The sequence below is a fragment of the Mus caroli genome, unplaced genomic scaffold, assembly GCF_978045245.1.
Source record: "Mus caroli unplaced genomic scaffold, Mus_caroli_1 scaffold_34, whole genome shotgun sequence".
Classification (NCBI taxonomy): domain Eukaryota; kingdom Metazoa; phylum Chordata; class Mammalia; order Rodentia; family Muridae; genus Mus; species Mus caroli.
The window spans coordinates 11618-155796 of record NW_028227289.1 but is presented as its reverse complement, the minus strand read 5'-3'; the positions used below and the strand labels follow the sequence as shown (position 1 = coordinate 155796).

Here is a 144179-nt window from a genome sequence, read left to right as displayed (position 1 = left end):
AACTTGTTTGTTTGTTTGTTGTTTGTTTGTTTGTTTGTTTGTTTCATCGTCAGACTGCTTTTATATGATTCTAGGTACAGATAATGAATTCGGTCAGTTTTAGAAAAAGACAAAGTAGTCAAGTAACAAAGTATAAACAGAGTGGTTAAGTAAAAAAAAAAAACAAAAACCCCAAAACCAAACACAAACAAAAAACCATGATTTCAAAAAAGCCCCATAATTACAGTATCTAATGTCTTAATCAATATACAAAGAACATATTCCTCACCTGTATTCATCTTGAGACTTGTCCTAGCCTAATGTTCAATTCTTGCTTGAGCCGATTCCCTTGTCCTAGTGCAACATAATGTTCATAATTTCTTGGAAGCAGCACCAAGAAGCGCTCTCCACATTTTACCCATTTTCTTTCATAAACCAGACTATATCTGTCTTAGGTTATTCTGACAAGAATGTCTTTTTTGCCCATCTTGGAATATGTATTTTCAAATGTTTTATGTTGTAAGGTTATGTGCATAATCTTACTTCAAGCCCATTAATTTAATGAATTTGTGTAGATATGCATTTTACGTTTCAAGCCATTTATTTTGACTGGTGACATATTGATGTTGTTAAACGTGCATTTTATCACAATGGATAGGAATAAAAGTATTCCCAGGAAGAGAAGGGCCAAAATAATACAACAATATCACCCATTCTTAATGCTTGAACAAGATTGAAATACTGTCCTATGTCAACAATAATTTTCTCAGCTCTATCCACAGTGTTAAAACTCAGTAGGGCAGCATTCTGTAAATTCTTAATCTCAGTATGCAAAGATAAAATATCTAGAGAGGTGTTATATTTAGGCCAAACACCCTACACTTGTCTTTATATTTTCTCCCAATTATAAAGACTGTCATGCTTTACAAGTGACACAAACCCACTGATATTTAGCATGACACACAAGATGCTTTTTTACCCTTAAAATCTGAACTTACTTTCCAATAATTTGAATAGTATCATAAATTACATTCATTCATTGTTACAAATATCTCTAAATATTCCCAAATATTCCACTCATTACTAACCTTTTCCTTTAAATGATTAATTTAAATGGCTGTCTTAAGTTCTTTTGTCAAACAATTACAGTGGAGGTAGATCATAATGTAGTAAAAGCTGCTATAACAGCGATAATCAAAGCCAATAATCTATTGTTTTTGCTTAAAGCCAGACTCTCTTCTGCCAATATTTGTAAGTGTTTTTCAGAATATCAAGGTCCTATCACAGTCATGCAGGCAATTAAACAAAAGCTGTTTAACAGACAACCATAACAGACATGCTAAATATCAATATACAAACACAATTAGAAAGTGTTCGATCCATATAGCATATGTTAAATACTGTAAAACAAACAAAAGCAATTTTAATATGATCAAGTAATAAAATATTAGATGCCTTAACACAAACACTAACACTTGTTTGAAGTCCAGATTCATTAATCTAAAGCCAGATCCCATTCCAATTTTATCCACGGCAAACATAACTACATAAAAGGCAGTCTTTAATTTTCAAATGTGTCTCTGAAAATGTCCAGAATCAGCCCTCCAAATACCCATTGTCATTTCGTTTTTTCCTCAATATTGTAATGAAGACTAGTCCCTGATTGAGTCAGAGTAACTGATCACATTAAAAGAAAGAGAAGGGTCATGATAACAACATCTCTATCTGATTAATTTTTCTTTTCAAATGCACTTTCCACCATATCCATGTTTTCTGTCCCACAAGATCTAAAATCTTGAGTCTGATACTTTGTCTAATCTGGATATGGGCAAGCAAAGGCCAGTCAGGAACATGTGCCCACTGGAGCTTCCCTATCACCATTGTCAGGGCATGGACAGCATCATTCTTTGTCTAAGCATCAGCATGTTTCATCAGTCTCTCTGGCATCCACCATGGGCCTTTAGCATCCTGCAGTAAAACAGAAAACGATAACAAAAACCCCACAAACATGTTCTCTTCACCATATCAATACCGGATCAAGACCATGCCATATCAGTTAAATGGATCCTTCCATTTCACATAGATATGGTATGCCAAACTGTAGGATGTCATAGATGCTCAGTCATAGAGAGCTCCTGACCATTGAAGGTCAAAAATTCAGAATAAAATTTTGCAATTCAAATAAAGTTTTGTAGTGGAAACATTTACAATTCCACCTTTTTTGTTTTATATAACTGATTTTTTTCAGAGCTCCATGGGGTTGATTTATAATTCTTTCCTTGCAGACATGGCAAATTATGAATTTTAAATAGATTTTAACTTATATGTTATAGATTTAACTAGTACTTAAGTCCTATTTTAAATTATATGAATTATGCTTAATGGATACACTTTTTATTTAAAGTATAGAATTAACATTAAATGTATTTGATTTATATTTAATTTATATAATATAATAATATGTACAAATTATATTTAGTGAATGTAATTGACATTTAAATTGTATAATTTATATTTACTGTAGAAAATTAATAATTTATAATTTATATATTTAGATAATTTATATATACACATGCATGTCATTATATGCATGTTTCAGAGTATATAATTTCCAAAGTGTATGATATATCTTAGTTTATATAAATTATATTTGGGACCAACTATTGGGTATTGGTAGGCAGGTGGATATACTCATCTGGAGTCCATTTGATTGGTGACAGTGGTGTCCAAATCTTAATACTCTTGATTACCTGAATCTTATGTGAACTTTAGTTTGCAAGAGGATTAATTGCAATTGAATTAAAATACTTATTTCCAAAATATAGTTAAGAGATGTCTGTTAGAAAACTAGAGTAGACTTGTGTCTCTGAGACATACTAAAAGCACAAAATCATTTTAATTCATTCCAGATGGCTAGATATCCAGATTGAGCAGAGATATTTTTAGCATGATGAGAGGAGTCTTTAAGTTCATATTCAGAAGAAAACTAGAGGGGAGTTTGTGACTGAATTGTAAACTCCCAATGTTTCATTAGCTTTAAATATTTAACTATAATTTTGAAATTTGTTTTTCACTATTAAAATAAGTTATGATTGAGAGTGATGTCATAGGGCATAACCATAATTTTGGAAGGCCATGTTAGCTCCTTTCTTTGAGGATAGACAACTAATGTAAGAAATACATGTATTTCATGAATTCTGGGAAACAAGTAAGTCCATTAGCCTCACAGGTTCCTTATTTTGTGTATCCTATTACTGGAAAGCCGGGCTCAAGTATGCCTTCTCTAGGAAATGCCTTCACAATACTCACTGTGACTTCTGAAAGACCACTTTTTCCTTGCTGGTTTACCTGACATGAGATCAGACTTTTTTCTGCCTTTCTCTTAACTCTCTAAGCTCTGGATTCTCTTCCCAAATAGATTCCTCAGTCTTCAAATATAAATGTACTGGCTATTTTTTGTGTCAACTTGACACAGCTGGAGTTATCACAGAGAAAGGAGCTTCAGTTGAGGAAATGCCTCCATGAGATCCAACTGTAAGGCATTTTCTCAATTAGTGATCAAGGGGGAAAGGCCCCTTGTGGGTGGGACCATTCCTGGGCTGGTAGTCTTGGGTTCTATAAGAGAGTAGGCTGAGCAAGCCAGGGGAAGCAAGCCAGTAAAGAACATCCTTCCATGGCCTCTGCACCAGCTCCTGCTTTCTGACCTGATTGAGTTCCAGTCCTGACTTCCTTTGGTGATGAACAGCAGTATGGAAGTGTAAGCCGAATAAACCCTTTCCTCCCCAACTTGCTTCTTGGTCATGATGTTTGTGCAGGAATAGAAACCCTGACTAAGACAAATTGGTACCAGCAGAGTGGGGTATTCCTGTGACAACCTGACCATGTTTTGGGGAGGACTGTGGAAGGACTTTGGGACTTTGGGCTTGAAGATCCATTTGTTGTTAAGAGCTCTGTCAGATGTTGTGTAGGAGCTTGGAAGATAATGTTGAGAACAGTGCAGAAGATGGAGGTCTGGTTTGTGAAATGTCAGAGGGAAAATTAAAGACTCTTTTCAGGTCCATTGCTGTTTTGATTGTGAAGATTTTGTAGTTCTGGTTAGCTGGGGCTGAAGAATCAGCTGTGATTAACAAGATACCAGAACTACTAAAGCAAAAACTTTGCATTACTGGGACTATTGATGCTGGTTAGCTGGAGCTAAGAAATTAGCGGTGATTAAGAAGAGACCAGCATCGTTGAGGTGACATCTTCTGGGAAGTGTTTTCTGAAAGGATAAAGAGGCTGTGTTCCAGAGATAGGCAAGGTTGTATTCCTTCTGCAGCGGGACTTGGTAATGTGTAAGGGTCACCCAGGTGGTACTGGTTTTGAAGGCATGAAGGGGTCATGCAGAGCAGCTGAGGTTCGGCACTGTGAGAGGCCATGGAAGGCCATTGGTGAAGGTGCAGCCTCAGTTGTAATTGAAGGCCTAGGACTGAAGGGGTCATGCAGTGTTTTGGAGATGCCAGTACCATGAGATGACCACCAAGAGCAGCAGCAGCAGTGGAGTACAGGCATCTGGAGTCCAGAGGACGACGTGTGTGCTACAAAGGGCATGGCTGGAGAAGTGACCCAAGCCCTTGGAGGAGCCCAGAAGATTGTGAGTTGGATCCCAGACCTTGGACGGTTGGAGATTTATTTTTGCTTTGATTGTGACTGTGCCCTGATATTTTCCCTCTTGAAGGAAGAAACTGTTTTAGTGGAGCCCACAGTTAAGAGACTTTTAATTGTAAAAAGACTTTGGATTTTAAAAGAGATGGATATTTTAAAGAGATTGAAATTTTAAGAATATGTAAAGACTGTGGGACTTTTAAAGTTATTTAGATCTTGGGGATGAATAAGAATGTAAGGGTTGAGGCTTACTAGTGATGTGTTTGTGTGTCAAGTTGACAAGTGGTCAATTGTACTGGCTATTTTTGTGTCAACTTGACACAGCTGGAGTTATCACAGAGAAAGGAGCTTCAGTTGAGGAAATGCCTCGATGAGACCATAAATAATGGTCTACTCTCTAGGAACTAATTGAAAGCCCTAGGTACAATTTTGACTGTTACAATACTGATGAATTCACAGAGAATACCAAGCAGGAGCTATCTAGAATACAATAGAATATTCAGACAAATCACTGCTAATGTACAACAGGGTTTGCATTCATGCTAATGCTCTTTCTGTATTGACCACAAGCTGAGGAACCGTTTCTAGGAAACTCTCCAGGGACATAGCCAATGATCATGTCACCACTGAGTTCTTTCACTGTCAAAACTATGTGAAAGTGGTGTGCTTTATCTCCAAATGTGTTACCTGGAAAGAGCTATGAAAGTATGGAGAGAAATCACAACCCAGAAAATTGGTAGCAAAAACCTGGAGGTGTTCAATTCTTATCTGTGCATTAGCCAGGGTCACCCTCATCATATAGTGATTCAGGATTGGAGGACCTCCTCAGAAGGGCCAAGTCTGGATGTGATGCCTGCAGTGATGTTGGGCTCCATTTTTGGCCCTGATTTGGGTCTTGAGGACAAATCCAAGCCTGGATTGAATTTGAAACCTGTGTCAGTCACTTTCACATTGGGGTGACTCATCAAGACCTGTTGGCCCAGCATTCACCCTACCTGTTGCTAATGTAGAGCTTTGCCATTGGCCCTCTTAGTCATTCCATACCCTTTACCACATCCTATATCATCTTACCCCACCAAACAATCCCCCTCCCTATGTTCCAAACTTATATAAGTGAGAGGCTGATGCCATAAATTTGAGTTCCTGCTTTGACTAGAATTCCAGCTCAGTGTGTTTCAGGGCAGCAATGGGCCATTGACACTCCCCATCCTGCTAAGCCCCAGAGAAACCCTGGCAGGATCAGGACCTCTTTTCTCTTGCCTAGACCTGCTGGCAAGAAGCTGGCCCAAAGAAGACAACATCAGATTACTCAGAGCTGAGACTTTGAAGCAGAGATGATAACAATGAGTATAAAATGTTCACCACATTCTATGTTTCCTCAGTCAGGATATGAGAAAACCCTCTTGCCAGATATTCTTGACTTGATTTCTCTCCAAATTTGTCAACAAATGTATGGATTCTACTTATCGAAAACAGCACTTGTCTGTTGCTAAGCCAATTCCAATCTATCTTATAACAGAAATAAAAATACTTCATCACTCTTCTTCCAAGGCTCACACTCATGAATCTTAGAACAGTCCATGACTCTATTCAAAACACAGGCTCTCTTATCCAGGCCATAAGGATTTTCTGGATAGAGACTACAAAAACAAAGTCTGATCATGGACACTGATCTCTAGCCTATTCTTCAGAATCCTCCCTTCTTTTGGGAAGAATATACTTGCTAAGTCCTCCATGACCATATATCTATAAATTTCATATTCTAAAGGAAAAGAGACTTTTACCTTGATTATTAAAATTTTAATTACACTTTCAAAATTAATTATTTTAATAACTCATACAGTATCTGGATGGAAATTTTGAAACTCACCTTGTATAGACCTAATCATAAATTGAATTTTATTAGGTAAAAATGAACATAAATAAGCCATCTGCAGACAAGAATAATGATACTCTTGTACAAAGTGACTTGAGACTGGGTAATGAAGATAAAACATCATGTAATAAACCCAATGTGTAAACAGGATGGCATACTCATTCTACAGAGCTTTGATTTCCTCTGACTCCTTCCACCATTGCCTTGGACTTAATTATCAAGTGACTTTATTTTCAAACAAATCTGAGCAGCTTGCTCAAGTTGGTTAGCTATTGATTGTTACACTCTCACACCTATTCTAAATGTTTTCTAAATATGTAATTTTGGAGCCAAGTAAGCCAAAAATAGTGTGGTGGTGAAAATACAAATAAATAATGTAGGTGGTTCTTCTGGTAAACTACACACTACCCCTTTCTGAGCCTTAGCTCCTACATTCTGCTTCAGTTTATGTGAGGGTCTCTCATCCTCTCTTTCAGAAACAAAGGCAGATTATATTTAATTTCTTAAAGCAATCTTTAAGGAGCTAGCTAATGTTAAAGTTGTTTTGTGTGACCATTTGGAGAACAACCTGTTAGTTGAGGCTTATGACCTAGAACAGAAAGATTTTCAGAAGAATAGTTTGAGCATCATCAGCTCCCAATTGAGACAGCTTGCATTAGAACAAATACTAGTCCTTGGTCATTGTTCAGGTGAGCTTTCATACTGCAGCAGTAGTCAAGTGCATATTGCACACTCATACTACAGACAATTTTGTAATGACATTTAAGGGCCAATGTGGAAACAGGGTTTATACCAATACAAGGACCTAGCCTTAAACCTTTCTTACTGCTGCAACCTTGTAGTGCCAAAGCTCCAATATTCAGGATTTCTTGTCCTCATCTGAATACACATCAATGACTGCCCTAGGCTTAAAATGTGCTGACAGTGTCCAGTACTACCTGCATTAACAATCAACAGTAACATAATTAAAAAATGACATCTCTTTTCTGGTGGAGTAGCCCATTTCCCATCAGATGCAACACTGTGAAAGTTCCTCTTTTTAACCTTAGCATCCAAGTTTTAGTTTATGACTTGACGTCAGACTTGGGTTCAAGCTGATGGCTTCTGTTCTGCTTAAGATGGCTTAAGACATCCCTCTAAAGACAGCCCTCTAAAGATATCTCTTGACTCTTTATTCCGCTCAAGACGGCTTGTCAGGCAGTTTCTCTCTCTCTCTCTCTCTCTCTCTCTCTCTCTCTCTCTCTCTCTCTCTCTCTCTCTCTCTCTCTCTCTCTCTCTCTCTCTCTCTCTCACACACACACACACACACACACGCACGCACACACACACATGCACACTTGCAAAGTCAAGAGTGTTTGGAGAAGCTGCTTGCAGTCATCCCAGTTTGTTTGATTAGTAAAAACATAAAAGGTTTCAAGAAAGGAAATAAATCACTAGGATATCTCTGAAAAGGAAGGATTTTATTCATCTGAGGGGGAAATTCAATTTTTTTCCAATACTATACATCACTAGTGGTAATGGGGACACATGCCCATAGGAGCAGAGCCACTTCTGGGCCTGAAGGAGTAAAGTTGAGATCTTATATCTCCCCAAGGACAGAGGGAGTTTCATACATTTGGGAGTTCCTCTACAAAGTTATTTAAACCATTATATAGTGTCCATGATTGGGGCAACATGATCTCTCAGAAATTATCTACTGTATAAATAAAATTGTTAGATGGATTAAAGATTGCTTTAAAGTATCATCCAGTGTTGGATGCTGAACATACAATTTGACAAAACTACTTTTTATTCCTCAAAATCTTTGAAATAAGTTAAAACCAAGGCAAGAGGCAAATCACTAGTAGGGGAAATTTTGACTATTTTTCCAAATAAAGAAACACAGAGCAACAATCAAGCAACTAAACTAAATGGCAAACACAGGGACAGACTAGCATGAGTGTACTGGCTAGTTTTGTGTCAACTTGACACAGCTGGAGTTATCACAGAGAAAGAAGCTTCAGTTGAGGAAATGCCTCCATGAGATCCAGCTTTAAGGCATTTTCTCAATTAGTGAGCAAAGGGGAAAGGCCCCTGTGGGTGGGGTCATCTCTGGGCTGGTAGTGTTGGTTCTAGAAGAGAGCAGGCTGAGCAAGCCAGGGGATGCAAGCCAGTAAAGAACATCCCTCCATGGCTTCTGCATCAGCTCCTGCTTTCTGACCTGTTTGAGTTCCAGGCCAGTCTGCATCCTTTGGTGATCAACAGCAGTATAGAAATGTAAGGTGAATAAACTCTTTCCTCCTCAACTTGCTTCTTGGTCATGATGTTTATGCAGGAATAGAAACCATAACTAAGACAAAATGGTACCAGCATAGTGGGGTATTCCTGTGACAATCTGACCATGTTTTGGAGAGGACTGTGCAAGGACTTTGGGACTTTGAGCTTGAAGATCCATTCGTTGTTAAGAGCTCTGTCAGATGTTGTGTAGGAGCTTGGAAAATAATGTTGAGAACAGTGCAGAAGATGGCGGTCTGCCTTGTGAAATTTCAGAGGGAAAATTAAAGACTTTTCAGGGCCATTGCTATTTTGATTGGGAAGATTCTGTGGTTCTGGTTAGCTGGGGCTAAAGAATCAGCTGTGATTAACAAGATACCAGAACAGTAGTAAAACAGTGAAACTTTGCATTACTGGGACTATTGATGCTGGTTAGCTGGAGCTAAGAAATTAGTGGTGATTAAGAAGAGACCAGCATCATTGAGGTGACATCTTCTGGAAAGTGGTTTCTGAAAGCACAAAGAGACTGTGTTCCAGAGATAGTCAAGGTTGTACTCCTGCTGCAGCAGGACTTGGTAATGTGTAAAGGTCACTCAGATGGTACTGGTTTTGAAGGCATGAAGGGGTCACTCAGAGAAGCTGAGGCTCAGCACTGTGAGAGGTCATGGAAGACCATTGGTGACGGTGCAGCATCAGTTGCAATTGATGACTCAGGATTGAAGGGGTCATGTAGTGTTTTGGAGATGCCAGTACCATGAGATGACCACCAAGAGCAGAAGCAGTGGAGTACAGGCATCTGGAGCCTAGAAGATGATGTGTGTGCTACAAGGGGCATGGCTGGGGAAGTGACCCAAGCCCTTGGAGAAGCCTAGAAGATCATGAGTTGGATCACAGACATTGATGGTTGGAGATTGATTTTTGCTTTTGATTGTGACTGTGCCCTGATATTTTCCCTCTTGAAGGAAGAAACTATTTAAGTGGAGCCCACAGTTAAGAGACTTTTAATTGTAAAAAGACTTTGTATTTTAAAAGAGATGGATATTTTAAAGAGATTGAAAATTTAAGAATATGTAAAGAATGTGGGACGTTTAAAGATATTTAGACCTTGAAAATGAATAAGAATGTAAGGGTTGAGGCTTACTAGCGATGTGTTTGTGTGTCAAATTGACAAGGGGTCAATTGTACTGGCTAGTTTTGTGTCAACTTGACATAGCTGGAGTTATCACAGAGAAAGAAGCTTCAGTTGAGGAAATGCCTCCATGAGATCCAGCTGTAAGGCATTTTCTCAATTAGTGATCAAGGGGAAATCCCCCTTGTGGGTGGGGCCATCTCTGGGCTGGTAGTCTTGGTTCTAGAAGAGAGCAGGCTGAGCAAGCCAGGGGATGCAAGCCAGTAAAGAACATCCCTCCATGGCTTCTGCATTAGCTCCTGCTTTCTGACCTGCTTGAGTTCCAGTCCTGCATCCTTTGGTGATCAACAGCAGTATGGAAATGTAAGCCAAATAAACCCTTTCCTCCCCAACTTGCTTCTTGATCATGATGTTTGTGTAGGAATAGAAACCCTGACTAAGACAATGAGGAAGAAAATTAATGTTTATATAGGGAAGTCAGAAGGAAACTAGATGTCTCATCAGCTGGACCCAGGCTATATGTCCAAGCTAAGAGGCCCAGGAAGCTAAGGAAGCCTCCCCTTGTACCTACTGACTACAAAAGCAATTCTACAACTATCATTCAGTAAGTCAAGCAGTGGTGTATGAAATAGAAACAGAAACAAGCTTAGCTTCAGAGCTTTCAGACTTCAAAATGCAGACCATGACTATCAATGTTGACAAACCAGGGACATTGGTAGAGTGACTGATATCCTAGATAATCCCTAAATGATATAGGGTCTTCTAGTATCCAACATAACTCAAACATCAAATTAATGCAGAATGAAAGATTTGTTATAATCAAGGAACTCCTGATCAATCTGAGATGCTATACAGACTGAGGGAATGAACTACTACCAAAATGTATGAGGACGATATACAGCTTTTGAGCACAAAACTCATAAAAGCCATAAACATCTGTGCTAAATTGGAGTTAAAATTTCCAGCAATCAATATCCAGAGAGGGAAATATCCTGGGAATATTCCTTTGTAGCTTATCCATTCTGATCTTATTAGTTTTTATTGAAATTGCTTCAGCTTTTCTTCTTCTTACATCATCAAATGAGCAGTCACTGTTAATTTAGAACAAATGAGCAACCGTGTCAGCTCTTTTTTCTCTGTCTCTCTGTCGCTGTCTCTCTCTGTCTGTGTGTATGTGTGTGCAGATTTTTCTTTAATATTAATTTACTCAGCTCAGTAAGCGTCCTCTTAGAAAAAGGAAAGAGCCAAGTTTTACACTTTGAACACTTAACCAAAATTGGCTTTTTTCATAAGTCAATGAAATAATAAATTATCTCAAACTTGTTATTATTCTTCCATTTACAAGTTTTGTAGAATATTCACAGAGTTTACAATAATCTTTATAAATTTTTGTCTGACAATGGTAGAAGACACAAGGATATTTGTTTGTTGGTTGGTTGGTTTGTTGTTTGTTTGTTTATTTGTTTGGTTGGTTAGGTTGGTTTGGTTTTCAAGACAGGGTTTCACTGTGTAACCCTAGCTGTCCTGGAACTAACTTTGCAAACCAGGCTGGCCTCGAACTCAGAAATCCTCCTGCCTCTGCCTTCCAAGTGCTGGGATTAAAGGCATGTACTACCACTGACTGGTAAGGATATTTTTAATTAGGATCAGGGAACTCTTATATCTTTCTCTGTTTCTCTGTTGTCTCTGCATTTGTGTCTGTGTGTCTCTATATTTGTCTCTCTCTCTCTCTCTGGCTTTCTCTCTGTCTCTCTCATTTAAGACCGTGTCATAGTCCCTGAGATTATTTTGAGGCTCCACAGATTTGCTTATTAAGTAAATGAGGGCCTAAAGGCTCCTAGATTCTCAGTTACTAGGTTTTCTTAAGAGACTGAGGAAATTAACCTTTCTATTCAAGTCCCAATATTTGTATTGTTAGCAAACAATACAGTCAATATATGCATCCAAAGTTATTTGAAAACTGGAGTGCTTTAAAGGTGAAAACAGTCAGCTTCAGGGATGGGGTGGCAGAGGCCTACTTGCTATTACATAAACAGGTACAAGGTCCACTTAATTGTCTGATGAAGATAGGTCCTGGGGCAAGTGTGTCCCTAAAATTGTTGATGCATGCTATAATCACAGATGCAAGTGTACAAGCATGTTTGAATGATGTTTGGTTTTGCTGCCTTCAGTAAATTTCTCTTTTGATGTTGATTTGCAGAACTCAATGAATTTCCCATTGTGAAAGATGATAGGAAAAGCAAAGTGGAAAGAAAGACACATTTTAGGGAAATCCATAACTTTCTTTGTGTTGGATACTAAAGAAGATAAACTGGAATTGATAAAGAAGGAGAAATGATATAAAAAAGAGTGAATACTTGAGGGAAGCTTCTAGGACAGGAAAAAAAAAAAAAACAACAGAAAATTTCCTAAGTACTGGCATCTTGTTTTCAAACTCATTTTTATTCATAAACTGAAACTAAATTCAAATTCCCAGGCCCTAGGGCGTACTCCCTAGTAGCCGAACAGTTTCTTTAATTCATTTTTTGCCCCCTGATCCATAATTTCCATTCCTAAAAGAGCTTTCTGATTCTTAGATTATTTCCACTGCTCAGAATCCACCAACTATTTAGAGTAGTCATGGAAACATAAGAATGTTTAAACTTACTTCTCAGTGCTGAGCAGCCATTAACATTCATCTATCCTAAGAGCTTTCAGAGCCTCTAGACTTCTTGAATACCTGTATAGTCTTAACAGTTGATGGTCTTCAGAGAGAACTTCAACACTATTGGATGGTGTCTCAAGTCTGCTTATCACAATTGATAGTGACCTTGATCACAGCAGTAAATTCTAACACTGTGATTTCTATCATTAGGTAAGTCATTCTGAGAGTCTCTTTGAAATGAAACATTCCCAGAATTGTGTAATACAATGTAGAGCATCATGAATTTCTTTATATGTAATTGTGTGTGTGTGTGTGTGTGTGTGCCAGATCTGAATGTAATTTGTCAAATCAAGCATCAAACTTTTTATGCAGAAGAGAATAGGGAATTTAATTGAAACACCAGCAAGGCACAATGAGGTTAATGGATTCTTACACAAAACAGAGGAATGCAAACATGGAAGGACTAGCAGGAACTAACTGGGATAAAATTCAATGTTAACAACTGGAATCAAAAACAGCTCCACCTAAGGTCCAAGTAATCTTAGAATCCAGGGGCAAGGGCTTCCTGCCCTTGCCACAGTTCCTATTCTAGTCTATTGTATAGTCCACCTTCCCCCCCAAGCCACTGTAAATACTTGTATATGGGTGTAACTCAGCTATCTATAGTTCTAGGATTCTACTCTGAGTAGGATCTTTATATATAAATTTTCCCACAATTAAATATGTTCCAGGAAATAAAACTGCTAAATCATGACTCAATAATCCAAACCAATAGGGTGTCCTTCATTTTATAAGTTAAATTCACCTCACATCTTCATAAATTATATTGCTTTATAATACTTTTATCACTTTTCATATATTGTGATCACATATCACTCCCACACTTTCTCCAGCTCCTCCCTACTTCTGTACCCTTTGATTCTGCACTGTTACTATGATAATATATGTAAGAAAAGACTGTCTTGATTTTGGAAATGGCATATTGTCATTTAATTGTTCACAGACAACTCTGGCACATTTTAGAATTACTCATATGAAATGTATACTCACCCACTGGCCATTGCCTAGTTTCCACCTTTATATCTTCTATATCTATGGATTTCAATCTACCACATGTCTCTTTTGTGTGGAATTACATAATATTTGCTTATTTGTAATTTTCTCCTTTCAAAAGATTTCATATGGTATCATGTTCTGGGCCAGCTGTGGTTAAACAGCACCACTTTCTCCCTAATGATGTCTAGGAGCTAGTGCACAGCAGGCAAAAAGGATGACGTGGAGCTGGGAATAGATGGGATCTATAGGAACCCAGTCTATAGGATCGCAGTCTGACTGGGAGAGATTGCCAGGAGAAGTCCTTCTCCAAGTATGTTAATGAAACACTTTTTTTAAAAAAAGCTAAACTTGTGTTCATACTTTTATTCAGGATGAGTTTGTAGGCACACATTTTATTTAGGCTCAACCAGGACTGTATATGAACCTTGGAGAGTGAGAACATTTTCCAAGTAGAGGGTGCAGGAGTTAGGATTCTCAGAAAAGATCAGAGAAGTTGAAGCCCTGTGGTAAAAGGAATCTTCCACTTTGGATTGAGCTCAGAGAAGTTATATGGTCATGGTAGACTGTAACCTTAATTAGCAGGGCTTCCCTGACAGTCTCACATATTAAATAACCTGTCAACATCTTCTTCTTCAGATTTTTATATGCCTTCAGTGAGAAATGAACATATATTTGGATGACACGTTTGCTTTTTGTGAATAGTGCCATAAACAATGCTATATGATCATCTACTTAAAGTTTCTTGAATTCTTTTGTAATAAGCCCTAAAATTAAAATGATAGATAACATTGGAATACCACATATTAGAATTTAAAGATGATTAGGTTTCTACACTGCCTACACCACTGGAAATAAAGATTTTTAACCATCTCACACCTTTTCTTGAGGTATTGTGTTTTTCTTCTTAGTCAAATGTATTGTGAACAAAAAGTTTTTATTCAAGCTGAGATAAGGAAGCAAAGAGACAAATATTTTATACTTTCCACAAATTTCTGTCATTCTTGATTTTCCTTTTTATAGGCCACTGTTGAACACTGCTGTATATAACATAAAATTCAGCTGATTGTAGACAGTCTTTCTGTGTGAATAAAAGTTCATCTAATATCAGGAGAGCCTGTGAACACTGCATTTAATGATGAATTCTCCTGACATTGATTGTTGGTTATATCTCTATACTTTTCTGAAAAAGTATATGATTTCACTGTTTTACATTTTGTTCATATAGGATATCATACATTTGAGCATTTATCACAATTTCATGAGTATTGAAATTTGTTTCTTACTGAGAAAATACATTTCATATAATATCATCTCTTAATAAACTGTACCTTCAGCAACTCAACAACTCCCAGATCTTCCACGAATACTCTATACAGAATTATACCCATTCTACCTGTCACTGGAATAGAAACCAAAATATGAATTAACAGTTAAAAAATGGCATAGGATGAAAGCAAACAAGTAGAAGAAGAGGGCAAAATTCCCACATAGACACACACACACATAGAGACATATATTCCATCAAACCTCAACACTGAAAAACAAAAGCCCTGTTAATATAAATGAAGGAAAGAGAACAAACAAATGAAAAGAAACAAAAAGAATGTTCACCCACAGCATTGTGAGGCAAGGTACCTTCAAAATGTCAGTGGGTTTGTTTTATGTTGGGCATCTACTGCAGGGCATGGGGCCTGAAGTAAGAGTAATTTGTACTCCCAGTGAGTCCCTATTAGAGAAAAAGAGTTTTCTTTGTCAATTGGAGATAGCATCTGGGTTAGTGATTGGAGTGTTGTAGAACCAAATAATGAGTAACTTGTTTAATAATCTTTAGGCAAATTCATAGAACTAGATCATGAGGAGAGAGAGAGAGAGAGAGAGAGAGAGTGCATGCTTGTTATAGAATTGGTGAGAATTTTCTATGTGGTTCAAATTCTGCCTCACCGTAATTTTTTTTTCCCCAGTGATTCCTATGTGAACATTCATTATTACTAAAAACTTTTTGATCCATCTTCCAAATGTATAAATTCACCTATAACATGCAGAGGTAAGATCTAAAAGACATCCATAATTGCCTAGAAATTTTTTCTTCAGATAAAACACACATCCAGTTCCCCGTTTGAGACATGGAAATCCTCAAGTCCTAGAAATAAAAGAATATCCCTATTTTTTCTGGGGTAGTAAAAAATCTCAATACTCCTTCACACTTTTTCATAGCTTACTCTTCTATATACAGGGTAGTAACCAAGGTGTGTATCAATTCCAAATACACTTTTCTGGTGTAACTTTTAAAGTACGAAATATATTGCCTCCACCTAGTTAGAAATCTAGTGGGTATCTTAATTAGAGTTTCTATTGTTGTGAAGAGACACCATGACCATGGCAGCTCATATAATGACAATATATAATCGGGGGTTGGCTTACACTTGCAGATATTCACTCCACTATCATCATGGCAGAAGCAGTAGTTATGTTTGAGAAGAAGCTGAGAATTCTGCATCTTAATCAAAGGCATCCAGGAGAAGAGACTGTCTCATGGGAAACCATGAGGAGGGGATCTCAAAACCCACTCGCACAGTAACACACTTCCTGAAACAAGGCCACACTTCTTAGGAGTGCTACTTCCTGAGTCAAACATATTCAAACCACAACAGGGGGGTATGTGAGAAAAATGTTTCTTCTCAAGAAAATATAGTTTTTAGGTTCTCTGAAGACTTTTAACCATTCAATCATGGACAGGGTCTATACTTCTAGTGAGTGGAAGATTCAATTAAATCCCTTCTTGCAGAACAACACTGTAGAAATTCCCTAGGATAGAATTTTTGGTGCTGTTTACATTTTCTTACAGATTTGAGCAAATAAGACATGCACATAACTTACTTCATTTGGAGTATCAATGTTAAGTGTAATTTATGTTTATAGAAGGTATTTTCTTATGTGAAATATGCCCACATACATTGCATATTTCACTGAAGTGAATTTGGCTATCTAAAGGGAGAAATTTGACAAAAAAACACAACAAACTAAAACCAACATCAACAACAAATCCATGATGGTTACAATTATTTCTATTTTATGTAGTATGTGTTGTGTATGCATGTAGACTTTTACTTATTATAGATATCACTGTCCAATACATAATTAGCAATGGATATACCACTGACCAATATTCCTCAAATCCATATTTAATAGATTTTCAGGATTAGGTTCAGGATCCTGATATTATTTATAGGATTTCATATTTTTCTTTTAAATAATCTCATAATTTGTAATAAGTTTACAAGTAAGAATGTCAGTGCCTACCTAGGCCAGTTGTAGAACTAGCTGGTCTACCTGAAGTTACTCTTTTGTGTTTATCAATCTTAAAATCATAATGTTTATGTATATATATAAATGTATCACATATATTTCATTGATAAAATTTTGTTCACTAGCTAATCTCCAAGGACACTAGGGATCAATTCAAAGTTCTGGCATAATGGCTCACCAAAAGCTGTAACTCCATTCACAGTTTCTGACACTCTCCTTTGGACTCTACAGGCAACAGGATCAAAAGTGTTTACACATACATAGTTGTAGATGCAGACAAACCATTACAAAATGTCAAATAATTTTAAAATAGCTTATTTTACTTACTACAGAGGTATGTGTCTGTTGGGGGTATATGTGCATATGGATACCATGTAATTTAAGGACAGAAGAGGAATTGCCTCCTCTGGAAGAGGTTGGGAACTGCCCAAGGAGGATATTGAAAAACATTTTCATTTTCAGGGACAGCAAATTCTCTTGTCCATTGAGCGGTCTCCAATATTTTGATAATGATTGGAAAGGAAAAAAAAATATTTCGTTTATTCTTGTTTATAATAATTAAAAGACAACTATGTATGTAGAAGTTTTAAATGCAACTTCTAGACAAAAGAAACAAAATATGACTAGTTAGGTGCTCTCTAACAATAACTTATACTGTTTCTTTTCTTTTATGTGTTGTGTCTGATTGAATCTGTATTTCTCCAACATCATCTATAGTTCCGCTGAAGTGAAGGAGTGGATTTTCAGATTGACAAGCCTTCTGTGCAGCTTTATGGTCTGGGGGTTTGGTATCAGCCTTGCTACTAGTAGATACTGGCGTCTGTGGGAATTCAACAACAAGGCTCTACAAATGGTATACATTGGACTGTGGGAAGCTTACTATTATCAAGAAGTCAACAAATCAGGCTCAATAACCAGAGTGCCAGTGCACAGTGCTATGAACTCCAGCTGGACCATTTCAATTGAGATTGAGTACGCAAGGGACCTGATATTATTAGCTAATTCTATGCAGCCCATAGTCCTTATTTTCAGTTCTGTGGCTATTATGGTCTGCTGGATCAGAGCCCCATATCCTGATTTCATGATCCTGTGCTATAATACCTCTGTATTGTTTCTGGTTCTAAACATCATTTGCACAGTTTTGGCTGTGAGCTGGAACCATGTGGTGGACCTTTATGGAGAAAGTACCCTTGATTTTCCACCAAAGTTTCCTGTTGGGAAAGATGACTTGCTAAGAAAGCAGAAAACTCATGTGTTCCCACTGGGGATGCTAACAGCTGTGCTTTCAGTCATCAGCATCATTATGTTGTTTTATGAGATGTGGTTAATTAGACCAAAGTCCAAAGTTAAGCCTGGGTTTCCATGAAACATCCCCATCTGAAGACCTGAGCTGAGGGTTATATCTCAGAAATACCTGCCAGAAGACTCCAGGAAGACCCTTCCTCCATGCACTTAAACCTACTGCAGTTATTTACTCATGTAAAATAAAACAACCACTTGATTATCCTGATGCTGATATATCATGTAATCATAGCCTCCTGTACTCTGCAAATGCATTCCTGTCTTCAGTCCCAGAAATCTATAGGCCAAGATCATGTAAATAAATACTTTTAACAAACAAAGGGAAAGAGTTCAAGCTACAGTGATTCATATAACCAAATCCAGGTTGAAAGAAAGCAAATAAATTGCCTTATAAGAAACAGAAAAGCAACCATAGGCAAGCTACCACAGGAAAGCAATGTGGAGTCCTTATGTTTAACACAGCCTCAGTGCTGTGGCACCCATGATTGGATTAGTATTTGGATCATAAGGAGTCCACATGTCAATGGAACTAAATTGATAACATCCATGGTTCTGGGCAACTAAGAAGAACTAGAACCCCTTAAAAGTCCCTACAGTAAACAAGTCAACTCTCGGCATGCAAATATAATTGTCCTCTCACAAACAGTAAACGTTTCTATTGAGAACTACTTAGCTGAATACAGTCTTTTCTCATACAAATGGGAGCTCTGCTAGAGTAAGAGGATTATAAGAAAAATTGGTAGGCAAATAAACCACACAGAATCCTCCTCTTTCACTTGTAAACCTTTTTTTTTTTCATGAAACAATGTCAAGTCCTGTTAATATAAATTTGTAAAGATGAGCAAAGTAAATGTTATTCAAAATAATTTGCTTTTCAATAGGTCTAGCTCAATCATTGTTTGTTTTCATACAGCAGCTGGAACACAAATCAGCATCCAGGAGAAATGATGTTTTCTATATTCAGTGATCACACACACACACACACACACACACACACACCTGTATACATATGGGAAAACTATCCTAATTTTAGTTGAAGTCCACTATGACTGGATAGTTTCTATGCTCAGTGTAATATGGATGACTCACTTCATTCACAGGATTTCTCCTTCTCTGAACTTATCTGGAAATCACCCATATTAATGTCTACCAGAGGAATATCCCATAGCCTCAATTCAATTACAGGATCAATTTTGTTTCTCCTGATAAACTCTTTTCAGTCAGGAACTGAGATTCCTAAATGCTTCCACATGTTAATGAAGCATTCCAGGTACCCTAACCATCTAGCTAATGACCATTAGCCATCTTGGCTGTTACTACCCAAAAAGGCCCAAAATATCATAGGTCTTGAATCATCCTAAGTAAAATATGAATCAATGTGTCTTGGGCTCTATATTCAAAGGCAGAACCATACTACATAGACTTATACAACCAACTACAGGGTCATAAGAATATATTCGCTTCTTTTTTTTTAATTAGGTATTTTCCTCATTTACATATCCAATGCTATCCCAAAGGTCCCCCATTCCCTCCCCCCACTCCCCTACCCACCCACATTTTGCCCCTGGTGTTCCCCTGTACTGGGGCATATAAAGTTTGCAAGTCCAAAGGGCCTCTTTTTTCAGTGATGGCCGACTAGGCCATCTTTTGATACATATGCAGCTAGAGTCAAGAGCTCCGGGGTACTGGTTAGTTCATAATGTTGTTGCACCTATAGGGTTGCAGATCCCTTTAGCTCTTTGGGTATTTTCTCTACCTCCTCCATTGGGGGCCCTGTGATCCATCCAATAGCTAACTGTGAGCATCCAAATATGTGTTTGCTAGGCCCCGGTGTAGTCTCACTAGAGACAGCTATATCAGGGCCCTATCAGCAAAATTTGCTAGTGTAGGCATGGTGTCAGCATTTGGAGGCTGATTATGGGATGGATCCCTGTATATGGCAGTCTCTAGATGGTCCATCCTTTTGTCTCAGTTGCAAACTTTGTCTCTGTAACTCCTTCCATGGGTGTTTTGTTCCGAATTTTAAGAAGGGGCAAAGTGACCAAACTTTGGGCTTCATTCTTCTTGAGATTCATGTGTTTTGCAAATTGTAACTTATATCTTGGGTATTCTAAGTTTCTGGGATAATATCCACTTATCAGTGAGTACATATCATTTGAGTTCTTTTGTGATTGGGATACCTCACTCAGGATAATGCCCTCCAGGTCCAACAATTTGCCTAGGAATTTCATAAATTCATTCTTTTTAACAGATGAGTAGTACTCTATTCTGTAAATGTACCACATTTTTTTTATCCATTCCTCTGTTGAGGGGCATCTGGGTTCTTTTCAGCTTCTGGCTATTATAAATATGGCTGCTATGAACATAGTGGAGCATGTGTTTTTCTTACCAGTTGCAACATCTTCTGGATATATGCACAGGAGAGGTATTGCAGGATCCTCTGTTCGTACCATGTCCAATTTTCTGAGAAACGGCCAGACTGATTTCTAGAGTGGTTGTACAAGCTTGCAATCCCACCAACAATGGAGGAGCGTTCCTCTTTCTCCACATCCTAGCCAGCATCTGCTGTCACCTGGATGTTTGATCTTAGCCATTCTAAATGGTGTGAGATGGAATCTCAGGGTTGTTTTGATTTGCATTTCCCTGATGATTAAGGATGCTGAACATTGTTTCAGGTGTTTCTCAGCCATTCGGTATTCCTCAGGTGAGAATTCTTTGTTCAGCTGTGAGCCCCAGTTTTTAATGGGGTTATTTGATTTTCTGGAGTCCATCTTCTTGAGTTCTTTATATATATTGGATATTAGTCCTCTATCTGATTTAGGATAGGAAAAGATCCTTTCACAATCTGTTGGTGGCCTTTTTGTATTATTGACAGTGTTTTTTGCCTTACAGAAGCTTTGCAGTTTCATGAGGTCCCACTTGTCAATTCTCGATCTTACAGCACAAGCCATTGCTGTTCTATTCAGGAATTTTTTCCGCCATACCAATATCTTTGAGGCTTTTTTCCACTTTCTCCTCTATAAGTTTCAGTGTCTCTGGTTTTATGTGGAGCTCCTTGATCCACTTAGATTTTATCTTAGTACAAGGAGATAGAAATGGATCAGCTCACATTCTTCTACATGAAAACCACCAGTTGTGCCAGAACTATTTGTTGAAAATGCTGTCTTCGGCCGGATCAGAGCCGGGGTAGCGGGAGCTCAGGGTTGCCTGAAACCCGCCAGCTACCCACGACCCCCGCCGCAGGATTTTGGGACTGCTGGTGAGTGGAACACAGCTTCTGCTCCAATCCAATTGCGCGGGACCTGAGACTGCATTAGTTAGGGAAGCAGAAACCGGCCTGAGTAGGGCCACAGGCCTCATCCGGCCGGATCAGCGCCGGGGTAGCGGGAGCGCAGGGTTGCCTGACACCCGCCACCTACCCACGACCCCCGCCGCAGGATTTTGGGACTGCTGGTGAGTGGAACACAGCTTCTGCTCCAGTCCAATCACGCGGGACCTGAGACTGCTCTGGTTGGGGAGAGAGAAATCCGGTCTACATAGGGCCACAACCCTCTTCCGGTCAGAAAAGCACCAGGGCAGCTGGGGCGCAGGGTCTGCTGACACTCGCCAGCTACCCACAACACCCGGCACAGGATCTTAAAACTTCTGGTGAGTGGAGCACAGCTTCTGCTCCAATCCAACTGCGCGGGACCTGAGACTGCATTAGTTAGGGAAGCAGAAACCGGCCTGAGTAGGACCACAGGCCTCATCCGGCTGGATCAGCGCCGGGGTAGCGGGAGCGCAGGGTTGCCTGACACCCGCCAGCTACCCACGACCCCCGCCGAAGGATTTTGGGACTGCTGGTGAGGGGAACACAGCTTCAGCTCCAATCCAATCACGCGGGACCTGAGACTGCTCTGGTTGGGGAGAGAGAAATCCGGCCTACATAGGGCCACAACCCTCTTCCGGTCAGAAAAGCACCGGGGCAGCTGGGACGCAGGGTCGGCTGACACTCACCAGCTACCCACAACACCCGCCACAGGATCTTAAGACTTCTGGAGAGTGGAACACAGCTTCTGCTCCAATCCAATTGCACGCGGGACCAGAGACTGCATTAGTTAGGGAAGCAGAAAAACGGCCTGTGTAGGACCACAGGCCTCTTCCGGCTGGACCAGCACCGGGGTACCGTCAGCTACCCACGACCCCCGCCGCAGGATTTAGAGACTGCTGGTGAGTGGAACACAGCTTCTGCTCCAATCTTTAAACAGTGACAACGATAACAACTAACCCCAGAGATTACCAGATGGCGAAAGGTAAACGTAATAATCTTACTAACAGAAACCAAGACCACTCACCATCATCAGAACTCAGCACCCCCACTTCGCCCAGTCCAGGGCACCCCAACACACCGGAAAAGCTAGACACGGATTTAAAAGCATATCTCCTGATGATGATAGAGAACTTCAAGAAGGACTTTAATAACACACTTAAAGAAATGCAGGAGAACACTGCTAAACAGGCAGAAGACAATAAAGAGAAAGCACAAAAATCCCTTAAAGAATTGCAGGAGAACACTGCTAAAGAGTTACAAATCCTTAAAGAAAAACACGATAACATAATCAAACAGGTAGAAGTCCTTACAGAAAAACAGGAAAACACATCCAAACAGATGATGGAAATGAACAAAACCATACTAGACCTAAAAAGGGAAGTAGACACAATAAAGAAAACCCAAAATGAGGCAACACTGGAGATAGAAACCCTAGGAAAGAAATCTGGAACCATAGATACGAGCATCAGCAACAGAATACAAGAGATGGAAGAGAGAATCTCAGGTGCAGAAGATTCCATAGAGAACATCGGCACAACAATCAAGGAAAATGTAAAATGCAAAAAGATCCTAACTCAAAACATCCAAGAAAGACAGGACGCAATGAGAAGACCAAACCTACGGATAATAGGAGTGGATGAGAATGAAGATTTTCAACTCAAAGGACCAGCAAACATCTTCAACAAAATTATAGAAGAAAACTTCCCAAATCTAAAGAAAGAGATGCCCATGAACATACAAGAAGCCTACAGAACTCCAAATAGACTGGACCAGAAAAGAAATACCTCCCGACACATAATAATCAGAGCAACAAATGCTCTAAATAAAGATAGAATACTAAAAGCAGTAAGAGAAAAAGGCCAAGTAACATATAAAGGCAAGCCTATCAGAATTACACCAGATTTTTCACCAGAGACTATGAAAGCCAGAAGATCCTGGACGGATGTTATACAGACACTAAAAGAACACAAATTCCAGCCCAGGCTACTATACCCAGCCAAACTCTCAATTAACATAGATGGAGAAACCAAAGTATTCCACGACAAAACCAAATTCACCCATTATCTCTCCACGAATCCAGCCCTTCAAAGGATAATAACAGAAAAAAACCAATACAAGGACAGGAACCACGCCCTAGAAACAACAAGAAGGTAATCCCTCAACAAACCTAAAAGAAGACAGCCACAGGAACAAAATGCCAACTTTAACAACAAAAATAACAGGAAACAACAATTACTTTTCCTTAATATCTCTTAATATCAATGGACTCAACTCCCCGATAAAAAGACATAGACTAACAAACTGGCTACACAAACAAGACCCAACATTTTGCTGCTTACAGGAAACTCATCTCAGAGAAAAGGATAGACACTACCTCAGAATGAAAGGCTGGAAAACAATTTTCCAAGCAAATGGCATGAAGAAACAAGCTGGAGTAGCCATTCTAATATCTGATAAGATTGACTTCCAACCCAAAGTCATTAAAAAAGACAGGGAGGGACACTTCATACTCATCAAAGGTAAAATCCTCCAAGAGGAACTATCAATCCTGAATATCTATGCTCCAAATACAAAGGCAGCCACATTCATTAAAGAAACTTTAGTAAAGCTCAAAGCACACATTGCACCTCATACAATAATAGTGGGAGACTTCAACACACCACTTTCACCAATGGACAGTTCATGGAAACAGAAACTAAACAGGGACACAGTGAAACTAAGAGAAATTATGAATCAAATGGATCTGGCAGATATCTACAGAACATTCTATCCTAAAACAAAAGGATATACCTTCTTCTCAGCACCTCATGGTACCTTCTCCAAAATTGACCACATAATTGGTCACAAAGCAGGCCTCAACAGATATAAAAATATTGAAATTGTCCCATGCATCCTATCAGATCACCATGGACTAAGGCTGATCTTCAATAACAACATAAATAATAGAAAGCCAACCTTCACGTGGAAACTGAACAACACTCTTCTCAATGATACCTTGGTCAAGGAAGGAATAAAGAAAGAAATTAAGGACTTTTTAGAGTTCAATGAAAATGAAGCCACAACATACCCAAACTTATGGGACGCAATGAAAGCATTTCTAAGAGGAAAACTCATAGCTCTGAGTGCCTCCAAAAGGAAACTAGAGAGAGCACACATTAGCAGCTTGACAACACACCTAAAAGCACTAGAACAAAAGGAAGCAAATTCACCCAAGAGGAGTAGACGGCAGGAAATAATCAAACTCAGGGGTGAAATCAACCAAGAGGAAACAAGAAAAACTATTCAAAGAATCAACCAATCAAGGAGCTGGTTCTTTGAGAAAATCAACAAGATAGATAAACCCTTAGCCAGACTCACTAGAGGGCACAGGGAAAGCATCCTAATTAACAAAATCAGAAATGAAAAAGGAGACATAACAACAGATCCCGAAGACATCCAAAACACCATCAGATCCTTCTACCAAAGGCTATACTCAACAAAACTGGAGAACCTGGATGAAATGGAGAAGTTCCTAGACAGATACCAGGTACCAAAGTTGAATCAAGATCAGGTTAATGATCTAAACAGCCCTATATCCCCCAAAGAAATAGAAGTAGTCATTAATAGTCTCCCAACTAAAAAAAGCCCAGGACCAGATGGGTTTAGTGCAGAGTTCTATCAGACCTTCAAAGAAGATCTAATCCCAGTTCTTCACAAACTATTCCACAAAATAGAAACAGAAGGTACTCTACCCAACTCATTCTATGAAGCCACAATTACTCTGATACCTAAACCACAAAAAGACCCAACAAAGATAGAAAACTTCAGACCAATATCCCTTATGAATATTGATGCAAAAATCCTCAATAAAGTTCTTGCTAACCGAATCCAAGAACACATCAAAACAATCATCCATCCTGACCAAGTAGGTTTCATCCCAGAAATGCAGGGATGGTTCAATATACGGAAATCCATCAACGTAATCCAGTATATAAACAAACTCAAAGACAAAAACCACATGGTCATCTCCTTAGATGCGGAAAAAGCATTTGACAAGATCCAACACCCATTCATGATAAAAGTCTTGGAAAGATCAGGAATTCAAGGCCCATACCTAAACATGATAAAAGCAATCTACAGCAAACCAGTAGCCAACATCAAAGTAAATGGTGAGAAGCTTGAAGCAATCCCTCTAAAATCAGGGACTAGACAAGGCTGTCCACTTTCTCCATACCTATTCAACATTGTACTTGAAGTCCTAGCCAGAGCAATTCGACAACAAAAGGAGATCAAAGGGATACAAATTGGAAAAGATGAAGTCAAAATATCACTTTTTGCAGATGATATGATAGTATATATAAGTGACCCTAAAAATTCCACCAGAGAACTCCTAAGCCTGATAAACAGCTTAGGTGAAGTAGCTGGATATAAAATTAACTCAAACAAATCAATGGCCTTTCTCTACACAAAGAATAAACAGGCTGAGAAAGAAATTAGGGAAACAACACCCTTCTCAATAGTCACAAATAATATAAAATATCTTGGCGTGACTCAACTAAGGAAGTGAAAGATCTGTATAATAAAAACTTCAAGTCTCTGAAGAAAGAAATTATAGAAGATCTCAGAAGATGGAAAGATCTCCCATGCTCATGGATTGGCAGGAACAACATTGTAAAAATGGCTATCTTGCCAAAAGCAATCTACAGATTCAATGCAATCCCCATCAAAATTCCAACTCAATTCTTCAACGAATTAGAAAGTGCAATCTGCAAATTCATCTGGAATAACAAAAAACCTAGGATAGCAAAAACTCTTCTCAAGGATAAAAGAACCTCTGGTGGAATCACCATGCCGGACCTAAAGCTCTACTACAGAGCAATTGTGATAAAAACTGCATGGTACTGGTATAGTGACAGACAAATGGACCAATGGAATAGAATTGAAGACCCAGAAATGAACCCACACACCTATGGTCACTTGATCTTCGACAAGGGAGCTAAAAACATCCAGTGGAAGAAAGACAGCATTTTCAACAAATGGTGCTGGCACAACTGGTTGTTAACATGTAGAAGAATGGGAATCGATCCATTCCTATCTCCTTGTACTAAGGTCAAGTCTAAGTGGATCAAGGAACTTTACATAAAACCAGAGACACTGAAACTTATAGAGGAGAAAGTGGGGAAAAGCCTTGAAGATATGGGCACAGGGGAAAAATTCCTGAATAGAACAGTAATGGCTTGTGCTGTAAGATCGAGAATTGACAAGTGGGACCTCATGAAACTACAAAGCTTCTGCAAGGCTAAAGACACCATCAATAAGACAAAAAAAACACCAACAGATTGGGAAAGGATCTTCACCTATCCTAAATCAGATAAGGGACTAATATCCAATATATGTAAAGAACTCAAGAAGGTGGACTCCAGAAAGTCAAATAACCCCATTAAAAAATGGGGCTCAGAACTGAACAAAGAATTCTCACCTGAGGAATACCGAATGGCAGAGAAGCACCTGAAAAAATGTTCAACATCCTTAATCATCAGGGAAATGCAAATCAAAACAACCCTGAGATTCCACCTCACACCAGTCAGAATGGCTAAGATCAAAAATTCAGGTGACAGCAGATGCTGGCGAGGATGTGGAGAAAGAGGAACACTCCTCCATTGTTGGTGGGATTGCAAGCTTGTACAACCACTCTGGAAATCAGTCTGGCGGTTCCTCAGAAAATTGGACATAGTACTACCGGAGGATCCAGCAATACCTCTCCTGGGCATATATCCAGAAGATGTCCCAACCGGTAAAAAGGACACATGCTCCACTATGTTCATAGCAGCCCTATTTATAATAGCCAGAAGCTGGAAAGGACCCAGATGTCCCTCAACAGAGGAATGGATACAGAAATTATGGTACATTTACACAATGGAGTACTACTCAGCTATTAAAAAGAATGAATTTATGAAATTCCTAGCCAAATGGATGGACCTGGAGGGCATCATCTTGAGTGAAGTAACACAATCACAAAAGAACTCACACAATATGTATTCATTGATAAGTGGATATTAGCCCAAAACTTAGGATACCCAAGATTTAAGATACAATTTGATAAACGCATGAAACTCAAGAAGAATGAAGACCAAAGTGTGGACACTGTGCACCTTCTTAGAATTGGGAACAAAACACCCAGGGAAGGAGTTACAGAGACAAAGTTCGTAGCTGTGATGAAAGGATGGACCATTTAGAGACTGCTGTATCCAGGGATCCGTCCCATAATCAGCTTCTAAACGCTGACACCATTGCATACACTAGCAAGATTTTGCTGAAAGGACCCAAATATAGCTGTCTCTTGTGAGACGATGCCGGGGCCTAGCAAACACAGGAGTGGATGTTCACAGTCAGCTATTGGATGTATCACAGGGCTCCCAATGGAGAAGCTAGAGAAAGTACCCAAGGAGCTAAAGGGATCTGCAACCCTATTGTTGGAACAACATGATGTACTAACCAGAACCCTGGAGCTCTTGTCTCTAGCTGCATATGTATCGAAAGATGGCCTAGTCGGCCATCAATGGAAAGAGAGGCCCATTGGACTTGCAAACTTTATATGCCCCAATATAGGGGAATGCCAGGGCCAAAAGAATGGGAATGGGTGGGTAGGGAAGTGGGGGGCGCTATGGGGGACTTTTGGGATAGTATTGGTAATGTAATTGAGTAAAATATGTAATAAAAAAAAAAAAAGAATAGAGAACAAAACACCCATGGAAGGAGTTACAGAGACAAAGTTTGGAGCTAAGATAAGATGAAAGGATGGACCATCCAGAGACTACCCCACCCAGACACTATTGCATACTCCAGCAAGATTTTGCTGAAAGGACCCTTATATAGCTGTCTCCTGTGAGGCTATGCCAGTGCCTGGCAAATACAGAAGTGGATGCTCACAGTCATCTATAGGATGGAACACAGGGCCCCCAATGGAGGAGCTAGAGAAAGTACCCAAGGAGCTAAAGGGGTCTGCAGCCCTATAGGTGGAACAACAATATGAACTAACCAGTACCCCCAGAGCTTGTGTCTCTGACTGCATATGTAGCAGAAGATGACCTAGTTGGCCATCATTGGGAAGAGAGGCCTCTTGGTCTTGCAAACTTTGTATGCGTCAGTACAGGGGAATGCCAGGGCCAAGAAGTGGGAGTGGGTGGGTAGGGGAGCAGGTCAGGAAGAGGGTATAGGGAACTTTCGGGATAGCATTTGAAATGTAAATAAAGAAAATATCTAATAAAAAATTTTTTAAAAAAAAGAAAAAAAAAAAAAAAAAAAGAAAATGCTGTCTTTTTCCTACTGGATGGTTTTAGCTCCCTTGCCGAAGATAGTAGCCATAGGGGTGTGGGTTCATTTCTGGTTCTTCAATTCTATTCCATTGGTCTACTTTTCTGTTGTAATGCCAGTACCATGCTCTTTTTATCACAATGGCTCTGTAGTAAAGCTTTAGGTCAGGCATGGTGATTCCACCAGAGGTTCTTTTATCCTTGAGAAGAGTTTTTGCTAACCTAGGTTTTTTCTTACTCTAGATGAATCTGCCAGTTGCCCTTTCTAATTCGTTGAAGGATTGAGTTGGAATTTTGATGGGGATTGCATTGAGTCTGCAGATTGCTTTTGGCAAGATAGCCATTTTTACTATATTGACCCTGCCAATCCATGAGCATTGGAGAACTTTCCATCTTCTGAGATCTTCTTTCATTTCTTTCTTCAGAGTCTTGAACTTCTTATCATACAGATCTTTCACTTCCTTAGTTAGAGTCACACCAAGGTATTTTATATCATTTGTGACTATTGAGAAGGGTGTTGTTTCCCTAATTTCTTTCTCAACCTGTTTACTCTCTGTGTAGAGAAAGGCCATTGACTTGTTTGAGTTAATTTTATATCCAGCTACTTCACTGAAGCTCTTTATCAGGCTTAGGAGTTCTCTGGAGGAATTTTTAGGGTGACTTATATATACTATCATATCATCTGTAAAAAGTGATATTTTGACTTCATCTTTCCTGATTTGTAAACCCTTGATGTACTTTTTTTTTTGTCGAATTGCTCTGGCTAGGACATCAAGTACAATGTTGAATAGGTAGGGAGAAAGTGGGTAGCCTTGTCTATTCCCTGATTTTAGTTGGATGGCTTCCAGCTTCTCACCATTTACTTTGATGTTGGCTACTGGTTTGCTGTATATTGCTTTTACCATGTTTAGGTAAGGGCCTTGAATTCCTAATCTTTGCAAGACTTTTATCATGAATGGGTGTTGGATATTGTCAAATGTTTTTCCACATCTAACAAGATAATCATGTGGTTTTTGTCTTTGAGTTTGTTTATATAATGGATTATGTTGATGGATTTCCATATATTAAACCATCCCTGCATCCCTGGAATAAAACCTGCTTGGTCAGGATGGATGTTTGTTTCAATGTGTTCTTGGATTCAGATAGCAAGAATTTTATTGAGTATTTTTGCATCGATATACATAAGGGAAATTGGTCTGAAGTTCTCTATCTTTGTTGGATCTTTCTGTGGTTAGGTATCAGAGTAATTGTGGCTTCATAGAATGAGTTGGGTAGAGTACCTTCTACTTCTATTTTGTGGAATACTTTGTGCAGAACTGGAATTAGATCTTCTTTGAAGGTCTGATAGAACTCTGCACTAAACCCATCTGGTCCTAGACATTTTTTTTTTTTTTGGTTGGAAGACCATTAATGACTGCTTCTATTTCTTTAGGGGATATTGGACTGTTTATATCATGAACTTGATCCTAGTTTAACTTTGGTACCTGGTATCTGTATAGAAATTTGTCCATTTCTTCCAGGTTTTCCAGTTTTGTTGAGTATAGCCTTTTGTAGAAGGATTTATGGTGTTTTGGATTTCTTCAGGGTTTATTGTTATGTCTCCCTTTTCATTTCTGATTTTGTTAATTAGAATGCTGTCCCTGTGCCCTCTATTGAGTCTCTCTAAGGGTTTATCTATCTTGTTGATTTTCTCAAAGAACCAGCTCCTCGTTTGGTTGATTCTTTGAATAGTTCTTGTTTCCACATGGTTGTTTTCACCCCTGAGTTTGATTATTTGCTGCTGTCTACTCCTCTTGGCTGAATTTGCTTCCTTTATTCTAGAGCTTTTAGGTGTGTTATCAAGCTGCTAATGTGTGCTCTCTCTAGTTTCTTTTTGGAGGCACTCGGAGCTATGAGTTTCCCTTCTAGAAATGCTTTCATAGTGTTCCATAGGTTTAGGTATGTTGTGGCTTCATTTTCATTAACCTCTAAAAAGACTTTAATTTCTTTCTTTATTCCTACCTTGACCAAGTTATCATTGAGAAGAGTGTTATTCATTTTCCACGTGAATGTTGGCTTTCCATTATTTATGTTGTTATTGAAGATCAGCCTTAGTCCATGGTGGTCTGAAAGGATGCATGGGAAAATTTCAATACTTTTGTATCTGTTGAGGCCTTTTTTGTGACCAATTAGATGGTCAATTTTGGAGAAGGTACCATGTGGTGCTGAGAAGAAGGTATATTCTTTTGTTTTTTGGATAAAATGTTTTGTAGATATCTGTTAAGTCCATTTGTTTCATCACTTCTGTTAGTTTCACTGTGACCCTGTTTAGCTTCTGTTTCCATGATCTGTCCATTGATGAAAGTGGTGTGTTGAAGTCTCCCACCATTATTGTGTGAGGTGCAATGTGTGCTTTGAGCTTTACTAAAGTGTCTTTAATGAATGTGTCTGCCCTTGCATTTCGGCATAGATATTCAGAATTGAGAGTTCCTCTTGGAGGATTTTACCTTTGATGAGTATGAAGTGTCCCTCCTTGTCTTTTTTGATAACTTTGGGTTGGAAGTCGATTTTATTTGATATTAGAATGGCTACTCCAGCATATTTCTTCAGACCATTTGCTTTGAAAATTGTTTTCCAACCTTTCACTCTGAGGTAGTGTCTGTCTTTTTCCCTGAGATGGGTTTCCTGTAAGCAGCAGAATGTTGTGTTCTGTTTGTGTCTGTTAGTCTATGTCTTTTTATTGGGGATTGAGTCCATTGATATTAAGATATATTAAGGAAGAGTAATTGTTGTTTCCTATTATTTTTGTTTTTAAAGTTGGCATTCTGTTTTTGTGGCTGTCTTCTTTTTGGTTTGTTGAGGGATTACTTTCTTGCTTTTTCTGTGGCATGGTTTCCATCCTTGCATTGGTTTTTTTTCTGTTATTATCCTTTGAAGGGCTGGATTCGTGGAAAATAATGTGTGAATTTGGTTTTGTCGTGGAAAACTTTGGTTTCTCCATCTATGGTAATTGAGAGTGTGGCTGGGTATAGTAGTCTGGGCTGGCATTTGTGTTCCCTTAGGGTCTGTATAACATTTTTCCAGGCTCTTCTGGCTTTCATAGTCTCTGGTGAAAAGTCTGGTGTAATTCTGATAGCCCTGCCTTTGTATGTTACTTGACCTTTTTCCCTTACTGCTTTTAATATTCTATCTTTATTTAGTGCATTTGTTGTTCTGATTATTATGTGTCGGGAGGAATTTCTTTTCTGGTCCAGTCTATTTGGAGCTCTGTTGGCTTCTTGTATGTTCATGGGCATCTCTTTCTTTAGGTTTGGGAAGTTTTCTTCTATAATTTTGTTGAAGATATTCCTGGCCATTTAAGTTGAAAAATCTTCATTCCCATCTACTCCTATTATCTGTACGTTTGGTCTTATCATTGTGTCCTAAATTTCCTGGATGTTTTGGGTTAGGATCTTTTTGCATTTTGTATTTTCTTTGATTGTTATGCCGATATTCTCTTTCAAATCTTCTGCATCTGATATTCTCTCTTCCATCTCTTGTATTCTGTTGCTGATGCTTGCATCTATGGTTCCAGATTTCTTTCCTAGGGTTTCTATCTCCAGCGTTGCCTCACTTTGGGTTTTCTTTATTGTGTCTACACCCCTTTTTAGGTCTTGGATGGTTTTATTCAATTCCATCACCTGTTTGGTCGAGTTTTCTTGCAATACTTTAAGGGATTTTTTTTTTTTGCTTCCTCTTTAAGGTCTTCTATCTGTTTAGCAGTGTTCTCCTGTACTTCTTTAAGTGAGTTATTAAAGTCTTTCTTGATGTCCTCTACCATCATCATGAGATATGCTTTTAAATCCATGTCTAGCTTTTTGGGTGTGTTGGGGTGCCCAGGACTGGGTGGAGTGACAGTTCTGTGTTCTGATGAAGGTGAGTGGTCTTGGTTTCTGTTAGTAAGATTCTTACATTTGCCTTTCTCCATCTGGTAATCTCTGGAGTTAGTTGTTGTAGATGTCTCTGGTTAGATCTTGTTCCTCAGGTGTTTATGTTAGCCTCTATCAGCAGACCTGGGAGACTAGCTCTCTCCTGGGTTCCAGTATTCAGAGTACTCTCTGCAGGTAGGCTCTCCTCTTGTAGGCAAGGTGCCCAGATATCTGGTGTTTAAAGCTGTATCCTGGCAGAATCCACGCTCAAGGTACCCCTGTGCTGGAGTGGACTGGAAGGGACTCGTGCCCCTGATCAGGTCGGGTTTTCTGCTTCCCTAATTAATGCAGTCTCAGGTCCCACCCGTTTGGATTGAAGCAGCAGCTGTGTTCCACTCACCAGAGGTCTTAAGATCCAGTGGCAGGTCTTGTGGGTAGCTTACAGGTGTCAGCCGACTCTGCACCTTGTTACCCCGGTGCTGGTGGGACCAGAAGGGACTTGTGCCCCTGATCAGGCCAGGTTTTCTGCTTCCCTAATTAATGCAGTCTCAGGTCCTGTGTGATTGGATTGGAGCTGATGCTGTGTTCCACTCACCAGAGGTCTTAAGATCCCATGGAGGGTCTTGTGGGTAGCTTGTGGGTGTCAGCCGAATCTGAGACCTAGCTACTCTGGTGCTGGTGGGACCCGAAGGGTCTTGTGCCCCTCTATACTCACTTCTTATGCACATGAATTGTTTGATGAACAAACTGGAACGTAATAACAGGAAGAGTCAATCAGGAATGTCTGAAAGTAAATACATTTAATTTTTATTTTTTGGTTGAATGACAAATCACTTCATAGCCCCAACTTCAATAGTTTCTTGTTGCTTTCACTTTCATGTACAGTATTAAACAAATTGCTTGTCAGTTGATGCTGGTGTTACATCAGAAAAGCTTTTAAATTGTTTACTTCTCCCCAATTTTTGCCTAACTTTATGATACTAATGCTTCACAAAAACAGAATGTTGTCTTCCATACCTATTTATCCCTCGTAGAGATGCATTTTACAAAACCTCCAGCCATTCCACCTGGTAACCAACATGGAAGTGACCTAACTTTTTTTTCTTGTAAAATCATATTTGACCACATTGCCACTTAGGTTGTCAATCCTATTGACTAGATGATGGTTACTCTAGTCCCCAGTATTATGCAAGGATCTCTACAAATACTGTAAACCATCATTACTCTACTCCTCAGTATTATGTAGGATCTCTACAAATACAGTAAGCCATCATGGAAATGGAAAGCAATTCCCATTCCCTATTTCTCTTTGTTTCACACCCTTTTTGGTTTTGTCTTATCCTCACTCCCACTCTGTAAATGAATCTCTTTTAAGTCACCAGAGATGGACCTGTAAGTTTGTTGCTAACTGGGAGCTACCAGAATGGGGTGAAAGAAAAGTCCAGCTAGTTAGTCTTTCAGCTCCTTCCTGCAGGGTTTCTATCTATAAGTCTGGTCCCAAAATTATCCTGTTTGTATCTTATTTATTCTCAGTGTATTGAAATTATTTTATAGGCATCACTGTGTCTTTTAGGTATGAGTGACATTAGAGAATTGTTTTTTGTTGTTCCACTTCAACTAAGAGATGAAGTTGCAGTGTAGATTCCTACTCCTATAGACCCAAGCATTCTTATTTAAAGACTTCCTCTAAAATCAGTGTCCCATATCATGTGAGACAGCTGACATGTGACAGAGAGAGGAGAGCAAAACAAACAAAAAGGATGGACTCTAACCAAGAGGGACTATTGCTATTCATCTCAGAAGTTCTTGGTTTTTGTTTAACTCCCTAAAATTTTTACTAAGATATAAATCCTATCCTAATATTTCCTCATTCTTCATGATGTGTAAATATATTGGTCATGATTAAAATGTTGTAACAAAATGGTTAACTTAAAACTATAACACTCAGAATAATAATTAAATATTTGCATATAGGTAATCTTAAAGAAATATATAGCCTAATGACATGTTAGCTACTGTTCCCTTATTAGTATGGAGGAAGCCACCTAGCTGACAAGCATCTCAGTTAGGGTTGGAAAGCATGGATTTTATCATGTGACTTCACATCCCTCTTGATTAAAAGTGTCAGCATGGTATAAACCAAACAAGGACTGAAAGTGTGTTTCCAAGAGGATTGGTTTGGAATGTCTATAACTGAGGAAGGAAAAATGGGAAATGGAATGACCAGAGAGTGAGAGAAGAAACTACAAGTTGTGGCCACTAATGGGAAGGCTCATTAGTTTGATCTAAATGAAAGGAAATATCTAATGTGAGCTTTATAGCTAGGTAGAGTTTTATTTCTTTGTTCCTGATTCTCCATTAGGGCTCTTTTACATCTTGCTACTCAGCCTAAACAAGACAAAGCTCTCTGTGGGAGGATACTGGTGTTGTCTTGGTCAGAGGATACATTCTTCTTTCATTATGTGAATTCTAAGTTAATATAAAAGAGTCCTAAACTTCAAACACTTCCTTCTCTAGAGAGTTCTGATACATTACTGTGGTTGTTTCAATAAAAATGGCCACCATAACCTCACAAGAGTTGGCACCAATTCGATGTATGACATTGTCGGTGCATGGGTGGTCTTCTTTGAGGCAATGTGTTACTAGAGGTGAGCTTAGAGATCTTAGAAACTCAGAACCCAGGCTTAGTGGCTCACAATCTCTTGCCAACCCAGATGTCTTTCAGCTACCTCCGCAGTACCATGTCTGCTTGCTCACTGCCATGCTTTCCACAATGATGTTAATGGACTAATTTCTAAAGTATAACCCAGCTACAATTAAATGTTTGCCTTTCTAAGTGTTGCTGTGGTCATGGTATCTTCTTCACATCTATGGAAACCTTAAGTAAGACAGATGCTCAATCTTACAACTTTACTTTCTTTGGCACTTATTCTCACCAACAACTTTCTCCCCATGGAGAAAAAGGCAAGTCTGGTCTAAGGTTGGCCACATACAGATGAAGTCCAGACAACTTGCTTCCTGGCATTTCTCCACAAGTTTGTCCATGAAGTACTACTTCTCTCAGAGTTTTCATGACATTAGAGCCAAATTCAAGGTCCTAGAACCTAACATGTTCCCAGCCCGCAGTCAGAAGTGGCCTTCAAGTTGTTGGATAGGAGAGATGATAAGACCCCAAAACCAAAAATGCCTGATGGCATCTAAGGCCTTTCAGCTAGCCATAACAGCTGCCCATGATCCCTTGCTTTCCATGTTCTGAGGACCTCCAGATCAATGGCAAAAATGTATTAGTAATGTCACTGGGCCAAGCCTTCCCATCCTCTCATAAACTACTATGGTCACACCCTGCATCCCATCAGGAGGAACCCTTGGCTGTTAACTGCCCCCATGTTTCCTGTATTATTGGGACATCAGGCCCAGGTCACCCTCTTAGCCATAGATGACTAAGGGGACTTGGGCTGCCAAGGCACAATATGATTACCTTGGTACTGTGATAGTCTGCCTAAGTGACCTCAAAAACTCCACCAGAGAATCCTAAAGATGATGAACAACTTCAAACAGCAAAGTGCCTGGATATAAAATTAATTCAAACAAATCAGTCGGCTTCATATACTCAACGGATAAACACCTGAGAAAGAAGTTGGATAAATGACACATTTGAAAATAGCCACATATGATATAACATGTAAATGATACATAAAATATCCAATAAAAATAATGAATAAAAAGAAAGAAAGCAGGCTGGACAAGCCATAAGCAGCAAGCTTCATGGCAGCACACCTTCATGGCCTTTGTATCAGCTCCTGTTTCTAGAATCCAGCCTTACTCAAGTTTTATCCTGACTTCCTTCCATGTCAATGAAACAATATAGAAGGGGAGACCAAATAAAACCTTTTCTTCCCAAGTTAAATATAAAACAGTAATAGTAAGAGGCAAAATGTGAGCCATATATTGGATGCCCTGTTTCCAAGAGGATGCCTGAATTTGTTCATCTTATGATGTATTTGCTCTAGTTGCTTAGCCAGGACAGAAGACCTAGAAATATGGATGGTACCAGTAGGGTATGGCTGTTGGCTCTGTAGAGACCCTACTCACAGTTGCCTATTTCATTGTTCATGTACCCTAAATAGGCAGTTCCATCCTTTTGTGGTGATGGATTTTGAGACAAAATCATGTTTTATTATGCAGTGTTGTAACTGGCACCGTCTCTAATATTTGTTTTGTCAAGTATATGTCTTTATATTATTGTTCCAATCTATAAGGAAAGCAACGAAATGGATTCCATCTGTAAAGGAAACTTATAGGGGCAAGCCCAAGAATTAGGAAGAGCTGGGCAGTGGTGGTGCACGCCTTTGATCCCAGCTCTTGGGAGGCAGAAACAGGCAGATTTCTGAATTCAAGGCCAGCTTGGTCTACAGAGTGAGTTCCAGGACAGCCAGGGTTACACAGAGAAACCCTGTCTCAAAACAACAACAACATCAAGAACAAGAACAAGAAGAACAACAACAACACAAAAAACAAACAAGCAAAAAAAAAGCAAAAAAGAGTTAGAAAGAAACCACAGCCTACTACAGGGGATTTGATTTTGCCTGTTACTATAGTGCAGCCCTGAAAGTTCTCTCTAGCCTGAAATCCCCATATTAGTATGGGTTTGGCATAAATAAAGACCACAAGAAATGGGTAACAGTAGATAACTACAGGAGCAGCATCATGGAAATACTATGGGCCTGTCAATTAAAGGAAATAATAGCACACCTCACTAGAAAGAGTAAAGTCCAGAGTCATTTCCACATATACCTGGTGAGCCTGGTTCACAAGACTCATGGGAGGAAAGTAGGCTCTCCTGAGCACAGAAACTTTGTCTTGTCGAGTGCTAGGGTCTTTCTCCATTGCGTCTCAAACACATTTTTTTTTAAGGAGATCAAGACTTAACTTAGAAAACATATAGAAGAGGCTGAATTAGACCTTTTTAATTAGTTGAATTGGTATCTAGCATGAGTACAGAACTGTAAGTTACTACTTACAGTTCTTAACATGTTAAAGGATATGGTCATGTTTAAGGTGATTATTAACGCAAATGTTTCATTTCCTTCAAATATTAGTTTATAGTTTATAACATTAGCATTCTTTAGGTTTATTCCTGTTTGGTTTGAGCTTTGAAAATAACAATCTTTGAGTTGAAGTACATTTAGTAGCAAATCAAACTTTTAATTATATATAAGGTCTTTATGCAGACAGACAACTATATTGAATCTTAAAATGGCCACAAGAACGAATCAAAATAATCATTCTGTGGTTGATAAAACATTTATCCAAATAGCTAAAGATTGAAAGGGCAAGAAGCTAAACAGGTGTTTTGTGAACATGATAAACCTTAGGATCTTATAAATTTTGATTATTAAATATACCTTAATTATCAAACAGGTTGTTACTAATCTATATTCTTTAACAGCTTGGGGTTGAATAATTAGCACAGACATAGGTAATTAAATATATACTTTTTCCTTTTTTATTTTTTAATAGGTATTTTTCTCATTTACATTTCCAATGCTATCCCAAAAATCCCCCATACCCTCCCCCCCACTCCCTGCCCACCCACTCCCACTTTTTGGACCTGGCATTCCCCTGTACTGGGGCATATAAAGTTTGCAAATCCAAAGGGCCCCTCTTTCCAGTGATGGCCGACTAGGCCATCTTTTGATACATATGCAGCTAGAGTCAAGAGCTCCGGGGTACTGGTTAGTTCATAATGTTGTTCCACCTATAGGGTTGCAGATCCCTTTAGCTCTTTGGGTATTTTCTCTACCTCCTCCATTGGGGGCCCTGTGATCCATCCAATAGCTGACTCTGAGCATCCACTTCTGTGTTTGCTAGGCCCCAGCATAGTCTCACAAGAGAGAGCTATATCTGGGTCCTTTCAGCAAAATCTTGCTAGTGTGTACAATGGTGTCAGCATTTGGAAGCTGATTATGGGATGGATCCCCAGATATTTTGTTAATTTGAATGAATTTTTATAATTTAAAATTTTATTATATAAAGTATATTTTAAATTGCAATTGAATCATATTCAGTATGTGGTGAGGAATATAATTTGATATTTATCAAATATTATATTGATAAATATTTATCAATATAATATTGATAAATATTTATCAAATTTTATATCAGAAATATTTGAAAGATGTTGTTTCCTTCTTAGTTTTAAAGAAGATACAATAATGAGAATGGGCCATGTTGACTAAGATGGTTTACAGTGATGCTTCCTATCAGGTGGTCATCTTAAAATGATAAAGTCATATAGCAGGTTGAAAGCCATGTGGTCCTTCAAATGATACTGAAGCCAGCAGTCAAGATGAAAAGCCATATATTTGTTGTTTAATTTTTTTGTGGTTTTAGTAGATATATGAGTGTTAGATCCAGTGTGTGTGTGTATGTGTAATTACAAAGAGAAAATTGAATGTCATATATATAAACACATGTGCAGGAGGTCAAATAAGTCTTACTTTGGTAATTAATTATAATTTTATAAGTGAGTATATTAAAGATTATGATTATGAAATAATATTTAGTTAGCTTATATATGTTTAAAATATTTTAACAGTTTTAATATAACTGTTTGTATCATTAGATTTAAACTGAGAGCAGTTTTAGGACAGGTAAGGGCTTCTAAATTGGGAAAAATAGCAAGGATCTTGGCTGAGGAAGCTCTTCTAAATAGGTCAAAAGTCATATTGTAGTATTTTAGTTCTTAACAATGCAGAATTAGCTTTAGGAAGGGAAGTTTCCCATTCCTGCTAATGTAAAGAACATCACTAAAGCCTGTAGGAGGAACTACTATCCCTGTCATCCTTAGCAGGCCCAGAATTTAGCATTTTTTCATACAAAGAAAGCATAGATGACACCCCACCCCCCAGGACAAGGGCATAAGATTGATCTACGTATGGTCAAGTTGCTGCTAAAAGATGGGAGGAAGGCCAGTTGGCATTGGTGTTTTTTGGGGACCCAGATCTCTGGGAATTGTTCTCTGATAATGACTGGGGGGTCTGAAGGGGTAAAACATTCTGCCTCTTCATCAGAACCATAAGGTGAGAGGCTCTGTAAAACAGGACAGATATCCCTCATTGGACCTAATTTCTTTATCTACAAGATTGGCTGCTGAAAGGCTTCTCCCTAAACTGTGACAATGAAGAGCTAGTATCTTGCTTTAAGTTATCAATTCAGGTTTGGTTGGTCTCAAGCTGCCAGAAAGTAGAACCTCAAAGGAAGCTACAAAGGCAGAGCACCACTGCAACAGGGAAAAAGAGGGTAAGGGTTCATCTTCAAACCCATTTTTTTTTCTGAGCCTGATGGATCACTGTCTCACAGTCTTATCTCAAACCTGAGCTTCCAGAAGCCAAGGAAAGAGGCTATGACTTTATCATAAAAGATATTATGCTGTTTATTAGAAACATTTGTCCACCTGCTTTCCAGCTGTCCCCTAAGAACATTGAGATGACTGCTTCTTCTGTGAAGGGGGCTATAGCCCATATTTCAGAGGTATACTCACTCTGCAATACTCAAAGTTCCTTGAGTGCCAGGTATGAGAATCTGGATGCAGGAGAGGGTGAGGGAGGTAGAGTCACAAATCCAGAAAAGAGACTCAGGTCAAAATCTGCTGTATTTTAAAACAGCAAACAATGTTATATAGCCTTTGAACCAATGGATAATATATCTGAACTCTGTTCTAGCCAACTATCTCCTTGTCAATATGGGGAGGTACCAAGCTGCCAGCATCTGAGGCAATTTTCATGCAGGTAGAAGGAAGCATCCACCTCCCTATTCCCGGCCCATTCTTAAGATCAATGATTTGCTAGATTTCTCTATGTTGTGTCACATGATATGTCAGTGAACACCAGCTCTTGTACTGTTAAAATGGTATGGAAGTTTTCCTGACCATACATCGTGTACTCAGCAACCAGAGCACCCACACTGAGATACAGTTTTCTCTTTAGAAGAGATAAGACCTGGTCTGCAAGATGGGAAGTGAACTCTATTGTGGTATTGGGGAGGTATTGAGAGTGTCAACACTGATTTTAAAGTGCTGAGTGTTAGGATTCTGGACAGAGGTAGAAATTGGCTATAGCCTGCAATGAAAACTCTTTTGGAGTCTCACGAATATACTATGAGTTTGTACATTGAGGTCATAGTATAGAAGGAAGGGAAACAGTACCTCTGCTGATAGTGGGGTCTATTTATTAAAACAATATTGTTTGTAGATTAAAATTTTGCTTTTGATCTTCTGCCTGAACCCAGTAGAGACCACTAAGGGTCACAGTGGACTCCCCATGCCACAGGACCCCGGGATAATCTTGGGATCACAAGTGAGTGGAACACAATATCAGTTCCAAAGAATCATTGATGGTCTTGTGCCAGCAGGAACAGGGATAAAGAAAGTCCACCGGACCAGAGGCTGGGATACAAACTGGTCAGGGCCACCTCTGTCATCTTCCTAGTGAACTCAGCTGAGGGGTCGAGGGCCCCAGAGGACTCGCCAAACCGCAGGTCTCCTAGCAAACCCAGGACCTCATGATCACTGGAGAGCATGTTTGTGACAGAAGCAACAGAGCTTCGTGGACAGGGTCCCTTTGGACCTTCATCCTCAGCCAGGTGGCAGAGCTGAGACCCAGACCCCAGGGCACCTCCCTTGCCAAAGGAGAGGGGCCAAAAGAGAGGGCTCTGACACCAGGACTCAGGAGATGGATCAAAGGTCCAGACTTCTGGTCACCTGGCCAGTAAGAGGAGAACTTGCCTGCAGAGAGTGCTGTGACCACTGGGACTCAGGTGAGAGCTGGACTCCCAGGAGTGCTAAAAGAAGTTAAAAGAATCACAGGAGGAACAAGCTCCAGACAGAGACAGCTACAACATTAACACCAGAGATTACCAGATGGCAAAAGGCAAACATAAGAATCTTGCTAACAGAAACTAAGAACACTGGGCATGATCGGAACCCAGAAATTAGGGAAACATCACCCTTCTCAATAATCACAAATAATATAAAATACTTTGGCATGACTCTAACTAAAGAAGTGAAAGATCTGTATGATAAGAACTTCAAGTCTCTGAAGAAAGAAATCAAAGAAGATCTCAGAAGATGGAAAGATCTCCCATCCTCATGGATTGGCAGGATCAATATAATAAAAATAGCTATCTTGCCAAAAGCAATCTACAGATTCAATGCAATCCCCATAAAAATCCCAACTCAATTCTTCAACGAATTAGAAAGAGCAATCTACAAATTCATCTGGAATAGCAAAAATCCTAGGATACTAAAAACTCTTCTCAAGGATAAAAGAACCTCTGGTGGAATCACCATGCCTGACCTAAAGCTGTACTACAGAGCAATTGTGATAACTGCATGGTAGTGCTATAGCAACAGACAAGTAGACCAATGGAATAGAATTAAAGACACAGAAATGAACCCACAGACCTATGGTCACTTGATCACAAGGGAGATAAAACCATCCAGTGGGGGGGGGGGGAAGACAGCATTTTCAAGAAATGGTGCTGAAACTGGTGGTTAACATGTAGAAGAATACGAATTGATCCAATCCTATTTCCTTATACTAAATTCAAATCTAAGTGGATCAAGGAACTCCACATAAAACCAGAGACAGTGAAACTTAGAGAGGAGAAAGTGGGAAAAAGGCTCGAAGATATGGGCATAGGGGGAAAATTCCTGAGTAGAACAGCAATGGCTTGTGCTGTAATTCTCTGTGTGTCGAGAATTGACAAATAGGACCTCAGAAAATTGCAAAGCTTCTGTAAGGCAAAAGACACAGTCAATAAGAAAAAAAGACCAGAAACAGATTGGGAAAGGATTTTTACCTATCCTAAATCAGATAGGGGACTAATATCCAATATATATAAAGAACTCAAGAAGGTGGACTCCAGAAAATCAAATAACCCCATTAAAAAAGGGGTACAGAGCTAAGCAAAGAATTCTCACCTGAGGAATAATGAATGGCTGAGAAGCACCTGAAAAAATGTTCAGCATCTTTAATCATCAGGAAAATGCAATGAAAACAACCATGAGAATCCATCTCACACCAGTCAGAATGGCTAAGATAAAAAATTCAGGTGACAGCAGATGCTGGCAAGGATGTAGAGAAAGAGAAACACTTCTCCATTGTTGGTGGAATTGCAAGCTTGTACAACCACTCTGGAAATCAGTCTGGTGGTTCCTCAGAAAATTGGACATAGTACTACTGGAGGATTCCACAATACCTCTCCTGGGCATATGCCCAGAAGATGTTCCAACTGGTAAGAAAAACACATGCTCCACTATGTTCATAGCAGCCTTATTTATAATAGCCAGAAGCTGGAAAGAACCCAGATGCCCCTCAAGAGAGGAATGGATACAAAAACTGTGGTACATTAAAACAATGGAGTACTACTCAGCTATTAAAAATAGTGAATTTATGAAATTTCTAGGCAAATGGATGGACCTGGAGGGCATCATCCTGATTGAAGTAACCCAATCACAAAATCTCACATGATGTGTACTCACTGATAATGGGATATTAGTCCAGAAACTTAGAATAGCCAAGATATAAGATTCAATTTGTGAAACACATGAAACTTAAGAAGAACAAAGATCAAAGTGTGAATACTTTGCCCCTTCTTAGAATTGGGAACAAAACACCCATGGAAGGAATTACAGAGACAAAGTTTGGAGCTGATACAAATGGATGGAACATCTACAGACTACCATACCCGTGGCTCCATCCCATAATCAGCCTCCAAACGCTGACACCATTCCATCCACTTGCAAGATTTTGCTGAAAGGATCCTGATATAGCTATCCCTTGTGACACTATGCTGGGGCCTAGCAAACACATAAGTGGATGCTCACAATTAGCTATTGGATGGATCACAGGGCCCCCAATGGAGGAGCTGGAGGAAGTATCCAGGGAGCTGGGGGGGATCTGCAACCCTGTAGGGGGAACAACAATATGAACTAACCAGTACCCCCTGGAGCTTGTGTCTCTAGCTGCATATGTATCAGAAGATGGCCTGTTGGCCATCAATGGAAAGAGAGGCCCATTGGTCATGCCGACTTTATATGCCTCAGCACAGGGGAATGCCAGGGCCAAGAGGTGTGAGTGGGTGGGTGGGGGTGTGGGTGTGAAAAGGTGTGGGGGACTTTTGGGATAGCATTGGAAATGTAAATGAAATTAATATCCAATAATAAAAATAAAAGAAAACAAACAAAAAACTAAAGAAACTAGCTAACAGAAACCAAGAACACTGGGCATCATCAGAGCCCAGTAAACCCACCACTGTGAGCCCTGGATACCCCAACATACCCGAACAGCAAAACTCAGACTTAAAATTATATCTTATGATGGTGGTAAAAGATGTTATGAAGGGCATTAATAACTCAGTTTAAAAAATACAAGAGAAACAGGTAGAAGGCCTTAAAGAATTACAGGAAAACACTGCTAAACAGGTGATGGAATTGAACAAAACCACAAAATATCTAAAAAGGGAAGTAGAAAAATTAAAAAAAACAAAGAAACTAACAAACAAAGGGAGACAACTCAGGAGATAGAAATCCTAGGAAAGAAATCAGGAAACATAGAAGCAAGCATCAGCCAAAGAATACAAGAGATGGAGGAAAGAATCTCAGGTGCAGAAGATTCCGTAGAAAAAATGGACACAACAATCTAAGAAAATGCAAAATGGAAAACGATCCTAACTCAAAACATCCAGGATATTCAGGACACAATGAGAAGAAACAGGATAATAGGAGTAGATGAAAATGAAGATTTTCAACTTAAAGGGCCAGCAAATATCTTCAACAAAATTATAGAAGAAAATTTCCCAAACCTAAAGAAAGGGATGCCCATGAACTTACAAGAAGCCTACAGAACTGCAAATAGACTGGGTCAGAAAAGAAATTCCTCCTGCCACATAATATTCAGAAAAACAAATACACTATGTAAAGACAGAACATTAAAAGCAGTAAGGGAAAAATGTCAGGTAACATATAAAATCAGGCCTATTAGAATTACACCAGACTTCTCACCAGAGAATATGAAAGCCAGAAGATCCAGAACAAAAGTTACAGAGGCCCTAAGAGAATACAACTGCCAACCCAGGCTACTGTACCCAGCAAAACTCTCAATTATCACAGATGGAAAAACCAATGTATTTTGTGACAAAACCAAATTCACACAATACCTTTCCACGAGTCCAGCTCTTCAAAGAATAATAAAGCAACAGTGATTCTAAAGTGCTGAGTTTTAGGATTCTGGACAGAGGTAGACTTGACTATAACCTGCAATGAAAGCTCTTTTAACGTCTCAAAGGCCATAGCTTGAATGTCTACATCGAGGTCATGATACTGAAGGGAGGGAAACAGTATTTCTTCCTTGGAAAAAGTGCTGATCTTGATGTCCATTCCACAAAAATGGAAACTATCCTACAAAAAAACAAGAAAGTAAACCTTCAACAAAGCATAAAGAAGACAGCCACAAAAAACAGAATCACAACTTTAACAACAAAAATAACAGGAAGCAAGAATTACTTTCTTTAATTTCTCTTAACATCAATGGACTCAATTCTCCAATTTAAAAAAAAAAATAAACAAATTGGCTTGCTACACAAACAAGACTCAACATTTTTCTGCTTACAGGAAACCCACCTCAGGGACAAAGAAAGAAACTACCTCAGAGTAAAAGGCTGGAAAATGATTTTCCAAGCAAATAGTTTGAAGAAACAAGCTGGAGTAGCCATCCTGAAATGGAATAAAATTGAACTCCAACCCAAAGTTAACAAAATAGACAAGAAGGGACACTTCATACTCATCAAAGGAAAAATCTGCCAACATGAACTCTCAATTCTAAATATCTAATCTCCAAATGCAAGGGCAGCCACATTCATTAAAGAAATTTCAATAAAGCTCAAAGCACACATTGCACTTCCCACAATAATAGAGGGAGCCTTGAACATCCCACTCTCACCAATGAAAAAAATTCTGAACACAGAAAATAAACAGAGACAAATGGAAACTAATGGAAGTTATGAAACAAATGGATTTAACAGATATATACAGAACATTTTATCTTAAAACAAAAAGATATACCTTCTTCTCAGCACCTCATGGTACCTCCTCCAAAACTGACCATATAATCGGTCACAAAACAGGACTCAACAGATACAAAAATATTAAAATTATCCCATGCATCCTATCAGATCACCATAGACTAAGGCTGATCTTCAATAACAATGTAAATAATAGAAAGCCAACATTCACGTGGAAACTTAACAACACTCTACTCAATGGTACCTTAGTCAAGGATGAAATAAAAAAATTAAGGACTTTTTAGAGGTTAATGAAAATGAAGCCACAGCATACCCAAACTTATGAGAAACAAAGGCCCTAGGAGGAAAACTCATGGGCCTGATTGCCTCCAAAAAGAAACTAGAGAGAGCATACACAAGCAGTCAGACAGCACACCTAGAAGCTCTAGAACAAAAAGAAGCAAATTGAGCTAAGAGGAGTAGAAGGCAGGAAATAATCAAACTTAGGGTTGAAATCAACGAAGTGGAAACAAAAAGAACTATTCAAAGAATCAACCAAACCAGGAGCTGGCTCTTTGAGAAAATCAACAAGATATACAAACTCTTCGCCAGACTAACTAGAGGGCACAGGGACAGTGTCCTAATTAAAACAAAGAGAAATGAAAAGGAAGACATAATAACAGATCCTGAGGAAATCCAAAACATCATCCGATCCTGCTATGAAAGGCTATACCCAAGAAAACTGGAAAACCTGATAGAAATGGACAAATTCTTAGAGAGATACCAGGTAAAAAAAAAATTAGATCAAGATCAAATTAACCATTTTAACAGTACCATCACCCCTAAAATAATAGAAACAGCCATTAATAGTCTACCCAAAATAAAAGCCCAGGACCAGATCGATTTAGTGGAGAGTTCTCTCAGACCTTCAAAGAAGACGTAATTCCAACTCTCCTCAAACTATTCCAGAAAATAGAAACAGAAGGTACTCTACCCAACTCAGTCTATGAAGCCACAATTACTCTGATAACTAAACCACACAAAGATACAACAAAGAAAAAGAACTTCAGACCAATTACCCTCATGAATATCTATGCAAAAATAATAAAATCCTTGCTAACTGAATCCAATAACACATCAAAACGATCATCCATCATCACCAAGTAGGCTTCATTGCAGGGATGCAGGGATGATTTAATATATGGAAATACATCAATGTAATCCACTATATAAACAAATTCAAAGACAAAAACCACATGAACATCTCATTAGATGCTTAGAAAGCATTTGACAAAATCCAACAACCCTTCATGATAAAAGTCATGAAAAAATCAGGAATTTAAGGCCCATACCTAAACAAAATAAAAGCAATATAAGGCAAAACAGGAGCCAACAAAATACTAAATGGAGAGAAACTTGAAGCAATCCTACTAAAATCAGGGACAAGAGAAGGCTGCCCACTTTCTCACTACCTATTCCATAAAGTACTTGGAATACTAGCCAGAGCAATTGGAGAACAAAAGGAGATCAAGGATATACAAATTGGAAAGGAAGAAATCAAAATATCACTATTTGCAGATGATATGATAGTATATATAAGTGGCTCGAAAAATTCACCCATAGAGCTTCAGAGCAGTAGCTGTATATAAAATTAACTCAAATCAGTGGCCTTTCTCTACACAAAGGATAAACAGGATGACAAAGAAATTAGGGAAACAACACCCTTCACAATAGTCGTAAATAATATAAAATACCTTGGTGTGACTCTAACTAATTAAGAAGTGAAAGATCTGTATGACAAGAACTTCAAGTCTCTGAAGAAAGAAATTGAAGGAGAGCTCAGAAGATGGAAAGATCTCCCACGCTCATGGATTGGCAGGATTAATATAGTCAAAATGGCTATCCTTCTGAAAGCAGTCTACAGATTCAATGCAATCCCTATCAAAATTCAATCTCAATTCTTTACTGAGTTTAAATGGCAATTTGCAAATTTACCTGGAATAACAAAAAACCCAGGATAGGATAATAGGACGTCTGGTTGAATCACCATGCCTGACCTTAAGCTGTACTACACAGCAATTGTGATAAAAAACTGCATGGCACTGGAACAGGGACAGACAGGTAGACCAATGGAATAGAACTCAAGACCCAGAAATAAACCCACACACCTATGGTCACTTGACAAGGGAGCTAAAAACATCCAGTGGAAAAAAGACAGCATTTTTAACAAATCGTGCTGGCACAGTAGGTGGTTATCATGTACAAAAATGTGAATTGATCCATTCTTATCTCCTTGTAAAAGCTCAAATCTAAGTGGATCAAAGAACTTCACATACAATGATAGACACTGAAATTTATAGAGGATTAACTAGGGGCACGGGGGACTCAAAGATATGGCCACAGGGGAAAGTTGCTAAACAGAACACCAATGGCTTGTGATGTAAGATCAGGAATCGACAAATGGGACTTCAAAAAATTGCAAAGCTTCTGTAATGCAAAAGGTAATGTCAATAAGACAAAAAGGTCACCAACAGATTGGGAAAGGCTCTTTACCAATCCTAAATTTGATAGGGGACTAATACCCAATATATACAGAGAACTCAAGAAGCTAGGCTCCAGAAATTCAAATAACCACATTAAAAAATGGGGAACAGAGCTAAAGAAAGATTTCTCAACTGAGGAATACTGAATGGCTGACTAGCACTTAAAAAAACTGTTCAAATTAATCATCAAGGAAATGCAAATCAAAACAACACTGAGATTCCACCTCACACCAGTCAGAATAGCTAAGATCAAAAATTCAGGTGACAACAGATGCTGGCAAGGATGTGGAGAAAGGGAACACCCCTCCATTGCTGTTGGGGTTGCAAGCTGGTACAAACACTCTGGATATCAGTCTGGCATTTCCTCAGAAAAATGGACATAGTCCTACCAGCAATACCTCTCCTGAGCATATACCCAGAAGATGTTCCAACTGGTAATAAGAACACATGCTCCACTTTATTCATAGCAACCTTATTCATAATAGACAGATGCTGGAATCAACCCAGATGTCCCTCAAAAGATGAATGGATACAGAAAATGTGGTACTCCATTTACACAATGGAGTACTACTCAGCTATTAAAAACAATGAATTTATGAAATTCTTAAACAAATGTTTGTATCTGGAGGATTATCATCCTGAGTGAGGTAACCCAATCACAAAAGAAGTCCCTTGATATGCACTCACTGATAAGTGGATATTAGCCCAGAAACCCAGAATATCCAAGATTCTATTTGCAAAACATGAGAATATCAAGAATAAGGAAGACCAATGCTTGGATACTTTCTTTCTCCTTAGAATAGAGAACAAAATACCTATGGAAGGAGTTACAGAGACAACGTTTTGAGCGAAGACAAAAGGATGGATCCTTCCCATAATCAGCCACCAAACTCAGACACTATTGCATATGCCAACAATATTTTGCTGACAGGACCCTGTCATAGTCCTATCTTGTGAGGCTATGCCCATGCCTGGCAAATACAGAAGTGGATGTTCACAGTCAGCTATTGGGTGGAACACTAGGCCCCAATGGAAGAGCTAGAGAAAGTACCCAAGGAGCTGAAGTGGTCTGCAAGCCTCTATGTGGGACAACAATATGAACTAACCAGTAACCCCAGAGCTCATGTTTCTAGCTACGTACGTAGGAGAAGATGGCCTACTCGACCATCATTGGGAAGAGAGGCCTCTTGATCTTGCAAACTTTATATGCCCCAGTACAGGGAAAATGCCAGGGCCAAGAAGTGGGAGCATGTGAGTTGGGGAGCAGGGCAGGGGATGGTATAGGGAACTTTTGAAATGTAACATTTGAAAAATAACATTTGAAATGTAAATGAAGAAAATATCTAGTAATTTTTTACTTTTTTCCAATTTAAGTAATAATGAATTATTTCTTACATGTCAACAAGAATATATATAGTTAACAATAAACTGGAAGAGTGGAAAAATACACATTTGCTCTTAAGTAGCATATTTCCATATAAGGTCAGTTTCATTGGTTGATAAGGAATAATATAATGCTAAACCAAGCCCTTGTATATTTTCATGTTAAGTATGTTTCTGGTATTGTTTAAAATTACAAGTTAGGAGATGGAGAGTGATGATTCAGTATTTAAGATTGCTTACTGCTCTTTCCTTGACCTTACATCTATTTATAAATAGCTGCAATCTCTGTTCCAAGAGATCCAGTACTCTCCTCTCATCTTCATGTACACCTGTACTCATGTGAACAACGCAATATGGCACCACCAGATCCAAGCTATCCTGCTGTAGCAATCCCTGAATGTCTTAACAAAAATGAAGCACAGAAGATGATGCTAATTCCAATCTTCCAAACATTGGAGGCTTCCCTGATTATTTCAACTTGATGCCACAGAAAATGCATTTATCTGTCACTGTTGATATCCACTGAGCTCCTGTATAAAGTAAATTCAACAACCCAAGTACAAAGACTAGGATTCCAAATGTAATATGGGAGAGTTAATTGAATGGTTGTGGAAATTTCCCAAGAGAGGGACTTTATATATTTTTCATGATTTTTTTATTAGATATTTTCTTTATTTACATTTCAAATGCTATCTCGAAAGTTCCCTATACCCTCCACCTGCCATGTTCTTCTACCCACCCACTCCCACTTCTTGACCCTGGCTTTCTCCTGTACTGAGGCATATAAAGTGCAAGACCTTTGCAGGACCAAGGGGCCTCTCTTCCCAATGATGGCCGACTAAACCATCTTCTGCTACATATGCAGTTAGATACACCAGCTCTAGGAATACTGGATAGTTCATATTATTGTTCCACCTATAGGGTTGCAAACCCCTTCAGCTCTTTGTGCTTTCTCTAGCTTCTCCATTTGGGGCCCTGTGTTCTATCCTATGACTGTGAGCATACACTTCTGTATTTGCCAGACACTGGCATAGCCTCATATGAGACAGCTATAACAGGGTCCCTTCATCAAAATCTTGCTGATATATGCAATAGTGTTTGCACTTGGTGGATGATTATGGGATGGATCCCTGGCTGGGGTAGTCTCTGGATAGTCCATCCTTACGTCTTAGCTCCAAACTTTGTCTCTTTAATTCTTCCCATGGGTATTTTGTTCCCTCTTCTATGGAGGAAGTATCCACCCATTGGTTTTCCCTCTTCTTGATTTTCTTGTGTTTTGCAAATTGTATCTTGTGTTTTGCAAATTGTATCTTGTATTCTAAGTTTCTGGGCTAATATACACATCTAATGACTTCTTTTGTGATTGGATTACCTCACTAAGGATGATAGCCTCCAGATACATCCATTTGTCAAAGAATTTCATAAATTAATTGTTTTGAATAGCTGAATAGTACTCCATTGTGTAAATGTACCACATTTTCTGTATCCACTTCTCAGTGGAGGGATATCTGGATTCTTTCCAACTTCTGGCTATTATGAATAATGTAGCTATGAACATAGTGGAGCTTGTGTTCTTATTACCAGTTGGAACATCTTCTAGGTGTATGCCCAGAAGAGGTATTACTGGATCTTCCAGTAGTACTATGTCCAATTTTCTGAAGAACCCCCAGACTGATTTCCAGAGTGGTTGTACCAGCTTGCAATCCCTCCAGGAATGTAGGATTATTCCTCTTTCTCCATTTCCTGGCAAGCATCTGCTGTCACCTGAATTTTTGATCTTAGCCATTATGATTGGTGTGAGGTAGAATCTCAAGGTTGTTTTGATTTGCGTTTCCCTGATGTTTAAGGATGTTGAACATTTTTTCAGGTGCTTCTCAGCCATTCGGTATTCCTCAGGTAAGAATTGTTTGTTAGCTCTTTACCCCGTTTTTAATGGGGTTTTTTGAATTTCTAGATTCCAGCTTCTTGAGCTCTTTGTATATATTGGAAATTATTTCCCTATCAGATTTAGGGTTGGTAAAAATCTTTTCCCAATCTGTTGGTGACCTTTTTGTCTTATTGACAGTATCTTTTGCCTTATGGAAGCTTTGCAATTTTATGAGATTCCATTTGTAGCTTCTTGATCTTACAACACGGGCCATTGCTGTTCAGTTTAGAAATTTTTTTTCTCCTGTGCATCCTCTTTGAGGCTTTTCGCCACTTTCTCCTCTATAAATGTCAGTGTCTCAAAGTTTTATGTGGAGGTCTTTGATCCATTTAAACTTGAGCTTTGTACAAGGAGATAAGAATATATCAATTTGCACTCTTCTACATGATGACCACCAGTTGTGCCAGCACCATTTGCCATTTAAGATTATTAAGCCCATTTTGCTATTTAAAAATGTTTTTCTTTGCTTCAATACCATCATTTATTTGAACACAGAGAGAGAGAGAGAGAGAGAGAGAGAGAGAGAGAGAGAGAGAGAGAGAGAGAGAGAGAGAGAGAGAGAGAGAGAGAGTTCTTGTAAGGTCTGGTTGTCACCAAGGACCAATGTCAATATTTTATTTGATGAATGTATTAGTGTTCATTTATGTTGATAGGCAAGTGTCAGATACAAGGTAACAAGTTACTCAGTTATTCTAAAACAGTGCTCAGTGGCAGCTCTCTAGTTTTCTGTTTCTTTGAGTTAAAATCATTCTTTTACAGGTTTTGCTTGTCATACAGTAATATATAATCAAATACAAAATTTTCTTCAAATACTTTATTTTTCCAAAATCTTCCCGGTTAGTTCATCACCAAGAAAAAAAAATGCACAAAGGTATAGTTGAGAACCTACAAAGATAAAAACTCGTTCACAGCATTTACATGAAAAGAGAAAGGTGCTAAACAGGTTAGGGTAATGGTGAAATTTTTGCTCACATATTTTAAACAATCTCTTCCTCCAGTTTATTGACCTCATCTGAATATCTTTTTCTATTGGTCTTTCCCAACACTTTTCCCTGTGCAATATGCAATATTATTTCCTTTTGAAGTTTTCCCCAGTGCTCTGTCATAATCCCTAATTACTTTTCATAGAAATTGTACTCTAGATTATTTACTAGTGGATTCCATGTGGTCAAATTAGTATGTTTCAATATTTCAAGTTAGGTAATTTTTACAATCCTCTGACCCTATTATTGAGCTCAAATTCTTTTAACCATCCAGTTTTTCCCAATAATATTACTGGACCCAACATACTCTATTAGAGATATCCTTATGGGAAGTATTGGACTATAATCCAGTAAATACAGTTATTTCTTCACCCCATTTCTTACTGAATCAAACCCAGTTATCCTTTACTTTTAGCTTTTCTAGTCTCTAATAAATGTCCAGGTTACTCAGAAACTTTTATGCTTCAAATAAATCCTGAAACAACGTAATCATTATGAACATGATGATAAAATTTTGCAGAGAACAGTCAGTCCAGTTTGTTGACACATCCCATAACTCATATATGAACAGAATGGCCAGTGCCAGAGCAGTTCATTCCTAACAGATATCAGAACTTTGTTCTCCTCAAGTTTTGTGTTCAATTCCTTTCCCAAAATGTTTTGCCAATGTTGTTTAGAGAATAAATTTATATATGTGCTAAAACAGACAAGGAAATTGGATGCCATTGTAAATTAGAATTTCAGAATGCATTATTCAGGGTGACTATACTCCCTTTTTTTTGTTTGTTTGTTTTTTGTTGTTTTTTTGAGACAGGATTTCTCTGTGTAGCCCTGGCTGTCCTGGAACTCACTCTGTAGACCAGTCTGGCCTCGAACTCAGAAATTCGCCTGCCTCTGCCTCCCAAGTGCTGCGATTAAAGGCGTGTGCCACCATGACCCGGCTATACTCCCAAAGTGAAAACTGTTTCATAGAATAGAGTTCACACTCATTTTGTAGCTGATATTTTAGATCACATTTTTTATTTGACATACATCTACAGAGAAGTTTTGTCTGACAATCCTCACTAACTTTTAATTTTTTTCCAAGGAATGCTATTTTTGATGTGTTTTATTTTTCAAATTTGAAATTAGAGTTTGTTGTTAAAAACAAATACAACTGTAAATCTTAAGTACATACCTTGTTCCCCTCACAGTCATAACATATCCTTGTTCAACCCCCATACTACTTTGTGAGCATCACTTCTTATGTATATTGTATTATTTTGATATATATTTTAATTAATACTTTTTATTTGTTTACATTTCAAATGATATTCCCCCTTCCAGGTTACACCACCACAACTTCCTTTCATTCCATTCCTGCTCTTCCCCATATTTTCCTCCACCTAGTCCCACCTCATCACTATAGCATCCCCCTATGCTGTGGCATTCAACTTCCCAGACCAAGAGCCTCCCCTAACATTAATGTGAGATACAGCCATCCTCTGTTATATATGTACCTGGAGCTGAGAAGCTCGCCATGGATATATACACTTTGGCTGGTGTCTTTAGTGTCTGGGTGCTCTGGGTAGTCTGGTTAGTTAATATTGTTCTTTCTATTGGGTTGCAATCCCCTACAGCTCCTAGAGTTCTAACCCTAGCTCCACCATTGGGGTCCCTGTGCTCAAACCAATGGGTGCTTGTGCACTTCCATATCTGTGCTTGCCCTGCTCTGTCTGAGCTCAGGGGACAGCCATACCAAGCTCCTGTCAGCAAGCACTTCTTGGCATCAGCAATAGTGTCACAATGTCAATTGAAAAACGTTGTCAATTCTGCACTACATCTTAGTCATTCTGACTGGGTCAAGATGATAATTTTTGTTATGTTTTATTTCCATTTGCTCATCATTAAGTATGCTAATAGCAAAACTCATAGGTATTAGTGCCTCCAAAAAATTGTTGAAAGCAAACACTAGCAGATTGACAGCACATCTGATAGATCTAGAACAAAAAGAAGCAAATATAAACAAGAGGACTACATGGTAGGAAATAATCAAAGTCATGGCTGAAATCAACCAAGTAGAAATAAAGGAAACTATACAAATGATCAAAAAAATAAAATCAGGATAACATCAACAAGATAGATAAGTACTTATCCAGACTAACAGAGACAGCATCCAATTTTTAAAAATCAGATATTTAAAGACCAAAACAAAACAAAACAAAAACAACAAAAACCCAAAACAAACAAATAAACAAAAAAAAAGAAGGAAATCCAAAAAGTCATCAGATCCTTCTAAAAAGCCTATAGTCAACAAAACTGGAAAGTCTGGAGGAAATGAATGATTTCCTAGACAGATACCAGGTACCAAAGTATAGATGTGTTTCCTTTCTCTATCAAGGGAGCGTAATAAATATATATTTAATTATTAAATATTATTAAAAATAATTAAATATAAATTTAGGAATTCTTATAGAATCTCTGTTAGGTATGAAGAAATCATCCGGTTCCCTGGCTCCACTGAGACTAGTCTGCACAGGTGAGAGTGTGGACTACAGAAGCTAACAGCTGCTAGGATAGGTGGGGGCCACACAGCTTCTGAGGCAGCCCCCTTTTTGGGCTCCAGACATCCAGGCACCTTCCCTGCCAGAGAAGAAAGGGTCCACCCATCCGGGGAGGGAATAGCCAGAGCAACTGCAGGAGACATCTTGGTTCCCAGACTCCACCAAGATTACTCTGCACAGGTGAGCGTGAGGACTACAGAAGCTAACAGCTTCTGGGACAGGTCCTGTTTTGGGCCTTCATCTTCTGCCAGGTGGCAGGTCTGAATGTCAGATACATGTGCACCTTCCCTGAAAGAGGAAAGCCTGCCTGCAGAGAGTGCTCTGACCAATGAAATTCAGGAGAGAGCTAGTCTCCCAGGTCTGCTGGTAGAGAATAACAGACTAACAAGAGGAACAAGCTCTAACAAGAGACAACTATAACAACTGACCTCAGAGTTTACCAGATGGTGAAAGGCAGACATAAGAATCTTACTAACAGAGAGACCTGCCCTGCAGAGAGTGCCATCTTGGCTCCGGGACTCCGCCGAACTTAGTCTACAGGTTAGAGTGAGGACCACAGAGGCAGACAGCTTCTGGGACAGGCGGGAGCCACAGAGCCGCTGAGGCAGCACCCTTTTGGGGCTGCAGACATCCGGCACCCTCCCAGTCGGAGGACAGTGACCTGCCCTGCAGGGAACGCCATCTTGGCTCCGGGACTCCGCCGAGCTTAGTCTCTACAGGTCAGAGTGGGGACCACGGGGGCAGACGGCTTCTGGGACAGGCAGGAGCCACAGAGCCGCTGAGGCAGCACCCTTTTGGGGCCGCAGACTTCCGGCACCCTCCCAGCCGGAGGACAGAGACCTGCCCTGCAGAGAGCGCCATCTTGGCTCCGGGACTCCGCCGAACTTAGTCTACAGGTCAGAGTGGGGACCACAGAGGCAGACAGCTTCTGGGACAGGCGGGAGCCACAGAGCCGCTGAGGCAGCACCCTTTTGGGGCCGCAGACTTCCGGCACCCTCCCAGTCGGAGGACAGTGACCTGCCCTGCAGGGAGCGCCATCTTGGCTCCGGGACTCCGCCGAACTTAGTCTACAGGTCAGAGTGGGGACCACAGAGGCAGACAGCTTCTGGGACAGGCGGGAGCCACAGAGCCGCTGAGGCAGCACCCTTTTGGGGCCGCAGACTTCCGGCACCCTCCCAGTCGGAGGACAGTGACCTGCCCTGCAGGGAGCGCCATCTTGGCTCCGGGACTCCGCCGAGCTTAGTCTCTACAGGTCAGAGTGGGGACCACGGGGGCAGACGGCTTCTGGGACAGGCGGGAGCCACAGAGCCGCTGAGGCAGCACCCTTTTGGGGCTGCAGACTTCCGGCACCCTCCCAGTCGGAGGACAGTGACCTGCCCTGCAGGGAGCGCCATCTTGGCTCCGGGACTCCGCCGAGCTTAGTCTCTACAGGTCAGAGTGGGGACCACGGGGGCAGACGGCTTCTGGGACAGGCAGGAGCCACAGAGCCGCTGAGGCAGCACCCTTTTGGGGCTGCAGACTTCCGGCACCCTCCCAGCCGGAGGACAGAGACCTGCCCTGCAGAGAGTGCCATCTTGGCTCCGGGACTCCGCCGAACTTAGTCTACAGGTTAGAGTGAGGACCACAGAGGCAGACAGCTTCTGGGACAGGCGGGAGCCACAGAGCCGCTGAGGCAGCACCCTTTTGGGGCCGCAGACATCCGGCACCCTCCCAGTCGGAGGACAGTGACCTGCCATGCAGGGAACGCCATCTTGGCTCCGGGACTCCGCCGAGCTTAGTCTCTACAGGTCAGAGTGGGGACCACGGGGGCAGACGGCTTCTGGGACAGGCGGGAGCCACAGAGCTGCTGAGGCAGCACCCTTTAGGGGCCGCAGACATCCCAGACATCCGGCACCCTCCCAGTCGGAGGACAGTGACCTGCCCTGCAGGGAGCGCCATCTTGGCTCCGGGACTCCGCCGAACTTAGTCTGTACAGGTCAGAGTGAGGACCACAGAGGCAGACAGCTTCTGGGACAGGCGGGAGCCACAGAACCGCTGAGGCAGCACCCTTATGGGGCCGCAGACATCTGACACCCTCCCAGTCGGAGAACAGTGACCTGCCCTGAAGGGAGCGCCATCTTGGCTCCGGGACTCCGCCGAACTTAGTCTGTACAGGTCTGCTGACAGAAGATACTCAGAATCCCCAGAAGAACAACCTCTGAACAGAGACAACTATAACAACTCCAGAGATTACCAGATGGCGAGAGGTAAAGGTAAGAATCTTACTAACAGAAACCAAGACCACTCACCATCATCAGGACCCAGCACTCCCACTTCGCCCAGTCCAGGGCACCCCAACACACCTGAAAAACTAGACCTGGATTTAAAAGCATATCTCATGATGATGGTAGAGGACATCAAGAAGGACTGTAAAGAACTACAAGAGAACATGGCTAAAGAGTTACAAGTCCTTAAAGAAAAACAGGAAAACACAACCAAACTGGTAGAAGTCCTTAAAGAGAAATAGGAAAACACATCCAATCAGATGATGGAAATGAACAAAACCATACAAGACCTAAAAAGGGAAGTAGACACAATAAAGAAAACCCAAAATGAGGCAACACTGGAGATAGAAACCCTAGGAAAGAAATCTGGAACCATAGATGCAAGCATCAGCAACAGAATACAAGAGATGGAAGAGAGAATCTCAGGTGCAGAAGATTCCATAGAGAACATGGGCACAACAATCAAGGAAAATGGAAAATGCAAAAAGATCCTAACTCAAAACATCCAGGAAATACAGGACACAATGAGAAGACCAAACCTACGGATAATAGGAGTGGATGAGAATGAAGATTTTCAACTCAAAGGACCAGCAAACATCTTCAACAAAATTATAGAAGAAAACTTCCCAAATCTAAAGAAAGAGATGCCCATGAACATACAAGAAGCCTACAGAACTCCAAATAGGCTGGACCAGAAAAGAAATACCTCCCGACACATAATAATCAGAACAACAAATGCACTAAATAAAGATAGAATACTAAAAGCAGTAAGAGAAAAAGGCCAAGTAACATATAAAGGCAAGCCTATCAGAATTACACCAGATTTTTCACCAGAGACTATGAAAGCTAGAAGATCCTGGACAGATGTTATACAGACACTAAAAGAACACAAATTCCAGCCCAAGCTACTATACCCAGCCAAACTCTCAATTAACATAGATGGAGAAACCAAAGTATTCCACGACAAAGCCAAATTCACACATTATCTCTCCACGAATCCAGCCCTTCAAAGGATAATAACAGAAAAAAACCAATACAAGGACAGGAACCACGCCCTAGAAACAACAAGAAGGTAATCCCTCAACAAACCTAAAAGAAGACAGCCACAAGAACAGAATGCCAACTTTAACAACAAAAATAACAGGAAACAACAATTACTTTTCCTTAATATCTCTTAATATCAATGGACTCAACTCCCCGATAAAAAGACATAGACTAACAAACTGGCTACACAAACAAGACCCAATATTTTGCTGCTTACAAGAAACTCATCTCAGAGAAAAAGATAGACACTACCTCAGAATGAAAGGCTGGAAAACAATTTTCCAAGCAAATGGTCTGAAGAAACAAGCTGGAGTAGCCATTCTAATATCAGATAAGATTGACTTCCAACCCAAAGTCATCAAAAAAGACAGGGAGGGGCACTTCATACTCATCAAAGGTAAAATCCTCCAAGAGGAACTATCAATCCTGAATATCTATGCTCCAAATACAAAGGCAGCCTCATTCATTAAAGAAACTTTAGTAAATCTCAAAGCACACATTGCACCTCATACAATAATAGTGGGAGACTTCAACACACCACTTTCGCCAATGGACAGATCATGGAAACAGAAACTAAACAGGGACACAGTGAAACTAACAGAAGTTATGGATCAAATGGATCTGGCAGATATCTACAGAACATTTTACCCTAAAACAAAAGGATACACCTTCTTCTCAGCACCTCATGGTACCTTCTCCAAAATTGACCACGTAATTGGGCACAAAACAGGACTCAACAGATACAAAAACATTGAAATTGTCCCATGCATCCTATCAGATCACCATGGACTAAGGCTGATCTTCAATAACAAAATAAATAATAGAAAGCCAACCTTCACGTGGAAACTGAACAACACTCTTCTCAATGATACCTTGGTCAAGGAAGGAATAAAGAAAGAAATTAAGGACTTTTTAGAGTTCAATGAAAATGAAGCCACAACATACCCAAACTTATGGGACGCAATGAAAGCATTTCTAAGAGGAAAACTCATAGCTCTGAGTGCCTCCAAAAGGAAACTAGAAAGAGCACACATTAGCAGCTTGACAACACACCTAAAAGCACTAGAACAAAAGGAAGCAAATTCACCCAAGAGGAGTAGACGGCAGGAAATAATCAAACTCAGGGGTGAAATCAACCAAGTGGAAACAAGAAAAACTATTCAAAGAATCAACCAATCAAGGAGCTGGTTCTTTGAGAAAATCAACAAGATAGATAAACCCTTAGCCAGACTCACTAGAGGGCACAGGGAAAGCATCCTAATTAACAAAATCAGAAATGAAAAAGGAGACATAACAACAGATCCTGAAGACATCCAAAACACCATCAGATCCTTCTACCAAAGGCTATACTCAACAAAACTGGAGAACCTGGATGAAATGGAGAAGTTTCTAGACAGATACCAGGTACCAAAGTTGAATCAAGATCAGGTTAATGATCTAAACAGCCCTATATCCCCCAAAGAAATAGAAGCAGTCATTAATAGTCTCCCAACCAAAAAAAGCCCAGGACCAGATGGGTTTAGTGCAGAGTTCTATCAGACCTTCAAAGAAGATCTAATCCCAGTTCTTCACAAACTATTCCACAAAATAGAAACAGAAGGTACTCTACCCAACTCATTCTATGAAGCCACAATTACTCTGATACCTAAACCACAAAAAGACCCAACAAAGATAGAAAACTTCAGACCAATATCCCTTATGAATATTGATGCAAAAATCCTCAATAAAATTCTTGCTAACCGAATCCAAGAACACATCAAAACAATCATCCATCCTGACCAAGTAGGTTTCATCCCAGGGATGCAGGGATGGTTCAATATACGGAAATCCATCAACGTAATCCAGTATATAAACAAACTCAAAGACAAAAACCACATGATCATCTCGTTAGATGCTGAAAAAGCATTTGACAAGATCCAACACCCATTCATGATAAAAGTCTTGGAAAGATCAGGAATTCAAGGCCCATACCTAAACATGATAAAAGCAATCTACAGCAAACCAGTAGCCAACATCAAAGTAAATGGTGAGAAGCTTGAAGCAATCCCTCTAAAATCAGGGACTAGACAAGGCTGTCCACTTTCTCCATACCTATTCAACATTGTACTTGAAGTCCTAGCCAGAGCAATTCGACAACAAAAGGAGATCAAAGGGATACAAATTGGAAAAGATGAAGTCAAAATATCACTTTTTGCAGATGATATGATAGTATATATAAGTGACCCTAAAAATTCCACCAGAGAACTCCTAAGCCTGATAAACAGCTTCGGTGAAGTAGCTGGATATAAAATTAACTCAAACAAATCAATGGCCTTTCTCTACACAAAGAATAAACAGGCTGAGAAAGAAATTAGGGAAACAACACCCTTCTCAATAGTCACAAATAATATAAAATATCTTGGCGTGACTCTAACTAAGGAAGTGAAAGATCTGTATAATAAAAACTTCAAGTCTCTGAAGAAAGAAATTATAGAAGATCTCAGAAGATGGAAAGATCTCCCATGCTCATGGATTGGCAGGATCAACATTGTAAAAATGGCTATCTTGCCAAAAGCAATCTACAGATTCAATGCAATCCCCATCAAAATTCCAACTCAATTCTTCAACGAATTAGAAAGTGCAATCTGCAAATTCATCTGGAATAACAAAAAACCTAGGATAGCAAAAACTCTTCTCAAGGATAAAAGAACCTCTGGTGGAATCACCATGCCGGACCTAAAGCTCTACTACAGAGCAATTGTGATAAAAACTGCATGGTACTGGTATAGTGACAGACAAATAGACCAATGGAATAGAATTGAAGACCCAGAAATGAACCCACACACCTACGGTCACTTGATCTTCGACAAGGGAGCTAAAAACATCCAGTGGAAGAAAGACAGCATTTTCAACAAATGGTGCTGGCACAACTGGTTGTTAACATGTAGAAGAATGCGAATCGATCCATTCCTATCTCCTTGTACTAAGGTCAAGTCTAAGTGGATCAAGGAACTTCACATAAAACCAGAGACACTGAAACTTATAGAGGAGAAAGTGGGGAAAAGCCTTGAAGATATGGGCACAGGGGAAAAATTCCTGAATAGAACAGTAATGGCTTGTGCTGTAAGATCGAGAATTGACAAGTGGGACCTCATGAAACTACAAAGCTTCTGCAAGGCTAAAGACACCATCAATAAGACAAAAAAACCACCAACAGATTGGGAAAGGATCTTCACCTATCCTAAATCAGATAAGGGACTAATATCCAATATATATAAAGAACTCAAGAAGGTGGACTCCAGAAAGTCAAATAACCCCATTAAAAAATGGGGCTCAGAACTGAACAAAGAATTCTCGCCTGAGGAATACCGAATGGCAGAGAAACACCTGAAAAAATGTTCAACATCCTTAATCATCAGGGAAATGCAAATCAAAACAACCCTGAGATTCCACCTCACACCAGTCAGAATGGCTAAGATCAAAAATTCAGGTGACAGCAGTTGCTGGCGAGGATGTGGAGAAAGAGGAACACTCCTCCATTGTTGGTGGGATTGCAAGCTTGTACAACCACTCTGGAAATCAGTCTGGCGGTTCCTCAGAAAATTGGACATAGTACTACTGGAGGATCCAGCAATACCTCTCCTGGGCATATATCCAGAAGATGTCCCAACCGGTAAAAAGGACACATGTTCCACTATGTTCATAGCAGCCCTATTTATAATAGCCAGAAGCTGGAAAGAACCCAGATGTCCCTCAACAGAGGAATGGATACAGAAATTATGGTACATTTACACAATGGAGTACTACTCAGCTATTAAAAAGAATGAATTTATGAAATTCCTAGCCAAATGGATGGACCTGGAGGGCATCATCTTGAGTGAAGTAACACAATCACAAAAGAACTCACACAATATGTATTCACTGATAAGTGGATATTAGCCCAAAGCTTAGGATACCCAAGATTTAAGATACAATTTGCTAAACGCATGAAACTCAAGAAGAATGAAGACCAAAGTGTGGACACTGTGCACCTTCTCAGAATTGGGAACAAAACACCCAGGGAAGGAGTTACAGAGACAAAGTTCGTAGCGGTGATGAAAGGATGGACCATTTAGAGACTGCCGTACCCAGGGATCCATCCCATAATCAACTTCTAAACGCTGACACCATTGCATACACTAGCAAGATTTTGCTGAAAGGACCCAAATATAGCTGTCTCTTGTGAGACGATGCTGGGGCCTAGCAAACACAGGAGTGGATGTTCACAGTCAGCTATTGGATGTATCACAGGGCTCCCAATGGAGAAGCTAGAGAAAGTACCCAAGGAGCTAAAGGGATCTGCAACCCTATTGTTGGAACAACATGATGTTCTAACCAGAACCCCGGAGCTCTTGTCTCTAGCTGCATATGTATCGAAAGATGGCCTAGTCGGCCATCACTGGAAAGAGAGGCCCATTGGACTTGCAAACTTTATATGCCCCAATATAGGGGAATGCCAGGGCCAAAAGAATGGGAATGGGTGGGTAGGGAAGTGGGGGGCGCTATGGGGGACTTTTGGGATAGCATTGGAAATGTAATTGAGGAAAATATGTAATAAAAATATTAAAAAAAAAAAAAAGAAAAAAGTAGGTCAAAGAGAAGACATCGCAATAAGCACTACCCTGGTTATCTCTGCAGACTGGTGAGAAAGAGGGAGCACCCAGCTGAAGGGAGTTTAAAGAAAAAGTGCAAGGGGAGGGCCTAAAGAGCTTGGAGGTCCCGAGGGACAGGCTAGCCTTTCTGGATGCAGCTTCTGGAAGCCACAGATCTGCCAGCTCTCAGACCTGTGTCCCATTCCTCCAGACTTGTGCCTCACCTATGGGGCTGGGGGAGGACTGGGCTACCTTCTGTTTCTGCTGACTCAACAGCAGGAACTTACTAATCAGCTAGCCTTCCCAGAGTGTCCCAGATTCAGTCTCATTAAGAACCAGACGGCCATCACGTCTAAGAAGGACCACCTTGTTGACAAGCCGGTTCTCTTCCTGTGCTGACAACACAACCTGTAGGCCTGTGCTGACTCCTGACAAAATGACTCTTTCCAGGATAACATGATCCCGTGTTGCCGAACAGCTAACTCAGAGAACTGCTGGTCTCTTCGGAAGGAGTTCTGGGCAGGCAGGCCTTTCCCCAGCCAAGTTATTCTTAGCCAACTTAATGTTGACATGACGTTATGAAAACTAAATGCATGTTCATTAGCTGTGGAACAGGATTTAAAATCCTTATAATCTAGATAAAAATGTGACAATAAAAAGAGCTCCGCAGTAAAAAGGATAAATCGAATTAAAAAAAAAAAAAAAAAGAATCTTACTAACAGAAACAAAGACCACTCACCATCGTCAGAACCCAGCACTCCCACCTCAGCCAGTCCAGGGCACCCCAACACACACGAAAAGCTAGACCTGGATTTAAAGGCATATCTCATGATGATGGTAGAAGACATCAAGAAGGTCTGTAATAACTCACTTAAAGAAATAAAAGAAAACACTGCTAAAGAGGTGCAAGTCCTTATAGAAAAACAGGAAAACACATGCAAACAGGTGATGGAAATGAAAAAAAAAAACCACACTAGACCTAAAAAGGGAAGAAAGGGAAGTAGACACAATAAAGAAAACCCAAAGTGAGGCAATGCTGGAGATTGAAAACCTAGGAAAAAAATCTGGAACCATAGTTTCCAGCATCAGCAACAGAATACAAGAGATGGAAGAGAGAATATCAGGTGCACAGATTTCATAGAGAACATCGGCACAACAATCAAAGAAAATGGAAAATGCAAAAAGATCCTAATTCAAAACATCCAGGAAATCCAGAACAAAATGAGAAGACCAAACCTATGGATAATAGGAGTGGATGAGAATGAAGATTTTCAACTCAAAGGGCCAGCAAATATCTTCAACAAAATTATAGAAGAAAACTTCCCAAACCTAAAGAAAGAGATGCCCATGAACATACAAGAACCCTACAGAACTCCAAATACACTGGACCAGAAAAGAAATTCCTCCCGACAAATAATAATCAGAACCACAAATGCACTAAATAAAGATAAAATATTAAAAGCAGTAAGGGAAAAAGGTCAAGTAACATATAAAGGCAGGCCTATCAGAATTACACGAGATTTTTCACCAGAGACTATGAAAGCCAGAAGATCCTGGACAGATGTCATACAGACACTAAGAGAACACAAATGCCAGCCCAGACTACTTTACCCAGCCAAACTTTCAATTACTGTAGATGGAGAAACCAAAGTATTCCATGTCAAAACCAAATTCACACATTATCTTTCCAGGAATCCAGCCCTTCAAAGGATAATAATTTAAAAAATAACAACAACAACAAACAATACAAGGATGGAAACCACTTCTTAGAAAAGGCAAGAAAGAAATCCTTCAAGAAACCTAAAGGAAGACAGCCAAAAGAACAGAATGCCAACTTTAAAAATAAAAATAATAGTAAGCAACAATTACTTTTCCTTAATATTTCTTAATATCAGTGGACTCAACTCCCCAATAAAAAGACATAGACTAAAAGACTGGCTACACAAACAGGACCCAACATTCTGCTGCTTACATGAAACCCATCTCAGGGAAAAAGACAGACACTGTCTCAGAATGAAAGACTGGAAAACAATTTTCCAAGCAAATGGCCTGAAGAATCAAGCTGGAGTATCCATTCTAATATCGAATAAAATGGACTTCCAACCCAAAGTCATCAAAAAAAAAAAAAAAAAAAAACAGACAAAGACAGGCACTTAAATACTCATAAAAGGTAAAATCTTCCAAGAGGAACTCACAATTCTGAATATCTATGCTCCAAATACAAGGGCAGCCACATTCATTAAAGAAACTTTAGTAAAGCTCAAAGCACACATTGCACCTCACACAATAATAGAGGGAGATTCAACACACCACTTTCACCAATGGACAGATCATGGAAACAGAAACTAAACAGGAACACAGTGAAACTAACAGAAGTTATCAAACAAATGGATCTAACAGATATCTACAGAACATTTTATCCTAAAACAAAAGGATATACCTTCTTCTCAGCACCTCATTGTAACTTCTCCAAAACTGACCATATAATTGGTCATAAAACAAGCCTCAACAAATGCAAAAATGTTGATTGTCCCATGCATCCTATCAGATCACCATTGGACTAAGGCTGATCTTCAATAACAAAATAAATGAGACCAGCATCGGGATAGCTAGGGTGCAGGGTTGGCTGACACTCGCCAGCTACCCACAACACCCGCCACAGGATCTTAAGACTTCTGGTGAGTGGAACACAGCTTCTGCTCCAATCCAATTGCACGCGGGACCTAAGACTGCATTAGTTAGGGAAGCAGAAAACTGGCATGAGTAGGGCCACAAGCCTTTTCGGGTCTGACCAGCACCTGGGTAGCTAGAGTGCACCCGCCACAGGATTTTGAGACTTCTGGTGAGTGGAACACAGCTTCTGCTCCAGTCCAATCACGCGGGACCTGAGACTGCTTTGGTTGGGGAGGCAGAAATCCGGCCTGAGTAGGGCCACAAGCCTCTTCCGGTCTGAACAGCACCTGGGTAGCTAGAGCGCAGGGTCTGCTGACACCCGCCAGCTACCCACGACACCCGCCAAAGGATTATGAGACTTCTGGTGAGTGGTACACAGCTTCTGCTCCAGTCTAATGGTGCGGGACCTGAGACTGCTTTGGTTGGGGAGGCAGAAATCCGGCCTGAGTAGGGCCACAAGCCTCTTCTGGTCAGACCAGCACAGGGGTAGCTAGGGCGCAGGGTCTGTTGACACTCGCCAGCTACCCACAACACCCGCCACAGGATCTTAAGACTTCTGGTGAGTGGAACACAGAGTCTGCTCCAATCTTTAAACAGTGACAACAATAACAACTAATCCCAGAGATGACCAGATGGCGAAAGGTAAACGTAAGAATCTTACTAACAGAAACCAAGACCACTCACCATCATCAGAACCCAGCACTCCAACTTCGCCCAGTCCAGGGCACCCCAACACACCGGAACAGCTAGACCCGGTTCTAAAAGCATATCTCACGATGATGGTAGAGGACATCAAGAAGGACTTTAATAACACACTTAAAGAAATACAAAAGAACACTGGTAAACAGGTAGAAGACATTAAAGAGGAAGCACAAAAATCCCTTAAAGAATTGCAGGAGAACACTGCTAAACAGGTAGAAGACATTGAAGAGGAAGTACAAAAATACCTTAAAGAATTGCAGGAGAACACTGCTAAACAGGTAGAAGACATTAAAGAGGAAGCACAAAACTCCATTAAAGAATTGCAGGAAAACCAGACCAAACAGGTGATGGAATTGAATAAAACCATCCAAGACCTAAAAAGGGAAGTAGAAACAATGAAGAAAACCCAAATTGAGGCAACACTGGAGATAGAAACACTAGTAAAGAAATCTGGAAATAGATACGAGCATCAGCAACAGAATACAAGAGATGGAAGAGAGAATTTCAGGTGCAGAAGATTCCATAGAGAACATCGGCACGACAATCAAAGAAAATACAAAATCCAAAAAGATCCTAACTCAAAATATCCAGGAAATCCAGGACAAAATGAGAAGACCAAACCTACGGATAATAGGAGTAGATGAGAATGAAGATTTTCAACTCAAAGGACCAGCAAATATATTCAACAAAATTATAGAAGAAAACTTCCCAAACCTAAAGAAAGAGATGCCCATGAACATACAAGAAGCTTACAGAACTCCAAATAGACTGGACCAGAAAAGAAATTCCTTCCGACACATAATAATCAGAACAACAAATGCACTAAATAAAGATAGAATACTAAAAGCAGTAAGAGAAAAAGGTCAAGTAGCATTATAAAGGCAAGCCTATCAGAATTACACCGGATTTTTCACCAGAGACTATGAAAGCCAGAAGGGCCTGGACAGATGTTATACAGAAACTAAGAGAACACAATTTCCAGCCCAGGCTACTATACCCAGCCAAACTCTCAATTACCATAGATGGAGAAACCAAAGATTTCCACGATAAAAACAAATTCACACATTATCTTTTCACGAATCCAGCACTTCAAAGGATAATAACAGAAAAAACCAATACAAGGACGGAAACCACGTCATAAAAAAAGCAAGAAGATAATCCCTCAACAAACCTAAAAGAAGACAGCCACAAAAACAGAACACCAACTCTAACAACAAAAATAAAAGGAAGCAAAAATTACTTCTCCCTAATATCTCTTAATATCAATGGACTCAACTCCCCAATAAAAGGACATAGACTAACAGGCTGGCTACAGAAACAGGACACAACATTTTGCTGCTTACAGGAAACTCATCTCAGAGAAAAAGATAGACACTACCTCAGAATGAAAGGCTGGAAAACAACTTTCCAAGCAAATGGTAGGAAGAAACAAGCTGGAGTAGCCATTATAATATCTGATAAGATTGACTTCCAACCCAAAGTCATCAAAAAAGACAAGGAAGGGCACTTCATTCTCATCAAAGGTAAAATCCTCCAAGAGGAACTATCAATTCTGAATATCTATGCGCCAAATACAAGGGCAGCCTCATTCATTAAAAATACTTTAGTAAAGCTCAAAGCACACATTGCACCTCATACAATAATAGTGGGAGACTTCAACACACCACTTTCACCAATGGACAGATCATGGAAACAGAAACTAAACAGGGACACAGTGAAACTAACAAAAGTTATGAAACAAATGGATCTGACAGATATCTACAGAACATTTTATCCTAAAACAAAAGGATATACCTTCTTCTCAGCACCTCACGGTACCTTCTCCAAAATTGACCACATAATTGGTCACAAAACAAGCCTCAATATATACAAAAATATTGAAATTGTCCCATGCTCCCTATCAGATCACCATGGACTAAGACTGATCTTCAATAACAAAATAAATAATAGAAAGCCAACACACACATGGAAACTAAACAACACTCTTCTCAATGATACCTTGGTCAAGGAAGGAATAAAGAAAGAAATTAAGGACTTTCTGGAGTTTAATGAAAATGAAGCCACAACATACCTAAACTTATGGGACACACTGAAAGCATTTCTAAGAGAAAATCTCATAGCTCTGAGTGCCTCCAAAAAGGAACTAGAGAGAGCACACATTAGGAGCTTGACAACACACCTAAAAGCTCTAGAACAAAAGGAAGCAAATTCACCCAAGAGGAGTAGACGGCAAGAAATAATCAAACTCAGGGGTGAAATCAACCAAGTGGAAACAAGAAGAACAATTCAAAGAATCAACCAATCGAGGACCTGGTTCTTTGAGAAAATCAACAAGATAGATAAACCCTTAGCCAGACTCACTAGAGGGCATAGGGAAAGTACTCTAATTAACAAAATCAGAAATGAAAAGGGAGACATAACAACAGACCCTGAAGAAATCCAAAACACCATCAGATCATTCTACAAAAGGCTATACTCAACAAAACTGGAGAACCTGGATGAAATGGAGAAGTTTCTAGACAGATACCAGGTACCAAAGTTAAATCAAGATCAGGTTAATGATCTAAACAGTCCCATATCCCCTAAAGAAATAGAAGCAGTCATTAATAGTCTCCCAACCAAGAAAAGCCCAGGACCAGATGGGTTTATTGCAGAGTTCTATCAAACCTTCAAAGAAGAACTAATCCCAGTTCTTCACAAGCTATTCCACAAAATAGAATCAGAAGGTACTCTACCCAACTCATTCTATGAAGCCACAATTACTCTGATACCTAAACCACATAAAGACCCAACAAAAATAGAGAACTTCAGACCAATTTCCCTTATGAATATTGATACAAAAATCCTCAATAAAGTTCTAGCTAACCAAATTCAAGAACACATCAAAACAATCATCCATCCTGACCAAGTAGGATTCATCCCAGGGATGCAAGGATGGTTTAATATACGAAAATCCATCAATGTAATCCATTATATAAACAAACTCAAAGACAAAAACCACATGATCATCTCGTTAGATGCTGAAAAAGCATTTGACAAAAGCCAACACCCATTCATGATAAAAGTCTTGGAAAGATCAGGAATTCAAGGCCCATATCTAACCATGATAAAAGCAATATACAGCAAACCAGTAGCCAACATCAAAGTAAATGGTGAGAAGCTGGAAGCAATCCCACTAAAATCAGGGACTAGACAAGGCTGCCCACTCTCTCCCTACCTATTCAACATTGTACTTGAAGTCCTAGCCAGAGCTATTAGACAACAAAAGGAGATCAAGGGGATACAAATCGGAAAATAAGAAGTCAAAATATCGCTTTTTGCAGATGATATGATAGTATACATAAGTGACCTTAAAAATTCCACCAGAGAACTCCTAAGCCTGATAAATAGCTTCGGTGAAGTAGCTGAATATAAAATTAACTCAAGCAAGTCAATGGCCTTTCTGTACACAAAGGATAAACAAGCAGAGAAGGAAATTAGGGAAACAACACCCTTCTCAATAGTCACAAACAATATAAAATACCTTGGCGTGACTCTAACTAAAGAAGTGAAAGATCTGTATGACAAGAACTTCAAGTCCCTGAAGAAAGAAATCAAAGAAGATCTCAGAAGATGGAAAAACCTCCCATGCTCATGGATTGGCAGGATCAACATTGTAAAAATGGCTATCTTGCCAAAAGCAATCTACAGATTCAATGCAATCCCCATCAAAATTCCAACTCAATTCTTCAACGAATGGAAAGGGCAATCTGCAAATTCATCTGGAACAACAAAAAACCTAGGATAGCAAAAACTCTTCTCAAGGATAAAAGAACCTCTGGTGGAATCACCATGCCTGACCTAAAGCTGTACTACAGAGCAATTGTGATAAAAACTGCATGGTACTGGTATAACGACAGACAAGTAGACCAATGGAACAGAATTGAAGACCCTGAGATCAACCCACATACCTATGGTCACTTGATCTTTGACAAGGGAGCAAAAACCATCCAGTGGAAAAAAGACAGGATTTTCAACAAATGGTGCTGGCACAACTGGCGGTTATCAGATAGAAGAATGTGAATTGATCCATTCCTATTTCCTTGTACCAAGGTCAAATCTAAGTGGATTAAGGAACTCCACATAAAACCAGAGACACTGAAACTTATAGAGGAGAAAGTAGGGAAAAGCCTCGAAGATATGGGTACAGGGGAAAAATTCCTGAATAGAAAAGCAAAGGCTTGCGCTGTAAGATTGAGAATCGATAAATGGGACCTCATAAAGTTGCAAAGCTTCTGCAAGGCAAAAGACACCATCAATAAGACAAAAAGAACACCAACAGATTGGGAAAGGATCTTTACCTATCCTAAATCAGAAGGGGACTAATATCCAATATATATAAGGAACTCAAGAAGGTGGACTCCAGAAAATCAAACCCTGTTAAAAAATGGGGCTCAGAACTGAACAAAGAATTCTCACCTGAGGAATACCGAATGGCAGAGAAGCACCTGAAAAAATGTTCAACATCCTTAATCATCAGGGAAATGCAAATCAAAACAACCCTGAGATTCCACCTCACACCAGTCAGAATGCCTAAGATCAAAAATTCAGGTGACAGCAGATGCTGGTGAGGATGTTGTTGGTGGGATTGCAAGCTGATACAACCACTCTGGAAATCAGTTTGGCGGTTCCTCAGAAAATTGGACATAATACTACCAGAGGATCCAGCAATACCTCTCCTGGGCATTTATCCAGAAGATGTTCCAACCGGTAAGAAGGACACATGCTCCACTATGTTCATAGCAGCCTTATTTATAATAGCCAGCAGCTGGAAAGAACCCAGATGCCCCTCAACAGAGGAATGGATACAGAAAATGTGGTATATTTACACAATGGAGTACTACTCAGCTATTAAAAGGAATGAATTTATGAAATTCCTAGGCAAATGGATGGATCTGGAGGGCATCATTCTGAGTGAGGTAACATATTCACAAAGGAACTCACACAATATGTACTCACTGATAAGTGGATATTAGCCCAAAAACTTAGGATACCCAAGATATAAGATACAATTTGTTAAACGCATGAAACTCAAGAAGAACGAAGACCAAAGTGTGGACACTGTGCCCCTTCTTGGAATTGGGAACAAAACACCCATGGAAAGAGTTACAGAGATAAAGTTTGGAGCTGTGAAGAAAGGATGGACCATCTAAAGACTGCCATATCCAGGGATCCATCCCATAATCAGCTTCCAAACGCTGACACCATTGCATACACTAGCAAGATTTTGCTGAAAGGACACAGATATAGCTGTCTCTTGTGAGACAATGCCGGGGCCTAGCAAACACAGAAGTGGATGCTCACAGTCAGCTATTGGATGGATCACAGGGCCCCCAATGGAGGAGCTAGAGAAAGTACCCAAGGAGCTAAAGGGAACTGCAACCCCATAGGTGGATCATTATTATGAACTAACCAGTACCCCAGAGCTCTTGTCTCTAGCTGCATTTGTATCAAAAGATGGCCTAGTAGGCCATCACTGGAAAGAGAGGCCCATTGGACTTGCCAACTTTATATGCCCCAGTACAGGGGAATGCCAGGGCCAAGGGGTGGGGGTGGGTGAGTGGGGGACTGGGGGGGGGGGAGTGTATTGGGGACTTTTTGGATAGCATTGGAAATGTAATTGAGGAAATTACCTAATTGAAATAAATAAATAAATAATAAATAATAGAAAGCCAACATTCACGTGGAAACTGAACAACACTCTTCTCAATGATACCTTGGTCAAGGAAGGAATAAAGAAAGAAATTAAGGACTTTTTAGAGTTTAATGAAAATGAAGCCACAGCATACCCAAACTTATGGGACACAATGAAAGCATTTCTAAGAGGAAAACTCATAGCTCTGAGTGCCTCCAAAAAGAAACTAGAGAGAGCACACATTAGCAGCTTGACAACACACCTAAAAGCTCTAGAACAAAAGGAAGTGAATTCACCTAAGAGGAGTAGACAGCAGGAATTAATCAAACTCAGGGGCCAAATCATCCAAGTGGAAACAAGAATAACTACTCAAAGAATCAACAAAACGAGGAGCTGGTTCTTTGAGAAAATCAACAAAATAGATAAACCCTTAACCAGACTCACTAGAGGGCACAGGGAAAGCATCCTAATTAACAAAAGGGAGACATAAGAACAAATCCTGAAGAAATAAAAATACACCATCAGATCCTTCTACAAAAGGCTATACTGAACAAAACTGGAAAAACTGGATGAAATGGACAAGTTTTTAAACAGATATTAGGTACCAATGTTAAATCATGATCAGGTTAATGATCTAAACAGTCCTATATCCCCTAAAGAAATAGCAGCAGCCATTAATAGTCTCCCAACCCAAAAAATGCCAGGATCAGATGGGATTAGTGCAGAGTTCTATCAGACCTTCAAAGAAGATCTAATCCCAGTTCTTCACAAACTATTCCACAAAATAGAAACAGAAGGTACTCTACCCAACTCATTCTATGAAGCCACAATTACTCTGATACCTAAACCACAGAAAGACCCAATAAAGATAGAGAACTTCAGACCAATTTCCCCTATGAATACCGATGTAAAAATCCTCAAAATTCTGCCTAACCAAATCCAAGAACACATAACAATTATCCATCCTGACCAAGTAGGATTCATTCCAGGGATGCAGGGAGGGATTAATATATGAAAATTCATCAACGTAATCCATATATAAATAAAATCAAAGACAAAAACCGCATGCATCTCGTTAGATGCAGAGAAAACATTTCACAAAATCCAAAATCCATTCATGATAAATGTCTTGGAAAGCTCAGGAATTCAAGGCACATACCTAACCATGATAAAAGCAATCTACAGCAAACCAGTAGCCAACGTCAAAGTAAATGGTGAGAAGCTGGAATTGATCCAACTAAAATCAGGGACTAGACAAGGCTGCCCACTTTCTCCCTGCCTATTCAACATTGTACATGAAGTCCTAGCCAGAGCAATTCGACAACAAAAGGGGATCAAGAGGATACAAATTGGAAAAGATGAAGTCAAAATATCAGTGTTTGCAGATGATATGATGGTATATATAAGTGACCCTAAACATTCCACCAGAAAAACTACAAAACATGGTAAACAGCTTCGGTGAAGTAGCTGTACATAAAATTAACTCAAATAAGTCAATGGCCTTTCTCTATCCAAAGGATAAACAGGCTGAGAAAGAAATTAGAGAAACAACACCCTTTTGAATAGTTACAAATAATATAAAATATCTTGGCGTGACTCTAACTAAGGAAGTGAAAGATCTGTATGATAAGACCTTCAAGTCTCTGAAGAAAGAAATGAAAGAAGATCTCAGAAGATGGAAAGATCTCCCATGCTCATGGATTGGTAGGATCAATATTGTAAAAATGGCTATCTTGCCAAAATCAATCTACAGATTCAATGCAATCCCCATCATAATTCCAACTCAATTCTTCAACAAATTAGAAAGAGCAATCTGCAAATTCATCTGGAATAACAAAACACCTAGGATAGCAAAAACTCTTCTCATGGTGGAATCACCATGCCTGACCTAAAGCTTTACTACAGAGCAATTGTGATAAAAACTGCATGGTACTGACAAGTAGACAAGTAGACCAATGGAATAGAATTGAATACCCAGAAATTAACCCACACACCTATGGTTACTTGTTCTTTGTCAAGGGAGCTAAAACCATCCAGTGGAAGAAAGACAGCATTTTCAACAAATGGTGCTGCCAAAACTGGTGGTTATCATGTAGAAGAATTTGAATCGATCCATTCCTATCTCCTTGAACTAAGGTCAAACCTAAGTGGATCAAGGAACTTCACATAAAACCAAAGACACTAAAACTTATAGAGGAGAAAGTGGGTAAAAGCCTCGAAAATATGGGCACAGGGGAAAAATTCCTGAATAGAACAGCAGTGGCTTGTGCTGTAAGATCGACAATGGACAAATGGGACATCATGAAACTGCAAAGCTTCTGTAAGGCAAAAGACACCGTCAATAAGACAAAAAGGCAACCAACAGATTGGGAAAGGATCTTTACGTATCCTAAATCAGATAGGGGACTAATATCCAATATATATAAAGAACTCAAGAAGGTGGACTCCAGAAAGTCAAATAACCCCATTAAAAAATGGAACTCAGAGCTAAACAAAGAATTCTCACCTGAGGAATACCGAATGGCTGAGAAGCACCTGAAAAAATGTTCAGCATCTTTAATCATCAGGGAAATGCAAATCAAATCAACCATGAGAATCCATGTCACACCAGGTAGAATGGCTAAGATCAAATATTCAGGTGACAGGAGTGCTTGCAAGGATGTGGAGAAAGAGGAACACTCCTCCATTGTTGGTGGGATTGCAAGCTTTTATAACCACTCTGGAAATCAGTCTGGCGGTTACCCAGAAAATTGGACATAGAGGATCCCGCAATACCTCTCCTGGGCTTATATCCAGAAGATGTTTCAACAGGTAAGAACATGCTCCACTATGTTCATAGCAGCCTTATTTATAATCGCCAGAAGCTAGTAAGAACCCAGATGCCCCTCAACAGAGGAATGGATACAGAAAATGCAGTACATTTTCACAATGGAGTTCTGGGCTCTGGGCTCTGGGCTCTGGGATCTGGGCTCTGGGCTCTGGGCTCTGGATTCTTGGCTATGGGCTCTGGACGCTGGGCTCTGGGCTTTGGGCAATGGGTGCTGGGCTCTGGGCACTGGGCGCTGGGATCTGGGCATTGGGCTCTGGGCACTGGGAGCTGGGTGCTGGGGGCTGGGCACTGGGCGCTGGGCTCTGGGTGCTGGGATGGGCACTGGGTGCTGGGCTGAGCTCTGGGATGGGCGCTGGGTACTGGGCTGGGCTATGGAGTCTGGGCTGGTCTCTGGACTGGTCTCTGGGCTGGGCTGGGCTCTGGGCTGGGCTGGGTTGGGCTGAGCTGGGCTGTGCTGGGCTGTGCTGGGATGAGCTAGGCTGGGCTGGGCTAGGCTGCACTGGGCTGCGTACTGGACTGCGCTGGGCTTCACACTGGGCTGCACTGGGTTTGGCTCTGGGCTGGGCTATGCTGGGCCTTGGGCTGGACTGGGCTGGGCACAACCCTGGACTGGGCTGGGCACTGGGCTGGACTCTGGGCACTGGGCTGGGCACTGGGTGCTGAGTTGTGCTCTGGGCTGGGCTGGGTGCTGGGCTGGGATCTGGTCGCTGGGCTGGGCTCTGGGCACTTGGCTGGGTGCTGGGCTGAGATCTTGTCGCTGGGCTGGGCTCTGGGCGCTTGGCTGGGCTCAATCCTGGGCTGGGCTGGGCTGGGCTGGGCATTGGGCTGGGCTGGGCTGGGCTGGGCTGGGCTCTGAGCTCTGGGCTCTGCTGGGCACTTGGCGCTGGGTTTGGCTGGGCGCTGGGCACTGGGCTGGGTGATGGGCCCTGGGCTGGGCTGCACTGTGCGCTGGGCTGGGCTGCACTGTGCGCTGGGCTGGGCTGGGCTGTGCGCTGGGCTGGGCTGGGCTGGGCTGGGCTGGGCTGTGCGCTGGGCTGGGCTGTGCGCTGGGCTGGGCTGTGCGCTGGGCTGGGCTGGGCTGGGCTGGGCTGGGCTGTGCGCTGGGCTGGGCTGTGCGCTGGGCTGGGCTGGGCGCTGGGCTGGGCTGGGCTGGGCTGGGCTGGGCTGTGCGCTGGGCTGGGCTGGGCTGGGCTGGGCTGTGCGCTGGGCGGGCTGGGCTGGGCTGGGCTGTGCTGGGCTGTGCGCTGGGCTGGGCTGGGCTGTGCTGGGCTGTGCTGGGCTGTGCTGGGCTGGGCTGGGCTGGGCTGGGCTGGGCTGGGCTGGGCTGGGCTGGGCTGGGCTGGGCTGGGCTGGGCTGGGCTGGGCTGGGCTGGGCTGGGCTGGGCTGGGCTGGGCTGGGCTGGGCTGGGCTGGGCTGGGCTGGGCTGGGCTGGGCTGGGCTGGGCTGGGCTGGGCTGGGCTGGGCTGGGCTGGGCTGGGCTGGGCTGGGCTGGGCTGGGCTGGGCTGGGCTGGGCTGGGCTGGGCTGGGCTGGGCTGGGCTGGGCTGGGCTGGGCTGGGCTGGGCTGGGCTGGGCTGGGCTGGGCTGGGCTGGGCTGGGCTGGGCTGGGCTGGGCTGGGCTGGGCTGGGCTGGGCTGGGCTGGGCTGGGCTGGGCTGGGCTGGGCTGGGCTGGGCTGGGCTGGGCTGGGCTGGGCTGGGCTGGGCTGGGCTGGGCTGGGCTGGGCTGGGCTGGGCTGGGCTGGGCTGGGCTGGGCTGGGCTGGGCTGGGCTGGGCTGGGCTGGGCTGGGCTGGGCTGGGCTGGGCTGGGCTGGGCTGGGCTGGGCTGGGCTGGGCTGGGCTGGGCTGGGCTGGGCTGGGCTGGGCTGGGCTGGGCTGGGCTGGGCTGGGCTGGGCTGGGCTGGGCTGGGCTGGGCTGGGCTGGGCTGGGCTGGGCTGGGCTGGGCTGGGCTGGGCTGGGCTGGGCTGGGCTGGGCTGGGCTGGGCTGGGCTGGGCTGGGCTGGGCTGGGCTGGGCTGGGCTGGGCTGGGCTGGGCTGGGCTGGGCTGGGCTGGGCTGGGCTGGGCTGGGCTGGGCTGGGCTGGGCTGGGCTGGGCTGGGCTGGGCTGGGCTGGGCTGGGCTGGGCTGGGCTGGGCTGGGCTGGGCTGGGCTGGGCTGGGCTGGGCTGGGCTGGGCTGGGCTGGGCTGGGCTGGGCTGGGCTGGGCTGGGCTGGGCTGGGCTGGGCTGGGCTGGGCTGGGCTGGGCTGGGCTGGGCTGGGCTGGGCTGGGCTGGGCTGGGCTGGGCTGGGCTGGGCTGGGCTGGGCTGGGCTGGGCTGGGCTGGGCTGGGCTGGGCTGGGCTGGGCTGGGCTGGGCTGGGCTGGGCTGGGCTGGGCTGGGCTGGGCTGGGCTGGGCTGGGCTGGGCTGGGCTGGGCTGGGCTGGGCTGGGCTGGGCTGGGCTGGGCTGGGCTGGGCTGGGCTGGGCTGGGCTGGGCTGGGCTGGGCTGGGCTGGGCTGGGCTGGGCTGGGCTGGGCTGGGCTGGGCTGGGCTGGGCTGGGCTGGGCTGGGCTGGGCTGGGCTGGGCTGGGCTGGGCTGGGCTGGGCTGGGCTGGGCTGGGCTGGGCTGGGCTGGGCTGGGCTGGGCTGGGCTGGGCTGGGCTGGGCTGGGCTGGGCTGGGCTGGGCTGGGCTGGGCTGGGCTGGGCTGGGCTGGGCTGGGCTGGGCTGGGCTGGGCTGGGCTGGGCTGGGCTGGGCTGGGCTGGGCTGGGCTGGGCTGGGCTGGGCTGGGCTGGGCTGGGCTGGGCTGGGCTGGGCTGGGCTGGGCTGGGCTGGGCTGGGCTGGGCTGGGCTGGGCTGGGCTGGGCTGGGCTGGGCTGGGCTGGGCTGGGCTGGGCTGGGCTGGGCTGGGCTGGGCTGGGCTGGGCTGGGCTGGGCTGGGCTGGGCTGGGCTGGGCTGGGCTGGGCTGGGCTGGGCTGGGCTGGGCTGGGCTGGGCTGGGCTGGGCTGGGCTGGGCTGGGCTGGGCTGGGCTGGGCTGGGCTGGGCTGGGCTGGGCTGGGCTGGGCTGGGCTGGGCTGGGCTGGGCTGGGCTGGGCTGGGCTGGGCTGGGCTGGGCTGGGCTGGGCTGGGCTGGGCTGGGCTGGGCTGGGCTGGGCTGGGCTGGGCTGGGCTGGGCTGGGCTGGGCTGGGCTGGGCTGGGCTGGGCTGGGCTGGGCTGGGCTGGGCTGGGCTGGGCTGGGCTGGGCTGGGCTGGGCTGGGCTGGGCTGGGCTGGGCTGGGCTGGGCTGGGCTGGGCTGGGCTGGGCTGGGCTGGGCTGGGCTGGGCTGGGCTGGGCTGGGCTGGGCTGGGCTGGGCTGGGCTGGGCTGGGCTGGGCTGGGCTGGGCTGGGCTGGGCTGGGCTGGGCTGGGCTGGGCTGGGCTGGGCTGGGCTGGGCTGGGCTGGGCTGGGCTGGGCTGGGCTGGGCTGGGCTGGGCTGGGCTGGGCTGGGCTGGGCTGGGCTGGGCTGGGCTGGGCTGGGCTGGGCTGGGCTGGGCTGGGCTGGGCTGGGCTGGGCTGGGCTGGGCTGGGCTGGGCTGGGCTGGGCTGGGCTGGGCTGGGCTGGGCTGGGCTGGGCTGGGCTGGGCTGGGCTGGGCTGGGCTGGGCTGGGCTGGGCTGGGCTGGGCTGGGCTGGGCTGGGCTGGGCTGGGCTGGGCTGGGCTGGGCTGGGCTGGGCTGGGCTGGGCTGGGCTGGGCTGGGCTGGGCTGGGCTGGGCTGGGCTGGGCTGGGCTGGGCTGGGCTGGGCTGGGCTGGGCTGGGCTGGGCTGGGCTGGGCTGGGCTGGGCTGGGCTGGGCTGGGCTGGGCTGGGCTGGGCTGGGCTGGGCTGGGCTGGGCTGGGCTGGGCTGGGCTGGGCTGGGCTGGGCTGGGCTGGGCTGGGCTGGGCTGGGCTGGGCTGGGCTGGGCTGGGCTGGGCTGGGCTGGGCTGGGCTGGGCTGGGCTGGGCTGGGCTGGGCTGGGCTGGGCTGGGCTGGGCTGGGCTGGGCTGGGCTGGGCTGGGCTGGGCTGGGCTGGGCTGGGCTGGGCTGGGCTGGGCTGGGCTGGGCTGGGCTGGGCTGGGCTGGGCTGGGCTGGGCTGGGCTGGGCTGGGCTGGGCTGGGCTGGGCTGGGCTGGGCTGGGCTGGGCTGGGCTGGGCTGGGCTGGGCTGGGCTGGGCTGGGCTGGGCTGGGCTGGGCTGGGCTGGGCTGGGCTGGGCTGGGCTGGGCTGGGCTGGGCTGGGCTGGGCTGGGCTGGGCTGGGCTGGGCTGGGCTGGGCTGGGCTGGGCTGGGCTGGGCTGGGCTGGGCTGGGCTGGGCTGGGCTGGGCTGGGCTGGGCTGGGCTGGGCTGGGCTGGGCTGGGCTGGGCTGGGCTGGGCTGGGCTGGGCTGGGCTGGGCTGGGCTGGGCTGGGCTGGGCTGGGCTGGGCTGGGCTGGGCTGGGCTGGGCTGGGCTGGGCTGGGCTGGGCTGGGCTGGGCTGGGCTGGGCTGGGCTGGGCTGGGCTGGGCTGGGCTGGGCTGGGCTGGGCTGGGCTGGGCTGGGCTGGGCTGGGCTGGGCTGGGCTGGGCTGGGCTGGGCTGGGCTGGGCTGGGCTGGGCTGGGCTGGGCTGGGCTGGGCTGGGCTGGGCTGGGCTGGGCTGGGCTGGGCTGGGCTGGGCTGGGCTGGGCTGTGGGCTGGGCTGGGCTGTGGGCTGGGCTGGGCTGTGGGCTGGGCTGGGCTGTGGGCTGGGCTGTGGGCTGGGCTGTGGGCTGGGCTGTGGGCTGGGCTGTGGGCTGGGCTGTGGGCTGGGCTGTGGGCTGGGCTGTGGGCTGGGCTGTGGGCTGGGCTGTGGGCTGGGCTGTGGGCTGGGCTGTGGGCTGGGCTGTGGGCTGGGCTGTGGGCTGGGCTGTGGGCTGGGCTGTGGGCTGGGCTGTGGGCTGGGCTGTGGGCTGGGCTGTGGGCTGGGCTGTGGGCTGGGCTGTGGGCTGGGCTGTGGGCTGGGCTGTGGGCTGGGCTGTGGGCTGGGCTGTGGGCTGGGCTGTGGGCTGGGCTGTGGGCTGGGCTGTGGGCTGGGCTGTGGGCTGGGCTGTGGGCTGGGCTGTGGGCTGGGCTGTGGGCTGGGCTGTGGGCTGGGCTGTGGGCTGGGCTGTGGGCTGGGCTGTGGGCTGGGCTGTGGGCTGGGCTGTGGGCTGGGCTGTGGGCTGGGCTGTGGGCTGGGCTGTGGGCTGGGCTGTGGGCTGGGCTGTGGGCTGGGCTGTGGGCTGGGCTGTGGGCTGGGCTGTGGGCTGGGCTGTGGGCTGGGCTGTGGGCTGGGCTGTGGGCTGGGCTGTGGGCTGGGCTGTGGGCTGGGCTGTGGGCTGGGCTGTGGGCTGGGCTGTGGGCTGGGCTGTGGGCTGGGCTGTGGGCTGGGCTGTGGGCTGGGCTGTGGGCTGGGCTGTGGGCTGGGCTGTGGGCTGGGCTGTGGGCTGGGCTGTGGGCTGGGCTGTGGGCTGGGCTGTGGGCTGGGCTGTGGGCTGGGCTGTGGGCTGGGCTGTGGGCTGGGCTGTGGGCTGGGCTGTGGGCTGGGCTGTGGGCTGGGCTGTGGGCTGGGCTGTGGGCTGGGCTGTGGGCTGGGCTGTGGGCTGGGCTGTGGGCTGGGCTGTGGGCTGGGCTGTGGGCTGGGCTGTGGGCTGGGCTGTGGGCTGGGCTGTGGGCTGGGCTGTGGGCTGGGCTGTGGGCTGGGCTGTGGGCTGGGCTGTGGGCTGGGCTGTGGGCTGGGCTGTGGGCTGGGCTGTGGGCTGGGCTGTGGGCTGGGCTGTGGGCTGGGCTGTGGGCTGGGCTGTGGGCTGGGCTGTGGGCTGGGCTGTGGGCTGGGCTGTGGGCTGGGCTGTGGGCTGGGCTGTGGGCTGGGCTGTGGGCTGGGCTGTGGGCTGGGCTGTGGGCTGGGCTGTGGGCTGGGCTGTGGGCTGGGCTGTGGGCTGGGCTGTGGGCTGGGCTGTGGGCTGGGCTGTGGGCTGGGCTGTGGGCTGGGCTGTGGGCTGGGCTGTGGGCTGGGCTGTGGGCTGGGCTGTGGGCTGGGCTGTGGGCTGGGCTGTGGGCTGGGCTGTGGGCTGGGCTGTGGGCTGGGCTGTGGGCTGGGCTGTGGGCTGGGCTGGGCTGTGGGCTGGGCTGTGGGCTGGGCTGTGGGCTGGGCTGGGCTGTGGGCTGGGCTGTGGGCTGGGCTGTGGGCTGGGCTGTGGGCTGGGCTGTGGGCTGGGCTGTGGGCTGGGCTGTGGGCTGGGCTGTGGGCTGGGCTGTGGGCTGGGCTGTGGGCTGGGCTGTGGGCTGGGCTGTGGGCTGGGCTGTGGGCTGGGCTGTGGGCTGGGCTGTGGGCTGTGGGCTGGGCTGTGGGCTGGGCTGTGGGCTGGGCTGTGGGCTGGGCTGTGGGCTGTGGGCTGGGCTGGGCTGGGCTGTGGGCTGGGCTGTGGGCTGGGCTGTGGGCTGGGCTGGGCTGGGCTGGGCTGGGCTGGGCTGGGCTGGGCTGTGGGCTGGGCTGTGGGCTGTGGGCTGGGCTGTGGGCTGGGCTGTGGGCTGGGCTGTGGGCTGGGCTGTGGGCTGGGCTGTGGGCTGGGCTGTGGGCTGGGCTGGGCTGGGCTGGGCTGGGCTGGGCTGGGCTGGGCTGGGCTGGGCTGGGCTGGGCTGGGCTGGGCTGGGCTGGACTGGGCTGGGCTGGGCTGGGCTGGACTGGGCTGGGCTGGACTGGGCTAGGCTGCGCTGTTTGCTGGGCTGGGCTGGGCTTGTCTGCGCTGTTTGCTGGGCTGGGCTGGGCTTGGCTGGGCTGGGCTCTGGGCTTGGTTGGGCTCTGGGCTGAGCGCTGGGTGCTGGGCTGGGCACTGGGCGCTGGGCTGGGCTCTGGACTGGGCTGGGTGCTGGGCTGGGATGTGGTCGCTGGGCTGGGCTCTGGGCGCTGGGCTTGGCACTGTGCGCTGGGCTGGGCTATGGGACCTGGGCTGGGTTCTGTGCTGGGCTTGGCTCTATGCTGGGCTCAACTCTGGGCTGGACTGTGCTGGGCTGCGCACTGGGCTGGGCTGGGCTGGGCTGGGCTTGATTCTGTGCTCTGGGCTCGGCTGGGCGCTTGACGCTAGGCTTGGCTGTGCGCTGGGCACTGGGCTGGGTGATGGGCCCTAGGCTGGGCTGGGCTGGGCTGGGTGCTGGGCTAGGCTGGGCTGGGCTGGGTGCTGGGCTGGGCTGGGCTGGGCTGGGTGCTCAGCTGGGCCAGGCTGTGCTCTGGGCTGGCCTCTGGGCTGGGCTGTGCAATGGCTACTGGGTTGAAAGCTGGGCTCTGGGCTGGGTGCTGAGAGCTGGGCTGAGCTCTGACCTTGGATCAGGGCTGGGCTCTGGCCTGGGTTGGGCTCTGGGCTGGACTAGGCTGGGCTCTGGGCTGGGTTGGGCTCTGGGCTGGGCTGGGCTCTAGGCTGGAATGGACTGGGATGGGCTAGGCTGGGCTGGGTTCTGGACTCTAGGCTGTTCTCTGGACTGGGCTGGGCGCTGGGCTGGGCTCTGGGCGCTGGGCTGGGCTCTGGGCGCTGGGCTGGGAACTGGGCACTGGGCTGGGCGCTGGGTGCTGTGCTGTGATATGGGAGCTTTGTTGGGCTCGGGGCTGGGCTGGGCGCTGGGCTGGGCTGGGCATTGGGCTGGGCTGGGCTCTGGGTGCTAGGCTCTGGGCGCTGGGCGCCTGGTGCTGGGCGCTGGGCACTCCATGCTGTGTGCTGGGCTCTAAGCGCTGGGCTCTATGTGCTGGGGGATGGGCGCTGGGGGCTTCTCACTGGGCTGGGCATGCTCTGGGCTGAGCGCTGAGCTGTGCTGGGCTCTGGGCTGGGCTGGCCTCTGGGCTGGGGCTAGGCTCTGGTCGATTGGCTCTGGGCTCTGGGCGCCTGGCCTGGGCTATGTGCGCTTGGCTCTGAGCTCTGGGCGCTTGGCTTTGGGCTATTGGCGCCTGGCTTTGGGCTATTGGCGCTTGGCTCTGGGCTGTGGGCTCTTGGCTTTCGGCTCAAGGTGCTTGTCCCTGGGCTCTGGACACTTGGCTCTGGGCTCTAGGCCCTTGGCTCTGGGCTCTGGGCCCTTGGCTCTGGGCCCTTGGCTTTCTGCTTTGGGCACTTGGCTCTGGGATTTGGGCACTTGGCTTTGGGCTTTGAGAGCTTGGCTTAGGGCTTTGGGCGCTTGGCTTTGGGCTTTGGGGGCTTGGCTTTTGGCGCTTGGCGCTTGGCGCTTGGCTTTTGACTCTTGGCGCTTGACTTTTGGCGCTTGGCTTGGCTTCTGGCTTTTGGCTTGTCTATTGGCTTTTGACTTTTGGCTTGGCTTTTGGCTTCTGGCTTGGCTTTTGGCTTGGCTTTTGGCTTTTGGCTTGGCTTTTGGCTTGACATGGCTTTTTGGCTATGCTTGGATGGGCTAGGCATTGGGCTGGGCATTGGCTTTTGGCTTTTGGCTTTTGGCTTTTGGCTTTTGGCCTTTGGATTTTGGCTTTTGGCTTTTGGCTTTTGGCTTTTGGCTTGGCTTTTGGCTTTGGCATGTCTATGCCTTTGGCTTTTGGCTTGGCTTTTGGCTTTGCTTTTGGCTTGGCTTGGCTTGGCTTGGCTTTTGGCTTGGCTTTTGGCTTGGCTTTTGGCTTGGCTTTTGGCTTTTGGCTTTTGGTTTGCTTTTCGCTTTTGTCTATTGGCTTTTGGCTTGACTTTTGGCTTTTGGCTTGGCTTGACTTTTGGCTTGGACTTTGGCTTGCCTTATGGCATGTGGCTTGGTTTTTGACTTGGCTTGGCCTTTGGCTTGGCTTTTGGCTTGGCTTGGCTTTTGCTTGGATTTTGGCTTTGGCTTGGCTTGGCTTTTGACTTTTGGATTGGCTATGGCGTTGGCTTTTGGCTTGGCTTTAGGCTTATCTTGGCTTGGCTTTTGGCTTGGCTTTTCTCTTGGCTTTTGACTTTTGGCTTGGCTTTTGGCTGGGCATGGCTTTTGGCTATGCTTGGATTTTGGCTTGGCTTAGCTTGGTTTTTGGTTTGGCTTGGCTTTTGTCTTGTCTTGTCTTTTGGCTTGGCTTGGCTTGATTTTTCTTGCCTTCTGTCTTGGCTTGGCTTGGCTTCTGGCTTCTGGCTTGGCTTTTGGCTTTTGGCCTTCAGATTTTGGCTTTTGGCTTGGATTTTGGGTTTTGGCTTGGCTTTTTACTTTTGGCTTACCTTTCGGCTTGGCAGGCTTGGCTTTGGCTTGGTTTATGGTTTGACATTTGGCTAGGCTTGAATTTTGGCTGGCTTGGCTTGGCTTTTGGCTTTTGGCATTTGGCTTTTGGCTTTTGGCTTTTGGCTTTTGCTTTTGGCTTTTGGCTTCTCTTGGCTTTTGGTGCTTGACTTGGCTTTTGGCGCTTGGCTTGGCTTTTGACGCTTGACTTGGCTTTTGGCACTTGGATTGGCCATTGGCACTTGGATTGGCTTTTGGCACTTGGCTTAGCTTTTGGCACTTGGCTTGGCTTTTGGTGCTTGGCTTAGCTTTTGGCGCTTGACTTGGCCTTTCACGATTGGCTTGGCTTTTGCTTGTGGCTTGGCTAAGCTTTTGGCTTGGCTTGGCTTGGCTTTTGGCCTGGCTTGGCTTTTGGGTTGGTTTTCCTTGGTTTTTGGCTTTAGGCTTGGCTTTTGCTTTTGGCTTGGCTTTTGGTTTTGGCTTGGCTTCTGGCTTTTGGCTTGGCTTGGCTTTTGGTTGGGCATTTGGCATGGCTTGGCTTTTTGCTTGGCTTTTTTCTTTTGTCTTTTGTCTTTTGTCTTTTGTCTTTTGTCTTCTTTTGTCTTCTTTTGTATTTTGTCTTTGGCTTTTATCTTTTGTCTTTTGTCTTGGCTTTTGGATTTTGTCTTGGCTTGGAATCGCTTTTGGCTTGGGTTGGCTTTAGGCTTGGCTTAGCTTGGCTTTTGGCTTGGCTTCTGGCTTGGTTTGGCTTCTGGCTTTTGTCTTGGCTTTTGTCTTTTGTCTTTTGGCATGGCTTTTGATTTGGCATTTGCCTTGGCTTGGCTTTTTGCGTTTGGTTTTGCATTTGACAAGGCTTGAATTTTGTCTTGTCTTGTCTTGTCTTTTGACTTGGCTTTTGGCTTTTGGTTTTGGCTTTTGGCTTTTGGCTTTGCTTTTTGCTTTTGGCTTCACTTTTGGCTTTTGGCTTAGCTTTTAGCTTGGCTTGGCTTGGCTATTGGCTTGCCATTTGCCTTGGCTTGACTTTTGGCTTTTGGGTTGGCATTTGGCTAGGCTTGAATTTTGGCTTGGCTTGGCTTGGCTTTTGGCTTGGCTTGGCTTTTGGTTTGGCTTTTGACTAGGCTTGTCTCTTGGCTTTTGGTTTTGGCTTTTGGCTTTTGGCTTTTGGCTTTTGGCTTTTGTCTGGGCCTTTACTTAACTTTTAGCTTGGTTTGGCTTTTGGCTTGGCTTGATTTTTGCTTGGCTTTTGGATTTTGGCTTGGATTGGCTTTTGTCTTGGCTTGACTTTTGTCTTGGCTTGGCTTTTGGCTTTTGGCTTGGCTTTTGGATTGGCTGTTGGCTTGGCTTGGCTTTTGGCTTGGTTTTGGCTTGGCTTAACTTTAGTCTTGGCCTTTGGTTTAGCTTTTGGCTTGGCTTGGGTTTTGCCTTTGCTTTTGGCTTGGCATTTGGCTTTTGGCTTGGTATGGCTTTTGGCTTGGCTTTTGGCTTTTGACTTTTGCCTTGGCTTTTGGCTTTTGGCTTTTAGCTTTGGGCTTTTGGCTTTGGGCTTTTGATTTTGGCTTTGGCTTTTGGCTTCTCTTGGCTTTTGGTGCTTGACTTGGCTTTTGGCGCTTGGCTGGCTTTTGACGCTTGGCTTGGCTTTTGACACTTGGATTGGCCATTGGCACTTGGATTGGCTTTTGGCACTTGGCTTAGCTTTTGGCACTTGGCTTGGCTTTGGTGCTTGGCTTGGCTTTTGGTGCTTGGCTTGGCTTTTGGCGCTTGGCTTGGCCTTTGGCGATTGGCTTGGCTTTTGGCGATTGGCTTGGCATTTGCTTGTGGCTTGGCTAAGCTTTTGGCTTGGCTTGGCTTTTGTCTTTTGTCTTGGCTTTTGTCTTGGCTTCTGGTTTGGCCTGGATTCTGGCTTTTGGTTTGGCTTTTGGCTTTTCGCTTTTAGCTTTTGATTTTGGCTTTTTTTTTTTTTTTTTTTTTTTTTTTTTTTTTTTTTTTTTGGTTTTTCGAGACAGGGTTTCTCTGTATAGCCCTGGCTGTCCTGGAACTCATGTTGTAGACCAGGTTGGCCTCGAACTCAGAAATCCACCTGCCTCTGCCTCCCAAGTGCTGGGATTAAAGGCGTGCGCCACCACTGCCCGGTGGATTGATTTTGGCTTTTGGCTTTTGGCTTCTCTTGGCTTTTGGTACTTGACTTGGCCTTTGCCGCTTGGCTTGGGTTTGGCACTCGGATTGGTCATTGGCACTTGGATTGGCTTTTGGCGCTTGGCTTAGCTTTTGGCACTTGGCTTGGCTTTGGTGCTTGGCTTGGCTTTTGGCGCTTGGCTTAGCTTTTGGCACTTGGCTTGGCTTTGGTGCTTGGCTTGGCTTTTGGTGCTTGGCTTCGCTTTTGGCTCTTGGCTTGGCCTTTGGCGATTGGCTTGGCTTTTGGCGATTGGCTTGGCATTTGCTTGTGGCTTGTCTAAGCTTTTGGCTTGGCTTGGCTTTTGGCTTTTGTTTTGGTTTTTGGCTTTTGTCTTGGCTTTTGTCTTGACTTTTGTCTTGGCTTCTGGTTTGGCCTGGATTCTGGCTTTTGGTTTGGCTTTTGGCTTTTCGCTTTTAGCTTTTGATTTTGGCTTTTGGCTTTTGGCTTCTCTTGGCTTTTGGTACTTGGCTTGGCTTTTGCCGCTTGGCTTGGGTTTGGCACTCAGATTGGTCATTGGCACTTGGATTGGCTTTTGGCACTTGGCTTAGCTTTTAGCACTTCGCTTGGCTTTTGGTGCTTGGCTTGGCTTTTGGTGCTTGGCTTGGCTTTTGGCGCTTGGCTTGGACTTTGGTGATTGGCTTGGCTTTTGCTTGTGGCTTGGCTAAGCTTGTGGCATGGCTTGGCTTAGCTTTTGGCCTGGTTTGGCTTTTGGGTTGGTTTTGCTTGGCTTTTGGCTTTTGGCTTGGCTTTTGGTTTTGGCTTGGCTTCTGGCTTTTGGCTTTGCTTGACTTTTGGCTTGACTTGGCTTTTAGCTTGGCTTGGCTTTTGGCTTGGCTTCTGGCTTGATTTGGCTTCTGGCTTTTGGCTTGGCTTTTGGCTTTTGACTTTTGGCATGGCTTTTGGCTTTTTGCTTTGTTTTTGGCTTTTGGCTTAGCTTTTGGCTTGGCTTGGCTAGGCTTTTGGCTTGGCTTTTGATTTGGCATTTGCCTTGCCTTGCCTTTTTGCTTTTGGTTTTGCATTTGACAAGGCTTGAATTTTGGCTTGTCTTGTCTTGTCATTTGACTTGGCTTTTGGCTTTTGGCTTTTGGCTTTTGGCTTTTGGCTTTTGGTTTTTGGCTTTTGGCTTTTGCCTTGTGGCTTGTGGCTTGTGGCATTTGTCTTGGCTTTTTGCTTTTGTCTTCGCTTTTGGTTTTTGGCTTAGCTTTTGGCTTGGCTTGGCTTGGCTTTTGGCTTGGCTTGACTTTTGGTTTGGCTTTTGGCTTGGCTTGGCTCTTGGCTTTTGGTTTTGGCTTTTGGCATTTGGCATTTGGCTTTTGTCGTTTGTCTTGGCATTTACTTAACTTTTAGCTTGGTTTGGCTTTTGGCTTGGCTTGATTTTTGCTTGGCTTATGGATTTTGGCTTGGCTTGGCTTTTGGCTTGGCTTGGCTTTGGCTTGGCTTGGTTTTGTCTTTTGGCTTGGCTTTGGATTGGCTTTTGGCTTGGCTTGGCTTTTGGCCTTGTTTTGGCTTGGCTTGACTTTTGGCCTTTGGCTTGGGTTTTGGCTTGGCTTGGGTTTTGCCTTTGCTTTTGGCTTGGTATGGCTTTTGGCTTTTGGCTTTTGGCTTTTGGCTTTTGGCTTTTGGCTTTTGACTTTTGGCTATTGGCTTTGGCTTTAGGCTTGGCTTTTGGCTTGTCTTGTCTTTTGGCTTGGATTTTGGCTGGCTTGGCTTTTGGCTAGGCTTGGATATTGGCTTGGCTTGACTTGGCTTTTGGCTTGGCTTGGCTTTTGGCTTGGCTTTTCGCTTTTGTCTATTGGCTTTTGGCTTGACTTTTGGCTTTTTCTTGGCTTTTGACTTTTGGCTTGGCTTGGCTTTTGGCTTGAACTTTGGCTTGCCTTATGGTATGTGGCTTGGCTTTTGACTTGGCTTGACCTTTGGCTTGGCTTTTGGCTTGGCTTGGCTTTTGGCTTGGCTTCGCTTGGTTTTTGGTTTTGCTTGGCTTTTGTCTTGTCTTTTTTCTTGGCTTGGCTTGATTTTTCTTGCCTTCTGTCTTGGCTTGGCTTGGATTCTGGCTTTTGGCTTAGCTTTTGGCACTTGGATTGGCCATTGGCACTTGGATTGACTTTTGGCGCTTGGCTTAGCTTTTGGCACTTAGCTTGGGTTTTGGTGCTTGGCTTGGCTCTTGGCGTTTGGCTTGGCCTTTGGCGATTGGCTTGGCTTTTGGCGATTGGCTTGGCTTTTGCTTGTGGCTTGGCTTAGCTTTTGGCTTGGCTTGGCTTAGCTTTTGTACTGGCTTGGCTTAGCTTTTGGCCTGGCTTGGCTTTTGGCTTTTGGCTTGGCTTTGGTTTTCGCTTGGCTTCTGGCTTTTTGGCTTGGCTTGGCTTTTGGCTTGGCTTGGCATTTGGTTGGGCATTTGGAATGGATTGGCTTTTTGCTTGGATTTTTTCTTTTGTCTTTTGTCTTTTGTCATTTGTCTTTTGTCTTTTGTCTTTTGTCTTAGTCTTTTGTCATTTGTCTTTTGTCTTTTGTCTTTTGTCTTTGTCTTTGTCTCTTTTGGCTTTTGGCTTTTGGCTTTTGGCTTTTGGCTCTTGGCCTCTGGTTTGGCCTGGATTCTGGCTTTTGGCTTGGCTTTTGGCTTTTGGCTTTTGGCTTTTGGCTTTGGCTTTTGATTTTGGCTTTTGGCTTTTGGCTTCTCGGCTTTTGGTGCTTGACTTGGCTTTTGGCGCTAGGCTTGGGTTTGGCACTTGGATTGGCCATTGGCGCTTGGCTTGGCCTTTGCTGATTGGCTTGGCTTTTGCTTGTGGCTTGGCTAAGCTTGTGGCATGGCTTGGCTTAGCTTTTGGCCTGGTTTGGCTTTTGGGTTGGTTTTGCTTGGCTTTTGGCTTTTGGCTTGGCTTTTGGTTTTGGCTTGGCTTCTGGCTTTTGGCTTTGCTTGACTTTTGGCTTGACTTGGCTTTTAGCTTGGCTTGGCTTTTGGCTTGGCTTCTGGCTTGATTTGGCTTCTGGCTTTTGGCTTGGCTTTTGGCTTTTGACTTTTGGCATGGCTTTTGGCTTTTTGCTTTGTTTTTGGCTTTTGGCTTAGCTTTTGGCTTGGCTTGGCTAGGCTTTTGGCTTGGCTTTTGATTTGGCATTTGCCTTGCCTTGCCTTTTTGCTTTTGGTTTTGCATTTGACAAGGCTTGAATTTTGGCTTGTCTTGTCTTGTCATTTGACTTGGCTTTTGGCTTTTGGCTTTTGGCTTTTGGCTTTTGGCTTTTGGTTTTTGGCTTTTGGCTTTTGCCTTGTGGCTTGTGGCTTGTGGCATTTGTCTTGGCTTTTTGCTTTTGTCTTCGCTTTTGGTTTTTGGCTTAGCTTTTGGCTTGGCTTGGCTTGGCTTTTGGCTTGGCTTGACTTTTGGTTTGGCTTTTGGCTTGGCTTGGCTCTTGGCTTTTGGTTTTGGCTTTTGGATTGGCTTTTGGCTTGTCTTGGCTTTTGGCTTGGGTTCTTGCTTGTCTTAGCTTCTGGCTTCTGCCTCTGCCATTTGGCTTTTGGCTTTTGGCTTCACTTTTGTCTTTTGGCTTAGCTTTTGGCTTGGCATTTGCCTTGGCTTGGCTTTTGGCTTTTGGCTTGGCATTTGGCTAGGCATGAAAGTTGTCTTCGCTTGGCTTTTGGTTTGGCTTTTGGCTTGGTTTTAACTTTTGGCTTTTGGCTTTTGGGTTTTGGCTTTTGGCTTGGATTTTAGCTTTTGGCGTGGCTTTTGGCTTGGATTTGGCTTAGCCTTGCCTTTGGCTTGGCTTGGCTTTTGGCTTGGCTAGGCTTTTGGCTTTTTTGGATTTTGGATTTTGACTTTTGCCTTGGCTTTTGGCTTGGCTTGGCTTTTGGCTAGGCATGGCTTTTGGCTTGACTTGGCTTTTGGCTTGGCTTTGCTGTTGGCTTGACTTGCCTTTTGGCTTAGCTTGGCTTTTGGATTGACTTGGCTTTTGGCTTGTCTTGGTTTTTGATTGGCTTTTGGATTTTGGCTTGGCTTGGCTTTTGGCTTGGCTTGGCTTTTGGCTTAGCTTGGCTTTTTGCTTTTGGCTAGGCTTTTGGCTTGGTTTTGGCTTGGCTTGGCTTTCGGCTTGGCTTGGCTTTTGGCTTAGCTTGGCTTTTTGCTTTTGGCTAGGCTTTTGGCTTGGCTTGGCTTTTGGCTTGGCTTGGCTTTTGCCTTAGCTTGGCTTTTTGCTTTTAGCTAGGCTTTTGGCTTGGTTTTGGCTTGGCTTGGCTTTTGGCTTGACCTTTGACTTGGATTGGCTTTTAGCTTGGCTTCTGGCTTCTCTTGGCTTTTGGCTTTTGGCGTGGTTTTAACTTTTGAATTTTGGCTTTTGGGTTTTTTCTTTTGGCTTAGGTTTTGGCTTTTAGCGTAGCTTTTGGCTTGTGTTTGGCTTGGCTTGGGTTTTGGCTTGGCTAGGCTTTTGGCTTTTGGATTGGCTTTTGGCTTTGCTTTTGGATCGCTTTTGGCCTATGGCTTGGCTTTTGACTAGACTTGGCTTTTGGTTTGGCTTCGCTTTTGGCTTGGCTTGGCTTTTGGCTTGGCTTAGCTTTTGGCTTGACTTGGCTTTTGACTTAGCTTGGCTTTTGAATTGACTTGGCTTTTGGCTTGTCTTGGCGTCTGGCCTGTCTTGGCTTTTGGCCTTTGGCTTGGCTTTTGGCTTTTGGCCTTTGGCCTAGCTTGCTTGGCTTTTGGTTTGCTTTTGGTTAGGCTTGAATTTTGACTTGGCTTGTCTTTTGGTATGGCTTTTGACTTGGCTTGACTTTTAGCTTGGCTTCTGGCTTCTCTTGGCTTTTGCCTTTTGGCATTTGGCTTGGTTTTGACTTTTGGCTTTTGGGTTTTGACTTTTGGGTAGGGTTTTGGCTTTTGGCTTGGCTTTTGTCTTGGCTTTTGTCTTGGTTTTGGCTTTGCTTGGCTTTTGTCTTGGCCTTTGGCTTGGCTTTTGGCTTGGCTTGGCTTTTGGCTTGGCTTGGTTTTTGCTTGGCTTTTGGATTGTGGCTTAGCTTGGCTTTTGGCTTGGCTTTGCTTTTGGCTTTTGGCTTTGTTTTGGCTTTTGGCTTGGCTTTTGGTTTGACTTGGAATTTCGCTTTGCTTTTGGCTTGACTTTTGGCTTTTGGGTTGTATGGCTTTTGGATTGGCTTTTAGCTTGGCTTGGCTTTTGGCTTGGATTGGCTTTTGGCTTTTGGCTTGGCTTTTGGATTGGCTTTTGGATTGGCTTTTGGCTTGGCTTGGCTTTTAGAATTTGGCTTGGCTTTTGGCTTGGTTTTGACTTGTCTTGGCTTTTGGACTTTGGCTTCGCATTTGGCTTTTGGCTTGGTTTAAACTTTTAGCTTTTGGATTTTGGGTTTTGGCTTTGGCTTGGCTTTTGGCTTGACTTGGCTTTTGGCTTCACTTTTGGCATTTGGCTTACCTTTTGGCTTGTCTTGTCTTGTCTTTTGGCTTAGCTTTTGGCTTGGCATTTGCCTTGGCTTGGCATTTGGCTTTCGCTTGGCATTTGGATAGGCTTGAAATTTGTCTTCGCTTGGCTTTTGGTTTGGCTTTGCTTTTGGCTTTTGGCTTTTGGATTTGCTTTGGCTTTTGGCTTGGCTTTTGGTTTGACTTGCGTTTTCACTTTGCTTTCAGCTTGACTTTTGGCTTTTGGCTTGTATGGCTTTTGGATTGGCTTTTGGCTTGGCTTGGCTTTTGGCTTGGGTTGGCTTTTGGCTTTTGGCTTGGCTTTTGGCTTGACTTTTGGATTGGCTTTTGGCCTGGCTTTTGGTTTCGTTTTGGCTTGTCTTGGCTTTTGTTTTGCCCTTTGGCTTGGCTTTTGGCTTGGCTTGGCTTTTGGCTTGGCTTGGTTTTTGATTGGCTTTTCGATTTCAGCTTGTCTTAGCTTTTGGCTTGGCTTGACTTTTGCTTAGCTTGGCTTTTGGCTTTTGGCTTGGCTTTTGGCTTAGTTTGGCTTGGATTGGCTTTTGGCTTGGCCTTTGGCTTGGCTTTTGGCTTGTCTTGGCTTTTGGTTTGGCTTGGTTTTTGATTGGCTTTTGGATTATGCCTTGCCTTGGCTTTTGGCTTGCCTTGGCTCTTGGCTTAGCTTCGCTTTTGGCTTTTGGATTAGCTTTTGGTTTGGTTTTGGCTTGGCTTTTGTCTTGTCCTTAAGCTTGGCTTTTGGCTTGGCTTGGCTTTTGGCTTGGTTTGGTTTTTGCTTGGCTTTTTGATTGTGGCTTTGCTTGGCATTTGGCTTTGCTTTGCTTTTGGCTTTGGCTTTTGGCTTTTGGATTTGCTTTGGCTTTTGGCTTGGCTTTTGGTTTGACTTGGGTTTTCACTTTGCTTTTGGCTTGACTTTTGGCTTTTGGCTTGTATGGCTTTTGACTTCGCTTTTGGCTTGGATTGGCTTTTGGCTTGGATTGGCTTTTGGCTTTTGGCTTGGATTTTGGATTGGCTTTTGGATTGGCTTTTAGCCTGGCTTTTGGCTTGGCTTGGCTTTTAGAATTTGGCTTGGCTTTTGGCTTGGTTTTGGCTTGCCTTGGCTTTTGTTTTGCCCTTTGGCTTGGCTTTTGGCTTGGCTTGGCTTTTGGCTTGGCTTGGTTTTTGATTGGCTTTTGGATTTTGGCTTTTGGCTTGGCTTTTGGCTTGGTCTGGCTTTTGGCTTAGCTTGGCTTTTGGCTTTTGGCTTGGCTTTTGGCTTGGTTTTGGCTTGGCTTGGCTTTTGGCTTGGCCTTTGGCTTGGCTTTTAGCTTGGCTCTTGGCTTTTTGCTTTTGGCTTTTGGTTTGGTTTTAACTTTTGGCTTTTGGCTTTTGGCTTTTGGATTTTGGATTTTGGATTTTGGATTTTGGATTTTGGCTTGGGTTTTGGCTTTTGGCATGGCTTTTGGCTTGAATTTAGCTTTTGGCTTTTGGCCTGGCTTTTGGATTGACTTTTGGATTGGCTTTTGGCTTGGCTTGGTTGTTTTGGCCTTTGGCTTGGCTTTTGGCTTGGCTTGGCTTTTGGCTTTTGGATAGGCTTTTGGCTTGGTTTTGGCTTGGCTTGGCTTTTGGCTTAGCCTTTGGCTTGGCTTTTGACTTGACCTGGCTTTTGGTTTGGCTTAGTTTTTGATTGGCTTTTGGATTTTGATTGGCTTGGCTTTTGGGTTAGCTTCGCTTTTGGCTTTTGGATTGGCTTTTGGCTTGGTTTTGACTTAGCCTTTGGCTTGGCTTTTGGCTTGGCTTGGCTTTTGTTTGGATTGGCTTTTGGCTTGTCTTGGCTTTTGGCTTGGGTTCTTGCTTGTCTTAGCTTCTGGCTTCTGGCTTCTGGCATTTGGCATTTGGCATTTGGCTCTTGGCTTCACTTTTGGCTTTGGCTTAGCTTTTGTCTTGGCATTTGCCTTGGCTTGGCTTTTGGCTTTTGGCTTGGCATTTGGCTAGGCTTGAATTTTGCCTTCGCTTGGCTTTTGGCTTTTGGCTTGGCATTTGGCTAGGCTTGAATTTTGCCTTCGCTTGGCTTTTGGCTTCGCTTGGATTTAGCTTGGCTTCTGGCTTCTCTTGGCTTTTGGCTTTTGGCTTGGTTTTAACTTTTGGCTTTTGGCTTTTGGGTTTTGGCTTTTGGCTTGGGTTTTGGCTTTTGGCATGGCTTTTGGCTTGGATTTGGCTTGGCTTGGCTTTTGGCTTGGCTAGGCTTTTGGCTTTTGGATTGGCTTTTGGCTTTGCTTTTGGATCACTTTTGGCATATGGCTTGACTTTTTCCTTGACTTGGCTTTTGTCTTGGCTTGGCTTGGCTTTTGGCTTGACTTGGCTTTTGGCTTGACTTGGCTTTTGGCTTGTCTTGGCTGTTGGCTTGATGTGGTTTTTGACTTAGCTTGGCTTTTGGATTGACTTGGCTTTTGGCCTTTGGGTTGGCTTTTGGGTTGGCTTTTTGCTAGGCTTGAATTTTGGCTTGGCTTGGCTTTTGGCTCTTGGCTTTTTGTATGGCTTTTGTCTTTTGGCTTTTGGCTTTTTGGCTTTTGTCTTTTGGCTTTTGGCTATTGGCTATTGGCTATTGGCTTTTGGCTACTGGCTTTTGTCTTTTGTCTTGACTTTTTGCTTTAGTCTTCGCTTTTGGCTTTTGGCTTAGTTTTTTTGGCTTGGCTTGGCTTGGCTTTTGGCTTGGCTTTTGCTTGGCATTTACCATGGCTTGGCTTTTTGCTTTTGTCTTTTGGCTTGGTTTTAACTTTTAGCTTTTGGATATTGGGTTTTGACTTTTGGCTTGGCTTTTGGCTTGGCTTGGCTTGGCTTGGCTTTTGGCTTTTGATTTAGCTTTTGGCTTGGATTGACTTGTGTTTTGGATTTGCTTTTGGCTTGTCTTTTGGCTTTTTACTTTTGGCTTGGCTTAGTTTGGCTTTTTGCTTGGCTTCTGGCTTGGCTTGGCATCTGGCTTTTGGCTTGTCTTTTGGCTTTTGGCTTTTGTCCCTTGACTTTTGGCATGGCGTTTGGATTTTTGCTTCACTTTTGGCTTTTGGCTTAGCTTTTGGTTTGGCTTGGCTAGGCTTTTGGCATGGCTTTTGATTTTCATTTGCCTTGGTTTTGTTTTTTGCTTTTGGTTTTGCATTTGACAAGGCTTGAATTTTGGCTTCTCTTGTCTTGTGTTTTGACTTGGCTTTTGCCTTTTGGATTTTGGTTTTTGGCTTTTGGCTTTGCTTTTTGCTTTTGGCTTCACTTTGGCTTTTGTCTTGGCTTTGGCTTGGCATTTTCCTTGGCTTGGCTTTTGGCTTTTGGCTTGGCATTTGGCTAGGCTTGAATTTTGGATTGGTTTGGCTTGGCTTGGCGTGGCTTTTGGCTTTGCTTGTCTTTTGTTTTGGCTTTTGTCTTGGCTTGGGTTTGGCTTGGCTTCTGGCTTCACTTGGCTTATGGCTTTTGGCTTGCTTTTGGCTTTTGGCTTTTGGCTGTTGGCTTTTGACTTGGCCTTTGGCTTGGCTTTTGGATTGGCTTGGTTGTTGCTTGGCTTTTGGATTTTGGCCTACCTTGGCTTTTGGCTAGGCTTGGCTTTTGGCTTGGCTTGGTTTTGGGTTTTGGATTGGCTTTTTGCTTTGCTTTTGGATCGCTTTTGGCTTATGGCTTGACTTTTTGCTTGACTTGGCCTTGGCTTGTCTTGGATTTTGGCTTGTCTTGGCTTTTGGCCTGTGGCCTGGCTTTTGGCTTTTGGCTTAGCTTTTGGCTTGGCTTTGCTTGGTTTTTGGTTTGGCTTTTGGTAAGGCGTGAATTTTGGCTTGGCTTGGCTTTTGGCTTTTGGCTTGGATTTTGGATTTTGGATTTAGGCTATTGGCTTTTGGCTTTTGGCTTTTGGCTTTTGGCTTTTGGCTTAGCTTTTGGCTTGGCTTGGCTTGGCTTTTGGCTTGGCAGTTGGCTAGGCTAGAATTTTGGCTTGGCTTGGCTTTTGGTTTGGCTTTTGGCTTGGCTTGGCTTCTGGCTTCTCTTAGCTTTTGCCTTTTGGCTTTTGGCTTGGTTTTGAATTTTGGCTTTTGGGTTTTGACTCTTGGCTTGGGTTTTGAATTTTGGCTTTTGGGTTTTGACTCTTGGCTTGGGTTTTGAATTTTGGCTTTTGGGTTTTGACTTTTGGCTTGGGTTTTGGCTTTTGGCTTGGCTTTTGGCTTGGTTTTGTCTTGGCTTGGCTTTTGTCTTGGCCTTTGGCTTTGCTTGTGGCTTGTCTTGGTTTTTGCTTGGCTTTTTGAATGTGGCTTAGCTTGGCTTTTGGCTTGGCTTTGCTTTTGGCTTTTGGCTTTTGGATTTGCTTTGCCTTTGGCTTTGCTTTTGACTTGTCTTGGTTTTTGCTTGGCTTTTTGATTGTGGCTTAGCTTGGCTTTTGGCTTGGCTTTGCTTTTGGCTTTTGGCTTTTGGATTTGCTTTGCCTTTGGCTTGGCTTTTGGCTTGGCTTGGTTTTTGCTTGGCTTTTTGATTGTGGCTTAGCTTGGCTTTTGGCGTGGCTTTGCATTTGGCTTTTGGCTTTTGGATTTGCTTTGCCTTTGGCTTGGCTTTTGGTTTGACTTGGGTTTTCACTTTGCTTTTGGCTTGACTTTTGGCTCTTGGCTTGTATGGCTTTTAGATTGGCTTTTGGCTTGGCTTTTGGCTTGGCTTGGCTTTTGGAATTTGGCTTGGCTTTTGGCTTGGTTTTGGCTTGTATTAGCTTTTGTTTTGGTCTTTGGCTTGGCTTTTGGCTTGGCTTGGCTTTTGGCTTAGCTTCGCTTTTGGCTTTTGGATTGGCTTTTGGCTTGGTTTTGGCTTGGCTTGTCTTTTGGCTTGGCCTTTGCCTTGGCTTTTGACTTGGCTTGGTTTTTGGTTTGGCTTGGTTTTTGATTGGCTTTTGGATTTTGATTGGCTTGGCTTTGACTTGGCTTGGCTTTGGCTTAGCTTCACTTTTGGCTTTTGGATTGGCTTTTGGCTTGGTTTTGGCTTGGCCTTTGGCTTGGCTTTTGGCTTGGCTTGGCTTTTGCTTGGATTGGCTTTTGGCTTGTCTTGGCTTTTGGCTTGGGTTCTTGCTTGTCTTAGCTTCTGGCTTCTGGCTTCTGCCATTTGGCTTTTGGCTTTTGGCTTCACTTTTGGCTTTTGGCTTAGCTTTTGGCTTGGCATTTGCCTTGGCTTGGCTTTTGGCTTTTGGCTTGGCATTTGGCTAGGCTTGAAATTTGTCTTATCTTGGCTTTTGTGTTGGTTTTTGGCTTGGCTTGACTTTTAGCTTGGCTTCTAGCTTCTCTTGGCTTTTGGCTTTTGGCTTGGTTTTAACTTTTGGCCTTTGGCGTGGCTTTTGGCTTGGATTTGTCTTGGCTTGGCCTTTGGCTTGGCTTGGGTTTTGGCTTGGCTTCTGGCTTTTGGCTTGTATGGCTTTTGGATTGGCTTTTGGCTTGGCTTGGCTTTTGGCTTTTGGCTTCACTTTTGGCTTTTGGCTTAGCTTTTGGCTTGGCATTTGCCTTGGCTTGGCTTTTGGCTTTTGGCTTGGCATTTGGCTAGGCTTGAAATTTGTCTTATCTTGGCTTTTGTGTTGGTTTTTGGCTTGGCTTGACTTTTAGCTTGGCTTCTAGCTTCTCTTGGCTTTTGGCTTTTGGCTTGGTTTTAACTTTTGGCCTTTGGCGTGGCTTTTGGCTTGGATTTGTCTTGGCTTGGCCTTTGGCTTGGCTTGGGTTTTGGCTTGGCTTCTGGCTTTTGGCTTGTATGGCTTTTGGATTGGCTTTTGGCTTGGCTTGGCTTTTGGCTTTTGGCTTGGCATTTGGCTAGGCTTGTAATTTGGCTTCGCTTAGCTTTTGGTTTGGCTTTTGGCTTGTCTTGGCTTTTGGCCTTTGGCTTGGCTTTTGGCTGCTGGCTTTTGGCTTAGCTTTTGGCTTGGCTTGGCTTGGCTTTTGGTTTGGCTTTTGGTTAGGCTTGAATTTTGGCATGGCTTGGCTTTTGTCTTTTGTCTTGGCTTTTGGCTTTTGGCTTTTGTCTTTTGTCTTTTGGCTTTTGTCTTTTGGCTTTTGGCTTTTGGCTTTTGGCTTTTGGCTATTGGCTTTTGGCTTTTGGTCTTTGGCTTAGCTTTTGTCTTGGCTTGGCTTGGCTTTTGGCTTGGCAGTTGGCTAGGCTTGAATTGTGGCTTGGCTTGGCTTTTGGTTTGGCTTTTGACATGGCTTGGCTTTTGGCTTGCCTTCTGGCTTCTCTTGGCTTTTGCCTTTTGGTTTTTGGCTTAGTTTTGAATTTTGGCTTTTGTGTTTTGACTTTTGGCTTGGGTTTTGGCTTTTGGCTTGGCTTTTGGCTTGGCTTTTGGCTTGGTTTTGTCTTGGCTTGGCTTTTGTCTTGGCCTTTGGCTTTGCTTTTGCTTGTCTTGGTTTTTGCTTAGCTTTTTGATTGTGGCTTAGCTTTGCTCTTGGCTTGGCTTTGTTTTTGCTTGGATTTTGGATTTTAGCTTATCTTGGCTTTTGCTTGACTAGGCTTTTGGCTTGGATTGGCTTTTGGCTTTTGGCTTGGCTATTGGTTAGACTTTTGGGTTGGGTTGGCTTTTGTCTTGCCTTGTCTTTTGTCTTTGCTTTTGTCTTGGCTTTTGTCTTGGCTTCTGTCTAGGAATTTGGCTTGGATATTGGCTTGGATTTTGGCTTGACTTGGCTTGGGTTTTGGCTTGGATTTTGGCTTGGCTTGGCTTGGATTTTGGCCTGGCTTGGCTTTTGGCTTGGTTTCTGTATTCTCTTGGTTTTGGCTTTTGGCTTGGTTTTGACTTTTGGCTTTTGGTTTTGGCTTTTGGTTTTTGGCTTTTGGCTTGGGTTTTGGCTTGGCTTGGCTTGGCTTGGATTTTGGCCTGGCTTGGCTTTTGGCTTGGCTTCTGTCTTCTCTTGGTTTTGGCTTTTGGCTTGCTTTTGACTTTTGGCTTTTGATTTTGGGTTTTGGCTTCTAGCTCGACTTTTGCCTTTTGGCTATTGGCCTTTGGCTTTTGGCTTGACTTTTGGCTTTTGGCTTGGCTTTTGGCTTGACTTTCGCTTGACTTGGCTTTTGGCTTGGATTTTGGCTTGGTTTATGGCTTTTGGCTTGACTTTTTGGCTTGGCTTTTGGCTCGCTTGGCTTTTGGCTTTTGGCTTTTGGATTCACTTTGGCTTTTGGCTTGGCTTGGGTTTTGGCTTTGCTTTTGGCTTGGCTTTTGTCTATTGGCTTGGTATGGCTTTTGGATTGTCTTTTGGCTTTTATTGTCTTTTGGCTTTTGGATTGGCTTTTGGCTTTTGGATTAGCTTTTGGCTTGGCTTTTGACTTGGCTTTTGGCTTTTCTCTTTTGGCTTGGCTTTTGGCTTTTGGCTTGGTTTTGGCTTTTGGGTTTTGACTTTTGGCTTGGGTTTTGGCTTTTGCATTGGCTTTTGGCTTGGTTTTGGCTTTTGGGTTTTGACTTTTGGCTTGGGTTTTGGCTTTTGCATTGGCTTTTGGCTTGGTTTTGGCTTGGCTTGGCTTTTGTCTTGGCCTTTGGCTTGGCTTTTAGCTTGGCTTGGCTTTTGGCTTGGCTTGGTTTTTGATTGGCTTTTGGATTTGCACTTGGCTTAGCTTTTGGCGTGGCTTGGCTTTTGGCTGAGCTTGGCTTTTGGCTTTTGATTGGCTTTTGGCTTGGTTTTGGCTTGGCTTTTGGCTTGGTTTGGCTTTTTGTTTGGCTTGGCTTTTGGCTTTTGGTTTGGCTTTGGCTTTTGGCTTGGCTTTTGGCTTGTATTAACTTGTGTTTAGGATTTCCTTTTGGCCTGGCTTTTGGCTTTTGGTTTGACTTGGCTTTTGACTTGGCTTGGCTTTTGGCTTGGCTTAGCTTTTGGCTTGGCTTGGCTTTTGTCTAGGCTTTTGGGTTGGTTTGGCTTTTGGCTTGGTTTGGCTTTTGGCTTGGCTTTTGGCTTGGCTTCTGGCTTGGAATATGGCTTGGATTTTTGCTTGGATTTTGGCTTGGCTTGGCTGGGCATTTAGCTTGGCTTGGGTTTTGGCATGGCTTGGCTTTTGGCTTGGCTTTTGGCTTTTGGCTTGGCTTCTGGCTTGGAATTTGGCTTGGATTTTGGCTTGGATTTTGGATTGGCTTGGCTGGGCATTTAGCTTGGCTTGGGTTTTGGCATGGCTTGGCTTTTGGCTTGGCTTTTGGCTTTTGGCTTTTGGCTCAAATTTTGGCTTTTGGCTATTGGCCTTTGGCTTTTGGCTTGACTTTGGCTTTTGGCTTGGCTTTTGACTTGACTGTCGCTTGACTTGGCTTTTGGCTTGGATTTGGCTTAGCTTATGAGTTTTGGCTTGTCTTTTTGGCTTGTCTTTTGGCTTGGCTTGGCTTCTGCTTGGCTTTTGGATTTTGCCTTGGCTTTTGGATTTTGCCTTGGCTTTTGGATTTTGGCTTGGCTTTTGGATTTTGGCTTGGCTTTTGGCTTTTGGATTGGCTTTGGCTTTTGGCTTGGCTTGGCTTTTGGCTTTGCTTTTGGCTTGGCTTTTGGCTTTTGGCTTGGTATGGCTTTTGGATTGGTTTTGGCTTGCATTGGCTTTTGGCTTGCATTGGCTTTTGGCTTGCATTGGCTTTTGGCTTTTGGCTTGGCTTTTGGCTTGCCTTTTGGCTTGGATTTTGGCTTGGCTTTTGACTTGGCTTGGCTTTTGGATTTTGGCTGGACTTTTGGCTGGGTTTTGGCTTGGCTTGGTTTTTGTCTTAGCCTTTGTCTTGGCTTTTGGCTTGGCTTAGCTTTTGGCTTGGCTTGGTTTTTGATTGGCTTTTGGATATTGGCTTGGCTTGGCTTGGCTTTTGGCTTGGCTTGGCTTTTGGCTTAGCTTGGCTTTTGGCTTTTGGCTTGGCTTTTGGCTTGGCTTTTGGTTTTTGACTTTTGGCTTTTGGCTTTTGGCTTGGCTTGTGTCTTAACTTGGCTTTGGACTTGGCTTTTGGCATTTTGCTTTTGGCTTTTGGCTTTTGGTTTTGGCTTGGTTTTGGCTTTTGGCTTCACTTATGGCTTTTGGCTTGGCTTTTGGCTTGGCTTGGCTAGACTTTAGGCTTGGCTTTTGGCTTAGCTTGGCTTTTTGCTTCTTGTCTGGCATTTGGCAATGCTTGAATTTTGGCTTGGCTTGGCTTGGCTTCCAGCTTGGCTTTTGGTGATTGGCTTTGGGCTTCTGGCTTCTGGCTTCTGGCTTTTGGCTTTTGGCTTTTGGCTTCGCTTTTGGCATGGCTTGGCTTGGCTTTTGTCTTGGATTTTGTCTTGGATTTTGTCTTGGCTTAGCTTTTGACTTTGGCTAGGCATTTGGCTAGGCTTGAATTTTGGCTTGGCTTGGCTTAGATTTGGCCTGGCTTGGCTTTTGGCTTGGTTTTCGGATTGGCCTTTGGCTTGGCTTTGGCTTGGCTTTTGTTTGGGCTGTTGGCTGGGCTTTTGGCTTAATTTGGCTTTTGCCTTGGCTTTGGTTTGGTTTTGGCATGGCTTGGTTTTTGGATTGGTTTCTGGCTTGGCTTGGTTTTTGGTTTTTGGTTTTTGGTTTGGCTTTTGGCTCTGTTTTTGGCTTTTTTTTTTTTTTTTTTTTTTGGTTTGGCTTTAGGTCTGGTTTTTTGGCTTGGCTTGGTTTTTGTCTTGAATATTTGCTTGGCTTTTGGCATGGCTTGGCTTTTGGCTTGGCTTGGCTTTTGGCTAGGCTTTTGGCTTGGCTTTTGGCTTGGCTTGGCTTTTGGCTTGGCTTGGCTTTTCCTTGGCTTTTCTTTTGGCTTGGCGTGGCTTTTGGCTTGGCTTGGCATTTGGCTAGGCTTGAATTTTGGCTTGGTTTGGCTTTTGGTTTGGCTTTTGACTTGGCTTGGCTTTTGGCTGGGCTTCTGGCTTCTCTTGGCTTTTGGCTTTTGGCTTGGTTTTGACTTTTGACTTTTGGCTTTTGGGTTTTGACTTTTGGCTTTTGGCTTGGCTTTTGCCTTGGCTTTTGGCTTTTGGCTGGGCTTGGCTTTTGTCTTGGCTTGGCTTTTGGCTTCGCATGGCTTTTGGCTTGGTTTGGGTTTTGGCTTGGCTTGGCTTGCCTATGGCTTGTAGTGGCTTTTGGCTTGGCTTGGCTTTTGGCTTGGCTTTTGGTTTGGCTTTTGGCTTGTCTTGTCTTTTGGCTTGTTTTTGACTTGGCTTTTGACTAGGATTGGCTTTTGACTTGGCTTGGCCTTTGGATTGTCTTGGCTTTTCACTTGGCTTTGCTTTTGGCTTGGCTCTTGGCATGGCTTCTGGCTTGGCTTTTGGTTCACTTTTGGCTTGGCTTTTGGCTTGGCTTTTTTTTTTGGTTTGGTTTTTTAATTTAGTTTTGGCTTGGTTTGGTTTTTGGTTTGGCTTTTGGTTTTGGTTTTGGCTTGATTTGGTTTTTGGTTTGGCTTTTGGTTTGGTTTTTTGCTTGGCTTGGTTTTTTGGTTTGGTTTTTGGCTTGGTTTTTGGTTGGTTTTTGGCTTGGTTTTTGGTTTGTCCTTTCATTTGTTTTTTGATTTGGTTTTTGGTTTGGTTTTGGGATTGGTTTTTGTTTTGCCTTTGGTTTGGTTTTTGGTTTTGGTTTTGGCTTGATTTAGTATTTCGTTTGGCTTTTTGTTTGGTTTTTGGCTTGGCTTGGTTTTTGGTTTGGCTTTTGGTTTGGTTTTTGCTTGATTTTTGGTTTTACCTTTGGTTTGTTTTTTGATTTGGTGTTTGGTTTGGTTTTTAGATTGGTTTTTGGTCTGGCTTTTGGTTTGGTTTTTGGCTTGGTTTGGTTTTTGCCTTGGTTTTTGTTTGGCTTTTGGTTTTGTTTTTGGTTTGGTTTTTGGCTTGATTTTTAGTTTGACTTTTGGTTTGGTTTTTGATTTGGCTTCTGGTTTTGGTTTGGTTTGGTTTTTGTCTTGGTTTTGTTTTTTTGTTTTTTTGTTTTTTTGTTTTTTTGTTTTTTTTTTGTCTTGGCTTTTTGTTTGGTTTTTGCCTTGGTTTTTGTTTGGCTTTTGGTTTTGGTTTGGTTTGGTTTTTGGTTTGGTTTTTGAATTGGTTTTTGGTTTTGTTTTGGTCTTTGTTTTTGGTTTGGATTTTGGTTTGGTTTGAATTTTGGTTACGTTTGTTTTGGTTTTTGGTTTGGTTTTTTTTTTGTTTTTTTTGGTTTGGTTTTTGGTTTTGGTTTTGGTTTGGTTTGGTTTGGTTATTGGTTTGGTTTTTGGTTTGGTTTGGTTTGGTTATTGGTTTGGTTTTTGGTTTGGTTTGGTTTGGTTATTGGTTTGGTTTTGGTTTGGTTTGGGTTTGCTTTGGGTTTTTGTTTGGTTTGGTTTTTTGGTTTGGTTTGGTTTGGTTATTGGTTTGGTTATTGGTTTGGTTATTGGTTTGGTTTTTGGTTTGGTTTTTGGTTTGGTTTGGTTTTTTGGTTTGGTTTTGTTTGGTTTGGTTTTTGGTTTGGTTTGGTTTGGTTTGGTTTGGTTTGGTTTGGTTTGGCTTGGTTTGTTTTTTGGTTTGGTTTGGTTTTTTGGGTTGGTTTTTTATTTGATTTGGTTTGGTTTGGTTTGGTGTTTGGTTTTTGGTTTGGTTTGGTTTGGGTTTTGGTTTGTTTTGGTTTGGTTCTGGTTTAGTTTGGTTTGTTTTTTGGTTTGGTTTGTTTGGTTTGGTTTGGTTTAATTTGGTTTGTTTATTGGTTTGGTATGATTTGGCTTGGTTTTTGTTTGGTTTGGTTTGGTTTGGTTTGGTTTGGTTTGGTTTGGTTTGGTTTGGTTTGGTTTGGTTTGGTTTGGTCAAGACAGGATATCACTGTACTCCTTGCTATCCTGGAACTAACTTTGCAGACTATGCTGGTCTCAAACTCAGTAATCCTCTTCCATCTGCCTTCCAAATGCTGTGATTAAAGGCATGCACCACCACTGCCTGGTAAGGGTATTTTTAATTAAGATCAGAGAACTCCTTTATCTTTTTCTGTTTCTCTGTTGTCTCTGCATTTGTGTCTCTGTGCGTATCTATGTTTTTTTGTCTCTCTATGGCTTTCTCTCTGTCTCTGTTTTTGTCTCTCTCATTTAAGACCTTGTCATAGTCTCTGAGATGCATTTGAGGCTCCACTGATTTGCTTTTTAAGTAAATGAGGGCCTAAAGGCTCCTGGATTCTCAGGTACTAGGTTTTCTTAAGAGACTGAGGAAATTAACCTCTCTATTGAAGTCCTAATATTTGTATTGTTAGCAAACAATACATTCAATATGTGCATCCAAACTTATTTCAAAACTAGAGTGCTTTAAAGGTGAAAGCAGTCAGCCTCAGGGATGGGGTGGCAGAGGTCTACTTGCTATTACATAAACAGGTATAAGGTCCGCTGAATTGCCTGATGAAGATAGGGCTTGGGACAAGTGTGTCCCTAAAATTGTTGATGCATGGTGTAATCACAGATGAAAGTTTACAAGCATGTTTGAATGATGTTTGGTTTTTCTACCTTAAGTAAATTTCTTTTTTTATGTTGGTTTGCAGAACTCAATGAATTTCCCATTGTGAAAGCTGATAGTAAAAACAAAGTGAAAAGAGAGACACATTTTAGGGAAATCCATAAGATTTCTTTGTATTGGATACTGAAGAAGAATTAAACTGGAATTGATAAAGAAGGAGAATGAGTTTAAAAAAAGAGTGAAGACTCAAGGGGAGCTTCCAGGATAGGCAAAAAAAAAAACAGAAATTTTCCTAAGTTTCTTGTTTTCAAACTCATTTTTATTCATGAACTGAAACTAAGTTCAAGTTCTAAGACTCTAGGGCAGATGTGTACTCCCCAGTAGCCAAACAGTTTCTTTAATTAATTTTTTGCCCCCTGATCCATAATTTCCATTCCTAAAAAAGCTTTTTGAGTCTTAGATTACTTTTGCTGCTCAGAATCCACCAGTTGGAGTAGTCATGGACACATAAGAATGTTTAGACTTACTTCTCAGTGCTGAACAGCCATTAACATTCATGTATCCTAAGAGCTTTCAGAGCCTCTAGACTTCTTTAATACCTGTTTAGTCTTAACAGTTGATGATCTTCAGAAAGAACTTCAACACTATTGGATGGTGTCTCAAATCTGCTTATCACATTCGATAGTGACCTTGATCACAGCAGTAAATTCTAACACTGTGATTTCTTTCATTAGGTAAGTCATTCTGAGAGTTTCTTTAAAAAGAAACATTCCCAGAATTGTGTAATACAATGTAGAGCATCACAACTTTCTTTATATGTAATTGTGTGTGTGTGTGCTGGATCTGAATGTAATTTGTCAAATCAAACTTTTTATAAAGAAGAAAATAGGGAAGTTAGTTGACACAGTGGCAAGGCACATGAGGTTAATGGATTCTTACACAAAACAGAGGAATGCAAACATGGAAGGACTGGCAGGAACCAACTGGGATAAAATTCAATGTTAACAACTGGGATCAAAAGCAGCTCCACCTAAGCTCCACATAATCTTAGAATTCAGGGACAAGGGCTTCCTGCCCTTGCCATAGTTTCTATTCTAGTCTATTGTATAGTCCACCTTCCCCACTAGGTCATTGTACAGACTTCTATATGGGTGTAACTCAGCTATCTGTAGTTCTAAGAATCTACTCTGAGTTGATTCTTTATATGTAGATTGTCATACAATTAAATATGTCCCAGGAAATAAAACAGCTAAATCATGACTCAGTAATCTGAACCAATAGGGTTTATCCTTCATTTTATAAGTTAAATTCATCTCACATCTTCATAAATTATATTGTTTTATAATGTTTTTATCACTTTTCATATATTGTGATCACATATCACTCCCGCAATTTCTCCAGCTCCTCTCTACTTCTGTACTCTTTGATTCTGCACTTTACTATGAGAATACATGTAACAAAAGACTGTCTTGATTTTGGAAACATATAATTCTGTTGCATATTGTCATTTAATTGTTCACAGACAATTTGGGCACATTTTAGTATTACTCAGATGAATTGTAGACTCATCCACTGGCCATTGCCTGATTTCCACCTTTATAGCGTCTATCTCTATGGATTTCAATATACCACATGTCTCTTATGTGTGAAATTACATTAATATTTGCTTATTTGTAATTATCTCCTTTCAGATTTCATATGGTATTCATGTTGTGGGCCAGCGATGGTTCAACAGCACCACTTTCTCCCTCATAATTTCTAGGAGCTAGTGCACAGCAGGCTGAAAAAGGATGAAGTGGAGATAATAGATGGGATCTATAGTATCCCAGTCTATTGGATCCCAGTCTGGCTGGGAGACATTGCCAAGAGAATTCATTCTCCAAAAATTTTAATGAAACACTTTTTTAAAAAAGAAGTTAAACTTGTGTACATACTTTTATTCAGGATGAATTTGTAGACACATATTTTATTTATGCTCAACCAGGACTGTATATGAACCTTGGACAGTGAGAACATTTTCCAAATAGAGCGTGCAGGGCTTGAGATCCTCAGAAAAGATCAGAGGAGTTGAAGCCCTACAGTAAAGAGAATCTTCCACTTTGGAATGAGCTCAGAGAAGTTATGTGGGCACTGTAGACTATGACCTCAATTAGCAGAGTTTCCCCCACAGTCTCACATATTAAATAACCTGCCAAAATCTTCTTCAGATTTTTATATTCCTTCAGTGGTAAATGAACATATATTTGAATTTGTTTTTATGAATAGTGCCATAAACATTGCTATATGAACATTTATTTAAAGTTTTTCTTGAATTCTTTTGTAATAGACCCTAAAATTAAAATGATAAATAACACTGGAATACTGTATATTAAAGAATTTAAAGATGATTAGGCTTCTACACTGCTGACTCCACAATAAAAAAAGATTTTTAACCATCTAACACCTTTTCTTGAGGTACTGTGCTTTTCTTCTTAGACAAATGTATTTTGAACAAAAAGGTTTTGTTCAAAAGCTGAGATATGGAAGCACATAGACAAATATTTTATTTTTTCCACAAATTTTTGTCATTCATGATTTTCCTTTTTCTAGCCCACTGTTGACCACTGCTGTATATAACATAAAATTCAACTGTTTGTAGACAGACTTTCTGTGTGAATAAAAATTCAGATAATATTAGGAGAGCCTGTGATCACTGCATTTAATGATGAATTCTCCTGACATTGTTGGGAGGTTATATCTCTATACTATTCTGAATTAAAGTATATGATTTCACTGTTTTACATTTTGTTCATATTGGATATCATACATTTGAGCATTTAGCACAATTTCATGAGTAATGAAAGTTGTTTCTTATTGAGAAAATAAATTTTATATAATATAATCTCTTGATAAATTGTCCCTTCAACAACTCAACTCCTCCCAGATCTTCCCTGAATGCTCTTCTATACAGAATAATACCCATTCTACCTCTCACTGGAATAGAAACCAAAATATAAATTAACAGTTGAAAAATGTCATAGGAGGAAAGCAAGCAAGTAGAAGAAGAGGGCAAAAGTCCCAGACAGACAGACACACACATAGAGACATGTATACCATGAAACCTCAACACCGAAAAACAAAAGCCCTGTTAGTTTAAATGAAGGAAAGAGAAAAAACAAACAAATGAAAAGAAACAAAAAGAATGTTCACCCAAAGCATTGTGAGGCAAAGTACCTTCAACAATATCAGTGGCTTTTTTTTTTGTTGGGCATCTACTGCAGGGCATGGGGCCTGAAGTAAGAGTAATTTGTACTCCCAGTGAGTCCCTATTAGAGAAAAAGAGTTTTCATTGTCAATTGGAGATAGCATCTGGGTTAGTGATAGGAGTGCTGTAGGACCAAATAATGAGTAACTTGTTTAATAATCTTTATGCAAATTTATAGAACTAGATCATGAGGATTGTGTGTGTGTGTGTGTGTGTGTGTGTGTGTGTGTGTGTGTGTGTGTGTGTTTGTGTGTGTGTGTGTATGCACATGCTTGATATAGAATTGGTGAGAATTTTTTAGCTGGTTTAAATTCTGCCTCACAGTAATTTTTTTGAAGGGGGGGGGCAGGTGGTTCCTTTTTCCCAGTGATTCCGATGTCAACATTCATTATTACGAAAACCATTTTGATCCATCTTCCAAATGTATAAATTCACCTATAACATGCAGACATAAGATCTAAAAGACATCATAATCTCCTAGAAATTTGTTCTTCAGGTAAAACACACATCCAGTTCCCCAGTTTGAGACACAGAAATCACCAAGTCTTACAAAGAAGAGTATTTCCTTATTTTGTCTGATGTAGGAATCTCAATACTCCTTCACTCTTTTTCAAAGCTTACTCTTCTATTTAGAAGGTAGTAACTAAGCTTGGTATCAATTCCAAATCCACCTTTCTGGTGTAACTTTTCAAGTAGGACATATGTTGCCTCCACCTGGTTAGAAATATAGTGGGCACCTTAGTTAGAGTTACTATTGCTGTGAGGAAACACCATGACCAAGTCATTATATAATGAATATATAAAATTGGGGGTTGGCTTACACTTTCAGAGATTCACTTCATTATCATCATGCTAGGGAGGCAGTCATTATGCTGGAGAAGAAGCTGAGAATTCTGCATCTTAATCAAAGGCATCTAGGAGAAGAGAATGTCTCATGGGAAACCATGAGGAGGGAATCTCAAAACCCACCTACACAGTAACACATTTCCTGAAACAAGGCCACACTTCTTAAGAGTTCTACTTCCTGAGTCAAACATATTCAAACCAGAACAGGGGGATATGTGGAAAATTGTTTTCTCCTCAAGAAAATATAATTTTTAGGTTATCTGAAGACTTCTAGCCATTCAATCATGGACAGGGTCTACACATCTAGTGAGTGGAAATTCAATTAAATCCCTTCTTGCAGAACCACACTGCAGAAGGTTCCTAGGATATTATTTTTGGTGGTGTTTACATTTTCTAATGGATTTAAGCAGATAAGACATGCTCATAACTTACTTCATTTGGAGTATCAATGTTAAGTGTAATTTAGCTTTACAGAATGTATTTTCTTTTGTGAAATATGTTCACATACATTGCATATTTCACTGAAGTGAATTTGGCTACCTAAAGGGAGAAATTTGAACAAAAACCACAACAAACTAAGACCAACACAAACAACAAATCCATGATGATTACAATTATTTCTGTTTTATGTAGTGTATGCGTGTAGGACTGTTACTTATTATAGAAATCACTGTCCAATACATAATTAGAAATGGTTATACCACTGACCAATATTCCTCAAATCCATTTTTAATAGATCTTCAGGATCCTGATGTTATTTATAGGATTTCATATTTTTCTTTTAAATAATCTCATAATTTGTAGTAAGTTTACAAGAATGTCAGTGCCAACCTAAGCCAGTTGTAGAACTAGCTGGTCTACCTGAAGTTACTCTTTTGTGCTTATCAATCTTAAGATCATAATGTTTATGTGTATATATAAATGAAACACATATATTTCATTGATAAAAATTTGTTCACTAGTTAATCTCCAAGAAGACTAGGGAACAATTCAAAGTACCAGCATAATGGCTCACCAAAAGCTGTAACTCCATTCACAGTTTCTGACATTCTCCTTTGGACTCTACAGGCACCAGAATCACAAGTGGTTACACATACATAGGTGTAGATGAAGACAAACCATTCCAAAATATCAAATAATTTTAAAATATCTTATTTTACTTATTACAGAGGTATGTGTCTGTTGGGGGTATTGTGCATATGGATGCCATGTAATTTAAGGACAGAAGAGGAATTGCCTCCTCTGGAAGAGGTTGGGAACTGCCCAAGGAGGATATTGGGAAACATTTTCATTTTCAGGGACAGCAAATTCTCTTGTCCATTGAGCAGTCTCCAATATTTTGATAATGATTGGAAAAGAAAAAAATCTTTATTTTATTCTTGTTTATAATAATTAAAAGACAAATATGTATGTAGAAGTTTTAAATGCAACTTCTAGACAAAAGAACAAAATATAGTTAGAGCTCTCTAACAATAACTTATACTGTTTCTTTTCTTTTATATGTTGTGTCTGATTGAATCTGTATTTCTCTAACATCATCTACAGTCCCGCTGAAGTGAAGGAGTGGATTTTCAGATTGACAAGCCTTCTGTGCAGCTTTATGGTCTGGGGATTTGGTATCAGCCTTGCTACAAGTAGATAATGGCATCTGTGGGAATTCAACAACAAGGCTCTACAACTGGTATACATTGGACTGTGGGAAGCTTACTATTATCAAGAAGTCGACAAATCAGGCTCAATAACCACAGTGCCAGTGCACAGTGCTATGAACTCCAGCTTGACTATTTCAATTGAAATTGAGTACACATGGGGCCTGATATTATTGGCTAATTTTATGCAGCCAATAGTCCTTATTTTCAGTTCTTCAACTATTATGGTCTGCTGGATCAGAGCCCCATATACTGATTTCATGATCCTGTGCTTTAATACCTCTGTATTGTTTCTGGTTCTAAACATCATTTGCACAGTTATGGCTGTGAGCTAGAATCATGTGGTGGACCTTTATCAAGGAAGTACCCTTTATTTTCCACCAAAGTTTTCTGTTGGGAAAGATGACTTGCTAAGAAAGCAGAAAACCCATGTGTTCCCACTGGGGATGCTGACAGCTGTCCTTTCAATCATCAGCATCACCATGTTGTTTTATGAGATGTGGTTAATTAGACCAATGTCCAGAGTTAAGTCTGTGGTTTCCATGAAATATCCCCATCAGAAGACCTGATCTGAAGGTTCTGTCTCAGAAGTACCTGCAGAAGACTCCTGAAAAACTCTTCCTCCATGCACTTAAACCTACTACAGTTATTTACTCATTTAAAATAGAACAACCACTTGATTACCCTGATGCTGGTGTATCATGTAATCATAGCCTCCTGTACCCTGCAAATGCATTCCTATCTTTGAATGTATTCATTCCAAGAAATCTATAGGCCAAGATCTTATAAATAAATACTTCTAACAAACAAAGGGAATGAGTTCAAGCTACAGTGATTCATATAACAAACTCCAGGTTGAAAGAAAGTTAATAAATTACCTTATACCATACAGAAAAGCAACCATAGGCAAGCTACCACTGGAAGGCAATGTGGAGGCCTTGTGTTTAACACAGCCTCAGTGCTCTGGCACCCATGATTGGGTTAGTATTTGGATGATAAGGAATCCACACAGTCAATGGAACTAAATTGGTAACACCTATGGGCCTGAGCAACTAAGAAGAACTAGAACACCTACAAAGCCCCTACAGTGAACAAGTCAACTCTGGGCATGCAAATATAATTATCCTCTCACAAACAGTAAGCGTTGCTATTGAGAACTACTTAGCTGAATACAGTCTTTCCTCATACAAATGGGAGCTCTGCTACAGCAAGAGAATTCAAAAAAAAAAATTGGTAAGCAATAAACCACACAGAATCTTCCTGTTTCACTTGTAAAGCTTTGTCTTTCATGAAACAATGTCAAGTCCTGATAATATAAATTTGTAAAGATGAGCAAGAGTAAATGGTATTCAAAATAATTTGCTTTTCAGTAGGTCTAGCTCAGTCATTGTTTGTTCTCATACAGCAACTGGGACACAATGCAGCATCCAGGAGAAGTGACCACTTCTATATTTCAATGATCACACACAGACACACAGACACACACACAGACACACAGAAACACACACACTCACACACACAGACACACAGAAACACACACACACAGAGACACACAGAAACACAAAGAGAGAGAGACACACACAGAAACACACACACTCACACACACACACACACACACACACACCTGTATACATGTGGGGAAACTCTCCTAATTTAAGTTGAAGTCCACTATGACTGGATAGTTTCTATGCTCAGTGCAATATGGATGACTCCCTTCATTCACAGGATTTCTCCTTCTCTGACCTTATCTGGGGAAATAACCCATATTTATGTCAACCAGAGGAACATCTCATAGCCTCAATCTGATTACAGGATCAATTTTGTTTCTCCTGATGAACTCTTTTCAGTCAGGAACTGAGATTCCTGAAATGCTTCCACATGTTAATGAAGCATTCCAGGTACCCTAACCACCTAGCTGATGACCATTAGCCATCTTGGCTGTTCCTACCCTAAATGGCTCAAAATGTCATAGGTCTTGAATCACCCTAAATAAAGTTTGAATCTATGTGTCTTGGGCTCTATATTCAAAAGCAGGAAGAAATTCACATATAGTTCAAGCTACATAGACTCATACAAACAACTTCAGGGTCATAAGAATATATTGGCTTATTAAGCACATGAATTGTTTGATGAACAAATTGGAACTTAATGCCAGGAAGAGTCAATCAGGAATGTCTGAAAGTAAATACATTTAATTGGTTTTTTGGTTGAATGATAAATCATTTCATAGCCCCAACTTCTTCAACAGTTCCTTGTTGTTTTCACTTTCATGTACAGTATTAAACAATTTGCTTGTCAGTTGATGCTTGTGGTACATCAGAAAATCTTTTAAATTGTTTACTATTCCCTTCTTTTTGCCTTTCTTTATGATACTACTGCTTCATAAAAACAAAATGGTGTCTTCCATACCTATTTATCCCTCTTTGAGATGCCTTTTCCAAAATCCCCAGCCATTCCACTTGGTAACCAACATGGAAGTGACCTAATGTTTTTCTTTTACAATCATATTTGACCACATTGCCACTTAGGTTGTCAATCCTATTGACCAGATGATGGTTACTCTACTCCTCAGTATTATGCAGGATCTCTACAAATACTGTAAGCCATCATGGAATTGGAAAGCAATTCCTCGTTCCCTATTTCTCTTTACTTCACACCCTTTTTGGTTTTGTCTTATCCTCATCCCCACTGTGTAAATGACTCTCTTTTATGTCACCAGAGATGGGCTTGTAAGTTTGTTGCTAACTGGGAGCTAATAGAATGGGAAGAAAGCAAAGTCTAGCTAGTTAGTCTTTCAGCTCCTTCCTGCAGGGTCTCTGTCTATAAGTCTGGTCCCAAAATTACCCTGTTTGTGTCTTATTTGTTTGCAGTGTATTGAAATTATCTTATAGGCATCACTGTGTCTTTTAGGTATGAGTGGCATTAGATTATTGTTTTATGTTGTCCCACTTCAATTAAGAGATGAAGTTGCAGTATGGTTTCCCACTCCTTTAGACCCAAGCATTCTTATTTAAAGACTTCCTCTAAAATCTCTGTCCCATATCATGTGAGCCAGCTGACATGTGACAGAAAAATGAGAGCAAAACAAACAAAAATGAGAGATTATTACCAAGAGGGACTATTGCTATGCATCTCAAAATTTCTTGATTTTTATTTAATTCCCTAAAAATTTTTTTTTTTTTTGGTTTTTCGAGACAGGGTTTCTCTGTATAGCTCTGGCTGTCCTGGAACTCACTTTGCAGACCAGGCTGGCCTCGAACTCAGAAATCCGCCTGCCTCTGCCTCCCGAGTGCTGGGATTAAAGGCGTGTGCCACCACACCGGGCTCTAAAATTTTTACTAAGATATAAATCCTAACCTAAGATACTTCTCATTCTTCATGATATGTAAATGTATTGGTCATGATTAAAATTTTATAACAAAATGGTTAACTTAAAACTATAACACTCAGATTAATAACTAAACATTTGCATATAGGTAATCTTAAAGAAATATATAACCTAATGACATGTTAGCTACTGTTCCCTTATCAGTATGGAGGAAGCCACCTAGCTGACAAGCATCTCAGTTAGGGTTGGAAAGCATGGATTTTATCATGTGACTTCACATCCATCTTGGTTAAAAGTGTCAGCATGGTATAAACCAAACAAGTACTGAAAGCATGTTCCCAAGAGGAATGATTTAGAATGTCCATCACTGAGAAAAGAAAAGTGGGAAATGGAAGAGACCAGAGAGGGAGAGAAGAATCTACAAGTTGAGGCCAATAATGGGAACACTCATTAGTTTGATCAAAAAGTAAAGGAATTATCTGATGTGGGCTTTATAGACAGGTATAGTTTTATTTCATTGTTCCTGATTAACCATTAGGCTACTCAGCCTAAACAAGACAAAGCTCTGTGTGGGAGGATACTGATATGAATGGTTTGGTCAGAGTATACATTCTTCTTTCATTGTGTGAATTCTAAGTTAATATAAAAGAGTCCTAAACTTCAAACACTTCTTTCTCTAGAGAGTTCTGATATATTGCTGTGGTTGTTTCAATAAAAAATGGCCACTATAACTTCACAAGAATTGGCACCAATATGATATATGACATTTTGGGTGCATGGGTGGTCTTGTTTGAGGCAATGTGTTACTAGAGGTGAGCTTAGAGATCTTAGAAACTCAGAACCCAGGCTTAGTGGCTCATAATCTCTTGCTACTGCCTGCCAAGCCAGATGTCTTTCAGCTACCTCTCCAGCACCATGTCTGCTTGCTCACTGCCATGCTTTCCAAAATGATGTTAATGGACAAATTTCTGAAGTATAACCCAGCTACAATTAAATGTTTGCCTTTCTAAGTGTGGCTGTGGTCATGGTGTCTTCTACACATCTATGGAAATCTTAACTATGACAGTTGCTCAATCTTACAACTTTATTTTCTATGGCATTTATATAATTCTCAACAACAACTTTCTCCACATGGAGTAAAAGGCAAATCTAGTCTAAGGCTGGCCACATACAGATGAAGTCCAGACAACTTGCTTCCTGGCATTTCTCCACAAGTCTGTCCATGAAGTACTACTTCTCTCAGAGTTTTCTTGACATTAGGGTCAAATTCAAACTCCTAGTGACCCATGCTACCATCTCACCAGCAAAATGCATGCAGACTAGAGAACAAAATACCCATGGAAGGAGTTACAGAGACAACATTTAGAGCTAAGAATGGATCCTTCCCATAATCAGCCACCAAACCCAGACACTATTGCATATGTCAACAGGATTTTGCTGACAGGACCCTGTCATAGTCCTCTCCTGTGAGGCAATGTGAGTGCCTGGCAAATACAGAAGTAGATGTTCACAGTCAGCTATTGGGTGGAACACAGGGCCCCAATGGAGGAGCTAGAGAAAGTACCCAAGGAGCTAAAGTGTTCTGCAACCCTATAGGTGGAATAACAATATGAATTAACCAGTAACCCCAGAGCCCGTGTCTCTAGCTGCATACGTATCAGAAGATGGCCTAGTGGGCCATCATTGGGAAGAGAGGCCCCTTGATCTTGCAAACTTTATATGCCCCAGTACAGGGAAAACGCCAGGGCCAAGAAGTGGGAGTGGGTGAGTAGGGGAGCAGGGCAGGGGATGGTATAGGGAACTTTTGGGATATCATTTGAAATGTAAATCAAGAAAATATCTAATAATTTTTTAAAATTTTTTACTTTTTTCCAATTTAAGTAATGATTTTTTTCTTACATATGAACAAGAACATATATAGTTAACAATAAACTGGAAGAGTGGAAAAATACACATTTGCTCTTAAGTAACATATTTCCATATAAGGTCAGTTTCATTGGTTGATAAGGAATAATATAATGCTAAACCAAGCCCTTGTATATTTTTCATGTTAAGTATGTTTTGGTATTGTTTATAATTACAAGTTAGGAGTTGGAGAGTGATGATTCAGTACTTAAGATTGCTTACTGCTCTTTCCCTGACCTTACAGCTACTTACAAATAGCTGCAATCTCTGTTCCAAGAGATCCAGTACTCTCCACTCATCTTCATGTACACCTGTATTCATGTGAACATTTAAATATACACAGTATGAGGCAGATAGGTGAACAAGAGATAGCATAGTGATTAGAGTGTTCACTGTTCTGCATAAGATTTACATTTCGTTCTCATCATCTCTGCTAGGAATCCCACAATTGAGAGTATGTACAATAGAATCTTTTGGCTATGAACTGCCACAGGCACCCAAAGCTTGTACACATGTATACATATATTCAAATAAATATAGCATTTTAAAACATAATATGATTAATCGAAGATCATACATAACTCAAATAGACATATAAAGTAGCCATTGTTGAGGGAAATTATGTTTATTAAAAGAATATGTAAAGAGCAGCTATAGGGAATAACATTGTATTTTTCTCTGATTTCATAGTACAATTCAACAGATTTGTACAACTTGATACAATTAACTAAAAAACGAAAATCCTTGTCAGTGCAATAGCCATTCCAAAGGAAAGTAGCAATGTGAATGGGTGTATAACAAGACTAGAGGACTTTGGATTTCCTACCCAAGGAGTGAGGGTTGGCTTCAAGGGATGACCTGCCTTTGCTGTTGATGATAAGATCCAGGAAAAGTGTGGGCTCACTAAAGTAGCTAAATGCTTGAGACTGGTGAAACCTATTTGTCTCCATTTGCCGTTGCCAGACAATGGTCTGCACATAACAGTGCTTCCAGGACTCACTGACTCCTAAAAGGAAAACAAAGAAGAAATGTAAGTTGCTATCCAAAGTTATTATTTAGTCTCAAAATTCATAAATTGTAATAGCAATGTCATATCCATGTACAATGTGAATCTATAAATGAATTTTTCCTATCTCAAATTAATCACAAATACCAGAGCCAATATGTCTTCAACTACATGATTAAGTTTTAAAAAGTAAAATTGAAATGGCTGAACTGAGAGAGCCATGAAGAAAAAAATATCTAATTTTCATGACTGTAAACCCAGAGGAATACTAAATGGACAAATTAAATAGTTTTTAATTGGAGAGAGTTCATTATTTAGTGGGATAGATGAAATGTGAGAAAGAAGAAGATGAAATGACTAGATTTAATACAAACATAGATAAACAATAAATAACATATTGGAAATAAGATCACATATTTTGGAGATTTCTGTTTAACTTAGTTGAAAAAAATTATTCTTTTATGTATGTAGATAGTAATATATTGCATCAAATTGACATATTTAAAAAGAACTATTGCCCTGTGGTTTAGTAAAATATGTTCCTTATATCTGAAAAAGAAGTAAATGTCTTATGTTTGTATAACATAAAATAAAAACAAAAAGGAAAGCTGATCTAGTTACCATATTTATTTCAGGTCCCCTGGCCTGTGCAGCATAGCAAACAGTAGAATCTTCTATGTCTGGATAGAGATAGGCACAGTTGGAAGCTCCCATCACTTGTACCTGTAACATTTCTGGATTTTCAAATATATCCCCTAGGAAAACAGATGCAATATAAAAAATTCATGTATATAAATGCAATTTTTAAAATACCCAGATTTTAGATAAAATTAAAATGTATTGTATATACCCATCATATTTACCTTATTATGATGAAATAACATCGTATTAACATTATTTTGAATAAAAATATATATATGGGCAGTTTTCCAATTCACACAACAATTTTAAAGATATTTTAAAAGGTATTTAAAAAGTTATAGTTACAATTTTTCCTTAAGTGTACTATTACAAGTGTGTTACTCAATTAAAAGAAAATAGAACTATTCCCAATAAGTAAAATGAAAGTTGTGCTACTAACCTTGTTTGAGAATTTGTGGTCCAGAAAGCCAGCATTCTGAGCTGTTTAGATTCTTAATATTGCCTAAAGGTGCCACTATGTAAATAGAACTCTGACTTTCTTGAAGGAGCACAAGAGCTAGATCATTTCTTGCAACCTGATTCACTAACTGGAATTGTTCATGCAGTAAAATAGCAGTCACCTTAACAACTCTCAGAGGTGTCCCTGGATTCCGAAGGCCCAGTATCACAACAGTATCTTTTGGATTCCTAGGCATAAGAAGATATTGATTAAAATAGTTTCTACAGGAAACTGCAAACTTTACAAACTATGTTTATCTCCTTAGTTGCTTTATTTCCTTCTTTGTAGAGGAAGAACCATACAAATAAGGTCAGAGTTCATATACAATCAGACATGAGAATCATTTAAAAACAAATATAATTATAATATTGAAGCACTTTTCTGTTTATCTTGAAAGAAAGATGTAATAATAATAGAAAAGCTTTAAACAATTATAGGCAACTTGCCCCCCAAAAATCTTAAAGCAGAGAAAATGCAAAATAGGAAACAATATATGACATAAACTTACATGTGCCTGACACAGTAGGCAGAAGTGAGAATCCAATAGCTACTAATTATGGAGCCACTGCAGATCTGATTGCCACAACTGAAAATAAGAACCTGCCATGGCATAGTATATTGCAGAGAAATATGATCTGCCAAAGCTGGATTAAAAGACAAAAAATAATAAAAAAAAAAATACAGGATAAATTTGCTGTAAATGTAACTTATACCCACTTTTTTCAAACTTTTAATTCCTAATGTAACTGCTAAAACAACTGGCATTATTGTTATATTTTGTAATGAAAAATTCTTTAATCTTTATGTATATGATTTTCCTCAAAAAATGACTTATCTTCTTACTTTTTTCATTTCACTGAGGAAAATATTGGAAACCTTTTTATGTAGTACATTTTTTCTTCTTACAAACTTAGGTAAATAACATTTTAGGCTTTTGTAACTATTTGGATGGATAGGAAATAAGAAATAATAGTTTCATTCTAAGGTATAAAAAATGAATGACGATTTTAGATATAAGACCATTGACTCCACAGTATCCAAGACTAAGCTTACTGATTTTAAAAACTTGTATGTAGATCTCAAATACTTAGTAAGAAATTTCAAGTTTGAGTATTGCCAATGTGCTCATGATAAATAAAACATATAAAACTTTAGTCACTGATTTGTCAACCAATGCTGATTAATATATGTATACAAATTGTCATAATTTCTCTGTTCATAAAAAAGCAAAGAAATAAAGAAAAAAGGGAAATTTAACTATTATCTCTGGTGCAAATTCCATCGACCTCTCTATAAAAAGTTTTGAGCTTTGTATTTCTGCAAATAAACAAAATATTTTCACTCGTGTTTGAAAAATATTTTTCAATATAATTGCAGAAACATATTTAATTTTTTATTGAACCTTGATTATATGTTGCATTAATAATTATTACTAATTATTACTATTACTAAGCATTTCAGAAGAAATTAATGTAAAATGGCCATTACTGATATTGTGATATGCTTCCAAAAGCTGTACATGAAAACATGGCAATCACAAATACATATTATAGAGTTGTATCTATATGGGACCTTCTAAAGTCAATAATACCTGCCAATAAAACCAGGCATTTATTTTGAAAATTATTTTACCACCTAATGATGAAATTGGTACACTAATAAAAATTTCTTTAGTAATTAAATTACCAAAATCAGATCTGCACTTTGGCTTCTAAAAATGTAACAAATTATAAACTTTTCTAAGCTCTCAGAGTACTCAGCTGCTATGACTATAATAAGAATAGCCAATTACTTATATATTGTATACTAGCATCGTAAGATCTGGGTAGTATGATAATTGTAAAGTGCCTTTGCAAACACACATGCACACACACACATGCACACACACACACACACACACACAAACACACACACACTCAGCCTCGAATATGAGGCAAACAAAAATAATGGAACTCCTGGGGGCACAATTTGTTTTCTGTCTTTTGTATTTCTATTCTTAATTTTTTTCTATATAATATTCTTTGACCTTACCCTGAGGCTGTGACAGAGAGATGTAGTGTGGATGAATAGAATCAGTTGAAGATCTCAAAGTAGAGAGTTTTCTCTTGGTAAAGACTGACAAAGAATTGGAAACTGAAATAGTCACAGATCTTTGATTGGACCAGGGAGCATGGCTGGGCTGTGTAACTCTCTGGAGCCACAAAATAAAAGGGCTAATATGGCTGAAGACATAGGGCTTTTTGCAGTTTTCATCAAAGTGAATTAAAATTCCTATCTGTACCCATGTATCTTTACGTTGCAGATGACATACCAATGGTGCCCCAAGATCACCCTATAAAAAATAAGAAACACAATATTAACTGACAAACTGAAGAACGAGAAAAATCCTATTTGTTACTAAATGATAGTTCTTTATATCTCTGCTATCCAGGTTTCCTCAGTTCGTCACCTTACAGCCAGATTCCCCCATAGCTTTCTTGGCTTCTACACAGAAAGTGAACTCTTTCATTTGAGGCCAAAATTTGGCACAAGTGCTGACTTGCATGATGCTTAGGTGCCTTTTTTGCAGGATACCAGGACTTCCTGAAATAAATCAGAAAGATTTTCATTTTGTGTTATTGTTATACAGGGGAAATATGAAAATAACAATATAAAACCTCAATTTATCATAAGAAAAAATCTACTATATTAATCCACTCTGTCCATCATTACTTACCCCTCATAAGGGACCAACTGGGTAACCAGCAGTCATATAGCTGGATATGTTTCTCTTGCTCCTGAGTTTCCTCCAGGCAAATAGGAAGCACCAAAGGTTGAAAATGAAGGGGCTCCTTCAGGAAGATTAGACCAGGTCCTAATGGTCCACTGGGACCTAAATATGGCATGGAACGGTAGATACCTACAATTTTACCTTGGGTAGGTTCCTGAAGATCAACCAGCCCCACTTGGACTAAAGCCAGGGCTTCTGACCGTTTTCTGGAGAAAAAAAAATTTATAAAGAGTTTTAATTTTACTTTTTAATATGAAAAACCCTAGAGGTCACATAAGTCACATTAAATACAAGTGTACAGTAAAATACTATATCAAAATACTGTTTATATTTTGGAGGAAATGAGTATTGGTTTAGAGTATATTCAGTCTAGTTATCTAGTATCTTACTAAGTTGCTGGTACACGCACTAAAGATATTCTGAAACCTATAGTGGTAATATGCTCCTAGTTCTGCCTCTTAATTGATATTACAAAATAACAAGCTTTGAATGCAGAATGGACTCTTGCTATACTTATTTACATTATCTCTATTAGGCATATAATGCATTGTTAATCATAAAACTTCATTATAGGACTCGGTATACATAAACATTTTCAGAAACTAAAATTAAATCTTACAATGATGTAAGAAATTATTATACTAGTAAATACTTTCAGTAATTATTTCTGCCATATACTTTTAAAATTATGTTAATTACAATAAATGTATATGATTTTTACATGATTGTAAGACTAACAATATCTATAAGAATAGAGGATCTTTTGATTTGAAGTTAGCACATTCAATATTCTTATAGGTAAAACAATATAAAATTGCGATATTTACCATAACTTACAAGTATTTTATTAGGATATTGAAAGTATCCTCAAAATACACAATAATTTTGGCAGAATCATGAGGCAAAACAAATAATGACAAAAGTCTAAAAATTGTTTTCATCTATTTCTTGAGGAATGCTGTCATAGTAGATGAGGTAATGTATCACTTAGAGTGAGTTGATACACCAGAGTTAAATAAGGAAATATATATATGTTGCATTTCAAAGGAAGATATTCAAAAACAATCTCAGGTAACACCCATATGTGATATGAAACCAATTTGACAAGTTTTATTCAGACTTACACAAAATTGGCACATCGAGCAGATGTAAGGATCCATCTTTCATTAAGTATAGAGCCTGCACAGAAGTGTGAGTAAGAAAGTTGCACAGAAACTATCCAGGGAAATTCACCTATTTCAGCTTCCCAGCAGTTGGGACAGTGGGAAACAAGTCCAGGGCGTAAGCCACATTCTAGAAGGATAAAGTTTGAGTTAGTGTTCTTACAACATTTCTATTCTGGGGTTTATACACAAGAAAAATGTTTCTGGATCCAACATCTTTAACTTTGACTAAATACAAAGAAATGTGTTACTAAGTTATTCCAATTTTCACTATATGAAGAGAGACTATTAGTACTTTCCTCAATCTTTTCAATTCTGCTTATCTAGTTCTTAAATAAAATAATATCCCAGTCCTAAACACTGAGGAGTACTGAAATATTATCATACTTTCACAAAAAAAAAAAAAAAACAAAACAAAACAAAAAAACTCTAACTCTCTAACTGGACTTAAATCATGTTGAACATGAGAGAGCCATGTCTTGTACTGGAAACATAGCCAACTACTCATAGTCAGTTCTAGTGAAGTTGTGATTATTAAAGATGTATGAACAATCACTAATTTACTAACTGCAAAATCACAATGATCTATAAACATTTTTCCCTGAACTCATTGTCAATTATGGTTTTACCCTCAGAAAAGAAAATACTATATACAATAGACAATGACTGATATCAAAAACAAGAATTATTTTCATTAATGAAAAAATATATCTCTGATCTTGGAAATTTTGTGCTTAATTTAGAATATGATTATTTCATCTAAACAAAAACAATTCAAACATGTTTATCAGAAAGCTTGCCTGTGGTTTTATGATCAACAATTGCTGTTTTGTAGAGCCATAGAACTTGAAGATTATCTTTCCATATCATACTCAGGTGACATTCAGACAATGAAACATTGATTCTTGATTGTGGTCCTATTGAGTGCTTATTTTGAAGGCTAGGTTGAGATGGAGGCATCAACATAGGTTCTTTCCTTAAAAGTGTGTCTGGAAAAATGTGGGGAAATAAAGATATAAGATAATACTATACTCAGTAAGTGTGAGAGCCTTAGTTCCTGAAACATAGTATCTGAAGTTGTTGAAAAACAGAAGAGATTTCAGGATAGAAGAGAATGAGGATGAGTAATAACAAAACAATCAGTTCAAGAAGAGAAGTAACTATGTGAGTAGAGTGCACATGGATTTGAAGAGTACTGTAAATAAGAAGAAAAAAAGAGCTAAGGAGAAAAATTTAAAAGGCACATAGGAAATCCAGGCTTTCTTTTTGTACTAATGACTTCTAATTTGCTACAAAAGCTCTCACAAAGAATTGTCTCCAAAATCAGTTTGATATAAATTATGAGATCATTAGTGAGCTTGCTAGGTTAGAATGATTTGCTTTTATTTTTTCTTTACACAGCAATTATCTGTGTTGATATGGTGATACTTATACTGGTAATAAAAACAAACAAATGTCATGTGACTTATTAATATGATTTCTCCACAAAGCTCGAGTTCAAAATTAATAAATAATGATATTTCATCAACTTTAAAAAATAAAGGCTAGACTTTAATATGTCTTATTCAAGCTTGGTCCCACTTTTTACATTATCAGTTTTGGAACTGAAAACAAAAAGGTAAGACCAGTTTTATATAAAGTTCCAGATCTATCTGGTTTTTATAGTAGATTTTTCTGTGGATTATCTATTTTGATATATAATGGATAGCTTGACCATTTGAGATATAGACTAAAATCTGAATAATAAAGTTTCAAGCTGAGTCCAGGGTTTCTCACATTTGATAATAAGGTGGATCTATAGATATTTAACCATTTTAGAATAAATTTGGAGACCAAACATTTGAAACTCTAAAAGGGGCTGTGATATTCTGCCTTTGTGTATTTGTGTAGCTTGACCCTGGAGATTTAATGCCTACCATGGACTAAGATCTTGATATCTGAGTCTTATGGTAGATTCCAGAGTAGTTTTTAGATGCAGAGTGCTGACTCTTATTTTTCAACTGCAGTACTGAAGTCTGTCTCTTGACTCTTTGTCAAGCCTACGGAATTCAGCTATCTATATTATCGAGTTTTAGAATAGAAATAAAGCAAGACTTGTATTACCTTGAAACTGAAATGATGGTGTCACTGTACCAACTTCAGTCAAAACTGATGTTTCTCCAAATTGTTCTGCAGTTGGATTCCAAATTTGGGTTGGTTTTGGTTGAAACTGGTTCCAAAATCTAAACGAATCTATTAGAGTCTGCATTGAATATGATATTCCTGCATCAGAGTGAGTCCAGAAAATTATTTTTTGAGTTTCAGTGGATGCTTTGTGTTGAATCCAAGGGTTGATTTTATAACCATTAGTTTGTGTCAAAGATCTTGTAGCTTCATATTCAGACTGTGATGACTGCCTAAGTGCATAATTTTGAGGTAGATCCTGAAGTGTGAAATCTATTTGAGTCTGTAACGGGTATAATAATGTATTGGAATGAGTCCACGAAATGATTTCTAGAGTTTCAGTAGAACCTTTATGCTTAATCCAAGGATAAGCTATACCAACATTAGACTGTGTCGATGATTCTTTAGTTTCATATTCCTGTTGTGACCATTGTCTAATGGCATAGATTTGAGTCAGGAACTGAAATGTAGAATCTATTTCAGTCTGTAATGGGTATGATATTACTGTATCAGAAGGGGCCCAGGCAATGATTCTTAGAGTTTCAGTAGATGACTTATGCAGAGTCCAAGGTTTGATTATACCAACATTGGGATGTGCCAAATATTTTGTAATATCAAATTCTGGATGTGACAGTTGCCTAATTGAATACATTTGAGTTAGGGACTGAAATAAGGAATCTATTTGCGTCTGTAATGAGCATGATGTACCAGAATGAATCCAGGGAATGATTTTTAGAGTTTCAGTAGAAGTCGCATGCTGAATCCAAGGGTAGGTCATACCAACATTAGAATGTGTAAACAATTCTGTAGTTTCACATTCTGGTCGTGAGGATTGCCTAATTGCATAGATTTGAGTCAGAGATTGAAATGTATAGTCTATTTGAGTCTGTAATGAGTATGGTATTATTGTATCAAAATGAATGCAGGAAATCATATTTACAGTTTCAGTAGAAGACTTACACTGAATCCAAGGATTAATTATACCAACACTAAGATGTGCCAAAGATTGTGCAGTTTCATACTCCAGTTCTGGCCATGGCTTAGTTGCATCATTCTTAGTCAGGGACCAAAGTGTGAATATAACATCTTCAGGCCATCTCCTGACAAGCTGAGATTCAGCTTGAGTCCAAAGTTTAATTTCATCAGACTTTGAATAGGTTAAGAATATCTGTGATGCATCCGTTTTAAAATCTGACCTAGTTTTTACTACCTTTATTTCAAGTTCATTCCAGGAATGTGCTATTTGCCATTCTTGCTGGAGCCAAGGGTTAACAGTTTCGTGTTCAAGTTTAGTTCTTTGTCTTGTTGAAATTTTTTTAATCTGGAACCAAGATAAGATAGCATTAATGTCAGACATGTTCAAGTACTTTTCTGGTTCTATTTTAGCTTGTGACAATTGTATATTAGATACAGACTCAGTCCAAAGCCTAATTACTTCTGATACAGTATGAGGCCACATTTTTACTGTATTAGATTTCAGCTGGATCCTAGCATTGTCTGTGCTATCTTCAATTTGGAACCATGGCCTTAATGTATTGTCTTTTGAAACATTCCAGAATCTTATACTTTCTGTTTCAGACTGGATCCAGGCATTAGATACACCAGTAGCAGAATGCATACCCATTTTATGTTGTTCATAGGACTCTACTTTGCTAATCGTCAGTGAAGTAAAAATATTGATTATCTGAAAGTCTGACTGGGTCCATGGTTTTATTCTTTCATCTTTAGTTTTAAACCAATATTTTGGTTTATGGTGAAGCTCATAACCAGTTGCAAAAGGAACAGGCACCTTCCAGGATAAAAGTGATCCTAGTTCAGAAAAAGACCATGTATTTCTGTCTAGAGTTTCTGTAGGTGCCCACAGAAAAGATTTTTGCCTATTTTGGGTTGAATGTTGGATAACATAAGTTGGAGAATACACTGAAACTATTAAAGTATTAATATTAGACATCATTAAACTTTTCTTAGCTTCATTTTCAGTCACTGTTAAAAATTGTCCTTTATCAGTTTCTGTCTGTACAGATGGAATTATAGTTGACTTAAGAGATGTGCCAATTGTTTTTGAAGTTTCTGCTATTAAGTTTTGTGAAACTTCAGCTTGGGTCCATGCAACAAGTATGGAAGTTATAGGCTTCAACTCAGTTTCCAGTAATGACAATTCATCTAGACTCCATGTTGTAAATTTAGTGGTTATTGTTGGTGCCAAAAGATCTAAAGAAGACTGAGCTTGGAATGTCTTTGTTACTATATAACTATCAGCCCCTATTAGTACTGAATTTAGAGACCTACTTTGGATCCTTGATACACATTCATGATAATCAGACAATATGTAGGTAATTATTTCTGAAATCTTATCCTTAGCCCATGGTGTGAGTTCATCATAAGTAAGTTGTATAGGAATAATTTCTGATGATGATATAAACTTTGTCCTTGGTACAAATGTAGAATATACAACTTCTGTCCAAAGGTTTTCTGGTATGTATAAAACCTTGGTCCATGGTATAATTTTATTAGATACAGGCTGTGCCCAGTGATTGTTTAATGGAAAGTCATTCCAGTTCAATGGTGTGAAAGTTTCATAAAGAGAGCTCATTGGCAAAAATACTTCTGAGGGTTTAGAAAGGGCTAATATGATAGGACTATATGAAGGCCACACCCTTTTGTTTATTGTTGTAGACTGACGTTCCATGGCCTCAGAACTTTCTAATGCAGATTCCTCCTGAATCCATTGAATGACTTTTGGAGCAGTATATCCTATCCAGATATCTTCTTGTGGAGATTCCCTCTGGATCCAGGGTATGACTATAGAAACCCTTGTTGAATGACTTACTGACAGAGACTCAGGTTGTGTCCAGTATATGACTTTTGAAAATGTGGTTTCTCTCCATATATTTGCTAGAAAAGATTCAGTTTCCATCCAAGATATTGCTTTTGAATCTGCCAAGTGATATTCTGGTAAATATTGAACATGGGTCCAAGTTATGAGTTTAGATAATTTATTATTTATGCATGGATATATTGATGGTGAGTCACTCTGTGTCCAGTGTATTATGTTTGACAGTTTAGTCTTCTCCCAAGGAAACTTTATTTGTTGAGGTTCAACTTGAGACAATACAGTTACTACAGTTTCTTTTTGTAACAAATAATTAAATGTTGAATACACCATGTATATGCACAATCTTACAATTTCTGTTGAAGATAGTACCAAGTCATTTTCAGGGATTCCTGCTGCATTTTCCTCCTTTATCCAACTTTTTGTTAATGGGTAGTTACCTTTTGTTCTAAATTTATTATTTAGAGGTTGTGTATCAACATTCATTGCTAGGAAGTGTGTTTCTATCTGTGTGGTCAGTGAATTGGCAACTGATTTTGCAAAATAAGTTATGACTGAGGATTCAGTTTCTGTTCTTACTTTTACTACTTTAACTGTATCTCCTATCCTTGGAATAAAAGATGTAGATTTGCCCTGTTGCCAGACTATAGCTTTCCCGGCTTCAGGTTCTGTCCAGACAAATTGTTCTGAAAATTCACTTGGTCCCAATTTTGTGAGTATTTTAGAGTAAGGATTTGTCTGGATATATGTTTTAAGGGACTTGTCTCGTGTCCATATCACTGCATCAGCCTCATTCTGTGTCAATTGACTTTCTATTTGACTGACTGTATGACCAGAAAGGAACATATTATCTAATACAAATTTTGAAAAGAAATTTACTGTAGAATATTTCTCTGTTATCATTTGTGAGGCCATTTCTGTTGTAGGTTGCTTCCCAGATTTGATTACTTTAATATCAGTCAATGTCCACAGTAGTTTTGTACTAGCTATATGAAGTGTTGGATTTTCTACTGCTAATAGAGTTTCAGCCCATGGAGTAACTCTATCAAAGATAGACTGTGTCCAGTGAGTTAATACTGAAGTCTCTGCCTGGGTCCTTATTTTGATTGTACTAGATTGAAATTTTGCCCAAGGAATTAACTTTAGAGAAACACTTTGAAACAGTGAAGTTACTGTATTTCTGAAAATGTGTGTCCAGAGATTAAGGATTCTGGAATTAGATTGGGACATCTGTGAGATACTATTTGTTTCAAAATTTGTCCAAAGATCTATTGTTGAAATTTTGGCCTGCTTGAATATACCAGATATAGGCTCTGTTGAGTGCTTTGTATTTGTGAATTCTGAAGAGGCCCACTCAGCAAATGCATCAACTTCATATTTTTTCCCAAAATATATTGCAGGTGAAGCATCTTGGTTTCTGTACAAACCATGATCAGATATTACATGTGTCCAATGTGTGAATGTTGCAGTTGGAAAATGGTTTTGATTTATATCAGGTACAGATTGAATCTGAGACTGTACAAAAATAACTGCAGACTTGGTCCATTGTGATAATATATTATCAATTTTCTCTGTCCAAGTAGTTAATGTTTGGTGTGTAGATGGGGTCCATCGCAGTATGAATGTATCAGCCACAAACAGTGTCTGTGTATTTACTTTTATAGATTCAGTCTTGAGCAAAGATAGTATGTGTCTATTAAATATAGGTGATTTCCATAGCTTTGATGGCAAAAGTTCTGGAAGGGTCCATGGTGAAGTGATAAAATCAGACAGTAGCAGTGTCTTTGGATGTAGTGGCAAAGAATCCAAATGGGTCAATAACGGTATCACTGTATCAGACAAAGGCAATGACCAAAGACTTCCAGCTCGAAACTCAGTTTGAGTTAATGGTGAAATAACAGATACATGAAATATCCATGGAGTTTCAGTATGATTCCATGGTCCTGTGCTTATGTCAGCCGAGTGGTTAGGCAATATATGTCTTGTTGAAAATGCATTTGAAGGCTCTGGATTAGAATGTAACAGTGTCAACAGACTCAATATTGGAGATTCTATCTGGATCGACGTTGGTGTCACTGTATCAGACAAACTCCATGGCCATACATTTCCTCCTGAAGATGTTTTATGTAAACAATGTGGTATGATTATATTAGATACAGATGATGTTGTTAAATCTACTAGTGGAAGTTCAGGCCATGATGGTGAAATTTCATTATATAGAAAAAGTGGTCCCCTATTGACTGGTAAATATTTTGATTCAGGCAATGAGACTATGATTGTATCAGATATCAGAAAATCCCATGGATTTGCTTCTGGAGATGAAACTAGTATCCTTGATAGAATGAATTCATCAGACACAAGTTGTTCCCATACATCTGTTGCTTGAAAATCATCCAAATGCCGTGATGATGAAATTGCACCACACAAAATGTGTAACCATTGGTTTTTTAGTGTATGCATATCTTCAGTACATGATTGCACCATTGTATCAAATATAGTCCATTTCTGCAGATAGGCTGATAGGGACTTATACTGGGACCTAGATGTGACTTTGTCATACATAGATAATATAAGCATATTTCCTGTTGAATATTCACTCTGAGACGAAACTGTTGTCTTTTTGTCAGATGCAAGTAGTGTCTTTAGATTCATTTCAGATGTGTGCTTCTGTGGCCCTGGTGATGTAGATATTATCAGTGCATCAAAGTTTACTGGTGACACCATATTTACTTTAGGAGATTCATCCTGGGGCCACTGTGGTATGAGTGTATGCAGTAACCATAAATACTCGGGTATCTGTTCAGGCTCAGGCCATGGAAGCATTCTTGTATTAGATACCAGATGTGTTTTCTCATTAAATAATTCAGGTTGATTCCATGATATTCTGACTATATCAGACACAGGTTTTCTCCACAAATTAATTGGTGCATATTCAGCTTGAAGTAACTGTGATATGACTGTGTAAGATACAGCCAGTGACTGCAGGATTAATGGTGGGTATTCAACCTGGGGCAATGGCATTATAACTCTATCAGATATTTCCTGTAGCCATAGATTTACTAACAGAGGATTGCTTTTCAGCCAGACTGTGACAGTTGGAGCTACACTTTCTGTCAACTGATATCCTGTTGGATGTATAGCTTGAGTCCATAAATTGATTTTATCAGATACACGGAGTGGCCATTTATTAGATGTTAGAGACTCTGTCTGAATCAGTGGTGTAAAACTATCAGTTCTCATCCCTGTGAAGGAAGTGAGTATTTGGAATTTATCTTTTGTCCATGATTTTTCCAACGCATCAATAATCTGTGCCCACACATTTACAGTTTCAGCATTATTTAGTACCAATTCTGAGATAGTTTCAACCTCTGTCAATGAGATTTCTGTAAAAACATCAGTGTGAAACCATGGAATATCTGTATCATATTTTATTTCTGAGAAGAGATTTTTTCCTGAAGCTTCATGAGTCAAGATTGAATTCCTACCTTGTGAAGTCCAGGGATTTGTTTTGGATGGGAGCCATGTAGTTATTTCATCATAGTCAGGATTCACTGAATGCATTCCTGATGGAGAATTCACCTGGTTAAAAATGGTTATTGTAGATCCTGGAAATATAAATGAAGATCCTAGCGATGATTCAGTGTGGGTCAGTTTTGTGGTTATGTCTACTTCAATCTGTTTCCATAGATTTAGTGTAGGATATTCCTCAGGGGCCCATATTGTAATTATTTCACCCTTAAACTTTACTGGAGAGTTTATTTCTGAATAGTGAGCTTTAGGCCACAAGGAAGTTAAATAAGATTCAGAAATCATCTGGTTATTTGTTTCTTGAAGCTCATACTGTAGCCATGGCGTGGGTTTATTCCTTAGGGATTGTGTCCAGAGACTTGTTGCTGGTATTTTTGTTTGTGCCCATAAAATTAGTGTATCACTGATACTTTTTGACTTTACTGCTGGCTTATTTTTGGTCCACGATGGCACAGTGTAAACTATAGAATCTATCAAGAGATTTATGTTTGAAGATTTACTTATGGTTGATTGTGTAAATGTATCCATTTCAGACAAAATCCTGAGACGTGATAGTGGTGCTTCTGTCTTTGTCCATCTTGTGAATCTATCAATTTTAGATTGTGTCCAGTCATTTAGTTCTTGAAGTTGCGAATTCATCCATGTTGTATCTTCTAATAAGTCCTTCCAGTCATTATTTATTGGTGTTTCATCTTGATTCCATAAATTGGCTATGTCAATTTCATATGGTATCTGGGAATTTACATTTGGAGTTTCAGCCTGCCTCCATTTTATTAATGTTTTGGCTTCTTTCTGTACCCTTGGTTTAATTATACCAACATCTAAATCATCCAAGATCTTAACTGTATAAACTTCATGATGTATCCAGTTTCTTAATTCATCAAGCATAGGTGGTTTCCAGAGCCTACTTGTTTCAGTTTCAGACAATCTTCCTTTGTATTCTGCTTGAGTTATTGGCTGTGTCCACTGTGAGATGGTTTTCATTTGAATTTGAGACCCATGTATAACAAAATCATTTTGGCTTTGAGTCCAAAGTCCTGGTTGATCACCTTCATGTTTGGTCCAAGAGGGCAGTATTGGAAACTTTGTCTTAATCAAAGTTTTGAATTTATCTATTTGTGATTGATACCAAGGTAGTATTTTTTCATCTTGCATCTTGGACAAGTAATGATTCACTTGAGTTTCAGATTGATGCCAGACCCTTCTTGTTTGTATGGGAAACCAAACCACTTTAGTTTCTTCAGTATGTGATTTTGTCCAGTATGTGTTTTTCAGCCTCTCAGTGTATATCCAAGACCTAACACTAAAGGATTCAGACTTTTTCAAGTGTTCAGTATTTCCAGCAGACCTGGCCAATGGACTGGCTGTATCAACATCAAGATAAGTAAAATGTAGGGAAGTCTTAATATCTTGTGTCTTCATCAATGTATGATAAGAGTTAGGCCAGTACCAATATCCAAGTTTACTGGATTCACGTTGGTTCCATGGTGCAATTGTTTGAGTTTCTGTTTGGTCCAAGGATGTAATTGTGCCTCCTCTTGCCTTCATCCAATATTTGAATTTACCTTCTGTACTCTTGATTCTGGAACTATCAAATTGAAAATTAGGGTGTTTCTTGAATTTTATTTCTTTATTCTTAGTCTGCAACAACAGTCTTGCTTTATTGCATTTAAGGTTATCCAAATATTTCCCTGACTCAGTTTCTGAAAATGTCAATAGCTGTAGTATGTCTGAAGCAGTCTGTATCCATTGTCTTTTGAAATTAATTTTAGAATAAATGAGAGGTTTAATATTAGAGTAGAACAAAGGCCATGGTATATTTTCAATCTGTTCTGGTGGTTTTAATATATTGGTCTCATGCTTATTCAATGGGCTAATTATATGAAGTTTACTTGATTCTATGATCTTACTTTGTTTATAATAGGCCCAAGACAAAGAAGGATTGTCTGTTGGTAGAGGCCAAGAAAATGGAATGGTAAATGTAGAGGATAAGCGATTTGACTTAGATATAGAAGAGATCATTTTTCCATCAGATTTTGTAGAGGTGCTTTGAAATTTCATTAAATACCAAGCTCTATTGAACAATGCATTCAATTTAGGAGTTGCTGAAGAATACTGATATCCATAGTCATTAAGCATGGAATGAGTTAATAGCTCAACTTTACTAACTAAAAAAGGGGTCCATAGATTTACACTAAAAGTTTCTACATCTGCACCAGTAGTTATTTTTTCCACAGTATAATATGTTTGTTCTTGATTAATTTCTTTATTAAATGGGCTCCACATCACTGTTTCAGTTTCATATGGCACAACATCTGTCTGTGCCAAAGCTCTAATATCAGGGGAAGTTTCTAGCCATGATCCAACTACAAATTGACTAAGAGAAGGAAATATACTAGGTTTAGTTTGAGAATGCAGAGAAAATATTTCAGAACCTACTTGGACTCCATCTATTTGCTTTGAAAATTGAATCAAAGATTCAACAGCATTAATTGGTATACTATGAAATCCAGTTATAGCACATAGAAGATCAATCGAGTATCTCCCTGAACCAGAAATTATTCCATTTTGGTACTTGAATGCATTTCTCTGAGGAATGCTAGATGATACATAGGCTTTGGGGTGAGTTGAGGTCTCAGAATGAATAAAACACTCAGAATGACTAGATATTGGGTTATTGGATAAAACAGCTGAATTATAAATACCCAAAGTTTTAAACATAGGAGTTGCCCAGGGTCGCAATGTTGAGAATTTGCTAGCTGAATATATATGTCCATCTTGAAAATGGTGCTGACTGCCTGCAAAAGAGTCTTTGTTATTTGAAATTAAAAAAAATGGAGGAGGATTCCGTCGTAGTCTGCTTTGTGAGGAAGTAATTAATCTACTCAATGACTGAAATGAGAATCCATGGGAGGCAAAATCAGCATCGCTTACGTCATTACTAAGACCATCTTCTATTCCAGGGTAAAAATTGCAAAGCAGAGGAAAACTTGGATCCAACGGCTTTTGATCTGTCTTAATAAACCACCTCATCCACGATAGATATGGGGCTGTTTTGATGACAAGAATAGGATTACCACATGTCATTGAAGATTCACTGATGAGGCCTACTACTTCCCAGTGACTGCCAAAGACACAGAGAACAGGACTACCTTGCTGTATCTGAATGAAGAAACAAATACAATTTACACATACTTATGATATACATGTAGTATACATAGCAAATTTCACAATATAGAAATTACACATAAGCATAAAAATAAGCTATAGAATATATTTTGATATATTCACATATGTATATTTGTAGTTACTATTTCCATTTATAAATTCCTTGTACATTTGATATTTGAAAAATTCCCCAAAACATATTATCCCTGAATTCTGCCACAAAAATTCACCATAACATGAAGTGGCATAATAAATTTCTAATGATGTATGTATCAATACTTGAAGAATATGAATTAAACAACATTTTTTCTAAGAACTTTACATTTAAAAAAACTTTCTGGAAGGAAAACTATCATAAAATAGTCTCTACATATGAAGTATGAATAAAATACCCATGGAAGGAGTGACAGAGACAAAGTTTGGAGCTGAGATGGAAGGAAAGACCATCTAGAGACTGCCCCATCCGGGGATCCATCCCAAATTCAACCACCAAACCCAGACACTATTGCATATGCCAGCAAGATTTTGCTGACAGGACCCTGATATAGCTATCTCTTACAACATGATGCCAGTGCCTGGCAAATACTGAAGTGGATGCTCATAGTCATCTATCTATTGGATGGAACACAGGGCCACTAAAGAAGTAGCTAGAGAAAACAACCAAGGAGCTAAAGGGGTCAGCAACCCTATAGGATGATCAACAATATGAACTAACCAGTAACCCCCAGAACTGTGTCTCTAGTTGCATATGTAGCAGAGGATGGCCTAGTCAGTCATCAATGTGAACCCTTGGTCTTGCAAAGATTATATGCCCCAGTACAGGGGATATATGTAATGCCAGGGCCAGGAAGCAGGAGTGAGTGGGTTGGGGAGCAAGGTGGGTGAGGCTATAGAGGACTTTCAGGATAACATTTGAAATGTAAATGAAGAAAATATCTAATAAAAAAATTTTACATGTATTTTTACAATAGTACCAAATTAAAAATTTTAGTTATCTATACCAAGCAATCTTCTTTTTGATGAATCCAGATGCATAGCTTATTACTTTTAGGCATGTGGTTATGTTGATGGTGGCAGAATGAGATATCCAGGAATTTAACTGACAACTTCTTTATGTTGCTTTCAAATATACTGTATTCTAAGGAAGTAAGATGGACAGGTGAAACAAATGGTTTATTATGTTTCTTAGCCACTTTGTAGCCTAATTTTTTCTATATCTGCCATTAAACCTGAACTTAATATTGCATTACAAATGCATTTTAAAACAAATATATAACTTAAAAATGTTCACACTACTTAATAAATTTAATTTTTGTTCTTATATGTCTGATTACTGGTCATTGGAAATTTAATTATTTGTATCTGATTTCATAAACACTATTCTGGTGAACATTTGTAGAAATATAAGATACAGAGAGAAAAGCAGTTTAAAGGTGTGTCTTCTACTAATATCAGAATCTATATTCGTAAAGTCTTAGCATCATGACTGTCTGAACAAAGTAAAATAGGACAAGAGCAATAGATATGTCAATATAGGTGGTACAAAACCTAAATCCTACACAGAGAATGAAAGGCAACTAGGAAATACTGAAAGGAGCATATAACTTCTGCAGTATATCCTCTAAAAAAGTTTGAAATATATCTCTAAATCACAACACTTGGGAGGCAACAGAGGTAAGTTGTGCATACTCATCTGACCACCACTGCCTGGCTCTGGGCTTGCCTTTACATATTAAGGTGCTTTATGGAACTTCAGGAGTACCCTGCTTCCCCAAGGAAGCATGTGGTACCCCAAGAACAACCTGCTTCAACACTGGTTCCCACCAAACACTTGTCAGTCTGGTTTGCACAGCCAACAGAGGTGAGTTACACAAGCTCAATCTCCTGACACCCATTGTCCAACTCTAGGCTTGCCCTTCTATCTTGAAATTTTTTGTGGGAACTATGACTTTCATTGCCTGACCCACAGGTATTTCTCCCTTCCTATGGAATCCGGATCATCTAGATGGCTAAAGAACAGCAGAAAAATATCAGCAAGAGCCAAGGCATTATGGCACCACCAGATCCCAGCTATCCTGCTATAGCAGTCCCTGAATGTCTTATCAAAACTGAAGCAAAGAAGAGCATGCTAATTGCAATCTCCCAAAAATGATAGGTCTTTAAAGAAATAATTAATAAGTCCCTTCAAGAAATATAATAAAGCACATTCAAAAACAAAAAAGAAATGACTGGAGATGGAAAATTTAGAGGGAAGAGGAACCAAAGACACAAAAATCTTCATTAAAATCATAGAAAAAATTATCTGATCTAAACAAAGAAATACCTGTAAATATAAAGGAAGTTTTCAGAACACCAAATGGAGTAGAACAGAAATGAAAATCCTCCTGCTAACAAATAATCAAAACACTAAATGCATACAATGAAAAATCAAATTGCAAGGGGAAAAGGCTAAGAAACATAAAAAAGCAGACCTACCAGAATTTCACTCAACTTCTCAACAAAGACTATAAAAGCTAGAACAGCTAGGCAGATGTCTTTCAGAGACACACATGTCAGCCTAGACTCAAATTACCCAGAAAAAGTTTCAATAACTATAGACGAAGAAAACAAGATACTCTATGAGCAAACCAAATTTAAACAATATCTTCACTCTAATCCATCCCAAAAGAGAATACAACTAGGAAAACTTCAACTCAATCAAGCTAAACACACTCAAGAAAACACAAGAAATAAGTAACTTAATATCATTAAACCCCCTCCCAAAAAAAGAAACACACACACACAAATAATCACACTTCACAATTATGCCCCATATGCAAAGACACACACATTCATAATAGAAACCGTACTAATGCTTGAATTACACATCACAACCCACACTTTCATAGTGAGAGATTTTGATATCCCACTCTCATGAAAGAGTGACACTAACACCACCAACACACACAAAAAAAATGGGAACTAACAATTATTGGTCATTATTATCTCTTAAATATTCATTATTATCTAAAATTAACTCAAACAAGTCAATGGCCTTTCTCCACACCAAGAATAAACAGCTGAGAAAGATATTAGGGAAACAATACCCTTCTCAATAGTCACAAATAATATAAAATATCTTGGCATGACTCTAACTAAGGAAGTGAAAGATCTGTATGATAAAAACTTCAAGTCTCTGAAGAAAGAAATTAAAGAAGATCTCAGAAGATGGAAAGATCTCCCATGCTCATGGATTGGCAGGATCAACATTGTAAAAATGGCTATCTTGCCAAAAGCAATCTACAGATTCAATGCAATCCCCATCAAAATTCCAACTCAATTCTTCAACGAACTAGAAAGAGCAATCTGCCAATTCATCTGGAAATCAAAAAAGCTAGGATAGCAAAAACTCTTCTCAAGGATAAAAGAATCTCTGGTGAAATCACCATGCCTGACCTAAAGCTTTACTACAATGCAATTGTGTTAAAAACTGCATGGTACTGGTATAGTGACAGACAAGTAGACCAATGGAATAGAATTGAAGACCCAGAAATGAACCCACACACCTATGGTCACTTGATCTTCCACAAGGGAGCTAAAACCATCCAGTGGAAGAAAGACAGCATTTTCAACAAATGGTGCTGGCACAACTGGTTGTTATCATGTAGAAGAATGCGAATTGATCCATTCCTATCTCCTTGTACTAAGGTCAAATCTAAGTGGATCAAGGAACTTCACATAAAACCAGAGACACTGAAACTTATAGAAGAGAAAATGGGGAAAAGCCTTAAAGATATGGGAACAGGGGAAAAATTCCTGAATAGAACAGCAATAGCTTGTGCAGTAAAATCGAGAATTGACAAATGGGACCTCATGAAACTGCAAAGCTTCTGCAAGGCAAAAGACACCGTCAATAAGACAAAAAGACCACCAACAGATTGGGAAAGTATCTTTACCTATCCTAAATCAGATAGGGGACTAATATCCAATATATACAAAGAACTCAAGAAGGTGGACTCCAGAAAATCAAATAACCCCATTAAAAAATGGGGCTCAGAACTGAACAAAGAATTCTCACCTGAGAAATACCGAATGGCAGAGAAGCACCTGAAAAAATGTTCAACATCTTTAATCATCAGGGAAATGCAAATCAAAACAACCCTGAGATTCCATCTCACACCAGTCAGAATGTCTATGATCAAAAATTCAGGTGACAGCAGATGCTGGTGAGGATGTGGAGAAAGAGGAACACTCCTCCATTGTTGGTGGGATTGCAAGCTTGTACAACCACTCTGGAAATCAGTCTGGCGGTTCCTTAGAAAACTGGACATATTACTACCAGAGGATCCCGCAATACCTCTCCTGGGCATATATCCAGAAGATGTCCCAACAGGTAAGAAGGACACATGCGTCACTATGTTCATAGCAGCCTTATTTATAATAGCCAGAAGCTGGAAAGAACCCAGATGCCCCTCAACAGAGGAATGGATACAGAAAATGTGGTACATTTACACAATTGAGTATTACTCAGCTATTAAAAAGAATGAATTTATGAAATTCCTAGCCAAATGGATGGACCTGGAGGGCATCATCCTGAGTGAGGTAACACAATCACAAAAGAACTCACACAATATGTACTCACTGATAAGTGCATATTAGCCCAAAACTTAGTATACCCAAGATATAAGATACAATTTGCTAAACGCATGAAACTCAAGAAGAATGAAAACCAAAGTAGGGACACTGTGCCCCTTCTTAGAATTGGGAACAAAACACCCATGGAAGGAGTTACAGAGACAAAGTTTGGAGCTGTGACGAAAGATTGGACCATCTAGAGACTGCCATATCCAGGGATCCACCCCATAATCAGCTTCCAAACCCTGACACCATTGCATACACTAGTAAGATTTTGCTGGAAGGTCCCAGATATAGCTGTCTGTTGTGAGACTCTGCCGGGGCCTAGCAAACACAGAAGTGGATGCTCACAGTCAGCTATTGGATGGATCACAGGGCTCCCAATGGAGGAGCTAGAGAAAGTACCCAAGGAGCTAAAAGGATCTGCAACCTTATAGGTGGAACAACATTCTGAACTAACCAGTACCGCAGAGCGCTTGACTATAGCTGCATATGTATCAAAAGATGGCCTGGTCGGCCATCACTGGAAAGAGAGGCCTATTGGACACACAAACTTTTATATGCCCCAGTGTAGAGGAGGAATGCCAGGGCCAAAAAATGGGAATGGGTGGGTGGGGAAGTGTGGGGGAAGTGTACAGGGGACTTTTGGGAGAGCATTGGAAATGTAATTGAGGAAAATATGTAATAAAAAATATTTTAAAAAATATATTCATTATTGTCAATGAAATCAATTCTGCAATAAAAAGCTACAGGTTAAGAGAATGGATGCATAAACTGAATCCATAATTCTCCCATATACAGGAAAGACATCTCAGCCACAAAGGTAGATATTAACTCAGAGTAAAAGGCTGGAAGACACATTTCCCACCAGACACAAGAAATAAGCTGGAGTAGCCATTCTAATACCTTATAAAATAGACAGTCCTGTCGGGGCCACCACCACCACCACCACCACCACCCCGCCCCCTGCCTTCTTCCTTCAGAGCCCAGCGGAGGCCCCTAAGGGCTCCAGAGTGCTCTCCAGCTGAAGTACCTCAGGATTACCTTGGGATCATGGGTGAGTGGAACTCAACATCAGCTCAAAGGAATTGCAGAGGGTCTTATGCCAGCAGGAACAGGGACAAAGGGACCCTGCCCGACCAGAGGCTGGGATCCATTCAGGTCAGGGCCAGCCCCACCATCTTCTGCATGAACCTGACCAAGGTCTTCTAGGACACCAGAGGACTCCGCAGGACCCCTAGCACACTCAGAAACTCCTAATCACTTTAGAGCATGTGGACGATAGAAGCAACAGAGCTTCTTGGTCAAGGTCCCATTGGGCCTTCATCCTCTGCCAGGAGGCAGAGCTGAGATGCAGACCCCTGGGCACAATCCTTGCCAAAGGAGAGTCAGCCAAGGGAGAATTCTGACCCAAGAACTCAGGAGGTGGATCCAGAAAGCTGGACACCTGCTCTGAAAGAGGAAAGCTCTTTCAGAGAGCTCTCTGCAGAGAGTGCTCTGACCACTGGAACTCAGGAGAGAGATGGACTCCCAGGAGTGCTGACAGAGGCTAAAGGAATCACAGGAGGATCAAGATCCAACCAGAGACAGCTCGAACATTAACACCAGAGATTTCCAGATGGCAAAATACAAATGTAAGAATCTTACTAACAGAAACCTAGAACACTGGGCATCATCAGAACCCAGTACGCCAACCACAATGAGTCCTAGATACCCCAATATTTGAAAATCAATCAATGTAATCCACTATATAAACAAACTCAAAGACAAAAATCACATGATCATCTCGTTAGATCATGAGAAAGCATTTGACAAAATCCAACACCCCTTCATGATAAAACTCATGGAAAAATCAGGAATTCAAGGCCCATACCTAAACATAATAAAAGCAATATAGAGCAAACCAGTAGCCAACATCAAAGTAAATGGAGAGAAGCTGGAAGCAATCCCATTAAAATCAGGGACTAAACAAGGCTACCAACTTTCTCCCTAGCTATTCAGTATAGTACTTGAAGTCCGAGCCAGAGCAACTCGACAACAAAACAGATCAAGGGGATACAAATTGGAAAGGAAGAAGTCAAAATATCAGTGTTTGCAGATAATATGATAGTATATATAAGTGACCCTAAAAATTCCACCAGAAGACTCCTAAACCTGATAAACAGCTTCAGTGCATTAGCTGGATAGAAAACTAACTCAAACAAATCAGTGGCTTTTCTCTACACAAAGGATAAACAGGATGGCAAAGAAATTAGGGAAACAACACCCTTCACAATAGTCACAAATAATATAAAATACCTTGGTGTGACTCTAACTAAGAAATTGAAAAATCTGTATCACAAGAACTTCAAGTCTCTGAAGAAAGAAATTGAAGATCTCAGAAAATGGAAAGATCTCCCATGCTCATGGACTGACAGGATTAATATAATCAAAATGGCTATCCTGCCTAAAGCAATCTACAGATTCAATGAAATTCCCATGAAAATTCCAACTCAATTCTTCACAGAGTTAGAAAGGGCAATTTGCAAATTCATCTGGAATAACAAAAAACCTAGGATAGCAAAAACTATTCTCAACAATAAAAGAACCTCTGGGGAAATCACCATTCCTGACCTCAAGCTGTACTACAGAGTAATTGTGATAAAAAACTGCATGGTGCTGGTAGAGCAATAAGACAACAAAAGGATATCAAGTCAATACCAGTAGGAAAGGAAAAAGTCAAGTATTGCTATTTGAATATGATAGAATACTATATGTATGTGTCCTCCAAAATTCTACCAGGGAACTCCTACAATTGATAAACACCTTCAGCCAAATGTCTGGATACAAATTTACTCAAAACACCAGGAGCCTTCCTTAACACAAAAGAGAAATGGACTGAGAAAGAAGTTAGGAAGATAACATGCTTCACATAGGCCCAAATAATATAAACTATCATGGTCTAAGTCTACTCAAAGACATGAATGATCTGTATGACAAGAACTTCAAGTCCCTGAAGAAAGAAATTCAAGAAGATATCAGAAGATAGAAAAAGTTCCCATGCTCATGGATTAGTGGGATTAACATACTGAAAATGGTGACCTTACCAAATGCAATCTACACCCATCAGAATGACTAAGATCAACAACTCAAGGGATAACACATGCTAGAATGGATGAGGATCAAAGAAAGATTCCTACATTGCTGGTGTGAGAGCAAAGTTGTATAACAACTCTGGAAATCCATGTGGCAATTTCTCAGAAAATTGGGAGTAGTTGTTCCTCAAGATCCAGTATACCACTCCAACGCATATACCCAAAAGATGTTCCAACATCCCACAAGGGCACATGTGCAACCATATTCACAACAGCTTTATTTGTAATAGCCAGAAACTGAAAACAACTCAAATATCCTTTAACTGACAATGGATAATGGTTCATTTACAAATGGAATAATACATATATATTAAAAACAGAGACATCACAAGATTTGTAGCCAAATGAATGAAACTAGAAAATATTATCCTGAATTACATAAACCAAACCCAAAAGGACATGCATGGTATGTACTCACTTATAAGTAGATAGTAACCATAAAGTGCAGAATAACAATTCACATACTCAAAGAATCCAAATAACAAATAGGGCCAAAGGGATGATGCTTAAATCTTTCTCATAATAGTAAACAAATTAAATTTTGGAAAAGAATGGAGAGAGGCAACTGGGTGGGAGACAAAATGGGGAGATGAAGAGGGGGATCAGGAGTAGGAAAAGATGGCAGGAGACTGACTAGAAATCAGTGGTAGGCATGGGGGGTATTTCTAGGATGTTCTAGAGACCTAGGATGGAGAGTCACCAGGGAGTCTATGAGGCTAACTCTAGTAAAGACTTCTAGTGGCTGCAGATATGGAGCCTGATGTTACCACCTTCTGCACCTAGGCAAGTCTCCCAGTGCAGGGGTAAAGACAGCAAACCATTCAAAGAACCTTTGACTCAAAAGGTTACCTGACTATAAGATGTTCAAGGACAATGATTGAGCAGAGGTAAAGAGAATTGCCAACCAACAACACTATATAATATCCAATTTTTTAAAAAATCACACTTAGACATTCTTTAAATATCATTTATATTTCCTTATTCAATTTATTTCATTATTTCTCATGCATGCTTAAATTTACACAAATTTATATCAAATTTAATATAGATTAGTTTTAACTCATTTATTTACTTATAATCTGAAATTATAGTTTCAAATTTTTACATAGTTTCATAAATTTCCAGGCTTTTTTACTATTAATTTCACTACTAAAATAATTATTTGAACTACATGATACAGCAGAATGAATACATTGGCTTACTTTGGTATTGATAAACTCTGCAATGATTGTACAGGCAGTTAAAACAGGTTTTTCTAAAGATATTGTATGATTGAGAAACTGAAATTTCTTTGTCCGTAATTGGGAACTGCAAGTGAATCACTCCTATAAGTTCTTTCAGTTTATATTTTCCATCTCTTGGATTAATACTGGGATGAAGGCAGATTTTATCCCCACGTAAAATTCCTTCCTTGTTAATTACTTTTGAAATGTCAGAGGTCAAATATTTCCTAATGAAATATAAAGACGAAAAATTTATATCATTAAATGGAAAATATTTATTAGCTATTAATATAACTAAATAGCTAAAGTAAAGTCTTTAGATAGCATTACAACTCTCAATATACAGCAGAAAATGTCAGCTTATGAATAACACTTTAATTTTCTTTAAAACTAATGAATTCTTAAAAGTCTCTTAAATAGTTAAAAATATAATGTATAATGACAACATTAAATAATAAAGAAGCCAACCATAATAGCATAAATTATCAGTTCACTTTCTCATGGTTTTAGTTATACTCACAGTTTAGTCAGACAGTTAACTGTGGACAGGATCCACCAGTGATTAAGAATAATTCCCTGGCAGGTTTCATCTATGGATACTAGCCAAGGGAGGTTATTGAATGTTGGCAATGTGTCCGTTTTGGTGGCAGAGGAAGATAGCCACTGCTTTTGAGTGTTAGATACTATATAGAGTCAGGAAAGAAGAAAGGAACATAGCATTAAACATAATCCATTGAATGGTTAATGAAATTGTCATACAACAAACATTTAATAAGCATGAAATGAAGATGTTAAAAACAATGATAATACATGTTACCAAATATATGATAATTTTAAGATAAACAACAAATAATAGAAAATAATGATCAACAATAAGAGATAATGAAACTATTTAAAGACTGAATAAAAAAGAAATGAAATGATAAGTTAATGAGCCTTTGTATGAAAAGGTTTTTTAAAATGCAAGTATCAGCAACTTACAACCAAAACAGTGAATAAGCAGTCCCAAAATTTGACAAAAGTAATGTACAACTGTCATTTTCACTCATAAGAGTTCAAATCCAAGATACCAGAAGGTTAGATACCAGGTATGAGATTTAAAATACTGGGTTTAGAATTCTGAGATCATCGGAATAGCTTGTGATGTAAATGTCAGTCTTTATGACTAATCAAACAGAATGTTATATATAAGAAACTACTGATTCTTAAAGAGAAAGGTAACTTTTTAAGCTTTTTATTAATCATGTTATTCATTTTCATCTCAAATGATATCCCCCTTCTCGTTTAACCCTCCACAAACCCCCATTCCCCATCCCAGCTTCACCTTTGCCCTATGAAGATGCTTCTCCATCCACTCACCCACTCACCCACTCCAGGCTCACAGTTCTAGCATCCCTCTATGCTGGGGAATCAAACTTCCACACAATCAAAAGCCTCCCCTCCCATTGATGCCAGATAAGGCTATGTAAGTATCTGGAGCCACTGCGCCCTCCATGTGTACTCTTTGGTTAGTGGTTTAGTCCCTGGGAGATAATGGTGATCCAGTTAGTTGATACTATTCTTCTTATGTTGTTGAAAACCCCTTCAGCTCTTCATTCCTTCCCTTAGCTCGTCCATAGGCATTTCCAGGCTCAGACAGATGGCTGGCTGTGAATATCTCCATCTGTATATTACCCAAATACTTGGCAGAGCCTCTCAGAAGACAGCCATACCAGGACCTGTCAGCAAACGCTTTTAGGTATTAGCAATAATGTGAGTGGATGGTGTCTATAGATGAGATGTATTCCAAAGGTGGGGCAATCCCAGGATGGCCTACCCCTCAGTCTCTGTTGGATTTTTTTGTTGTTGTTGCTGTCTTTCCTTTGAATGAGAATTTTTCTGGGTTAATTTTTTGAGATGAGTGGTCTGTCCCATACAATATCTGAGGTTAGTGTTGTTAGGGTTAGGGTTAGGGTTAGGGTTAGGGTTAGGGTTAGGGTTAGGGTTAGGGTTAGGGTTAGGGTTAGGGTTAGGGTTAGGGTTAGGGTTAGGGTTAGGGTTAGGGTTAGGGTTAGGGTTAGGGTTAGGGTTAGGGTTAGGGTTAGGGTTAGGGTTAGGGTTAGGGTTAGGGTTAGGGTTAGGGTTAGGGTTAGGGTTAGGGTTAGGGTTAGGGTTAGGGTTAGGGTTAGGGTTAGGGTTAGGGTTAGGGTTAGGGTTAGGGTTAGGGTTAGGGTTAGGGTTAGGGTTAGGGTTAGGGTTAGGGTTAGGGTTAGGGTTAGGGTTAGGGTTAGGGTTAGGGTTAGGGTTAGGGTTAGGGTTAGGGTTAGGGTTAGGGTTAGGGTTAGGGTTAGGGTTAGGGTTAGGGTTAGGGTTAGGGTTAGGGTTAGGGTTAGGGTTAGGGTTAGGGTTAGGGTTAGGGTTAGGGTTAGGGTTAGGGTTAGGGTTAGGGTTAGGGTTAGGGTTAGGGTTAGGGTTAGGGTTAGGGTTAGGGTTAGGGTTAGGGTTAGG

General features: G+C 41.3%; 3 protein-coding genes across 3 annotated transcripts; 1 reads left to right on the top strand and 2 right to left on the bottom strand.

Annotated features, from left to right (window-relative positions):
* The first annotated feature begins 12617 nt into the window (after positions 1-12617).
* Positions 12618-18460, top strand: LOC146999812 (uncharacterized). The gene is made up of 3 exons (XM_085834405.1): positions 12618-12735; positions 15543-15625; positions 17605-18460. Exons 2-3 carry the CDS (start codon positions 15597-15599, stop codon positions 18251-18253), a joined length of 678 nt encoding a protein of 225 aa, XP_085690531.1. The 5' UTR covers positions 12618-12735; positions 15543-15596; the 3' UTR covers positions 18254-18460.
* Positions 18461-52430: 33970 nt separating this feature from the next.
* Positions 52431-110343, bottom strand: LOC146999811 (uncharacterized). The gene is given in 12 exon segments (XM_085834421.1): positions 52431-52478; positions 79599-79685; positions 80134-80598; positions 83628-83764; positions 84886-84970; positions 88542-88789; positions 88843-89039; positions 94499-94688; positions 100884-101007; positions 101523-101600; positions 102284-102373; positions 110311-110343. Coding segments are annotated over 12 exon segments (1782 nt in total).
* Positions 110344-115037: 4694 nt separating this feature from the next.
* Positions 115038-120072, bottom strand: LOC146999810 (serine protease 52-like; the record flags this gene model as incomplete). Its single annotated transcript, XM_085834404.1, has 7 exons — positions 115038-115077; positions 115729-115955; positions 116577-116710; positions 117037-117284; positions 117605-117740; positions 119128-119211; positions 120008-120072. Coding segments are annotated over 7 exons (934 nt in total), but the record flags the coding sequence as incomplete, so codon positions are not given.
* Positions 120073-144179: the final 24107 nt, after the last annotated feature.

What these genes read in the sequence shown, in the direction of transcription:
- LOC146999812 (XM_085834405.1), top strand. Translation starts at nt 15,597, where the DNA reads ATGTATAAATTCACCTATAACATGCAGAG. An exon ending in TTCACCTATAACATGCAGAG is followed by an intron (nt 15,626 to 17,604) that starts GTAAGATCTAAA and finishes CATCATCTATAG; the next exon opens with TTCCGCTGAAGTGAAGGAGT.